General features: G+C 46.4%; 1 protein-coding gene across 1 annotated transcript; it reads left to right on the top strand.

Moving 5' to 3' along the window:
* Window positions 1-44,925: 44,925 nt before the first annotated feature.
* VILL (villin like) lies at window positions 44,926-130,618 on the top strand. Its single transcript, XM_075587945.1, has 20 exons — window positions 44,926-45,086; window positions 83,250-83,325; window positions 86,512-86,586; window positions 95,628-95,824; window positions 96,943-97,051; window positions 100,157-100,267; window positions 102,088-102,287; window positions 105,382-105,460; window positions 106,801-106,899; window positions 108,553-108,706; window positions 112,683-112,783; window positions 113,758-113,895; window positions 115,932-116,090; window positions 117,231-117,410; window positions 119,367-119,512; window positions 123,357-123,501; window positions 125,168-125,356; window positions 125,733-125,801; window positions 126,615-127,001; window positions 129,448-130,618. Exons 2-20 carry the CDS (start codon window positions 83,263-83,265, stop codon window positions 129,559-129,561), a joined length of 2,715 nt encoding a protein of 904 aa, XP_075444060.1. The 5' UTR covers window positions 44,926-45,086; window positions 83,250-83,262; the 3' UTR covers window positions 129,562-130,618.
* The last annotated feature ends 13,561 nt before the right edge of the window (window positions 130,619-144,179 follow it).

Raw genomic sequence — 144,179 nt, 5'->3', positions numbered from 1 at the left:
GGGATGGCAACAGGCGATGGTGAAGAGTCTGCGGGAGAGTTCTAGCGTCCGGCGTCTTCGCTTGGAGGCAGCTGCTGCAGATTCGTTGGCTCTACGCGTTTCGCTGTAGTACACAGCTTCGTCAGGAGCAGTATAATGACTAGTGTGGGTGTCATGTATTTATATGGTGTTCCCTAATTGCTTTACTAATGATAGTCCAATAAATTCAATCAGCACATAATTAAACCCACAGGATCGCCTTTACATAGGCACAGGTCACTCTGTGGTCCAAAAAATAAAAATGATTTCATTTATAGTACTCTTGAGTACAATTAAGACATAATAAAATAAGTATAATATAAATTTTAATGACATTCAAAACAAAACTATAAAAACTAAAAAACTGCAGGGTCTGGTATAAAGACCCTCCATTAGCCATATGTATTCAATCTCACTTAAAAATCAATCTTGATGGAAATTAGATCTCATTAAAAAGTATTGCCACAAGAATAATTAGTAAAATAATATTTGAGAGGTTCCTTCCATCGGATTCTCAGAGGTGGCATGTATTACAGTCTCTATGCCATCCTCTGTGGTTTCAATTTCTCCATCCATTGATACAGTGGGTACCTCCAATTCATTGTCCCCTACTTGAGGTATGGGGAGTAGGTGATTCCTATGGGGGTGGATGAGGAGCCCAGGCTCAGGGCTGCCGGCCATCGAGGTTGCAGACCACGGTCAGGGAAGCGGTCAGAGCCTCCTGCAACAGCACCTAATGTGGGGACATATTCTCTCTGTGGGGTGGACGTGGCTAGCGGTTCGGTGGTGTCCACTTGGACTATGGGGCAGTGTACACCCGGGGCCTCTGGCAGCAATAGTATGCGGGGCAGTGCTTCGGGGCATATCTCCCGTTCTGTGGTGTACAAGATCCGGCGCCAGGCCTGGTCTTGGTCATAAAAATGGTCTTTCACTTGGGCAGTGTCCAGGAGCGGGAGTTTCCTGACCTGGTCGGTCACAGTGTCTAATGAGATAATGGCGGGAACATGGCCCAGGGCGAAAACACGATTCAGGGGGGCTCCGTGTCGCCGGGACCACTTGCGTACCTCGAGCGGGGAGGGCACAGACATGATGTAAGCTTGTTGAACAAATTTGAAAAAAAATTGGGGCACCCCAGGTCTGAATCTCAGCAGCGCCTCCAAATGTAGCCCTTTTTCTGAACGCCTATCTAAGGGACTACTTACCGCTGACTAGCACCTGTGGCTCCAGGAGATCTGAGCCTCCGTTGACTGGGAGCCTGGGATACAACACACTCAATAATTAGCGCAGCGCCTCCACTTACCCAGGATCCCCATTATAGAAGATCTGCCCTGAGCAAGAACCATACCATACATTTGTGCAACAAGCAATCTTTTACTATTCTTATCGGTGGTAACTTTGTAATTACATAACATAATATATATCACACACTTGACTCTTAATAATAATGTAACTCAGTCCGCTCTATAACCAGTCCTATAATAAAGTGGCTCGGCCACACCTCAAAGGGGATTTTGTCCTGTACACTTGTGGCTCCGCCACGCTCTCATGGAGTATGTCCTTGTGACCAGGGAAAGAATGTTATCAATCCGCTAGCCACGCTAGGGGCTACCTAGATTAGTGTTAAGGCGGGATCAGCGCCTGATGACCGGTGTCGGTGCACTTGATGTATACCAAATACCTCCCGGTCACGGCGGTGACCACACCTCTTCTCAAAGGGTCCGTCGCCTCTGTTCCAGACCTTGTTGCTGTCGCTCCGCTCCACCGTCTGCTCCCAGACCGTGATGGCGGTTCAAAACTCCGTGCGCTGAACGTTGTGTAACGGGACAATCCCTATCCACTACGGGCGTCCCTACAAATACTGCAACCTACAGTGACGTGGGGAACACTCCTCCAACCTGGGAATAGTCTCTGTCCTAAGCAGGCGGGTCACGGACCCCCTGCTCTCGCACTCCCTATTCCGGCAACTCTCTCTCGCTTCTCCTAGCGTGGTCGCTCCCCCATGCTTCCTGTTCTCCTACCCTCACCATTCAGCCTGTCCATTGGCTCTCAGCCGCAGCTGACTCCGCTAAGGTTCGCGAGGTTAAAGTTCAACATATAGTCCCTCCTTATTGGCTTTGCTATTCGCGCGCTTTCCACGGCGCCTGCGCGACCTTGCCTTGACACAGTGACCTCTCAATCTTACACAACAATATGGCGGCGCCCTATACCAACTTGCCGGTGCAGAACCCAACATACAATGTACTTATGACGTTTGCTAACACATCCTTACACACGCATGCTCCGCTCCTGTACTCACTCCTCTGGAGACTCCCTTCAGTACAAATCAATCCTATCCTGTTCCAACTTTGCCCTCTCTCGGGCTAAACAAACCTACTTTTCTTCACTAATGAACTGTAACGGGTATTCCCTCTATCCCAATCACAGATATAGTGTGTGTGGGTGGAAACCTATGTGGTGCATATACCCAGGTGTGGTGCATATACCTGTAGGCTCACAAGAGGCCTAAGCCTCCGCTTGTTGGGAACCTGGGGTGAGTCCGTCAGCTCGATCTGGTTCACAGCGCCTCCACCTGTGCAGGGTTCTAGGAATGTAGAAGGTTGCCTACACAGGACCCACATATACAATAAGTGCATACAGTACACGGAGATGTATATAACCAGTTTATATATATATATGCAGGAAAAATACACACTTTAATACTACTTCCCCTAGGGGGTAACTCCACAGTCTATAACGCAGTCCAAAGTGTCTCTCATTCCACTAGGAGTTTACCTTCCACCCACCACCGTGTGCCCCACACCGTGTCCACAGTTAACCCCTTTGTCCCGTGGTCAGCGCTGCCACTATGTGGGGATATAAATATGAATAGGTGATTTGTTGGTGCACTTAAGAAGGTACCTGCCGAGCGCTCCTGCACTCGGGCCTGCAAGCAACTTCGAAAAGGATTCGCCGCTTGGTGATCCCCTCTGTCATCCGGTGCGCCCTCGCACGAGGGTCCGCCAGGGGCGATCCCACCCTGGAGATAATCTCTGTCTCTTTGGCACAGAATTGAGCCCAAGTCTCTTCTCGGGGAGCGCAGCGTCCGCTGTGTCCCTATCTAACACTGATACTAAAGTGACTGGGTCCCTAACCTAGGGCCTGACCCTGTAGCACCACAAGCTGGGGAGTTCAGGACCTATCTGGGGCCTAGGGGGTTACTGGCCTAATGCAGTGGGTCACTGACCCCTGCACTCACTTCCTTCCCCTAGCTCTTCCTGGTCCAGACTGCCCTCGCTCCTCCAGCACGCGAAATGTATCAATTCCTGGTCCTGCAGGGCAATCCTTCAGCCCTATTGGCTCCCTGGCGTCACATGGGGTGCTGCTGAGGCTCATGGGACTTGTAGTCCCTTCCAAGAGCCTTCTCTGGTAGGCTAGCGTTCGCGCGCTACAACTGCGCATGCGCCACTATTCAGGGCCACCGGCACTCACTGCGCATGCGCGAACTTCCGCAACATGGCGGCGCCCTGCACAGGAGCCGCCGGGGACCTCCGGAGCACCGGAGCTCTCCCTGCTCAGCCCCCACCCTCCAGATTGGTCGTCGGGTCTGCCGCTTGGCTCCGGCAGCACCCACCAACGATCCCGGCCATGGAGGTAATGGGGGTCGCAGGGCAACAAGGGGTGACCTGGCTACAGAACAATCACAAGTCTAAGACACACTGACTCTTCTCTGTCTTTGACTCTACGAATATCACCGTTTGTTATTTATTTATTTTTCTTCCTCCATTTCACCTCAAAACTTTGACTATTTCAAGACAAAAGTGGATTACATTCATCAAGGCACCCCCTCTATATCCTACATCTCCTCCTCATAGCTCTCCTCCTGCCTTCATTGACTCTTTTTCTTGTCACATAGGAGGAAGTGTTACTGCTGATCTCCTCCCCCTCTACCACTTGCTCTCTTTACCTCAATCCATCCCACTACTCAAACCACTAGCTCACACGCCAATCCCTATACTCACACATATTTTGAACTCCTCCTTTAGCTCTGGTACCTTTCACATCTCCTTCAAGCATGCAACAGTTATACTTTTACTCAAAAATAGTAAGCTTGTCTCTCTAACTATCACCCTGTCTCCCTCCTGCCTTTTACCTCTGAACTCGTTGAACGCGTTGTATTCTCTCGCTTGCTCCATTTTCTTACCTCCTATTCTCATTTAGATCCTCTGCAATCTGGCTTCCACACTGCTCAATCCATCGACACAGTCCTCACTAAAATAACTAATGACCTCCATGCGGCCAAACACTAAGGTCATTACACCCTGTTTATTTTACTCAGCCTATCTGCAGCCTTTGATACTGTGGACCACCCTCTTCTCCTTTACATTCTGCATACTCTTGGTATTAGTAAAAGAGCTCTATCCTGGATTTCCTCTTACCTCTCCCATCGTACTTTCAGTGTCTCGTTTTCAAACATCTCCTCCATCAATTTCTCCAATAGCATACCTGAGGGGTCTGTCTTGGGACCTTCTCTTTACACACACTCTTTAGGTGACTTCATCACATCTATTGGGTTCAAAAATCCTCTCTATGCTCATGACACATACATTTACTTTTCAACCCCTTACCTTACAGCTGCTGTACAGACCAAAGTCTGAATGTCTCTCCGCTATATCATCATCATGGATGTCCCTGCTCCGACTCAAACTTAAAATGTCAAACATGGAGCTCCTCATACTTCCTCCCAAGCTTGGCCTTACTACCTCCATCTCCATTACTATTGGCAGAACAAACATATACCCAGTATCACAAGCACACTGCCTAGGTGTCACATTCGACCCCTCCTTCACATCTCATCTCCCATTAACAAAGTTGCTAAAACCTGTCGATATTTCCTCCGTAACATTGCAAAGATATGCCCTTTCCTCTGTTGCTCTATTGCAAAAACTCCCAATACAAACCCCCATTCTCTCCCGTCTCGACTATTGCAACCTTGTACTGTCCGGCCTTTCTGCCTTGCACTTGTCTCCCTTGGAATCGCTTTACTCTCTCATAAATCTGTCTCGGTGTCTCTCCTGTTTAAATCCCTCTCTTGGCTTCTGATGAAATCTTTTATTACTTTCAAAATTCTCCACTCTTTTAAGGCTATGCATTTTTCTGCCCCTTCTTACATCTCAGCACTATTCTCTCATTATACACCTGTCCGACTCTTGCATTCTGCTCAAGGATGTTTTTGTCTACCCTCCTCTATCTAAAGCCCTCTCCCGCCTAAAACCTCTCACTTACTGCCCAACACCTCTCATATGCACAGACCTTGACCCCTTGCAGATGCACTTAGCAGAATACCCTCCTACTGTCTCTGTAAGTTCTCCTTACTTACCATGTAGATTTTTAAAACCAGAGACAGAAGATACAATACAGACAGAGCCCAGTGCTACATCCAATGACACAAATACACGGTACAGGGCCTAAATATATATATATATAGATATCTTTTGAATAAAATGGTCTTTTAGTTTAACTCTTTGGCCAACATGTTGTAAGCCCTTGAGCCCCTCCAAGGCAGACCACGTCTCAAGGGTCCTAACACTAATATAAATTCTTAATAACCTGTACATTACCAGGAAGAATGATTTATAATAAATCTGTCAAAATTAGTTGCATAGTTCTAAGTCTGATTGAAGCTCTTATTAACCTGTATACCAGCAACTAATTTTGACAGATTTATTATAAAGCATTCTTCCTGGTAATGTACAGGTTATTAAGAATTTATATTAGTGTTAGGACCCTTGAGACGAGGTCTGCCTTGGAGGGGCTCAAGGGCTTACAACACTTTGGCCAAAGAGTTAAACTAAAAGACCATTTTATTCAAAAGATATCTATATCTATATCTATATATATATATATATATATATATATATATATATATATATATTTAGGCACTGTACTGTGTATTTGTGTCATTGGATGTAGCACTGGGCTCTGTCTGTGTTTCATGTTCTGTCTCTGGTTTTAAATATATATTGCCAGGCTCAGTAGCACTCCTCTTTGACACTTACATGCATATATATGTTGAGGTTATTTTGGGGGTTCAATATGAGCTTATAGGGGTCCTGTATGTGTTACCTTGTAGATTGTAACCTCTTCGGGGCAGGAAACTCCTTTTCCTAATGTTTACATTTATGTATGAAGTGCTTATTCCTATTATGTTACATCTGTAACATAGGTTCTGGATGGGATGAGAGTAAAAAGTTGTTACAGTATGCAATAATAATTGAGTAAGCAGATTTGCACTGCTGTAACTGTGAACCAAGATGGTACATGAAACTGATTTAGTATAATTAATACACTTCTACAATGATTATTAACTTTGTATATTATTCTTGAAGCTGGTAAAATGATTCCTAAAAGCCAACTTCACCCATTTCACTCCCAGGAATCACGTGTCAGACACATTCCTACATACTGTAGGCATTATCATATAGGACAGAAAAGTTCCACTAACCTAATCGCAGTGGAACTTCAGCTCCATGTGTAGAGAACTCTGATGCAGGCTTACATAGCTCTTTTCTTATCACAGAGCACTGTAACATTAATACTCATGTAGCGCACACACCATACTTTATCTGCATTAATCAACATATGTATATATGTAAATTAGGTGGAAAACATCGCACCAATGTTAAAAAAGGGGGAAATCTAATTTGTGAGATATTGGGTACAGTAAAATAAGTAACCATAAACAATATTTTCATTTAGTCCAGTCTGTTAATGAAGCCACAGGTCCAATGTACAGTATAGTTACAGTTAGTACGTATTAGGAAGCAGGTATGGTGCCCTTTCAAGTGCTGCTGCTCAAGTAATGGTCCTGTAGTCACTTGAATTGATTACCTGTTAAAGATGAGCGCAAATACCGCTTCCAATGGCGTAATAAAATGTGATCACTCAATACCAGGTAAAATAAAATATTGCACACACAATTTCATTGAATTTAAATTGCATGTAGATTTTGAAGGACACTACTAGGTCCTTCAACCTAGTAGAGTCTTTGTCTTGGTCTGGTGAGTAGGTAACTTCTTTCTCGGGGAGTCCTGCCTGGCATCGTAGATGATTCGTGGGATCCTCTCCATTTTGTCTCTGGAGGTACTGGCGCCGACGTCACAGTCCTCACAACCAAGCCTAGGGAAATATATATTCAGAAACAAAAGAGAGGGGTTCATTCGCTCTGCCAAATAATTGTGTGCTCAGTGGTGTAGAGGGGTTCATATAAACATATGGACAAACAGATTTTGGAGGTTGTTGTATAAGATCCCAAAAAAAACTAGAAACCCCCTATAGTGCATTCTCCTGTCTATTATGATGTTAATATTATAAGAAGACTGTGCGACTGATCCTAGAGACTGTTATGTTATGTTCAATGGTGAGAACACATACATAAAACCCCTTGGTAAACAGTGGAGAATATTGTAAACATTAAAATACTTTATTGGTTATACTGTAAGCACTGAAAAATGTGGGGTATGTTGGCACACGATTGACTAAGACACTGGACGTAAGCCATAAACAAATATGCAGAGGTGGGTAATCTACTTTATCCTCTGTTATGTAAGTATGTAGTTAGTCTTAAACTTTGTACAGTGACTACTATGAATACACTGAACCTAATATTTCCCTGTGGGGGAGGAATTACTACAGAATGTTTAGTACCCAAATGGTAACTCTAAATATTGCATTTCGTGCAGTGTGGCAGGGTGATATAACACTATTGCCTAGGACTCACATTAAGTGGTGTGAGTACAAATTTGGCTTACTCAAACACAGTTAATTCCCAATGATATATTACTGTGCTTAACTGGGAGGTACCTCCGTATCAGAGGTAGATCCAGTGAATGTTTAAACAGTTATTGATGATTGCACAGGTTTCACTCATGAGGTATAGTGTACTATTACTTCACCATAGAGTGATGGTTCATGTATATATGGCTTTCTATTTGAGAGACTCAAACCTATTGATCTCTCTAGATGTAAGAGGGAAATAGCTTAGTATTGTAGCAGTCCCCAATGGAGAATGAATCTCTCTGTCTAGCCACCTATATACATTGTGATCTTCACTTACAGTATATCATCGGAAGATTCACTTGCATTGGTGGTCACTCCCACAACGAGTATGCAATTAGCTCATCGCGGAGTGTGAAGGATATTCACCACGCCCCCTCAGCTGGTTGACGGAGCACTCGATTGAGCGATTACTGAGCGCTACTGTTCTCTACCTATAATTAGTTAACTCCCTTAAGGATTGTAGTGGTAGTGAAGGTATGGGTGCGTTGGTGGTCACTCCCGTAACGAGTATATAGTTAACTCATCGCGGAGTGTGAAGATATTCACCACACACCCTCAGCTGGTTGTCAGAGCACTTCAATAGAACGATTACTGAGCATTACAGCTTGCTACCTATAAATAGTTAACCCCCTCATGGATTGTAAAGATCGTTTGCAATCAATTCAGGCAGAGTATCAATAATGGTTTTCAAAAGAAGACGGGCGCTGGTAGTCACTCTCGTAACAAGTATGGAGTTAATTCGTAACTAAGTGTGTATGTTTCTACCACGCCTCACCCCAGCTGTTTGCCAAACGTTCTGCTGTATCGTTCGAGCACTCCAATTCACTCCAATAGCGAGTACTTAATCAACTCACTCACCAAGTGTAATGTTATTAGAAGGTCCATTCTGGCAGAATATTGCTAGAGGTACATTGCCACTTAGGGGCCTATGCAGAGAGCAGCGCTAGAAATAATTGGAGAGTTTAAGAAAAAGTAGCTTTAATGGAGAGTTTTTTTTCTCCATTTGCAGAAATGGGCGAAATTCGCAATTTATGGCATGAATGCGTGTGGCGAGTTTAAAAGGGAGAGATGCGCGCTGCAGAAAAGTGAGAGAAAAAAATCGCGCATTTTTTTTCCCTATGGCCGGCGAGCTCCAGCTTCTTGCCAACTTTTTTTGGCGGAGGTAATTGTAGAAAATCGCGCCATTTTCTTGGCGCGAACAGCCGCTAGATGGCGATCGCGCCTTTCTGAAGACGGATATTTTTAACACTGGCGAGATGTAGGTTCTTGCCAGCCGCGCGGCGAGATTTATAAATAGAAAAAAAAAATGGCGCGTTTTTCGTACCTCGCCATTTTCTGCTGTTTTCTGCGCGAATTTCTCCAAAAAATGTCAAGATTTACTATAGCGCTGCTCTCTGCATAGGCCCCTTAGAGTCAGAATTAATGGATCGGCTGCAGCGAAGAATTAGAGCTCAGATCAGTGCTGTGTTCTCATGTCACTGCTTACTACTGGACTCACTTTCGAATAAAGTAATCACTTCTCCCGACGTACGTTTCGCCTTACGCTTTATCGAGGGAGGGGCCAGACCTGTTCAAGGTAAGATGGGGCGGGGTTGAGATCATTAACCCTTAATAGTCTGATTTCAAACATGAAAGATATGCTGCATCACTACAGTAGTAATGTAATTAGTACTCGCGTCATAATGTATATTAGTGAGTTGAAATGTGCAATCTACACATTATTTGATGAACGCATGAGAAGATATGAGCTTTCTCACTTTTAATAAATAAAAGGGAATTAAGGGACAATTAACACAACTGAATCAATACAAGGAAGGGGACTGACTCTGAAGTTGATAGATCCACTTGGTCTTTGAGTAAGCCAAATTTGTACTCACACCACTTAATGTGAGTTCTAGGCAAGAGTGTTGTATCACCCTGCCACACTGCACGAAATGCAATATTTAGAGTTACCATTTGGCTACTAAGCATTCACTAGTAATTCCTCCCCCACAGGAAATAATTATAAAGTATTGGGTTGAGTGTAATCATAGTAGTCACTGTACAAAGTGTTAGACTGTAACTACATATTACATAACAGAGGACAAAGTAGATTACCCACATCTGCATATTTGTTTATGTATTACTGTATATCCAGTGTCTGTCTATCGTGTGCCAACATACCCCACATGTTTCAGTGCTTATAACCAATAAAGTATTTTAATGTTTACAATATTCTCCACTGTTTACCAAGGGGTTTTATGTATGTGTTCTCACAATTGAACATATAAATCTCTAGGATCAGTTGCACAGTCTTCTTATAATATTAACATTATAATAGACAGGAGAATGCACTATAGGGGGTTTCTAGGGGGTTGCTGGATCTTCTACAAGAACCTCCAAAATCTGTTTGCGAAATATATGTTCACACGTAGAATTTTTTTTAAATTTGACCCTTATATTTCTCATCGATATTTAGTTAGCAATGTGAAATTTAAAAAATAATATACATTTTTCAGGGCAGGTAATCATTATCCCTGTAAAATTCTATGTACAGCACGAAGTAAACACAAAAAACAAAACTGTGCGCTACTACCTAACTACCTATAAAGTTTAAATGTATAAATATATACAGTACAGTGACTATACCATCAATTTAGTGATAAAAAATGTATAAAAAATTAAACCACAACTCCCACAGTGAGATAATTAAACATTAAATAATAAGTGCCACATAACCGTGTTGGGGATAATGGCGTCTGCAGCTGTAAACGCAGGGGTGGCTCAGCACCCCACACACACTAAGAGAAGGGAAACAAAAGAAAACAGCGCACAACGCCAAATAGTGAAGCAAATTCAACAATATATTATAGAATTAAAAAGGGGGTAATATATCTGCGTACATAAAAAAGGTTGGTAAAAGGCATGTAGTGTGTATCACACTGTTTACCACTCGGCTGTTAGCTGTAGATTCAGGTGCTTGTTTCCCTCTGCTGCTGCAGCTCAGTTGATTCTGGGGCAGGACGTCAGTCTTTTCACTCCCAAGGGGATTTCCCTTCATGCAGCCAGGTTCAGCAGCTGGTACTGGGGCTCGGTGAAATCGCTCCTGCTTCCTGGCCGATATGAAGCTGCTCCTGTACCGCGGCAGGTGTATCCTCTGCACAGAGGTTAAAACGCAGCTTGCTGCTGTCTTCACAGCAGTGGTGGATTCAATAAGGAAGTTTGAACAATCTTACAAAGTCTCTCACAAGTGTCCAAAACAGCACACAGGATGAAATAAAAACAGGACAGGCCAACACATAGACAAAGGCCAATGTAAGCAGATATAAGGCAATAGAATGTTACATCCAACTAGTTTCGTAGAATTAACTACTTCTTCAGGGAATCTTTGTCTATGTGTTGGCCTGTCCTGTTTTTATTTCATCCTGTGTGCTGTTTTGGACACTTGTGAGAGACTTTGTAAGACTGTTCAAACTTCCCTATTGAATCCACCACTGCTGTGAAGACAGCAGCAAGCTGCGTTTTAACCTCTGTGCAGAGGATACACCTGCCGCGGTACAGGAGCAGCTTCATATCGGCCAGGAAGCAGGAGCGATTTCACCGAGCCCCAGTACCAGCTGCTGAACCTGGCTGCATGAAGGGAAATCCCCTTGGGAGTGAAAAGACTGACGTCCTGCCCCAGAATCAACTGAGCTGCAGCAGCAGAGGGAAGCAAGCACCTGAATCTACAGCTAACAGCCGAGTGGTAAACAGTGTGATACACACTACATGCCTTTTACCAACCTTTTTTATGTACGCAGATATATTACCCCCTTTTTAATTCTATAATATATTGTTGAATTTGCTTCACTATTTGGCGTTGTGCGCTGTTTTCTTTTGTTTCCACAGCACGAAGTAGCCTGCAATTAGCACCACAACTGGGTAACTATGCAGGATCAAGCGAACGTGGTATATGTGGTGCTCAATAATTGAACAAAGTTCCATGTGCATACGATAATGACATCATAAAGCCATAATTGGTAGTCCAGTGATTTTGGAGTGCCCCCCAATTGATTGTATTGTAACTGAAGGGGAATGTGACCGGTGGAGTCAGTTTAGACAACCACAGTGATGTACACAATATAACCACTCAATCAGTAATAGTTAATAAAGGAACAATGTCCATGGACAACAGGATTTGAATAAGACACTGCGGCACTTTACCTGCACCGTCCAAGGGGCACTCTCACAATCTTCAGCGTGCAATCCATCCGTTGTAGATACAAAGAGAGAATAGGCGTAGATAGAGCACAGCTCCGGACATCCTGCTTTAGAGATCCAGGAAAACACAAACCAGGCCACTCCAAGATAATGCAAAAGGGGGTATTTAATGCTAGCTAAACATACAGGGAAGGGACAAGATGAACGCACCTACGCGTTTCGTACAAGAGTACTTTATCTATGCAGGATCATTATAGTTTATACCTATGGGCAATAAAATAAATAGTTATCAGAGGGTTGGTAAATATTAACATATCTTTTATATATGTAACCAACCCTACCGGGTTCATAGGGAGTTTACATCAGTGTCTGTGTTATTGGCTACTCAGGGTGCATTACCTTATTCAGGGTGCTGGCTCCGTGCAGGCTGGGCGTTGGGCAAGCAAGGATGGGCGCCAGGAACTTTATTCATTCAAACAGCAGCTTTATTATCTTTACATTCACAATCTCACATTTATTATACGCAGTGCATCTTGTATATTGAATTGTGTCCATTTGGCTAATCCTGTTTGTACTGTATGACAGTGCTAGCTGCCCCTAACTCAGCCCGCTAGGAAGGTGCTGAGGCTTTGATTCTTACATTACTTCTAGTCCTTCTTTTCTATAGTGCCAACTGTACTCCATATCCCTGGGCTCCTGGCAGGCCTAGTACTACTCCCTCTGAGATCAGCCCTCCCAATTTAGGGATCGGCCTGCCACCATGTGGCCTTCTTGATGAGAACCAGCTATGGACCCTCCATTGGGACTTGCCCATGTGTGATGGCTTGTGGAGCCCCCTTCGGGCATAGTCTGTCTCTGTGAACCTTTAAAGTGGTATAGGAACATCTCTGTGGGACACTATCTAAACAGGGTACCAGGGTACTCTCCTTAAGTTGAAAAAAATAAAAGAGGATCCTTACCCTATCCTAAACATAGGAACTTCTAAATACTATTTACAGCGAGATCCCTCCTCTTTTACTCCTCCTGAGATCTGATTTCCAGAAGCTTCCCCCTTTACCAATTAAATCCCAGCCGGATGTCACCCTCTCCAGGCAAAAGGGGCGGGGTTTAACTTCTGCATGAGTCACCGCAGCACTATGTGATGGGGGAAGGGTCTGTACTCTTTGGGCCCACAAAGTTAACCTCTTAAGGCACTAGTAATCCCAAAGGGGTTCTGGGGGTTACATATACATTCAAGTCAAGTGTCTGTTTAATGGTTCATTGCAATTTTTGGAAATAAGGAACTGCGATATACTGTACAGTACTGTAGGAACTGAATAAAATGCTCATAATCCTCAACTTGAATTTCCAGTTTCTTCTCACCTGTTTCTGGCAGAACAAAGTCAACAGTAAACACATAAAAAAATCCTCATATTACTTCTTTTCAACCACACCTTATGTTCTGCTGCTAAGCAAAACGGAGTCTGTATACCTTAATGGTAGAAAACAGATTTATAAGGCAGTGGCTGAAACATTACAAATCAATTTGAAAGACATTTTTTTTATAGAACCAGAGAAGAAAATTCATGAATTAGTAATTTTATGTTTTTTGCAGTCATTATTTTGAGGTCCAAAGTGCCTCACAATAATGCTTACAGCAGAGGTGTGGTCCCGGCAGCATGGTATATATGGGTAAAGGGTACAATGTTAAATATACTAAAGTGGGACAAGCGGTACTGTATGTCCAAGATAACAGTGTGTGGCAATTGAACTTGCAGACTTGTGTTTTTAAGGCCACCGATTTACCCAATATGCCATATATCTTCCCTGAGGTGGTCGGTCCAAGACATTTGGTCATGGCCGTTTTGCCGTGACCAAATTTCCGCCGGTGTTTAACCCTCACTCACCTCGCCACTGGGACATCTCTCCGCCGGCCACTTCAACACCAAGGTAAACCCCTAACCTTCCCCTTACCCTAAAAAACCCTAATGTTAACACCTAATACTAACTACCAGCACCCTAAACCCTTAAGCCTTTACCCTAAAAACTTCTATCCTAATCCCCTACCTTAGAGGCCAAACACCAGCAGAGACTTGGACATCTGGTTGCCGCTGCGTCCGATTCCACCCTGAGGTACAGAGAGAATGGTATAATATAGACAAGAATTTAATTAAGATATCTTAAAGCAACTCAGAACTGTCACAGGACAAGAATATAAAAAGAATAGTTTGCCCTTCTCTAACGTTAGACAGATAATTCCCAAGTAACACACTAATGTACTGAATTAGCCTGACAATAGGTATATGTCCATCAAGTTCAATCTGTGCTACTCTTTATCATGGGCAGCAAGGGACCAAAAGGTGAAGGGAAAAAAAATGTGCGTGTTGACATAGGCAACGATTCTCCATTGTTGCTTGAGTCCCACAAGCATCATTTTCTATACCTCTGCTCATTCTTCTCTGGGTTACTAAAACGCATTTGGTTTTCCCTAATATATTTAGTGGTAGAACGGCCTTACGGTAGGGTCAGTAAGAGTCCAAACGGTATGTTTTTAAAGCTTTAACCTGTAGTGATTTATTTTCCATATCAAAGAAAATAGGCACACTGTCCCTTTCAGGCAAACAAAACCATAACATAAAAATCTACTCCCCTTTGGGAGATTAACTACACAACATGTCCCCAGTTATCCATCTGGGTAGCTAGGCTACTTCCAGTTTAAACCATCCCACAAATGTCTGGAATGAAATATAAATTCCCTATCTGTGGTTGGGTAACTCCCAAGACAGTTCAGGCAATCCCTTCTGGATACTGCAACACAGCTTTAATCCCGTCGCAGGCGTGGAATGCAGGTTCCTTGATGACATGGCTGCATCAAGCAATCTTGTTCCCTCACGTGGCGAATCTGCTCCTGGGTGCAGGTCCCAGCAGTCCAAACAGGCCCTGCGTCCAACGGCAAAACTGTCCAAAGTCTTTGTACCTTCAGCACTTACCCCGTATCTCTTCAAGTATTCGCTATAGTTCCTCCTGTTTTAGTCGCTCGAGGAGGACTTCTTGATCCAGTTTATCTTTCCATTTCTCCACCTATTTCAGTTGCTTAGCATGAGTACTTACACGAGTCGCGTGATCTTCTCGTCCGTGTCACTTGCATGATGATCTGTGTCCCGACTCAGCATCATTTAGCTCCAGTACTTCAACCTTGACGGAGTTCTCATCAACTCTAAGTGTACCCCATGGCACCGCTCTTTTACAGTCGGCAAACTTGTAGACTTGGGCCACTCTAGCTTGACTCATTAATTTACTCAGACGGAAGCACTGCTGGATAACCAGCGACACGTTTCTCAGCGTATGATAGCGGACACATTTCCGTCTCATTAGAGAATGCATCTTTATAGTGGCTATTTTCATGGCAAGGAATCTAATTCGGACCACGTGGGCACGGTAGTACGACTGGATTTTTATTGTGCTTCTTCATCATACTTGGTTCTTGCATTCTGCATTTTGTGGAAAGCAGATTGTAGTACAACGGCAATGGAGATACGCTTATAGGAATGCACGGCTCGCTTGGTTATGATGTAGGATCTATATCCGGACTGAATCCCACTAGCAGCTTTCTTCACGTCCGTGTAGTGTCTTTGTTGCTGATAGTTCCTAACATTGGACTGCAGTAGAATCACACATTCCTTCAAGTATTCAAACTTCTTTCTTGGCTACTTCATTCTCCAAATTGACTGAATAACCAGAGCTGCTTTAGTCTGGCGAAAAAGCACACAAGGTGTACTATATGGCGACAGTCGCAGTGCGTTTACGCAAATAGCTCTCCATCCTTCGTTGTATAAACGCTCTACAGAATTTCTTAAGTGTCAGAATACTTTTCTCTCTTTGCAGCAAGTTTAGTTCATCAGCGAGAGACTTCTGTTTCTTGAGAACATCCTACAATTCTCCTCTCAGGGCCTCCCCCTCTTCCCTGTGTTTGTTCTGAGTTTGCATCAATACATCGTTCATTATATTTTGGAGCTCTGCAGATTTCTTTGCTAGGGCCGCAGCTGCTTGCGTTTTTCCGGCTTCTTTCTCCCAGGTGTACTGACTTTTGGGGACGGAGCAGCCTCTCTGCTCCTCCAGCTCTTGCTCCAGTTTCTGGACCTTCTCCTACTCCCTCTCACACAGAGCGTCACCTGGCCTCTAAGATCCTCCTCCAGCAATGCTCAGCGTGTCCTTCAGCTCCTTATGCTGCTCTGCAGGGACACACTGTGTATTCAGGCGTTCCTGCAGTACTTGTACTTTGTTAGCAGCCTGGATACTTTCTTCCTGCAGTACTCATTGCTTCTCCTCAGCATCCGCCTGTTAGCCTCCTGTAGATGCGTATGCAGCTCTTGCAGCTGGCTGTGCAGTAGTACAGTATATGTTCTGCTTGAGTACGTTGCTCCAGGAAAACCCGTTCTTTTTGCAGTAACCTCTCTGCATTCTCCAGTGCTTCCTGCACTTCTAACTTTTCCTGGGCCAATTGTTTCTTCACTTGTTCTGCTTGGTGAAGCTTCTCATTCATTGATTGACCTGACCAGTCAAATGTGAAACCGCTTCCTTCAGGTTTCTGTTCACTCTTTTTACAGTCTCTATATCACTCAGGACCTTCTCATAGGCATCCTTCAATGTACATAGGACTGTGAACCTCTGTCTGAGAGACTTCCAACTCTCTATGGCAAATGAGAACCTCTTGCTGAGAGACTCTAGTCTCTGTCTGTGCCTCCTCATATTTCTATTTCAGGTTAGCAAGCATTTTATCAGACTTGCTCAGCTTTTCATCCATGGTGGCAACCACAGTGTTTGCCCTCTCCAGACTAGTCGTCACCTCCTCCAACTCACTCCGCAAGAGATGCTCCATTTTCTCTAAAGCTGGGAGTAGACACTTCGTAACTCAGCGTTAGCCTCTCGTTCCTTGTCCAATCATTGCCAGAGGACATCATAATCATGGCTTGCAGATTTGAGTGCAGAAGTTACTGTAAGGCATCTTTTCCTGGTTCAAGGATTCATCTTTCTTTTGCTCCTCCTTTTTCTTTGACACCGTTCCCATGATGATTCCGCCAGTTGCTCTGGTCTGCAGCACATCTAGGCTCCTTTCTGACGCACATTGTCCTGACATCGCAGGCTCATCAACTGTTTCTGTAACTTCCTCTGTATATTGAGAAACACAGTTTTTTTCTTTTTCTCTTTGCTTTGGTAGCTCCTGAGACATCAGTAGTGCTGGGCACACACTCACTTTTAACAGCTTCTGCCTCTTCCTTGCACTCACTACACATTGCTTGCTGTTGAGACAATATTCCTCGTGCTGCTCCTGTGGCCACTGTTTATATTTGAGAACTTGGGGAGACGACTCATATGTGACCGGGTTCACGACAGGCCCAGTATACTGAATCGTTTGGATAGTCACCTGCCTTCATTCTAGATGATGCAGCCCCAAATTCCTGGACACTGACGCCAGAGTTATGGGGTCCTGCGCTCTGGACACGTCGCTTGTACAGCTTTCATCTTCCGGTATGGCTCTCTTCCTGGGGCCACATATGAGTCCTCATAAGGCCTGAAGGGACACGGTTTCACATACTTAAGTGCATTGCAAAACAAACATTTCACGTCTGCCATTTTGAAAAACGTTTTTTCTTCTTCTTTACACCCAACGGGGCAGACTTTACTCCCAGCACTTGCTAGTTGCGTGTGCTTTACACAGCACAGAGATCCTGGTTTGGTTTTCTGTCTGGGCTTGTAGCCTTTACCAGTTTTCTTCTACTGACACTCAGAGGCATTGCATCCCACTGCTGCCACCACCTGTGGCAGGACGGCCTCACAGTAGGGTCAGTAAGTCCAAATGGTATGTTTTTAAGGCTTTAACCTGCAGTGATTTATTTTCCATATCAAAGCAAATAAGCACACTGTCCCTTTAAAACAAACCAAATCATAAAATAAAAACCTACTCCCCTTTGGGAGACTAACTACACCCCTAGCTATCCACCTGGGTAGCTAAGGTACTTCCAGTTTAAACAATCACACAAATGTCTGAAATGAAATATAAAGTCCTTGTCTCTGGTTGGGGAACTCTGTCCCAAGAGAGTCCAGTCAATCCCTTCCGGATACTGCAATACAGCTTTGCTCCCTGAGCAGGGTTGGAACGCCAGTTACTTGTATACAAGGGCTGCGTCCAACAGGCTTGTTCCCTCTGGTGGCGATTCTGCTCCTGGCTGTGGGTCCCAGCAGGCCTGGGGAACCGATACAACCAGTGTCCTTTCTGGTTGGGGAAAGTTTCTATCAGCTGGCAGCTGACTGACTGCCTTTTAAACCCCTTTTTAGTCAGGAGTTCAGTCTGCTTAATTAGCTGCACCTGCAGCTAGCTTCTACAGAGGAGTTTAACCTCATGCATGCTGGCAAATCCACACAGTGCACCTCTCTCTGCCTTACACATACAGTGACTGTCACTATATATATCCTTGTTGATGTCCCAGCATTAACTCTGCAGCTTCCTGCTCCTCGTCAGTAATAGAACCTAGCCACCTTTACAGCTACACCCACATTATTTAATCAGTCCCTGACAATGTTCTATCTTGACCGTTGCTGCCTTCTTCAAACTGGTTTTCTTTCCTGCTTCATGCCACCCTGATCCATTCAAATTCTACTTACAGGCTCATTTATCTCCCATAACACTCTTTTGCTACCTTTTTATGCAGCTCCCTTCAATGCATCCCCATCTCATCTTAAATCTTACTAGTCCTTAAGCATCAAGTTTTCCATGACCCTAGTCTTGCATTCGTCTAAGCCAGGCCCGTTAAGCTCAGAATAACTTAGGGAACGGTTCTTAAGTCTGACTGTAAGACTCAGGCCGCACAAGAATCTTTTTTTTATAACAGTCCCTATAACCTACGCGTACAGTTTATTCTTGCTTTTTCCTTATTAAAAATATGAAAACGTCGCTGGTATCTCTCTCCCCCACATCCCCTCTCTCTCCCCATCCTACCTCAATCTCCTTCCCTGCAACCATCCCTTCTCTTTCTCCCTCTCTACCCCCCCCATTCATTCTCTCTCTTTGTCCCTCATCCATTCTCTCTCCCCCATCCATTCTTTTTCTCTCCCTATCCATCTATTCTCTTCCTCTTTCATCCATTCTCTCTCTCTCTCCTCCATATCTCCCCCCATCCTCTCTCCCACCCACCCCATCCTCTCTCCCACCCACCCCATCCTCTCTCCCACCCCCTCATCCTCTCTCCCACCCCCCATCCTGTCTCCCACCCCCCCATCCTCTCTCCCACCCCCCATCCTCTCTCCCACCCCCCCATCCTCTCTCCCACCCCCCCATCCTCTCTCCCACCCCCCCATCCTCTCTCCCACCCCCCGCCATCCTCTCTCCCACCCCCCCCCATCCTCTCTCCCACCCCCCGCCATCCTCTCTCCCACCCCCCATCCTCTCTCCCACCCCCCATCCTCTCTCCCACCCCCCCATCCTCTCTCCCACCCCCCCATCCTCTCTCCCACCCCCCCGCCATCCTCTCTCCCACCCCCCCCCATCCTCTCTCCCACCCCCCCCCCATCCTCTCTCCCACCCCCCCCCATCCTCTCTCCCACCCCCCATCCTCTCTCCCACCCCCCCCCATCCTCTCTCCACCCCCCTGTGATGGGGAGCAAGGGGTTAATACCTGATTTGCTATGCATTACTGTGGTTGCCCTGTCCCAGACATTTTTGGCCCCCATTTACAAGCCATTCCCTGGCTGCCCTGTTAAAAGGCATTGCTCGCCATACCCTCTAACCGACACATGATGGCAGTATAGAAACCGGCATTTCAATGAGCTGTAGGTATTTTTATGACGAAGCTTCAAAGGGGTCTCAATGAGCTGTAGGTATTTTTATGACGGAGCCTTCAAAGGTGTCTCACAGATTTAGAGTCTCCCTGTCTAAAAGAGTGTCAGTTGTGAAAAGACCCACAGACCCATAATGTATACAAAACTGACATACTGATGCACAGCAGATGTCAGGCTAGTGACCCTTCCGGGTCAAAAATTAGACTTAGTGTTGCCAAGATATGGATGTAGCCCAGGTATGCTAAGTGGCATGGGCGTTGTAAGAAATCCAATTTAGCAATAATTATAATGAATGAATCTGTTATCAAAGGCAGAATGTTAAAGTACAGCAGCGGCAGCTCTTATTCGAGCAAAAGCCGCTGGCTGTATGTGGCTGGGAAGCGGGTAGCCGCGGCGCGTGGCGGCGCACTGTGACGTCACAGTCACATGCGCGCCCGGCTTCCCCGTCTTCCCCGGCTTCCCCAGGCTTCCCCGACACCCCTGGAGATGACATTAAGGTAAGCGGGGGTTCGGGGAAGCAGAGTGGCAGAGCAGAAGGGGTACAGGGGTCCGGAAGCGTGTGTAAATTGCGCGCGATGGAGGAGGGGGGGTGAGTGGGGGAACGCGGCGGCGCGCGTGCATTACTGGCGGCAGCTGGGGCAGATCCCGGCATGCCGCCGGTATTTAGTGCAATAAGATATGTCGCTACTGTATACAGTATAATAGTCTGGACTTTCCTTCATATCTATATATTATATCTGATTGTATTTTCGGTTATAGAGTTATTTTGACGGTGCAGCTGTCCTAAAAGGTCAGAGTAGGCAGAAACCCTGTTTAGGTTTGACACTGAGTGACTATTGACAACTGTGACTTTAGCTGAGAGTAGAGGCTGTGACAAAAGCTCTGAGACTCTTCCAGTCCTTACTGTATTTGGTATTCTATGTTTAGAATAAGTGTGCTGTTTCTGATTCGATCATAGTTTGAAACTGCAGGACCTAATTTGGAATAGAAATATATATTAAGAGAGCTGATTCAAGGAATATTTTATGGATAAATACAACAGTGAGCTTAGTAAGCTTTAGGAAGGAAGGAAGGATGGAGAGAAGATAGGCCAGAGGAAGAAAGACCAGGCCAGAGTGATGATATCATGAAGAGGAGAAAGAAATGTTAATACCTGGAGAGATTAACAGAAAGAAGGTTACTATGTGCAACTATTCTTAAGAATATCAATCTATTTGAAACATCATCGTCATTCTTACTATTTTTGTATGTAAGTAATTATTTTCAAAATAAACGTTTTTGTTTTTGTGTGCAAACGACAAGAATGCTGAATTCTGTTATACTGATGTAAATCTACAGAAAAAGCGAATTTAAGGACATTTAACAGGCGTCAACCTGACCCATGCGCCCTGCCCACCGGACAGCCCTTTTGACCGGTCTTATGAAGTGTGGGTAACTTGGCTATTCGTGGGTTTTTTTTGTTCCCACGAGGGGATTGGATCCACATGTTAAAGATGGCTTTGGGCAGTCTATAACTGTGGCTCCCCAGGTATCCCCAGTGTGATTCCTGAATTTTGATCCATGATGTAAAGATGCAAGACTTTGTTCCAGCCCAGCAGCAACCAGTCCAGGAGTGAAGGGGTTAATAACAACATAACCACAGGACTTTTAAAACCAAGGTTGCATTTCTGGCGCTTGCAAGCAAAGGACAATTTCTTTCGTTCCAAGGACAATTTATTTCGTTCCCTTATCCCAGTGAGTGTTGTTTTCAGTGTATTCTGCAGATGTCGTGTGTTTGTCTATTAAGGAAATAAATCACAATTTATTTAGCAACTTGTTCTGTTCAATCAAGTACCCAGAAATATAAATGTGTTGATAAAAGTTGGTGTCATCGTGACACCCCCATCCTCTCTCCACTCCCCATCCTCTCTCCACCCCCCATCTCTTCTCACTCTCCCCAACACACACACACAATACACACAATACACACACACATACACACCCTGCCCCACAATACACACACAGTATCCCCCCTTCCCCACAACACACAATACCCCTCCTGCCCCACAATAGCCTCCTGCCTCACAATACACACACACACACACAATACCCGCTGCCCCACACAAAACACACACACACAATACCCCCTGCCCCATAATACCCCCACAATACACACACACACACACACACACAATACCCCCTCCTGCCCCACAGTACACACACAAACAATACCCCCCTTCCCCACAGTACATACACAATACTCCCTGACCCACAATACACACACAGAATGCCCTATTCAAAACAATACACACACAATACCCCTCTGCCCCACAATACACACACACAATGCCCCTTCCCCACATTACACACAATACTACCTGCCCCACAATACACACAAACAATGTCCTTCCTGCCCCACAATACACACAATACCCCCAGCCCCCACAATAGCAACACAATAACCCCCTTATCCACATAATCTCCATTGACCAACAATAGCCCCACACCTGCCCCTCTCCTCCACAATAGGCCCACACTTGCTCACCTCCCTCACACCAGTCCCCCTCCCCCACAATAGCCCCACATCTTCCCTTGAGGGAGGCTAGCCTTCATCCAGCATGCACCAGTGGGGGAAGAGAAAGTGGAGCGCACCCGCGGGGGAAGAGAAAGTGGAGCGCACCCGTGGGGGAAGAGAAAGTGGAGCGCACCAGTGGGGGAAGAGGAAGTGGAGAACACCCGCGGGGGAAGAGGAAGTGGGAGCACCCTCGGGGGAAGAGGAAGTGGAGCGCACCCGCGGGGAAAGAGAAAGTGGAGCGCACCCGCGGGGGAAGAGGAAGTGGAGAGCACCCGCGGGGGGAAGAGGAAGTGAGGAAGTGGAGCGCACCCACGGGGGAAGAAGAAGTGGAGAGCACCCGCGGGGGGAAGAGTAAGTGAGGAAGTGGAGCGCACCCGCGGGGGAAGAGGAATTGGAGAGCACCCGCGGGGGAAGAGGAAGTGAGGAAGTGGAGCGCACCCGCGGGGGAAGAGGAAGTGGAGTGCACCCGCGGGGAAAGAGGAAGTGAGGAAGTGGAGCGCACCCACGGGGGAAGAGAAAGTGGAGCGCACCCGCGAGGGAAGAGAAAGTGGAGCGCACCCGCGGGGAAGAGAAAGTGGAGCGTACCCACGGGGGAAGAGAGGCTGCCTGGCAGCAACATCCAGCGCTCGCCGGGCCCCTCAGTAACTGCCTACGTGACGCCTATCCCAGCTCTCTCCCCTGTCAGCTCGCGGGCAAGTTTGAAAGCCCTGGTTTAAGAACTCTTAAGGAATTACCCACATGCCTTCTGCTTTTAGCCTCACATTCCTACCTCCAAGATATCTCGGTTTCCCCCCTCAACCCCGCAATTAGACTGTCCCACCCTTCAAATGGTTAGAGGCACCTTACAAGCTCATTTCTTTAGGCAACACCTGCTCTGTTCAACATTCCTGTTCTGGCTTCCAACCATAATCCCAGGCTAGCTGCTAGGCTCATTATCAGCAGCAACGTGATAGCAACTAAAACTAGCCTCGTTCATGCCACACACCTTGTGCTCACACACCCCTGACATATCCCTTTTGAAGTTGCTTTGAAACGTGATAACAATATTTATTTATTTATTTATAAAATATTTTACCAGGAAGTAATACATTGAGAGTTACCTCTCGTTTTCAAGTATGTCCTGGGCACAGAGTAAAACAAAATAATACATGGTTACAAATACAGTTACATAAATGAACAAGGTATACATTATATACAAGACATTGCATGCACAGTTAAAGAAAATATATCCTTCCAACTTCTTATTCATCATCATTGTATTTCCCTTCTATTGTACAAATTAGGCCAGTGGCTTCAAACCTTTTTTTGGTTAAGGAACCCTAAGGGAAATTCTGAGGAACCCCCAACGTGCTCTTATAGTGTGTATGTTATCAGATGCATTGTAAGGAACCCCAACCCTCTCTAATAGTGTGTCTGAGATCAGATGCATTGTAAATTCTTTTATATTTGATACAATTTCCCAATGGCCAGAAAATTGCAAGGAACCCTTTAGGGATGCCCGGGAAACCAAGGCAGAGGAACCCCAGTTGAAAAAGACTGAACAAGGGGAATATGTTCAGAAATATAGAGTAAAAATATTCTTTTTTTAACGCTTTCTCTGACTCTAGAATAACATTAGGCCGTGATTATAGTGACGTCACTCACGCTGTGGGCGCACGCGAAACCTGCACTGTAGACAGGAGGCAACAGGGAGGCGTGGTCGTGGCGTCACAAGTGCGGTTCGCCCTCATTGGCTGAACCGCTCACGTGACACGGCCATCGCGCTGAAAAAAACAAAATGATTTGACTCCTCAGAATTTGTCTCCTCCGACACGCTCCCACGCAGTCGCGCGCACTATGTGCGCCTCCATTGGCATCCACGTACTTATTCCGGTGCGTGCTGTCGGAGGCACTATAATCACGGCCTTAACCAAAAGCCCAGCGATGAAGCAGAGGTTTTTTTTTTATGCTGAGACCTTCTAATCTATAACATGGACGGGCGATCAATTGCAGAGAAAGATTTTTGAGAAGGTAACACTGAAGTAAAAATGTTTTAAACAAACCAGAGTTAATGGGCGGTCTTTCTGTGTACATATAACGATATTGTGTTGCTTGATTACATACCACACCCTTTTTGTGTTTTACTACAGGCCTAAAAGCATCAATATATCTGTGTGACAGAACAATGGCCTGTCTTCCTGTGTAAGTGATGTGATGACATCTTTTGGAATCACATCCCTGACAGATTTGGCAGTCCAGGTGTATTTCGCCTAATTTGGTGTCGAGACAATGTTATTTCTTTACTTTCATGACAGAAAAGGAAGGATTGACTCAGCGAGAGCTAATCTGTATTGTGTGTAGCCTTCTAGGCCTGGACTAATGGCGCCTGCAAATTGCTATGCACAGTGCTGTGCACATTATGAGAGAAAATGAACAAATGTTATCATTAAAGAAGAAAGCCCCGACCGATCGGGGGGAAATTGGCATGACTACTGGGTAGAGGCCTCCAGGCTCCCTTTCTGGGGGGGGGGGGGAAGGGTCAGCGAGGGGTTATTTTAGCAGTATCTTGGGTGTGGGGTCTCATGGGGCCAAACTGAACCAATGGTTGTGACAGGTTACCAAAGTGTTCAGCACTCTCAAATAATATAGGGTTCAGCACTCTCACATAACATAGTGTTCAGCACTCTCACATAACATTGTGTTCAGCACTCTCACATAACATAGTGTTCAGCACTCTCACATAACATTGTGTTCAGCACTCTCACATAACATTGTGTTCAGCACTCTCACATAACATAGTGTTCAGCGCTCTCACATAACATTGTGTTCAGCACTCTCACATAACATAGTGTTCAGCACTCTCAAATAATATAGGGTTCAGCACTCTCAAATAATATAGGGTTCAATACTCTCACATAACATTTTGTTCAGCACTCTCACATAACATTGTGTTCAGCACTCTCACATAACATTGTGTTCAGCACTCTCACATAACATTGTGTTCAGCGCTGTCACAACATACTGTTCAGCACTCTCACATAACATTGTGTTCAGCACTCTCACATAACATTGTGTTCAGCACTCTCACATAACATACTGTTCAGCACTCTCACATAACATTGTGTTCAGCACTCTCACATAACATTGTGTTCAGCGCTGTCACAACATACTGTTCAGCACTCTCACATAACATAGTGTTCAGCACTCTCACATAACATTGTGTTCAGCACTCTCACATAACATAGTGTTCAGCACTCTCACATAACATTGTGTTCAGCACTCTCACATAACATTGTGTTCAGCACTCTCACATAACATTGTGTTCAGCACTCTCACATAACATTGTGTTCAGCGCTGTCACAACATACTGTTCAGCACTCTCACATAACATAGTGTTCAGCACTCTCACATAACATTGTGTTCAGCACTCTCACATAACATAGTGTTCAGCACTCTCACATAACATTGTGTTCAGCACTCTCACATAACATAGTGTTCAGCACTCTCACATAACATTGTGTTCAGCGCTCTCACATAACATACTGTTCAGCACTCTCACATAACATTGTGTTCAGCACTCTCACATAACATAGTGTTCAGCACTCTCACATAACATTGTGTTCAGCACTCTTACATAACATAGTGTTCAGCGCTCTCACATAACATACTGTTCAGCACTCTCACATAACATTGTGTTCAGCACTCTCACATAACATAGTGTTCAGCACTCTCACATAACATTGTGTTCAGTACTCTCACATAACATTGTGTTCAGCGCTCTCACATAACATACTGTTCAGCACTCTCACATAACATAGTGTTCAGCACTCTCACATAACATTGTGTTCAGCACTCTCACATAACATTGTGTTCAGCGCTCTCACATAACATACTGTTCAGCACTCTCACATAACATTGTGTTCAGCACTCTCACATAACATACTGTTCAGCACTCTCACATAACATTGTGTTCAGCACTCTCACATAACATTGTGTTCAGCACTCTCACATAACATAGTGTTCAGCACTCTCACATAACATTTTGTTCAGCACTCTCACATAACATAGTGTTCAGCGCTCTCACATAACATTGTGTTCAGCACTCTCACATAACATACTGTTCAGCACTCTCACATAACATAGTGTTCAGCGCTCTCACATAACATTGTGTTCAGCACTCTCACATAACATAGTGTTCAGCACTCTCACATAACATTGTGTTCAGCACTCTCACATAACATAGTGTTCAGCACTCTCACATAACATTGTGTTCAGCACTCTCACATAACATAGTGTTCAGCGCTCTCACATAACATTGTGTTCAGCGCTCTCACATAACATTGTGTTCAGCACTCTCACATAACATTGTGTTCAGCACTCTCACATAACATAGTGTTCAGCACTCTCACATAACATTGTGTTCAGCACTCTCACATAACATAGTGTTCAGCCCTCTCACATAACATTGTGTTCAGCGCTCTCACATACTGTAACATTGTGTTCAGCGCTCTCACATAACATAGTGTTCAGCACTCTCACATAACATTGTGTTCAGCACTCTCACATAACATTGTGTTCAGCGCTCTCACATAACATACTGTTCAGCACTCTCACATAACATTGTGTTCAGCACTCTCACATAACATACTGTTCAGCACTCTCACATAACATAGTGTTCAGCACTCTCACATAACATTGTGTTCAGCACTCTCACATAACATAGTGTTCAGCACTCTCACATAACATTGTGTTCAGCACTCTCACATAACATACTGTTCAGCACTCTCACATAACATTGTGTTCAGCACTCTCACATAACATTGTGTTCAGCACTCTCACATAACATTGTGTTCAGCACTCTCACATAACATTGTGTTCAGCGCTCTCACATAACATTGTGTTCAGCACTCTCACATAACATTGTGTTCAGCACTCTCACATAACATAGTGTTCAGCACTCTCACATAACATTGTGTTCAGCACTCTCACATAACATTGTGTTCAGCACTCTCACATAACATACTGTTCAGCCCTCTCACATAACATTGTGTTCAGCACTCTCACATAACATTGTGTTCAGCACTCTCACATAACATTGTGTTCAGCACTCTCACATAACATACTGTTCAGCACTCTCACATAACATACTGTTCAGCACTCTCACATAACATTGTGTTCAGCACTCTCACATAACATACTGTTCAGCACTCTCACATAACATACTGTTCAGCACTCTCACATAACATACTGTGGTGTTCAGCACTCTCACATAACATTGTGTTCAGCACTCTCACATAACATACTGTTCAGCGCTGTCACATAACATACTGTTCAGCACTCTCACATAACATTGTGTTCAGCGCTCTCACATAACATACTGTTCAGCACTCTCACATAACATACTGTTCAGCACTCTCACATAACATACTGTGGTGTTCAGCACTCTCACATAGCATACAGTGGTGTTCAGCGCTCTCACATAACATACTGTGGTGTTCAGCACTCTGTCACATAGCATACTGTAGTGTTCAGCACTCTCACATAGCATACTGTGGTGTTCAGCACTCTGTCACATAGCATACTGTAGTGTTCAGCACTCTGTCACATAGCATACTGTGATGTTCAGCACTCTGTCACATACTGTAGCATACTGTAGTGTTCAGCACTCTCACATAGCATACTGTGATGTTCAGCACTCTGTCACATAGCATACTGTAGTGTTCAGCACTCTGTCACATAGCATACTGTGATGTTCAGCACTCTGTCACATAGCATACAGTGGTGTTCAGCACTCTGTCACACAGCATACTGTGATGTTCAGCACTCTGTCACATAGCATACTGTAGTGTTCAGCACTCTGTCACATAGCATACTGTGATGTTCAGCACTCTGTCACATAGCATACTGTAGTGTTCAGCACTCTCACATAGCATACTGTGGTGTTCAGCACTCTGTCACATAGCATACTGTAGTGTTCAGCACTCTGTCACATAGCATACTGTGATGTTCAGCACTCTGTCACATAGCATACTGTAGTGTTCAGCACTCTCACATAGCATACTGTGATGTTCAGCACTCTGTCACATAGCATACTGTAGTGTTCAGCACTCTCACATAGCATACTGTGATGTTCAGCACTCTGTCACATAGCATACTGTAGTGTTCAGCACTCTGTCACATAGCATACTGTGGTGTTCAGCACTCTGTCACATACAGATGTAGCAGATGTTATTGCTGGCGCTTACCAGCGGGTGCAAGAGCGCGGTAGCCTTGCCCCTTTTTTGCATGTGTTATTTTATGGCGTATGCTCTCGCTGGAGCGTTGTGTGTCGTGCTGCAAAGCAGCAGCGAGAGCTATAATGTCTGCCACATCTGTAACCTAGCGTTCAGTGCTGTAATGTTCATGCTCAGTCAATACACAGGCAGAAAGAAATCGGACTGCATACATTCCCCTTAATCAAGGGAACATGTGCAGGGGGGGGGAACACGATTTTAAAGCACCTTGCTTTAGCTTTTCAATTCCCTCACTGGTATGTGTTGCAGAGAGAGATGAAATGAATGGTACAGCAGAAGGCTGGGCTAAGCAATCACATTAACAGGTCAGCAATATGTTTTACGAATGGTGTATACCACTTTCATTTATAGGGAGATTCCATTCATGGGTTAATATTGAGGGTCCTGCAGTATATATTTATTTATATGCATACAGTTTATATACACTCAGTTGCATAGCATTCAGCATTTGCTTGAAAGCGGATTTATCAATTTGACGTGAATAAATGATATAAGGAGGCTATTAAGTACTGTGGCAGGTTGTAACTCTGCATTGTGGAGAGCGGAAATCTTAACTCAAAGCATTACTTCAGGAACTCCTGTTTGTCACAAGCAGATTCATCCATTGAATATACTGTAGTACCGCTCAGTTAGATAGCAGCTAAACAGAAGCGTTGCAGCAGTAGGGATTTTTTCAGTGCCCCGTCTGCTCTTCAAGTACACAGTAGAAGTTAATGGAGTACTGTATCTGTAGTATGTGTTCTTATCAGAACAGATAGTGGCATGCACTCGGACCTCAGAACTCACATTTTGTCTGAAATAAACGAGCATGTAACCCAAACTGTTTGTTTCAGACAAAATGTGAGTTCTGAATCTATAGAATCTTACTAAATTGGAGATGCATCTATAAGAGACTGTGTTGCACTATTGTATTTATTTTTATTCCACATATTCACCACTGAATGAGTTGCGCTCCCCTTCAACTTCCACACGTTCCAGCAAGAAGGATCTCCGTGGACCATCCTTCTAAGGGTTTCTGAGCAGCATTATTTCTTTATTTCACTTATTGCAATTATTTGCACTGAATTTGCATAATATCGTTATTTTTTCACCATCACTGTCTAAGTCACATTTTACTTGTCACTGTGATTACCTCCTTAGAGCGCTGTTAGAAGTTTTCTTTCACTTGGACCTCAGGCCTGGCTGTAAAAGCAAGGATCCTGAGCCCTTGTACCCCAGAATTGGTTCTCCAGGGAAGGTCCTAGTATTGCACCTTGCTGTGTCAGTGGCATGAGAAAGAAGGGACTGTGATGCCTGAAGCATGAGCAGGAGAACAGAACGGAATCCAGCTCTGAGCACCTGTGATTATGGACTTTCTATGTGTTATTTATTTGCATGGCACCCACCCACCGATCAACCTTAGGGTTGGTAGGATGGTGCCAAGCAGAAGTTTTTGTACCTCACTTGGCCTTTTGGTCGGAGGGGGGAGGGTGTTGGTTCTAAACTATTGTTCTGAGCTCACTGCATTTAGCTGGTTTCTCCATGTAGAGTTCCAGCGAGAGATGGTCGGAATTCCTGGTCAAAGACCTCTCACAGTCGGGCGACAGAGGGCCTTCTGGCTGAAGACACCGTTTAAGAGCACAGATGAATGAGCGGCATCAGCACCGAGCACAGTTCAACAAGACTTTCTGCAAGAGAAGACCTTGAAATTTGCACCAGAGTACAGATGTCACAACACTTGTGACACTGTGCACTGTATCATGAGAGCATGGGATCCAGACAATAGATATGTTAGAGAGATGTTAGGATGTTAGACAGTGGGTAAGGAATGGTGCAGAAGGTTAGGCATGGGGGACTAGGGTCACAATAATAAATACCTGGGGAGCTGGCTGGGTCCTCCCAGACTCCAGCACATTCAATATAAGGAGGAGGTTTCCGGGGCCGATTACTGTCAGTCCATTAATTGGGTCTTTTATAAATAATATAATTGTACGTGTGTTCTCATTTAATGTCTTTAATAATATGATGAACTTTTAATATTAAAGTTCTTTACTTAGCAAAGCTCTGGGAACCACCTGATCCAATTTCAGTGCATTGCAATAAGCAACTTAGTAGTGGCATGCTCTCAAGATAAAGGAACGTCTGGCTCCGGAAACTTTGACACTTTTTATACTTTTAATTAGTGCAGCCTTATACCTGGCTCATTTTAGCTCAAAGTTAAAATAAGGACAGAAAATAGAAAACAGACAGAGCCCAAATGCTACTTCCAATGACACAAATATACAGTAAAGTACCTATATATATATCTAAAATAAAAACATATGGTCATTTAGTTTGATGCTTTGGCCAAAGTATCTTAAGCCTGCACACCAAACGCCAAGGTAGACCAAATCTGTGCAGGTCCTAACACTAATCAAATTCTTAATAACCTGTATAATACCAGGAAGAAAACTTTATAATAAAGCTGTTGTGATTAGCTGCATAGTTCTTAGTGTGATTGAAGCTCTTATTTACCTGTATAGTACCAAGAAAAGCAATCTGAATTAGATTTGTCGCAACCATACTGCATGCATGGACCTGCGTGTGTGGAAGGTGAAAAGCAGTGATACTTAACCATTTAGAAGCAAAATGGGATGGGGGTGAGCTTGGAACCTGGGAAGGAGGAGCCACCCTCCCAATCAGCTGTGACCAGCTGGACAAGATTGCAAAACAGAGAAAACCAGTAAGCTCCTTTTATACCCCCAAAGTAGCCACAATATATATATGCATATGAGTGTCAAAACGGAGTGCTACTGGGCATGGCAATATATAGTTAAAATAAGGACAGAACATAGAACACAGACAGAGCCCAATGCTACTTCCAATGACACAAATACACAGTAAAGTACATATATATATATATATATATATATATATATATACACACACATGTAGAGGTATCAGTACCGTGTTAGCCGAGCTTCAATAATCAAAAAATAAATAGATGATACCGTTCTGTGGCTAACGAAATGCTTTTATTTGTGCGAGCTTTCGAGATACACTGATCTCTTTACTGTGTATTTGTGTATATACATATATATATATATATATATATATATATATATATATATACACAGTGTTCGACAAATCACCCAAAAATCTACTCGCCCAACCAAAAAATCTACTCGCCCCCTAGTCCCGCCCCCAACCCGCCCCTAGTGCCGCCTCCAACCCCGCTTTAAAATAAAATATATAAATAAAATACATTTAATAAATTCCTAGTCAGAACAACATTCGTTTTTGACATAAATGTATTTATTATATTACATTATACTACAATTAGTCCTTGTTACGTGTGTGTGTGTGTGTGTGTGTGTGTGTGTGTGTGTGTGTGTGTGTGTGTGTGTGTGTGTGTGTGTGTGTGTGTGTGTGTGTGTGTGTGTGTGTGTGTGTGTGTGTGTGTGTGTGTGTGTGTGTGTGTGACTAGGTAGGTGACTGACTGACTGGGTAGGTGACTGACTGACTGGGTAGGTGACTGACTGACTGGGTAGGTGACTGACTGACTGACTGGGTAGGTGACTGACTGACTGACTGACTGGGTAGGTGACTGACTGACTGACTGGGTATGTGACTGACTGACTGGGTGGGTAGGTAGGTAGGTGACTGACTGGGTGGGTAGGTGACTGACTGGGTGGGTGGGTGAATGACTGACTGGGTGGGTAGGTGACTGACTGACTGGGTGGGTAGGTGACTGACTGGGTGGGTGGGTGGGTAGGTGACTGACTGGGTGGGTAGGTAGGTAGGTGACTTACTACTTGTGGTCTCTCTCTCCCCCCCCCTACACACACACACACACACTCTCTCCCCCCCTACACACACACACACTCTCTCCCCCCCTACACACACACATACACTCTCTCCCCCCTACACACACACACACAGAATCTCTCTCTTCCCCCCCCCCTACACACACACACACACCTCCCCCCTACACACCGTGGATCGCTGTGGTCTCCGGTCTCTGTGACAGCCGAGGAAGCGGCAGGCCGGGTGTCGCCCTCGGCCTCGGCGGCTGTCGCTGCGGGTCACCGGGTGGCAGTGAGGGGTCCGGACACAGGGGAGAGAGGAGTGGGGGGGCTAGGTCACCGGGTGTCAGTGAGGGGGTCACCGGGTGTCAGTGAGGGGGTCAGACACGCTGGGACATGGGGGCAGCGGAAGCCTAAGCTCAGTGGCTGTCGGTGAAGGAGGAGACCATCTTCTCACGACGGGCTGATCCGGGTCACGGAGGCCGGGGACACGGAGTTGGAGGTGAGATCGGGAGTGAGTGGGGAGATTTGGGGTGTCGGGGGGGAGATTGGGGTGTCGGGGGGAGTCATGGAGGCCGGGAGAGATTGGGGTGAGGGGGGGTCACGGAGGCCGGGAGAGATTGGGGTGAGGGGGGGTCACGGAGGCCGGGAGAGATTGGGGTGAGGGGGGTCACGGAGGCCAGGAGAGATTGGGGTGAGGGGGGGTCACTGAGGCCGGGAGAGATTGGGGTGGGGGGGGAGGAGGCGGGTGGCTCAATGGGAGGGGAGGCGATAGATGGCCCTGCAGGGGCCTGAGGCTCCGGCTTCTTTTTTTTTTCTTTCTCCAGCGCGAGCGCGGGAAAAACAGCAGCGCGAGCGGGGGAAATTAAAAAAACAAACACGTGCTGCTTGGGCCAATATTTACTCGCCCGGAGGTTAAATCCTACTTTTGGAGAGCATGTGTAACATATGTGTAAAATCCAAGCGTTCCACCATAAGCCTTCTAGATAATTCCGGTATTCCTATTCATACCGTACCTCCTCCCTGCTTCAGCACAGGTGGCTCAATTAGCCCCTGTTCAGCACAGGTGGCTCAATCAGTGGCTCAGTCTTCTACTGAACCACTGATTGAGCCACGTATGCTGAAGCTGGGCTATCCTGACCGGTTGCGGGGCTTGAGGACTGGAGCTGAGCACCCCTGCAGGAGAACACAGAGAGATGGCATGATGATCAAAACAACTCCAAGTACTGTAATTCTGTAGCATTACACATACAGTATTACGCTAACTGAAAAGGAACAACCAAAAACACAAAGGAACACACCTTGAAAGTGTGAAGTGCACAATATCGACCTTGTGAAATGTCTCCTCTCCGTCACTCTTTCATACCTGGCCATTGTTCAAGAGAAGTTTGTATGGTATTGTCATTTTCAACCTCCAGCTAAGCATAAAAGGTGGGGAGTGATTCCGCTAAGAATAACGCAGCTGTCGGGAGCAGCAGGATGGTTGTCAGGGAGAATGTAAACAGATGATGTGCTATGGTGTTCCCTCTTTAATGCACTCCAATTAGCTTTAGTTGTTTATGCCCTCGGGTGCCAATGACTTACTCATATGAGGTACATCTCTTTTTTACAGGAGTGTAGAAGTCGTAGGCGTATAAATTAGCTCCTGCCATCACATTTTCCACTTTTTTTCCCATTTCCATAATGAAAGGCAGCACCTTTAACCCATTCGCTTAATTCCATTTCACTTTGTTCCTCTACTCCATTGTCCTCTGTGATGCTGTCTTTTCCTGGTTCATGACCTACCTATTCAACCGCTCTTTCGGTGTTTCCTTCTCTGGTGTCTCCACCTCTTCTCTCCCTCTCTCTGTTGGGGTCTCACAAGGCTATGTAATTGGCCCTCTGCTCTTCTAACTCTACAGTACTTCTCATTCTCCTCTCTTGGTGAACTAATACATTCTTTTGACTTTCTGTCTCTATGCCAAGGACAGACAAATTGACCTCTCCTCCCCTCCCCCCCATCTCCTGTCCAGTGTCACCAACTGGCTCTCTGCAATCTCCTCCTGCATGTCCCATCGTTACCTGAAGCGTAACATGTCCAAAACAGAACTAATACTCTTTCCCCTTTTCACTGCCACCCCTATACCCAAACTCTCCCTCACTGTAAATAACATCACAATCTCACAAACACCTCACGCCTGATTTTCTAGGGTTCATCTGTGACTGATCTCTCATTCATTCCTCACATTCCACCCTGCCATCTCCACATCCAAATTATCGCCTGGACATGCCTTTTCTCACTCCTGCTGCAACTAAAATCCTAATTCACTAAGACCCTGGTTGGCATCCTATGGAAATAAGTATTATGTTAATACAGTTATCTTGTATGGTTCTTTTTGCCTTGTATTTTAATTTATTTTCCTATTCCTTTGTTATTGGTTTCGGTCACAATCTTTGTTACAGATGAGTGAAGCATTTGTGGGAAAGTTAGACATGGCTAAAATGTAGAAATTAAAAAAATAAAAAGAATCTTAACAAAAATGGCCAAAATAAATGTTATTCAATGATGAAAATATACCCAGAAGTTTGCAAATATTGGGTAACCTGAAGTTTCACTATATTTCATGCAAAACATTTGTCGCATTGCCATGGCAACGAAACGCCATGTGACGTCACAGTGGGGGCGTCCGCAGTGTCATTTGACGCCGGGATTTCAAAGGAGCAGGGGGGCGGCAAGTACCTTCCCATTAGGTCCAAGAGGCCCGACAGCGCGGCAAAATCGTACGGGGGTAATTTTTGCCGCCCCAAATTTTGCCAGCTTAGGTCAGGGCATAACGGGAAATCTGACACTGGGTGGGGGCTAATTTAGACACAGGGCTCTCCTGAATATGAAAGAAAGGCCGAGATTTAGTACTGTGTGAGGGTTCCATAAGAGACAGGATTGTGAGCAAACCAGATGGGCCACTAATCCGATGGGTTCTTATCTGCCATCGATTTCTAAGTTGACATTTTAGTCTTTATATACCCATCCTACAGGATTACACAATACACATTTGTGTTGACAATAAGACTACTTTCTATACAGCAGATTTAGTAACAGGAAGAGGAAAGTGTGGCTGGTCTTGTTGTTCATTTCTTTTATTTTTCTTCCACTTAAATCAACGTGGTGCAGAATTTGTATTTTATACAGAGGAAATAGTGCTGGCAAACTGAGTACGACTGAGCGACTACCAACAAAAGAATGAACACATCCAAAAAACGCACTGTGAGAGCATAAATAAGGAGAAAATAAGCAGAGAAGCAACTGATGTCCCTCAAAGAGAACTCGTTTCCCATGTTCATTTCTAACAGTGGTATTTTTAGACTTCTTTGTTATATTTTGTTACCCAGGCAGTAAATCTGCTGGTCCAGTCCCCACGTTGCTAATTTGTATATACCTTACGCTTTCTTATTATAAGGATGCTGTGAACGTTTAGAAAAACTCCCGGTTGATTAAAGGGACAGTCCAGAAATGGAGAGCACTGCTTCGATATACAATAAATGAATGCAAAAATACATACATGGTTTTTCTTAGACTTCAAACCCTATATCAATGTCAATAATGTCCAGTTAAACCTTCATATAATTCATCTGTGACTGATCTCTCATTCATTCCTCACATTCCGGCCTGCCATCTCCACATCCAAATTATCGCCTGGACATGCCTTTTCTCACTCCTGCTGCAACTAAAATCCTAATTCACTAAGACCCTGGTTGGCATCCTATGGAAATAAGTATTATGTTAATAAAGTTATCTTGTATGGTTCTTTTTGCCTTGTATTTTAATTTATTTTCCTATTCCTTTGTTATTGGTTTCGGTCACAATCTTTGTTACAGATGAGTGAAGCATTTGTGGGAAAGTTAGACATGGCTAAAATGTAGAAATTAAAAAAATAAAAAGAATCTTAACAAAAATGGCCAAAATAAATGTTATTCAATGATGAAAATATACCCAGAAGTTTGCAAATATTGGGTAACCTGAAGTTTCACTATATTTCATGCAAAACATTTGGCGCATTGCCATGGCAACGAAACGCCATGTGACGTCACAGTGGGGGCGTCCGCAGTGTCATTTGACGTCGGGATTTCAAAGGAGCAGGGGGGCGGCAAGTACCTTCCCATTAGGTCCGAGAGGTCCGACAGCGCGGCAAAATCGTACGGGGGTAATTTTTGCCGCCCCATGCGCAGTACAAGCGCACGAGAATGCCACCAATGAGAGGAGGGCTCTGTAATGGGACTTCAAGTCCCATGAGCCTCGGGAGCGGCCCCATGACGCCAGGGAGCCAATAGGGCTGCAGGAGCTCCCTGTTTGGAGAGAATTAGATACATTTTGCGCGCGAGGAGCACGTTAGTCAGGACCAGGCAAGCTAGGGGTAGGAAGTGAGTGCAGGGGTCAGTGACCCACTGCATTAGGCCAGCAGCCCCGCCTAGGTCCCAGTTAGGTCCTGAGCCACTGTGTAGCTTGTAGTGCTATAGGGACGGCCCTAGATAGGGACACTGCCCCATTAGCTATTTGCATAGTCCGTGCATAAGCCGTGCAGCCCTGCGAGGTGGGTTCTGGGCTCAGAACACCACCAAAGATACTGAGACTAAGGTGATATTATCCACGCTGGAATTCACCCAACGTGGTGCGGAGGATGACGTCGGATCGGACGGAATCCCTGTCGTAGTCTGCGGAACCCGGGGTGGGAGCCCCGGGCAGGTATCATTCTTCAAGTGCACCAACACTGTACAGCAACGCAAGCAGCACGCCTAAGGGTGGGGGTATCACTTGGGGACACTTACGAGGAGAGTGGCCAAGGGCCTTGTATATTGCGACTGGACACGGTGTGGGGATACACGATGGTGGGAGCGGGGTGTAGGTTATCCCTTACCCAAATGCAACGTTGAATGTTATGTATAGTCGAGTATAAGTTATGCGCATATATGCAGTAAAGCCTGTCCTGTTTTACAACTGTGTGTTTACCGTGATTGTTTCCTGTGAGGGCCTCCTCCCAGTCCGTTGGGATCCCTCCCAGGTGGAGGCGTTGCACCACGAGATTGTTATATGTATGTACCCCAGGCTCCCCGAGCGGAGGCTTAGGCTCCTGAGAGCCACACAGGTTACACAGTAGAATACCCGTTACATTTGGAGGCGCTGCTGAGATATCAGCCCTGGGATGCCCTACTCAGTTGTTCACGTAGTATCCTATCAGTCAGCATGTCTGCGCTCATGCCCCAACAAGTGGCTGACTGGGCCGAAAAGCTAGGAGAGCTCCTGCGACACGTGGTCGCCGTAGACGGGGTACCAGCCGATGTATCCATGTTTACTGTCTGCAGCGCAGTAAGGACTTTACCTGGTCTGGCGGGCGCCGCCTTATCAGCAAACACTACAACATTGACCGGCAAGAGAACACCCTATTGCTGGCCACCGAACAATCTGTACCCCCTGATAGAGGCCCACGAGTAGTGTATCTACCAGAGATTTTACTGCAAGGGTGCCCTCTAATTTACCCTGGAACCGTTTCCAGTCACGTAACTTCCCTTACCAGACACGCGGGTTGGGAAGACAAAGATATGGCCGCCAGTACATTCATCAGATCAGACATATCTCTACCCCGAGTGACCTTCTCTTCTGATGCTAGGCAAGGGGCCACCAGCTGAGCCGGTAGCCCGCAACATCACCGGTCCCTAACCGGTTAGTGAACAGCTTCACCCCAACCTCTACCAGTCAGGGAGCGGGGATCGTAAGTTCCTCAGACAGTGGCGGCTCCATGCTAGGAGTGACATTCCTGCAGCTTGTGGAAGCTATAACTACGTCCGCCCAAGCTCAAAATTACAGGAAGTTGGAGGCGTTTTGGAATGGTTCCTGTCCCCGCAGGCGAGGAAAGCATTGAGTCTTGGAAGGAACACACCCTCAAGGTGATTGATGAATGGCCCTGCTCTGAAACGGTAAGACGTCAGAGAATCCAGGAAAGCCTCCGACCCACGGCAGCCACCATGGTCAGTGCACAGCGCGACCAAGACCCTGATCTCTCTGCTCATCAGATTGTAGACTTGCTAGTCCAGATCTATGGCAAAGATGAAGAGGAGAGTGAGCTGTGGTTCAAATATTACGGTCTCAGACAGAAGAAGAAGGAAGACCTGTCAGACTTCCTTCAACGAATCCAGCTGGTCCTGTGGAAATTGCGAACTTGTGGCCTCATTCTAGCCTCAGCAATGGACGAATACCAGCGCAAGCAGTTCCTCCGAGGGGCCATTCCCACGCATCACATAGTGATCATGATCAGGTGCTCACTAATGGAGGGGCCTCCCCCTACCTTCATGGACATTTTGGGGATCATCAAAGGGCATGAAGCCTATACCAAGCTGCATACAGGCACCAAGGTCAAAGATCTCCCTGTGAGTGACATCCCGGGAGCCTCCGCTCGCCGGATCAAGAAACCTGTCAAAGAGGAAGAGGAGCCACCCAAGTCGCCCTCCCTGAAAGGCCGGACTTCAGGGAGATCCTCCCCCACTTACTCAAGACGACTGGATCCTAAAGATGTCGTCTGCTATGGCTGTGGACAGAATGGTCATTTCTCCAGAGAGTGCCCTGATGGAGTCACCCAAGAAAATAAAACGCCCAGTAAAGGAAGCTCGGCTAGGTCCATGATCTGTCGGGTACAGACCACAGAAGCCGAGACATCCGAGGCCACGCCTGCGCCTCCCAAAGCTCCTACTGACCTAAGCCCAGACGATGGAATTCCGGCCGGGGATGGTTACTGTCAGGTAGGCCCCTCTGCCATCGTGCGTGTGGTAGTAGAAGGAGTCTATGCCTCTGCTTTACTGGACACTGGGTCCCAAGTGACCATAATCTACCGACCATTCTACGACCAACACCTTAAGCACTGTCCCCTGCGGTCGGCGGAACATATGAAGGTGAGGGGGTTGAGCAATGAAGATTACCCCATCGATGGGATTGTGAGAATTCAACTGGAGATACTTCAATTGAATACCGGTAAGAAACATCCCATGCATGTGGAGGCAATGGTATGCCCGAAGCCTCAAGGACAGTGTTAGTACCCAGTCATCTTGGGAACAAACACGGATATAGTGCGAGCCGTAATCAGAGCCTACCTGAAAGAGACCAATGAATTGCCAATGGCCAATCCACTCCTTGACCCTGTACTGAGAAAGGAGTGCAACAGAGTATATATGCCTTTGTGCGTCACGGGGACCTCTACAATCGTCAGCGCGGACTGACGACCATTTTACCAGGGGGAGTGCAACGCATGGCCGTCTCGTGTTGTTATCCGGATCGAGATGAGACCAATCATCTGTTTTCTCTGGAGAGTGCCCCTGAGGAAGAGACCCAGAGAGGGTATAGGGTAGTACCCAAAGTGAGAGAATGGACGACCAGAATTCCTCTACGAACCTACGTGTATGTTCAAAATATCTCTCCATTTCCGATGGACATTGATGTAGGACAAAGTTTGGGCAGCATATATCCCGTCAGCCCGGTAGAAACAGTGCCCCAGGTGAATCAATACTTCCGCCAAGTTGGATGCAGCAGGGCACCGATGGCTGGCAACCCTATGTAACTACAGATTCTGTCTGAAGTACAAGCTGGGGCCTTTGAACATTGGAGCTGACGCTCTATCACGACGACCAGGATTAAGTGCTACTCCCAATGATGAGGAATGGGAAGAGATCCCCGGGCCAGGCATGCGAGCAATGTGTAGCATAGCGGCCGTCATCAATGATCAGGTGGCCTTCTCCGAACTACGAGTTGCAGATTCGTTAGGATGCCAGTCACAGGCTATACCCACCGCCTACTGCGATCCCAAGGGAATGAATATAACCAATGACAAAGTCATAAGATGGAAAGACTTAGTTGATTATCAAATGAGAGATCCAGTAATCAGCATCATTCAGCAAGCTGTTCAAAGAAAGAATCCAGCTCTACTGAAAAGTGCTCCCCGAGACCTGATCGCGTTGCTAATGCGTGAGGTGGACAAGTTCGAGATAGACAATTGCTTGCTCTATAGGGTAGTCCAATACCACAACCACACTGATAGGCGACAACTGGTGCTACCCCAAAACCTGAGATATATGGTGTTGAAGTCTCTACATGATGAGCATGGGCACCTCGGTGTAGAGAAGACTTTTGGGTTAGTCCGAGACCGTTTCTTCTGGCCCAAGATGCGGGAAGCGGTGGAACAACACTGCTGCCGTTGTTCCCGGTGTGTTCAACGCAAGACTTTGCCTACCAGAGCAGCACCCATGGCCCATCTCAAGAGTTCTGGTCCAATGGACCTGGTGTGTATGGACTTTTTGTGTATTGAACCTAATACCCGAGGAATCTGTAACGTGCTGGTCATCACGGACCATTACACCCGGTATGCTCAGGCCTTCCCCACAAAAGACCAGAAGGCCATCACAGTCGCAAAAATACTATGGGAGAAGTACTTCGTTCACTATTCTTCCAAACCGACTTCACTCCGACCAAGGGCGAGATTTTGAGAGCACTCTGATCCGATAATTACTCAAAATGTTGAACATCGTCAAATCCCGGACGACTCCGTACCACCCCGAAGGAGATGCTTTGCCTGAACAATTCAACAGGACCTTGTTGGACATGCTCGGAACCCTGAAGGGTGCACAGAAAACGGAATGGAGTCGACACGTAGAAGCTTTGGTACACGCGTACAACTGTACCCGCCATGAGTCCACTGGATTCTCCACATACTTCCTCATGTTTGGGCGGGAGGCAAGACTCCCAGTAGATGTGCGTCTTCGAGTATCGACGGATGGGATACACAATGCTACCCATTTCAAGTATGTGCAAAGACTAAAGGACAGTTTGCAGCAAGCTTACCAACAGGCTGAGAAGTCTACAGATAAACTGAATGCTGGCAATAAGAGACAATATGACAATAAAGTCAAGTATCGGGAGCTACGTCCTGGGGACGCTGTGTTGCTCCGTAATCTGGGAGTCCCCGGAAAACATAGACTGGCGGACCGATGGAGAGACGGCGTATATGAGGTAGAGTCACAAATGCCCGGCCTCCCGGTCTATCGCATCGAAGATACTGACGGCCGGGTAAAGGTTTGGCATCGTAATCACCATCTCCCCATCCCCCAAGTGGGAGACGAAGAAGCAGAAATACTGGCCACACCGCTCAACGGTGAGTCTGACTTATCGGAGATGGGTCAAGAGACTGTAAATAACGAAACCCACTCTGAAACCCCTGAAGACCCTATGGAAGGACCCTCTCAAAGGGACTATTCCACGGAAGGGGCATCTCCCAGAGGAGCTATGGGTAAAGGGCCCCGTAGGCCAACGCCTACTAAGGTGGCACCAACAAGCCAGCCTTTGGATCCACAGAGCCCGTGCTTTGTGCCAAACAGAGACTGTTCAGAGACATTTCTCCCCTCAAGGGAAGAGGCTGAGCCTCAGGACTGTACTTATTACTCCCCAGAGGGAGTTGCTGAAGAACAGCTCCAAAGCAGCCAAAGAGTAAGGTACCTTCCAAACCGGGTAACTTATGATCAAATTGGGGCACCCCATTATGAGGCTCAGCAGTGGGCTCGCAGCAGAGTGCAGTCCGTCATTGTGATGTTCAGTGAAACGTGCAATCTGATTTAGAGCTGATAAGTGTAAGATCACGTTTGGTTGTTGCATTTTTATTATATAACGATGTTGTGCCATTTTCATTATATAACTGCTGTATATAGTTATGTACGTTGTGTCCCAAGCGAGGGCATTGGGGTTTTTACCAAGGGGAGGCTGTAGCCAGGTCCCCCTTCTGCTTGCGGACCCCCCTCCGGGTACTCACTGTGCGGCCGTTCGCAGGGGAGGTGTGAGAGCATGTGCGCGCACAGCGCGGTCTCCTCAGATGCGGCCGGTTGCCGGGGACGCATGCGGCCATATGCTAGGGCCGCGGTCGAGTAGCGAGGCGCTCCCGGCGGTTCCCGGTGCAGTGCGCCGCCATGACAGTTCCTCGCACATGCGCAGACTGCCGATGCGACGGGAGGCCCTGGTTAGCTCGCGCATGCGCAGTACAAGCGCGCGAGAATGCCACCAATGAGAGGAGGGCTCTGTAATGGGACTTCAAGTTCCATGAGCCTTGGGTGCGGCCCCATGATGCCAGGGAGCCAATAGGGCTGCAGGAGCTCCCTGCGTGGAGAGAATTAGATACATTTTGCGCGCGAGGAGCACGTTAGTCAGGATCAGGACAAGCTAGGGGTAGGAGGTGAGTGCAGGGGTCAGTGACCCACTGCATTAGGCTAGCAGCCCCCCCCTAGGTTCCAGTTAGGTCTTGAGCCACTGTGTAGCTTGTGGTGCTATAGGGACAGGCCCTAGATAGGGACACTGCCCCATTAGCTATTTGCATAGTCAGGGACACAGCGCTGAAGCCGTGCAGCCCTGCGAGGTGGGTTCTGGGCTCAGAACGCCACCAAAGATACTGAGACTAAGGTGATATTATCCACGCTGGAATTAACCCAACGCGGTGCGGAGGACGACGTCGGAACGGGCGGAATCCCTGTCGTAGTCTGCGGAACCCGGGGTGGGAGCCCCGGGCAGGTATCATTCTTCAAGTGCACCAACACTGTACAGCAACGCAAGCAGCACGCCTAAGGGTGGGAGTATCACTTGGGGACACTTACGAGGAGAGTGGCCAAGGGTCTTGTATAGTGCGATTGGACACGGTGTGGGGATACACGGTGGTGGGAGCGGGGTGTATGTTATCCCTTACCCAAATGCAACGTTGAATGTTATGTATAGTAGAGTATAAGTTATGCGCATATATGCAGTAAAGCCTGTCCTGTTTTACAACTGTGTGTTTACCGTGATTGTTTCCTGTGAGGGCCTCCTCCCATTCCATTGGGATCCCTCCCAGGTGGAGGTGTTGCACCACGAGATTGTTATATGTATGTACCCCAGGCTCCCCGAGCGGAGGCTTAGGCTCCTGAGAGCCACACAGGTTACACAGCAGGTAGTAGCGTCTGTATTCACAGGGAATACCCGTTACAGTAGCAATTGCCCACAAAAGGCTTACATGAAACGGGGGGTTCCATTAAGCTGATGCATGCTCCCCTATTGTCTGGGGCCACCGTTTTATTGAGATATTAGTTGTTTTTTGTGCTGGTATTTAACACAAATAACTTCAAATATGGGTCAGCAATAGAAAGCTCCAATGTCAATATTAGGCTGCAAACCCGCTGCGGCCGGCGGGGCGCGCGGCCGCGAACCACCAGACCCTTGTCCGAGTGGTCTCTGCCCCCGCTGCTTCCTTCCGACACGGCTGACTACGTACTGTGACACGTCAGCCGCCGATGCTGCAAGAATCTTGTGAATTTCGGTGTTGACGCGTCACGTGGTACGCGAGTCAGCCAATGGGGAGGAGGGGAGGGAAGGAGCTAGATGGGAGGCGCCTTGGGCGGGGAGCAGGGAAGGAGCTGCGTGTTATCAAAGTGTGTGTGTGTGTATATGTATGTGTGTGGGGGGGGTGGATGGCACCACGATCGGAGCCCGCCCCCCTCCCTCCCACTCCTGCCCCCTCCCGCTCCGGCTCCCGGCTCCCTACAGACCGCATATCGCGGTCTGTGTCTGTCAGCGCCCCGCCTGTCTCCAGTGCGGGCGCGCTGACTGAGGGAGCGGGGCCTTAGCCTTAGAGCTTCCATAGGCTGCCTCAGATTAAACATGATAAAGAATGCATGCCATTCAAATGGGCTATACGGTCCCTTCCAGTACCGCAAGGTGTCTTATGCAAGGGTTAATATGGTAATGGTATTTAAGGATGGAAATTCCTGAGGAAGCACATTCAGCGTGCGAAATGCGTTGAGCTTACATCATATGCACATCATCACGCGGCCTTGTGTGGACGCCATCAGTGACTGTCGACGATCAGAAGTTTCAACATTGTTCCGAGGATTAGGTGTAGTCGAAACTTTCTGTGGTTCCATCACCAGCAGTTTAACTTTATGCTACCACCCCCAATGTTCACTTTTGCTTACATGATTGTACGTTTTTGATATATGTTATTGTGAATGTATTTATGGTGAAATTTACCCATAGTGCGTTTGTCTCGTTCTTTCTTTTTCTCATGTCATAGCACCACATAGGAAATGTGGCTCTATGTCACTTATTAAGTCGATGAGTTGCACGTCCCGTTGGCAACAAAGTGGTTACAATGAATGCACCTTAAAAACATCCCCATCAAGTGAATTTCTTATTTACGGGGAACAGAATCACTAACAAATCATCAAGTCGGCGACAACATTATCTGCTCTTCATAACCACTCTTCTGCTGTCAACCGTTCTTAGCGTCTGGTCGCGATTCTCTTTGTCTGTCTATTCCTTCCAATACTGTGTATTATTTTAGTAATCCAACCTTTGCACAAGCAACATTACATTCTGAGCAAAGAAGGAATGCAAATTACTTATTTACTAAAATACTTTGCTAGGCATGCCCCCCTATCCTCCTTAGCTGCACGTTAAGAGAAGGTGGAGGTGGGTGTGAGCTACAGGTAGGAGGATCAGTGCAGCTCAGTCTGATCTCAGATTACAGGTTGGGGAAGCAGTGCTTGTGTCAGGGGTGGCAGTGGAACAATATTGGTCCTGACTGTCTAGAGAGAGCTGCGTTGTAGATAAGAGATTTCAAGTCATTTTCACTTTCCGTCAAGGTAAGACCTGCCAGCCAGTCTATTTCACTCTGTACAATAAAGCCTGCTTACCCTTTCATTGCTAGAGCAGGATTTAACCTGACACTGCTGTAAATGTATACTGAAATAAGCATTTTCATTGGGAATGGGCGTATGCTGTTGATAAACAAAATAGTCACCCTTCTCCAGGAGGGGTGGGAACACTGTGATGATGGTCCCGTTTCACCTGCCAAGCTGTCTGTTGTAAAAAAAGCTGTGAAAATTGAATATCTCTATATAACAATTGTTTGTTCTTGTATAGCGCTGCTAGTTTTACATAGTGCTTTACAAAGACAGGTCCCTGCCCCGTAGAGCTTACAATCTATGTTTTTTGGTGCCTGAGGCACAGGGAGATAAAGTGACTTGCCCAAGGTCACAAGGAGCTGACACCGCAAATTGAACCAGGTTCCCCTGCTTCACACTCAGTGCCAGTCAGTGTCTTTACTATACTCCTTCTCTATATGGAGTTGGACTTACTGTATGTTTGCAAACTAGAAGGGCTGATTTGTAGCCAATAAATACGGTGAATACACGTCTTTTTCTATAGGATAACAACTCTGAAATGTAACTGTATTAATATGGCTTCCCTCAAAAATAATGTCATGGTCATTCTGTTGTTTGAAGTATTTTAAAACAGAAAAGAAAGCCCAATAGCTGTATGTGTGTGTCCCAGTAGCATTCAGTAGTCAACGTGGCTTAACAAGGAGTGGTTTATTAAAACAAGAGACCGGCTCTCTTACAGTTCTGTATTTTTTCGAAGGGTTTATACATATTTATGCTGTAAAACCAGAAAGGAAGGGAGTCTTTCTAAAATCAATTCCTTTTCAGAGTGGAACAGCAGGTGTGGGAATAGAAAAACAGCGTTGCGCTTGGGTTTGCAAATGCAAAATAAGTGCTTGTGTCCTCTACAATAATCCTTCTTCCACCACTGTTAGTATTGGACGTTAGCAATGGTGACTCCCTGTGTGGCCCCCACATTAAACAAGCTTCCATGCTCAGGTAACTGCTGTACAAACCTCCGCCCTATTCCACTGGGGACAGACCCTCCCTTCAGGCAGCTGCCTCATGTAAACACAAAATGGATTTTGTTTTTGCTGGAGCTCAGTGAGCGTAGTAAGACAGCCATGTCTGCAGAAATCTTTAAGAGCATTATGCAGAAGGACAAAGTGTGCCAAACTTGGGCCCTTTGCAACCGAGGGGACCCTTAACGTATAGCGGAGCGAGGCAATGGTACATTAACTTCCAGCAGTTAATATAAGATCAAACACAAGCGCTAATCCACTTGTAGCACTATTTATATTTGTTGAGCTTATTTTATTTCACCCCATCATGCACAAAGGACACATATGCTGCAATACATATCTGCACTTGCATTCATGTCCTTTGCCGCTATAGGGACCAGAAACGCTTGGCTTCACAATACACTTCTGGCTTTTCTTGCAACAAAGAGGCTGTAAGGAGGTTTTCCTGGCATCGCCTCTCCAGGACTACGAGGTTTAAGTCTAAGTAGGATATTGTGGCAACTTCTTCCCTAAAACCTTTCAAATACATTACAGATCTCCCTTCACTACTACATCCCCATTGTATGGCAACGCATTGCAGACGCTGCCAGGAGTGAAGAGGTTAAAATGCACAGTGCAACATACATTAAAAAATAAACATTTCTTCTAGAGAGAACCTGCATCAAGGGAGCTTTTTCGAGCACTTGGAAATTACTGTTTTCACGCCCATCTGAGTATGCAAGAGCCAGGTTGACATATTTTTAAGCAAACACTTTGTCTCCCCACCCCCGATGTGACGCTGCGCCTTTTATTTGTCAAGCTAAGAATTCATGGCAACCGTTGTCAAGATTGTTCCGAGATGCAGTCTTCTTGGTCACAGTCAAAGTAAAGTGAAAGCGGCCTTGGGTGGTATAACTTGAGGTCATGCCCATAATTATGTAAGGAGCTCTGTTAATAAGTTAGCCCTTTTGCTGGAGAAATCCAGAATAGCAGTTTTTCCCACTTATTTAAAATCGAGGCCATGGTTTTGTTATATGTTACCTCTCATCCTGTGGGCAGGAGTAGTAACGATGTGGTTAAGTCACTGTCCTCCTAGGTGGGATGTCTGGTGAACGGGTCCACCAGATCCACCAGAAATAACAGCAGGAATTACCATAACCCTACTTTTTCGATTCCTTTTACATTTGTGCTATACATCAGTGGTGCTCAACTCCAGTCCTCCAGACCCCCCCAACAGGGCAGGTTTTAAGGATATCCCTGTTTCAGCACAGCACAATCGACTGAGCCACTGATTGAGCCACCTGTGCTGGAGCTGGGATATCCTTAAAGCCTGCCCTGTTGGGGGTCTGGAGCACTGGAGTTGAACACCCTGCTCTACATAAGCAGCTGATGTTGTCATATCATTGTGTTATGAGAGATTTAGTAGGACGTGCTAGGTGTTTTCATTCTGTTGTGCCACTGGTGATGGAAGAATAGTTGAAGGGCCAGTGGCAGCTCCATTCTGCCTTAATCAAGGCATTTTGCAATACTAAGAAAATCCGTTAGTTTTGTTATAACTGCATGTTTTATTGTGTTAAAGGTTTTACAGCCATTGGGAGTAAACCCGTTTTTTGTAATATTTTTGGTTTATTCTGGTAGTTTTTAGTCTCAGTGTCCTGAAAAGAACCAATGCGTTACCTGCCCTTTATTAGGTTTCCAAGGGGTGTACAGTATTGAGCCAGACTGTCCTGTATTTAGACATTGTCCAGTAAAAAGTTAGATCTAATACTGAACATGCATGTGTCCATGTTACCACTCTGGACATACTGCTGCGACACACTTTATTCGAGCAAATACCCAGTATGTACCTGGCAGATACCTGGAATGCGCCGCTCCTCACCTCTGACAAGCCCCGTTGCATTTGCCTTCCCAGCCTGGGTTCATGCCTGGCTGACGGGCGGCTGATCTGTTAAATGATAATGATTAGGATTTAATAGGCTGCAATGCTTCGCGTGTCTACCAGATGGCATAAATTCATGAATTGTAATGCAGTATATATATATATATATATACTGTGCAGTATTGCAGCCAGCGGGAATAAAATGCTTCAATCCCTGCCTGGAAAATAACGCAATGCACTCGGGCAGAAAACAGTCACAAATCTCAATACACCCGGGTATACCCAAATTCGTGGGACTAGCCGAGCTCGAATAAAGTGTGTCGCCAGTGTAGTGACCTGACCGGCTTGGGTGACCGCGGGATTTCCGTGAGCAGGGAGCGATATGCTGTTGCAAGGGGGCTGGCCAGCTTCCTCCATCCTGATTGGCTATATTACCCAGCAGCAGCCAATCAGGAGGAGGTGTCAGGGGCCTGGGGGTATTTATTTTTATTTTTTATTTATAAAATATTTTACCAGGAAGTAATACATTGAGAGTTACCTCTCGTTTTCAAGTATGTCCTGGGCACAGAGTAAAACAAATAATACATGGGTGGGGTCCAGGAGAGGAGGAAACAGCATGGAGTGGAGAGAAGTGTGTGTCGAGCGCTTCACACCTTTCACCATTGTGTCCAGTATTTTAGGAGAAGCCATCTGGCTACCATATGCCCATATAATGTTTAGGTATTAGCAGATTAAAATACAGTAGGCTACATATAACAGATTACAGTACCTATATTCATTGCAGATATGTCATATTTATTCGTCTTATCACATTCTTGGTCTGTAATGGCTTTTACTCATACACCATTGTCAGAATTACTTGAGAGATTATAGCTCCAGGTTTTTATTACAAACAAGGGTGTGTCCGGCTTGTGTTTGTATATACTGTATTTGCAGCGTTAGAAGGTTACATATTACTGCAGCAGTCCGACATGCCATTTAGTGAAACATTAAAAACACATTGACAAAATTACAATAGGACAAATCACAACATATGGCATGTGCCTTTTGTGTGGGTTCCACCTCTGTCTGAGGTCCACAAAGATAATTGTTCACAGCCAAATGTAATGCTCTCATGAATTCACCATATCACTGAGAGGACACACACACACAAGAGGAAATGATGTACCAATACATATATTGATATATCATTTGTATTAGAGAAATTCTATTGGATGACATTTATTTCCCCAGTATGCTTTCCAATTTCCTCCAAGAAAGTATGTATGGAAACTCATGATAACTCATTTCCGACACCCACTAACTTCATCAGGGTTCCTCTTTACTAGGGGTTTCCAAACTTCTTTTGCATAGGAACTAGTAATAACTCCTGTACTCTCGGGTTAAATCTCATCATTTATAATGTTATAGGTTTATATGCAGTAGTGTTCTTCCGCAGACTAAAAAACGATCTTTTTGTTATATTGTGTGGGGGAAAAAAAACAATTTAGCAGGCTAGCAAAAATCTGATCCTCACATCCTTCAGAAACCTTGAGTATCCCAATGTTGCTTCCAAGTTGCACAACTTTGTAGCTGGGTTAGGATGATGTGCTCCAGACAGAATACATCTTCCTTGATACACAAAGGATCTAAAAAAGAGAATCATCTAATGAAGCACAGAGTGTGGAACACGGCAGGACAATGTGTCTTGTTTGGTTGTCTTTAGTCCATCAGTCAATGCAGTTGAAGAAGAATTGTCATCTTTAACACTTATATCCCTGTGTTACTTATGTTGACAGTTGAATAACTTTTCCTTATTTTGTTCTACATGGGAACTCGAAGTAAATACTCTAGTCTAACAGACATTAAAAAAAAAGCTTAATAACAATACACATTTATTTAAATCAACACTCAGTATGGTGACGTTTCTAGTTTATCCTTATAATTCTTTTTGGACTCCACAGTTACTAAGGAGCCTTTTTGTAAGTACAATTTCCCCAGGCTTACTGGGAGCATTACTTACTGAGACACTTATCTCAAAATCTCTGCGAGGGGCGGAACAACTGCGTTCAAGAGCTCTGAATAAATTTACATTGTTCAAATTTGTGTGTTTCTTAGCTCGGGGATGTGCACGATTGTTTCCTAATATCAATTTGAATACCAGTTTGTCAGTTGTTTTAATCTATTATTTTACATGATATAATTGAATGCAGATTTAGTGGAGATAATTCATTAACAGCATTACAGTTGTTCCCTAAAGCAGGGGAGCGCAAACTTTTGTTGCTGCGCCCCCCTGCCTTGCCTCCCCCGTGCTCGCACCCCCCTTTTCCTTTTACATTGGTGCGGCGTCAAATGATGCTGCGGGGTCATTTCACGCCGCATCTCCATCTCGCCTATGGGGTCATGTGACGTCACTTGATGCCACGTTGCCATGGATACGAGTCCTGAAGCCGGCTGAATCAAGGTAAGTTAGTGTTGCAGACACCTCACGCGATCCCCAAGGTATTTCAATTAAATGGCGGGGGAAGAGCACGGGGCCTCTGCAACCACCTCCCCAGAAAAATCTCGCGCCCCCGAGTTTGCGCACCTCTGCCCTAAAGGATGGGAAAGAATAAAATTATATCCCGGACATCATTAATTATATTGTTTGTAGCACATTTTGTGTACAGAACACAGTTCAGTGATAGCAAACCAGACAAGGCCATATAATATTATTATATATTTTTTAATATTTAAATAATTAAATTTAATATACATCACTCTACTCTTTCCTAAATCAGTCTCAGCGTCTCCCCTGCTGAAATCCCACTCCTGGCTTCCTATCAAATCCCGCATCTCGCAATCAATTCTCCTCCTCACTTTTAAAGCTTCACACTCTTCTGCCCCTCCTTACATCTCCAACCACAGCCTCCTCACACCTCCGCAGGCACCATGGCCTGAGCCTTAGGGTAGCTGCTCTTGGTTTCCCAGCTTCAGAACCCCACAGTTAGGAATCTCCCTCCTCTACGCTCTGTGCAAGGAGAAAGGCTTCCCCTTTATTCTCCTGCCTGGTGATATGGCTTGCTGCTCTGCTCGCCTTCCCTGGGGTTTATACACTGGCACAACTGGGCCCCACTTAACCCAGCTCACCTTCTCAGGCCTCTCTTCACTCAGGAAACACCAGGACACACCTAATCCGAAAGGGCGGTTCCCCCATTAATATACCCTGGGGATGTGAACCTTTCCTTCCCAAGTCTCTGGGCAAAACAAAGTGTTGCACAGCATCACCTCACTGATCACATGAGCTACTAGAATCTTCCTAGCTCTGAGTCACGCCTCATGTGCCTGGGAGCTGCAATATTGTAGCCTAGCTCTGAGCTAGTTCTCATGCAAGACTAAATGCAAAGGGTTTAACCCCCACACTGCCAGCATAGAATATAGCCTTCATGCATAAAACCAGGCCTGGTTTTAGCAATGGGCTACACAGGATAGAGCTGAAACATGGGCATGAAAACCCCACTGTAAATGCCAGGCCATGAGATTTGCAAACAGTCAGGATAATTACTGACACACGATTTAAAAAATGCTTACACTTCCATTCCATTTTGTATGTTAAAGGTTGACTTTAAACTAATGACGGGCGGGCACCTTTAACCCTTTCACTGACAGGCTGGCCTGCAACGCATTGAGCTGCTATGTGTTTTGCGGATCCTTCTGCACTGGTTAAAGTTTGATTTCCCCAGTCTCGTACACCCAAATCTCACTCCCACGGATCCCTGGACACATGCTCCCTTGCAGCATAGAAAAGGGTGTGAAAGTTAGAGGAGCCCATCCCTGCTGTGACCGTGATTTAACACATTCCAGCCTTTGATTACAGCTGTAGCACTGACTGTGGTCTCATATGACAGGAAATAGATCATGGGAACTGGTTCTCTTAACCTGTTTGAAATTGTATTGAGCAGTTAAAGGGGGAACCACCTGGGAATATATCTTGCAGTACATCACTAATCTCCACTATGTGTGGAAATAATACACCAATGTGTAACCTTGTCTACCTGAGGCCCTTGTCTAGTTTGTTCCTACACATATTGTGTTTGTTGCTGGTGTGCTAGAACCATACTTCTTTGTAGGTTCTACAGAAGGTTCCCAGTAAGTTCCACAACCATTGGCAGTGGCAGATACATTACTTTACACCGAGCTGTAGGTTTTCTTGCTATATTTTATCATTGCATTATTAAAAAATGGTAAAAAAATATAAATATTTTTTAGTTATAAATTATACATGATATAAAGCGATGATAGCTTATTTAAATGGTAAGCCCAATTACTGTGATAGAAGTTTTAGGTGCATATTGTAGTATTATTGTTTGGCTGGGGTTGCACAGATAACCCAATACATTCCTTAATGTACAGTTCTAGTAACTGCAGTAGAGTAAAAGCCCCATCCACATTATACTGAATTACCATGATTCACTAAACTCTGTTAAACTGGTTTCATAATGCATCCGGTATATTTTAAAATAAAGTGCATTATTAACTCACAATAAATATCGCTTTATTCCCTATCTTCATAAAATCTGTAGGCTGTAATGGCATCGGATTAACACAGCGGGGATCCCTGCGTTTGAATGGGACTCGCAGCCCGGTAGGATTCACACAGCGCAAGTCCCAATAAAATGCAGGGACCCCCGCTGTGTTCATCCGATGGGCCATTACAGCCTGTTGTGGACCATGTCATGAGTTACTGCGAGTACGTCAGGTTGTGTAGAACCTGGAGGGATGGGCGTCAGGATGGGGTTATCCCCCAAAATGTTACCCCCCTTGTCACTTTTTTTTGTAACTTTCTGTCCCACCTTTTTTTCTTTTATCCCTTTATTGCCCGCTTGTGTGGTGGTTTATTTATTTATTCTTTATCAGTATCCCCCCTTTTTTTTGCCTCCTTTTGTGTACTGCTTCCATATACCAGCTTTTATTTTTGTATCTCCTCTTTGTGTTTTTCTACATTCAATACTGTGGCGCTCACAGATAAGTATCTTCAGTTTCAGTTACTGCTGCGGCACAGTTTATTCGAGCATTTGCCCGTTCTGTGCCGCAGCAGTAGCCTGGCGCGCGCCCGAGTGTGACGGGCGCGCGCCGAAGCAGCGGAAGAGCGCCCTCCGATCGGGGCGCTCTCCCTACCGCTGCCGGGTCCGCCGGGTCCCCCGGAACCCCCTGCCGCTGTCCCGCGATCGCGGGACACCAGGGCTCCCTCGGGGAGCCCCTGGACACGCGTGCAGGGGGCGCACGCTCCCGATGACGCGTGACCGCGCGTCTATGACGCGCGGCACGCCGAGGGGCGGCCACTAGCAAGCCGGGAGATTTCCCGGCTTGCGGTACCGACCACACTTCAATAAAGTGTGTCGGTAGTGTAGCTATGCCTCTGAGTGTGAGTTTCCATAGCTTCCATAGTGTACTGTAGTGTATCATAGTGTCAGCATCTTCTTATGTTTATCCTATTTTGTGTTTTTGTATATACCATGAGCTAATATAGCCATGTCTTTTGCTTTATTCTGTTTTGGCTCTTGTGTATTTAGATTGTCAATTTAGATTTTTTTTTACTAGTTGCATAAGTATTCAGACCCTTAAGTCAGTACTTGGTAGAAGCCCCTTTTGCAGCAATTACTGCTGTGAGTCTTTTTGGATCAGTCTCTACTAGCTTTGCCCAGTAGGATGGGGACATTTATACTGGTTCTTCATGGGAAAATTAATCCAGTTCTGATAAGTTTGTTGGGGATCGTCGATGGACTGCAATCTTCAAGTCTCGCCATAAATGTTCGATTGCATTCAAGTCAGGACTTGGACTGGGTCACTCAAGAACATGAACTCTCTTCTTGTTCAACCACCCGAGTGTGGCTTTGTGATTTGGGTCATTATCTTGCTGAAAATTGAATTTCCTCCCCAGTTTCAGAGTCTTGGCTGACTCAAACAGGTTTTCCTCAAGGATTGGCCTGTACTTGGTACCATCTATTCTCCTCTCTATCCTGACAAACTTCCCAGTCCCTGCTAAAGACAAGCATCTCCATAACATGATGTTGCCACCACCATGCTTGACAGTTGAGATGGTGTTGACTGGGTGATGGGCAGTGTTGGGCTTGCGCTAGACATAACGCTTGGAATCTAGACAAAAAGTTACATTTTTGTTTGCCATAAAGCATATAGATGATTCTGCAGACGTTGGAAAAGGTTTACTGGTCAGACGAGACAAAAATGTAGCTTTTTGGTCTAAATTCCAAGCGTTATGTCTGGCGCACGATGTAAAGACTTTGTTATATTCAATTATAATACTAATTTCTCAGCCACTTATTTCCAAATAGTCAAAAGGCAGTGGCGGAAAAAAAAAACATGAATATTTTATTTCTTTTCCATTGCCGACACTAGTAATTTTGTGACTTCTCTAACCTTGCTTATCTTGATTTTATGGAGTTTTGTTATCCCTTTCTAGACTAATTATTAGACGTGTCTGCCTATATTTCTGCTTTGTTTATGTAACGGGTATTCCCTATGAATACCGCCGCTACTACCTGCTGTGCAACCTGTGTGGCTCTCAGGAGCCTAAGCCTCCGCTTGGGGAACCTGGGGTACATACATATCATACATCTCTAGGTGCAACGCCTCCACCTGGGAGGGATCCCAACGGAGTGGGAGGAGGCCCTCACAGGAAACAACCACACAACACGAGCGAATATAAAACAGGACTGGCTTTACTGCATGGAAACACATATATCACTCAATAACATCATAACATCATCATGCGCCACGGCGGGCGCTAACCACACTGGGTGTCACGGCGGACACTAACCACACTAGGCGTCACGGCGGACGCTACCACCTCTAGGCGTCACGGCGGACGCTATCACCTCTAGGCGTCACGGCGGACGCTATCACCTCTAGGCGTCACGGCGGACGCTATCACCTCTAGGCGTCACGGCGGACGCTACCACCCACAATGTGACCCCACCCTGTGTCCAGTAACCCCCACCCAAATGTCTCGTACTCCCAGAGTCAAATACCACTGTGCATATGTGTGTGTGACTGCGCAGCCACTATGTTTGGTGATAGGCCTGGTTGGTGCACGTGAGTTGCAGGTTACCTGCCCGGGCTCCAGCCACGGGTACCGCGATATCAATCCGCACGATCCGACGTTGTCCTCCACACCGCGTGGGTTGAAAGTCCAGCGCGAACAATGTCTCTCCTAGTCTTAGGGTCTTGGGTGGTGTTCTGAGCCCAGAACCCACCTTGCAGGGCCGCACGGCTTCCGCTCTGTGTCCCTGACTACTTGACCAAATAAGGGGGCAGTGTCCCTATCTAGGGCCTGTCCCTAAGCTCCACAAGCTATTAGATGACTCAGGACCTAACTGGGACCTTGGGGGCTGCTGGCCTATGCAGAGGGTCACTGACCCCTGCATCCACCTCTTACCCCTAGCTGGTCCGGATCCTGAGTGCCTGCGTAGCTGCAAAACCCCGGGAAATGTATCTAACTGGGAGCAGGGGAATCCGGCCTTCTGATTGGCTCCCTGGCGTCAGGTGTCTCTGCCCCAAAGCACCCTGGGGGCTGGCAGTCTATTCTCGCGCATGCGCGAGCTGTCTGAGCCTCCCGCGCTGTGCACTGCCATTGCGCATGCGCAACAGCCCTGTGTATGCGGCGCCCTGCTTCCCGATCCGCCGGGCCGGTGGCAACGCGATCGCGGCCTTAGCGACGGCCCGATCGCGTCCCCGGCAACCGGCCTGCTCGCCGCTCGCGTCCCTAGCTACCAGGGATCACTATGCTTCCGCTCCAGCCCGATCCACACGCGCGCTCGCAACTGGGAAGGAGGGGGTGAGTGCGCGAGGGGGGGGGGAACCTGACTACACGCGAGGGGGACCTGGCTACATCCTCCCCCTGGTGAAAATTCCAACGTCCTCGCTTGGACCACATAACTTCCCACCAATGTACAAAAATTATATAATAAAAATGCAGTAAACATATAACTTAGCACAGGTAACTCTAAACGAGATTGCATAATTCGTTGAGCATCACAATCACAGACTGTATCTTACTACGAGAACACTGCTGAGCCTCATAATGGGGTGCCCCCATTTGATCGTAAGTAACCCTAGTTGGCGGGTACCTAACTCGTTGACTCCGTCGGAGTTGTTCTTTGGCAACTCCCTCGGGGGAGTAATAAGCATAGTCCTGAGGCCTAGCCTCTTCCCTTGAGGGGAGAAATGTCTCTGAGGGTACAAAACACGGGCTCTGTGGATCCAAAGGCTGGCCTGTTGGTGCCACCTTAGTAGGCATTGGCCTACGGGGCCCTTTACCCGTAGCTCCTTCGGGAGATGCCCCTTCTGCGGGGTGGTCCCTTTGAGAGGGTCCCTCCATAGGGTCTTCCGGAGTTTCAGAGTGAGTCTCGTTAGTTACAGTCTCTTGACCCACTTCTGATAGATCGAACTCACCGTTGAGCGGTGTGGCCTGTAGTTCCTCTTCTTCATCTCCCACTTGGGGGATGGGGAGAAGGTGATTACGATGCCAAACCTTTACCCGACCATCGGTGTCTCTGATGCGATAAACCGGGAGGCCAGGCATCTGTGACTCCACCTCATATACGCCATCTCTCCACCGGTCCGCCAATTTATGTTTTCCGGGGATTCCCAAATTACGAAGTAACACTGCATCCCCAGGACGTAACTCTCGATACTTGACTTTATTGTCATAACGTCTCTTGTTACCAGCATTCAGTTTGGCTGTAGACTTCTCAGCCTGTTGATACGCTTGTTGCAGACTGTCTTTTAGCCTTTGCACGTACTTAAAATGAGTTGTATTGAATATCCCATCCGTTGATACTCGGAGACGCACATCTACTGGAAGTCTGGCCTCCCGCCCAAACATGAGGAAGTACGGGGAGAACCCCGTGGACTCATGGCGAGTACAGTTATACGCGTGTACCAAAGTCTCCACATGACGACTCCATTCTGTTTTCTGCATTCCCTTCAGGGTTCCAAGCATGTCCAACAGGGTCCTGTTGAATCGTTCAGGTAAAGCATCTCCTTCAGGGTGGTACGGCGTCGTCCGGGATTTGGCGATGTTCAGCATTTTAAGTAATTCTCGGGTCAGAGTACTCTCAAAATCTCGCCCTTGGTCGGAGTGAAGTCGGTTTGGAAGACCGTAGTGAACGAAGAACTTTTCCCATAGAACTTTCGCGACCGTGATAGCCTTCTGGTCTTTTGTGGGGAAGGCCTGTGCATAGCGGGTGTAATGGTCCGTGATGACCAGCACATTACCGATTCCTCGACTATCAGGTTCGATACACAGGAAGTCCATACACACCAGGTCCATTGGACCAGAACTCTTTAGATGGGCCATGGGAGCTGCTCGGGTAGGCAACGTCTTGCGTTGAACGCACCGGGAACAACGGCGGCAGTGTTGTTCCACCGCTTCCCGCATCTTGGGCCAGAAAAACCGGTCTCGGACTAGCCCAAAAGTCTTCTCTACCCCGAGATGCCCGTGGTCATCGTGTAGAGACTTCAACACCATATATCTCAAGTTTTGGGGTAGAACTAGTTGTCGCCTATCAGGGTGGTTATGATATGGAACTACCCTATAGAGCAAACAATTATCTATCTCGAACTTGTCCACCTCACGCATGAGTAACGCGACCAGATCTCGGGGAGCACTCTTCAATAGAGCAGGGTTCTTCCGCTGAACGGCTTGTCGAATTATGCTGATCACTGGATCTCTTAATTGATAGTCTACCAAGTCTTTCCATCTTATGACTTTGTCCTGGGTTATGTTCATCCCTGCGGGGCCGCAGTAGGCTTCAGGGATCGCTTGCGACTGGCACCCTAACGAATCGGCAACTCTTAGTTCAGAGAATGCGACCTGATCATTGATGACGGCCGCTATACTACACATTGCACGCATCCCAGGTCCAGGGATCTCTTCCCATTCATCATCATCAGGGGTGGCACTCAATCCTGGTCGTCGTGATAGCGCATCGGCCCCAATGTTCAGAGGCCCCGGCTTGTACTTCAGGGAGAATCGGTAATTACATAGTGTCGCCAACCATCGGTGTCCGGCGGCATCCAATTTGGCGGAAGTATTGATGTACGTGAGGGGATTGTTATCGGTCCTTACCTCAAACGTAACACCATAGAGGTAATCATGAAGTTTCTCCGTGATCGCCCATTTGAGAGCCAGGAACTCTAACTTGTGCACCGGATATTTCTGCTCACTGGGTGTCAGACTGCGGCTGATGTAGGCTACCGGCCGAAGACCCTCGGGGTGTTTCTGATGAAGGACAGCGCCCAGTCCATTGAGACTGGCATCCACATGCAGGACATATGGTTGTTCTGGGTCAGCATATGCAAGCACTGGTGCTTCAGTCAGGCTTTTCTTCAAATTCAGGAAGGCCCGTTCACACTCAGGCGTCCACTTATCACCAAACGGTTGACGGGCCGACGTGGCCTTCCTCCCAGTATCTTCAGGGTATATCTTCAGCAAATTGTTCAGGGGTTTAGCTCGACTAGAGTACCCTTTTACGAACCGACGGTAATACCCACAGAACCCGAGGAAGGATCGCAGTTCCGCGACATTATCGGGACGCGGCCAGTTCACCACCGCTTCTACTTTGGCTGGATCAGTAGCAATCCCCTGGGCAGATACGATGTGTCCCACGTAGGTCACTGAGGTGTGGCAAAACCTACACTTGTCGAGTGATAGCTTCAATCCTTCTTGGCCAAGACGATCTATCACCTTCAGTAGCCTCTCCTCGTGTTCTTCTAAGGTCTTCCCAAAGACAATGATATCGTCCAGGTAAACCAGGCACTCCCGAGGATTCATGTCCCCTATTGTTTTTTCCATCAACCGCTGGAAGGTAGCAGGGGCTCCGCATATACCTTGGGGCATACGCGTGAACTGGTAGAAGCCCAGGGGACAGACGAAGGCAGTCTTTTCCTGATCCTCTTCACTCATGGGTACCTGGTAGTACCCAGATCGCAAATCGAGCACACTAAACCATTGGCTCCCGTTCAGAGCGTTCAGGATCTCTTCAATACGAGGGAGATTGTATTGGTCAGGTACCGTACGATTATTTAGGGTTCGATAATCGACGCACAATCTTACAGATCCATTCTTCTTCCTTACTACCACTATGGGTGATGCATAAGGACTCCGCGACTCCGTCAGTATTCCAGCGGTCTTCATCTCCTCCAGGACATCCCTTACATCGTCCACATCCCTGGGGGCGATACGACGAGAGCGTTCACGGAACGGAGTGGCGTCATTCAGCCTAATAGTGTGTTGGGCGCTGCGACTGCGGCCCACATCCATCTCGCTGGTAGAAAATACTGTTTTTCTTTCCTTCAGCTTGGCTGTCAGTCGATCCTTCCACTCGGTCGGCAGGGTCGAATCCCCGAAGTTGAAGTCCAGGTCGACTAACCGCTCACCTACTACAGCGGCGTTCACCTGGGGCGCGGTTTCCACCGGGCTGACGGGATATATACTGCCCAGACTTTCTCCTACATCGATGTCCATTGGAAATGGGGAGATGTTTTGGATATACACATGGGTTCGGAGAGGAACTCGGGTCGTCCACTCTTTTACTTCAGGTATTACCCGATACCCTCTCTGGATCTCTTCCTCAGGATCACTCTCCAGTGAGAACAGATGATCGGTCTCCTCCCGATCCGGATAACAGCACCAGACGGCCATGCGTTTCACTCCCCCTGGTGAAATGGTCGTCAGTCCGCGTTGACGATTGTAGAGGTCCCCGTGACGCTCTAGGGCATATACTCGGTTGCACTCCTCTCTCAGTACAGGATCTAGGCGGGTATCGGCCAATGGCAATTCATTAGTCTCTTTCAAGTAGGCTCTGATGACAGCTCGTACTATATCCGTATTTGTCCCCAGGATGACCGGATACTGACACTGTCCTTGAGGTTTTGGGCACACCATTGCCTCCACACTCATGGGATGTTTCTTGCCGGTATTCAATTGAAGTATCTCCAGTTGAACGCTCACGATCCCATCGATGGGGTAATCTTCGTTGCTCAACCCCCTCACTTTCATATGTTCCGCCGACCGCAGGGGACAATGCTTCAGGTGCTGGTCGTAGAAGTGCCGGTATATTATGGTCACTTGAGACCCGGTGTCCAATAGGGCAGCAGCATAGACTCCCTCTACTACCACACGTACGATGGCCGAAGGGCCCACCTGACAGTAGCCATCTCCCCCTGGAGTTCCTTCGCCTGGGCTCAGGTCAGGAGCGGCTTCGGGAGGCGTGGGGGTAGCCTCGGCGGTTTTGGCTTCTGAGGTCTGCCTCTGACAGATCATAGTCCTGGCCGAGCTTCCTTTACGGAGCGTTTCCTTTTCTTGGGTGTCTCCATTAGGGCACTCTCTAGAGAAATGGCCTTTCTGTCCACAGGTATAGCAGACGACGTCTTTGAGGTCCAGTCGTCTTGGGTAGGTGGGGGAGGATCTCCCCGAAGCCCGCCCTTTCGTTGAGGGCGACTTGGGTGGCGCATCTTCCTCTTTGACAGGGGTCTTGGGCCGACGAGCGGACGCTCCCGGGGTGGCACTGGCCGGAGGATCTTTGGCTTTGGTGCCTGCATGCAGCTTGGTATAGGCCTCATTCCCTTTTACGATTCCCAGAATGTCCATGAAGGTAGGGGGAGGTCCCTCCTTTAGTGAGCACCTGATCATAATCACAATGTGATGCGTGGGGATGGCCCCTCGGAGGAACTGCTTGCGCCGATATTCGTCCATCTCTGAAGATAGGATGAGGCCGCAAGTTCGCAATTTCCACAGGACCAGCTGGATGCGTTGTAGGAAGTCGGACAGGTCTTCCTTCTCCTTCTGTCTGAGAGCGTAATACTTGAACCACAGCTCGCTCTCCTCTTCCTCCTTGCCATAGATCTGGACTAACAAGTCTACCATCTGGTGAGCAGAGAGATCAGGGTCTTGGTCACGCTGTGCACTGACCATGGTGGCCGCTGGGGGTCGTAGACCTTCCAGGATTCTCTGTCGTCTGACCGTTTCAGAGCAGGGCCATTCGTCGATCACCTTGAGGGTGTGCTCCTTCCAAGAATCGATACTCTCTTCGCCTGTGGGGACAGGGACCGTCCCTGAGAACGCCTTCAATTTCCTATAATTTTGGGCTTGAGCGGACGTAGTTATCGCTTCCACTAGCTGTGGGAATGTCACTCCTAACAGGGAGCCGTCATTGTTGGAGCCACTGGCTATCGCTGCTCGCTGCCTGTTAGGGGTTGGGGTAGAACTGTTCACGGACCGGTTAGTAACCGGTGATGTGGTCGGACTGCCGGCCCAACTGGTGGCCCCTTGCCTAGCATCTGAAGAGAAGGTCACTCTGGGTAGGGATATATCTGATCGGATGGGTGTACTGGCGGCCATACTGTATCTCTGTCGTCCCAATCCTCATGTCTGGGGAGGGAAGTGACGTGACTGGAAACAGTTCCCGGGTAAATTAGAGGGCATCCGTGCGGCAAAGTCTCTGGTAGATACACTACTCGTGGGCCTCTATCAGGAAGTATAGCTTGTTCAGTGGCTAGCAATAGGGTATTCTCTTGCCGGTCAATGTCATAGTGCTTGCTGATGAGGCGGGCGTCTGCCAGACCAGGTAATGTCCTTACTGCGCTGCAGACAGTAAACATGGAGACATCAGCAGGCACTCCGTCTACGGCGACCACGTGTCGCAGAAGCTCTCCTAGCTTTTCGGCCCAGTCGGCCACTTGTTTGGGCGTGAGCGCAGACATGCTGACTGACAGGGTAACGGTACTACAAAGTGGGGCACCCCAGGACTCTCTCAGCAGCGCCTCCAAATGTAACGGATATTCCCTATGAATACCGCCGCTACTACCTGCTGTGCAACCTGTGTGGCTCTCAGGAGCCTAAGCCTCCGCTTGGGGAACCTGGGGTACATACATATCATACATCTCTAGGTGCAACGCCTCCACCTGGGAGGGATCCCAACGGAGTGGGAGGAGGCCCTCACAGGAAACAACCACACAACACGAGCGAATATAAAACAGGACTGGCTTTACTGCATGGAAACACATATATCACTCAATAACATCATAACATCATCATGCGCCACGGCGGGCGCTAACCACACTGGGTGTCACGGCGGACACTAACCACACTAGGCGTCACGGCGGACGCTACCACCTCTAGGCGTCACGGCGGACGCTATCACCTCTAGGCGTCACGGCGGACGCTATCACCTCTAGGCGTCACGGCGGACGCTATCACCTCTAGGCGTCACGGCGGACGCTACCACCCACAATGTGACCCCACCCTGTGTCCAGTAACCCCCACCCAAATGTCTCGTACTCCCAGAGTCAAATACCACTGTGCATATGTGTGTGTGACTGCGCAGCCACTATGTTTGGTGATAGGCCTGGTTGGTGCACGTGAGTTGCAGGTTACCTGCCCGGGCTCCAGCCACGGGTACCGCGATATCAATCCGCACGATCCGACATTGTCCTCCACACCGCGTGGGTTGAAAGTCCAGCGCGAACAATGTCTCTCCTAGTCTTAGGGTCTTGGGTGGTGTTCTGAGCCCAGAACCCACCTCGCAGGGCCGCACGGCTTCCGCTCTGTGTCCCTGACTACTTGACCAAATAAGGGGGCAGTGTCCCTATCTAGGGCCTGTCCCTAAGCTCCACAAGCTATTAGATGACTCAGGACCTAACTGGGACCTTGGGGGCTGCTGGCCTATGCAGAGGGTCACTGACCCCTGCATCCACCTCTTACCCCTAGCTGGTCCGGATCCTGAGTGCCTGCGTAGCTGCAAAACCCCGGGAAATGTATCTAACTGGGAGCAGGGGAATCCGGCCTTCTGATTGGCTCCCTGGCGTCAGGTGTCTCTGCCCCAAAGCACCCTGGGGGCTGGCAGTCTATTCTCGCGCATGCGCGAGCTGTCTGAGCCTCCCGCGCTGTGCACTGCCATTGCGCATGCGCAACAGCCCTGTGTATGCGGCGCCCTGCTTCCCGATCCGCCGGGCCGGTGGCAACGCGATCGCGGCCTTAGCGACGGCCCGATCGCGTCCCCGGCAACCGGCCTGCTCGCCGCTCGCGTCCCTAGCTACCAGGGATCACTATGCTTCCGCTCCAGCCCGATCCACACGCGCGCTCGCAACTGGGAAGGAGGGGGTGAGTGCGCGAGGGGGGGGGGGAACCTGACTACACGCGAGGGGGACCTGGCTACATCTATATACTGTATGCACATTGTCTTTGAACTGGTGAAGAAGAACGCTAACTCTCGAAAGCTTGTCAACGTAAAATGTTGTTATTCCATTTAAACGGTATCACAAACAACAGATGCGTTGATACATTTCCTTCTAAATATTTGGCTGGGCTAGTTTATACAGCTAGCAAAAAAACTCAAGGCTCCTTGTACACTCCTTCCTCTGTTCCTCAACTAATGCATGCCCTTATGCTCTCCCGTATTGATTCGTTTATCTGGCCTCCCCGCCTCACACCTCTCTCCCCTACAATCTTATTCAAATTCTGCTGCTAGAATGTCCTGCTCTACTCGACTCGTACCTGCTTCTGACCTCCTGAAATGTCTGGAGGCTTCTTACTGTATTAATGTCTGTATAAACTACATGTAAGAGATGTGTGCAGAGGTATATTTAATGGAGACCGATTAGGGTGAAATGAAATCCCGGCTTTATTGCGCCTGTTCTTTTAACAAGGCAAAACATTAAAAATAAACAAAATAAAGGCCTACTCCGCTTTGGAGAGTATCTAAACCTTTACTCCAGCCCTCTCCTAACTGGGTGGGTAGCTAAGCTGATTACCACCCCAAACACACACACATATATCTTATACTATATTAGTGAAAGCACTGTATGTTTGCCTGCCTGCCTGCATGCATGCATGCCTGCTGCCTGCCTGGATGTCCGGTGTCCCTAGGGGAAATCTCATTGGTCCCTTGGCCCGCCCCCGCACACCTCTCATTGGCCTGAGGCGGAGTGACGGGCCAAAGGACACACAGGAACACACACACACACAGGGACACACACACACACAGGGACACACACACACACACACACACAGGGACACACACACACACAGGGACACACACACACACACACACAGGGACACACACACACAGGGACACACACACGGACACACACACACACACACACACGGGGCTCACAGTGTTAGCAGCACCCGCGCGCACCTCCTCCTCTCCCCGTGTCTCCCGCGCTTTCACACCGACCCCCCCCCTCCCCCGGCGCCGCTACAGTCAGCGGGACACACACACACACTATTATTAGCCCTTCAGCGCCCCCCCCCCCCCCCACCCAGTGTCAGCGGCCGTGCGAGACCCCCCCTCTATATCTCCCACCTCTCCCCCCCCCACACATATACATGCCCCCCCCTCCCCGGCGGGGGAACAGCCAGTGGCCAGGCAGGCTGCCTCGCGGCGCCGAGTGCCCAAGATGGTGGCGCCCGGGACACAGCGGGGGAGCGGCCACAACACGCTGCCTCCCGCCTCAGATCCACGTGGGACCTGCCGGATGGGTGAGTGAGCGGCCTTCACCTCCCCTCCACCCCCCCTTCACCTCCCCTCCACCCCCCCCTCCCCTCCAGTGTCAGTGTCTCCCCGATACCCCCCCCCCCCGGCGCCGCTACAGTCAGCGGGGGAGCGAGCGAGCGCCCGGGACACAGCAGGAGAGCGGCCACAACACGCTGCCTCCCGCCTCAGATCCACGTGGGACCTGCCGGACGGGTGAGTGAGCGGCCTTCACCTCCCCTCACCCACACCTCACCCCCCATCACCTCCCCTCACCCCCTTTCACCTCCCCTCACTCCACTTCTCCCTTCTACCCCCCTTCACCTCCCCATTTACCTCCCCCCCTCCACCCCCCCTTCACCTCCCCTCCACCCCCCCCTTCACCACCTCCCCTCCACCCCCCCCTTCACCTCCCCTCCACCCCCCCCTTCACCTCCCTTCCACCCCCCCCTTCACCTCCCTTCTACCCCCCCCCTTCACCTCCCTTCCACTCCCCCCCCTTCACCGCCCCTCCACCCCCCCTTCACCTCCCCTCCACCCCCCCCTCCACCCCCCCACCTTCACCTCCCCTCCACCTCCCCTCCACCCCCCCTTCCCACCGCCTCCCCCCCCTTCCCACCGCCCCCCCCCTTCACACCGCCTCCCCCCCTTCCCACCGCCTCCCCCCCTTCCCACCGCCTCCCCCCCCTTCCCACCGCCTCCCAGCCCCCCTTCCCACCGCCTCCCCCCCCTTCCCACCGCCTCCCAGCCCCCCTTCCCACCGCCTCCCCCCACCCCTTCCCACCGCCTCCCCCCACCCCTTCCCACCGCCTCCCAGCCCCCCTTCCCACCGCCTCCCCCCACCCCTTCCCACCGCCTCCCCCCACCCCTTCCCCCCCCCTTCCCACCGCCTCCCCCCCTTCCCAGCGCCTCCCCCCCTTCCCACCGCCTCCCCCCCCTTCACACCGCCTCCCCCCCCTTCCCACCGCCTCCCACCCCCCCTTCCCACCGCCTCCCACCCCCCCTTCCCACCGCCTCCCCCCCCCCTTCCCACCACCTCCCCCCCTTCCCACCGCCTCCCACCCCCCTTCCCACCGCCTCCCACCCCCCTTCCCACCGCCTCCCACCCCCCGCCATCCCACCGCCTCTCACCCCCCGCCTTCCCACCTCCTCCCACCCCCCGCCTTCCCACCGCCTCCCACCCCCGCCTTCCCTCCGCCTCCCCCTTCCCACCTCCCCCCCCTTCCCACCACCTCCCCCCCCTTTCCACCACCTCCCCCCCCTTCCCACCACCTCCCCCCCTTCCCACCACCTCCACCCTCCCCCCTTCCCACCACCTCCCCCCTCCTCCCCCTTCCCACCACCTTCCCCTTCCCACCACCTTCCCCCTCCTCCCCCTTCCCACCACCTTCCCCCTCCTCCCCCTTCCCACCACATCCCCCCTTCTCTCCCTTTCCACCACCTTCCCCCTCCTCCTCCTTCCCACCACCTCCCCCCTTCCCACCACCTCCCCCCTTCTCCCCCTTCCCACCACCTCCCCCCTTCTCCCCCTTTCCACCACCTCCCCCCTCCTCCCCCTTCCCACCACTTCTCCCCTCCCCCCCCGCTCCCCTTCCCCCCCGCTCCCCTTCCCCCCCTCCGCTCCCCTTCACCCCCCCTCCGCTCCCCTTTCCACCCCCCCCCCTCCGCTCCTCTTCCCCCCCCCCCTCCACCTCTTTTTCCCCTTTCCCCTCCCACCCCCTCCCACACTTCCACCCCCTCCTCTAACCCTTCCCCCCCTCCTCTATCCCTTCCCCCCCCTCCTCTAACCCTTCCCCCCCTCCTCTAACCCTTCCCCCCCCCTCCTCTAACCCTTCCCCCCCTCCTCTAACCCTTCCCCCCCCTCCTCTAACCCTTCCCCCCCTCCTCTAACCCTTCCCCCCCTCCTCTAACCCTTCCCCCCCTCCTCTAACCCTTCCCCCCCTCCTCTAACCCTTCCCCCCCTCCTCTAACCCTTCCCCCCTCCTCCACCCCTTGCCCCCCTCCTCCACCCCTTGCCCCCCTCCTCCACCCCCTCCTCCCCTTCCCGCCGCCCTTCGCCTTCATGCCCGCCTTACCGCCTCCCCACCCCGCCTCTGCCTTTCACCCGCCCTTACTCCGGCCGCCTCTGCCTTTCACCCACCGCCTCACAGCCGCTGCACGCACTCAACAGACACCTGCCACACTCGACACATACCTGCCGCCACACACACCTGCTGCCTCCCGCCCCTACGCACCGACATCACTGACCCACCGCCTCACACCCTAGCAGGACCCCCCACTCACAGACAGCACTCACAACCCACGCGCCAGCCGCCGCCTCACACCCTTGCAGGACCCCCACTCACAGACAGCACTCACAACCCACGCGCCACCCGCCGCCTCACACCCTAGCAGGACCCCCACTCACAGACAGCACTCACAACCCACGCACCACCCGCCGCCTCACACCCTAGCAGGACCCCCACTCGCACACAGCACTCACAACCCACGCGCCACCCGCCGCCTCACACCCTAGCAGGACACACGACTCAGATTTTTACATCACTTATGGCACCAAAATATACATTGTACTGTGGTGTGGTTACAATAAACCATTTTTATACAACATCGTATTACATTTTCTTCCATCTTTCTTTTCAATATTATTATCCAACCTTTACAACAAACAGTCACCTATTGTTCCACGATTTATAAATAATACTACCTATTACGCATTTACATCCCGGGCAACGCCGGGTCTCTCAGTTAGTATATATATATACTGAAGAACTCATTTATTCTGCACTATCGCAACTGGACTAACATGGCTATTTTCTGCTTTTTATATATATATATATATATATATATATATATATATATATACAGAATATATGTATATATATATACAGTGTTCGACAAACCTATACATTTGCTCGCCCCGGGCGAGTGGATTTAACCCCCGGGCGAGTAAATATTGGCCCAAGCAGCACACGTTTGGTACTAGGTGGCGAGTAGATTTTTTTGTGTGGCGAGTAGATTTTTTGATGATTTGTCAACCACTGTATATATATATATATATATTCTGTATATATATATATAAAGCAGAAAATAGCCGTGTTAGTCCAGTTGCGATAGTGCAGAATAAATGAGTTCTTCAGTATTCGGTGATACCTTTTTTATTTGGACTAACAAATTATGTCATAGGACAAGCTTTCGTAAGCTTGTCCTATGACATAATTTGTTAGTCCAAATAAAAAAGGTATCACCGAATACTGAAGAACATATATATATATATATAATGTATATAGATATACAACAGTCTAACAAGAAAGTCTCTTATCTGTTTCTGTTGTTGTAGCTGTAGGGGAAGGCCTCTCTGTTCTCCTGGGTTAGCACCCTTATGTGCTATGGAAATGTCTGTGTCCAGGTATAGATGTCTTGTCCCCTTGTCTTGCTGTCAGTATACAATCCTTCGTGTGTGCATCAAGACATCATCTTTTCCTCAGGTCAGCCCAGTTGTGGGCTAAGGAAAATCTCTGCAGTCCTCCTCCTTATGTCAGCCCAAATGTGAGCTAAGAAAATCTCTCTCCTGTGTCTCACATGAGGCTTTTTACAGAGCTCTCATTAGTCCAGGTGGAGACTAGTTAATTGAGTGGCTGCAGTTAACTACCTCTCTCCTGGATTCTCAGAGCTCTGAGGCTGCTTTATTTAAATAGGGATAAGTCCACGTTACACTACACCAAATAAAAATCACACTGTGTACTCAATTGCATGTCATTACCCAGAATCCCTAGCTGCAGTGAAAGCTCTGTATGCTAAAAGATAATGGTGAAAGGCAGGGTCGCACACGTGTCTGAGACATGTGAATTTACCCACAAGTGGTATTTTTATTTGCCGTACAGTCCATGGTCCTTGTCACTTTTTTTTACTCACTGTTACTTTTTTTTGTGTCTGGTTTGTATAATTCTCGTCCTTTCCATTAAGCCTCTTCCCTCCTCTGCCCTCCTCTGCCCTCCCATATATCTCAGCTTGTATCTCTTTTCTTTTCTACTCATATCTGCCTAACTATGGAACTCTTCCACTCAACATTCATCAAGCACCTTCACTTTCCATTTGTAAAGGCCAGCTGATAATTGGCCTCACAAAGAAATCACCCAATGTAATAAATATACCTACACTGTTACCTCCAGATGAACTTGATCTCCCTGACCTGCACGCTCACTTACTCCTACTCCTCTCTGTATATCTTATTTTGTAAAGGGCTTCATACACTGTTGGAGCCACAGTATATAAATAAATGTATACATACAAAGTAGAAAACGACTTGTAAATATCACAATGAGGTATGTGAATAGGGTGAAAAGAAAAAAGCAAAAGCAATCTGATTTTTTTTTAAATATACTATATTGGGTCTCCATTTTTCTATAATCCATAATGTATTTTAATTTTCAATTCTGTGCTCATTCCAAAATGACCCGATTACTATGTAATCACAGCCACGCTATTGTTTTCATTTTCATGGTGAACCACCAGTGTCGAAACAGGGCCATCAATCATTTAAACTCAATTGGCAGTGTCCAATAATACAAAATAATATCTCATAAACCAGAGGTCCCCAACTCCAGTCCTCAAGAACCACTAACAGTGCAGGTTTTAAGGATACCCCTGCTAGAGCACAGGTGGTTCAGTCACAATTATTGGACCACCTGTGCTAATGAGAGGCTATCCTTAAATCCTGCACTGTTAGCGGTCCTTGAGGACTGGAGAGGGGACCTCTGTCATAAATGATTATCTGGTTAAAAGTCTCTACAAGCAGTCCTCGGTTATCCAACGGAATCTGTTCTGGAAGTAGCGTTGGATAGTGAAACCGTTGTAAAGTGAGTCCCATGTTAATCAGTGGCAGTGAGCGTTGGAAAACACATTCAGGCGTCGGATATCGCATTCCGGCGTCGAAAAACGGCCCATAGGGTTGCATTGTAAAGAGTTGGATATTCCATTCATTGTTACTGTAAGTGAAACGTTGGATAGCGAGGACTACCTGTTCTAACATCTTCAGTGTTGAAGGAGCCAGCAAAGTCATTGTGTAGAACATTACTGTGGAGTACTGTGGTTCAAAGTGAAATCCAGAAATCATGTATTATATGTATTATATGTATTATACAGCATAAATCTGAGAAAATATGCCGTCTAAAAAAAGAATGCAGATACTGTATTTCCAAAATGTTCCATCATAAAAAATATAAAAAGCCATCGGAAAAAAATGTATCAAAAGGGTATACACAAATAAACGGTCTTTGTAGTTCTGTGGATTCCAGACATTGGATGCTTGAGACCCAGCAAATAAATCAGCCATCCTGCGTCTCATACAATGTATTAAACACGAATCATGAGAAGATGTCAATTCTCAGGTATTTACTGGATCTCACAGATTTGGGGTCAGTCTCACGGATTGTCAGTACTTTTCTCTTAGAATGCCACGTTTGGTCCAGAACCTCCACATATCACTGATTTGGCTACTTGGAGGTTGACATCTTCAGATGCTCCACTATTGGGCACATAAACAAGGTATACTTCCCTTTCTCTTCTCTTGTGGGACGCAGAAGTTTACATGCAAGGGCGCACCTCCTGTGAAGGCTCCATAATACATAGAGTACAATGTATCATTTGCAAAGAGCATGTTACCATTAATCCCTTCAGTGTCCTATTGACGTAACGGTGTACGTCAAGAAAAATAGTAGCCCACGGGCCCTTATGGTGTACACCGTATGTCATTGGCCTCTGCTTGCGTCATAGAGGCTGTACGCAGTTGGCACCCCCTCCTCTTCACATCTGGCCTGACGTCCGAAAACGGTTCATGTGATCGCTCCGAAGAGCGGTCACATCATGCGGAAGTGCCGGAGGGTTTCGTGGCCATGGAGGTGGCAAGTCCCTCCCGGCACTGAAAGGGTTAAAACTCTTGCACATTTGGATTTACTTGTATGTACCATATACACACATACAACAGAGGGGGTGGTATATGTTTCCGTTCCATGCTGATCATTTATCAACTGAGTGATTGATCTTCAAGCTGTTGTAATTAGCAGAAGGTTGTCGGCTATCAACCAATGGGAGACAGGCAGAGTCAAGCACATCGGCTTCCACACATGAGCAGAAATGGGTACATTGGGTACAGCTGGTTTTAATAGGTACAGGACATAGAAAAATAGGTACGGTATCTGCTAAATATGTACAACTGGAGGGTATGAATCTCTGTGCTAAATATGGGGGCAAGATTGTGCAAATTATGATGACCTACTTTGTGTAGGTATAAGAGGGAGTGTTTATGGGATGAATTACTGGATACAAACTGTAATGCTTTTTCTACTAAGGTTATGCCTGTGGGTTTTGATAATCCGTTCTCATAATGAATGTTCTGCACTGTGCTTTATTTGCCTTTCTCTTGGGTACTTTTCTACTGACACATTCCATATTTACCTATGGTGGTTACCAGGTTGCATCACTGCTGAGATTAAATGGGTCAGTCCCTCCTAGGACCAAAGTGTACTCATAGCAGTTGCATGGTTATGGGGTTACTTATAAAGTGGCCCGATGCCTTGCTTACCAAAATCTGACACCTGTAAGAATTTTTAATAATGTTTTTAAGTTGGGTTGTAAAGTTAGACTTGGGAGGGGTTTGGTTTATTCTTGCTACTCCATTTTGTCTGATATTCTCGAGCGTTCAGCATGTGCTTGTACTGTACAGCCCAAGCCTCCCCTAATCTTTATAGGACAGAGTGGGATAAGCGTGAAGAAAACACTTGGTTGACAGTCACTCCTCCATTCAGAGCCCCCTGAAAGAAGCAATGTGTAATTAGTGTCCCAATAAATGAAAGTCTTTCATTTTAGCATGGTTACATTTGTTTAAGAAAGCAAATGAGATTTAACATCTTTACCACATGTTATTTTTGGACTGGCTACCTTTGATTGTACCTTTAAGTGGCTGTATAGGGAGGGTTCTTTTCGTTTGCTGGACAATATACCTTTATTGAACAATTACAACATAGGTGGGTGTACTCAGGGAACTCTAACTGCTTATTATGAAAATACAGGTTTATCCCTCCTGGGACCAAAGTGAACCAAGTTTATACATGGCTGTCCCTCCTGGGACCAAAGTAAACTAAGTGGCATATTTAGTAGGTTAAACGAGCACTCCAGCTAAAGGATATGGTTAAAATGGCAACTTTAAAAGGGTAAAACATCGTTAACAAATACTTATATTCGCCTTACTTTAGCTATCAGCAATTAGTCCAATAAAAATATCACTGCCTATAAAATTCCATGAAATAGATGGAGAAAGATAGAGAAAGTGCCTTCATTCTGAGATACCCTTGCAGGGATAAAGTACCAGTTTCTGTAAGAAGCTAACTACTGTATGACACTATTGACACCTTGATACAGAGCTATGGCTCGGAACGCAGGTGCGTTTTTCACCTGTTAGCTATCCATGTGAGCAAATAAACGCATGCATTTATTTTTATGGGAGTTACCCCTTGATCGTGATTTTTTTTTTTCGACTGCACTGGTTGTGCTCGGTTTTTCACTCATACTGTATTACATGAAATAGATGGAGAAAGATAAAGTGCATTCATTCTGAGATACCCTTGCAGGGATCCAGTACAAGTGTCTTTAAGAAGTCAACTACAGTATGCATTCCTGATCAGTCTAAAGCAGGGGTCCCCAAATCCAGCCCTCAAAACAAACCCAACAGGTAAGGTTTTAAAGATATCCCTGCTTCAGCACAGGGGGCTCAGTCAACATGATTAAGCCACTGATTGAGACCCCTGTCCTGAAGCCGGGATAGCCTTAAAACCTGATCTGTTGGGGGTCTACATTATGTATTATTCTTCTGCTGATCCACTAAACTATACCACAGCCTGCAAAGAATCCAACCATTAGCAAGGTGTTAAATCATGGATGACATGGTAACACATTACAAAGGTTAGCTACCGGAATTTCAAAGCTGATATTCTATTTTGCTGTATTGTGCAAAACTATAAACAAATCGCACCTGAGTGTATCTACCTGCAGCACCTGAACGAAGGGCTGAATAAAGCCATTGTAATACCGGGCCCCCTGCCAGATTACAAATAATACCTGCCATTTATACAGCCACGTATTGAGTGGCTTGTCTGCCAAAACTTAGTGACGAGGGGCTGAGGAATAGAGAAAGGACTGTTGTCTCCCGTAGGGTCTTGCAGAACGTTGCAATGCTCTGCAGAAATCTCCAGCAGCAATGGGCTGATGTCCACTAAGGGGTGTTACACTTTCAAGTGAATGGGAGTAAAGACGGCTACAGATTTTCAACCCTTTAGTAAATATGGGCCTACAGGGTCAATTTGTGTAGAGCCAATCTGAGATCCAGATACCCAAAAGGGTGCTAAGCTTTAGCATGCTTTTACTCCCATACATGTGAATAGATGTTTTGGCATGGTACAGTTTAGCACCCTTTAGTGAATCTGGGCCTTAATATGTGTAGCCCTGTGTGGTTTGGGCTATAGTTCTGCCCTCCTCCTGGCAGTAATCCCTGCGTAAGGGCAGGTTTGCCAGGAGTAATCATGGGTTTTCTCCACTTCAGGCAGTACACTGAGGCAGTGAAAGCAGGTCACCAGGCTCTGTGTCCAATCAAGAGACACGGGGGTGGTGCCTGTTGGAGCTACTTAGAGTATTGCCATTTTCTATTTGGTCTGTCTGAGAGTGTCTGTCCCTGGAGTGGAAGGGACAAGGGGGACACAGACCGAGCTGCCAGGACTGGCTAGCTTGAGGCCTCCCTCCGGGGAGGGAGAGTGTGCACTCCATACCTCCTACCATGCTTAGGGGGTAGGGGGAAGAGCTAGACCCACTCTGGGTGCCCTAGGCCTGGAGTGGTGTCAGGGACATCCTAAAGGAAGACAGCCTGCTGTGTAACTGTCTGCTGTGAGAAGAGACAATAAAGATCTTACACTTTTATACAAACTCCTGTCTGAGAGTGAAGTGTATCAGGAGGAGGCGAAGAGAACTCTCTTGTGGGTACTTCACCCCATACTGCTGGGGGCTGCAGGAGATGGAGGCGCTGCACCAGTAGAGAAGACAGAGGCACAACCCCAGAAACCTGTCCTGTTCTCCCCCATGTCATCGCGGGAGACTCAGGGCCCCATGTTGCCAGCAGGTACGCACCACAGAGACATGTAGCCTGAGCGTTAGATCCCCTAAAGGACCCTATCTGAGATTGGGGGGGTGGGGGGAGTGAAGGTTACATATGTTAAATCGATGGCTCCTTCAGAGGGTGAGTGAGGAGGAGCACATGTATAATTTTATAACCTGCATCAAATACAAATTGGGCAAATATCCAAACAGAGACATGAATGCAGGTAAATGTGAGTCATAATTCACACCTGATCAGAGCCCATACTGTCCAAAACCCCTCCTCTGTAAAGAATATGTCAACAGTATAAACTGTAAATAAGAATGAATTCTCCAGCTACAATACACACCCTATGTAAACAGTGCACTAAACTGCTCTGCTGCTGCAATGTCACACGTGGGAGGACACAATGCAAACACTAAGGATTCTGGGTATTTGCATGGCAAAGAGACCATTGAGTAGTAACTGTTAACTACAAAAAAATCCCATCGGGACAACCGTGTTAATACTCGTACAGAAATGCAACGCCAATGGATTCATTGAAAGACGCTTTAAATCTTCTGAGCATTGTGAAGTCGGTATAGTAACTGTATGGTTCAGAAATACCCGTCATGCAGAGGGAGAGAACATAACACAGGCCACTGTTCTTACTCATACGCCACAAACAGATTACTACCAACCTGCTTCAGCTGCCAGAACAATATGGAAGATAAGATACACACGTTGCACAAAATGATTTCATTAGTGATGGAGGAGATAACATTATCAAGTCATGGCACAAACTCTTCAACTCAACACTGCATGGATTAAAATCACCCCGCACTAATGTTATATGAATAGCGTGACCAGACGTCCCGGCTTTTAGGCCTCTGTCCTGACTTTTTAGGGTGCTGTGCCGGTTTTCTGTCCCACTGTCACGCATGCGCGATCGGGACTTGCTGGCCGCTCATGCGCATGCGCGTTTGGCAAGCTCTGCTCACGCACAAGCGGCCGGCAGACGGCGATCGCGCATCCGCAAAAGCGACCGGGGAAAACACCCATGCGCAGCCGGCAAGCGCTCTTCGCGCATGCACAGTCGGCACTCACCGTTCACGAATACGCGTCATTTGTGCCGTTTTTGCCGGGACAAATATGGGCTCCCTACATATGAATGAAGATCACGTGTGCCGTACCTGTCCATTAACACGAGGCACCATTATTCCATTTTTACCTGCACCACATATCTCTGACTTCATAGATTTGAATATATTCAAAACAACCCACATGATACAATTCATCTCACATTACACTGCAGCCTTTTTCTGATCGTCTTCTACAGCCCCATTTGCAATTTCTCAGCCTTCGGGAAAGCACTGCGCTTTACTCCAAGTTGAAAGCGCACTCCGGGGGGTTATTCACTCAACTGTGATTGTGCCAATTGAGGCACTATCTCATGGAAAGTCCCACTGACTCCACTGGGAGTCTCTGTAAGATAGTGCCCCGATTGGCACTATCACAGTTTAATGCAGGGGTGCTCAACTCCAGTTCTCAAGCCCCCGCCTCCCCTCCCCCCTCCAACAGGTCAGGATTTAGGATATGCCAGCTTCAGCACAGGGGCTCAGTCTTTGACTGAGCCTCTGAATGAGCCATCTGTGCTGAAGCTGGGACATCCTGAAAACCTTACCTGTTGGAGGGGCTTGAGGACTGGAGCTGAGCACCCCTGGTTTAATAAATAAACCCCTCAATGCTCCCAGTAAGGTGGTGCAGTGTACTCTGTACAGTATAGCATTATTTTGTATTTGCAAACAGGGAGTTGCACCAATTTATAGAGCGGTGCGCGCTTGCGCGCGGACACGCACGCTCACACAAGCTTGGCGCTTGAGTAAACAAAAAAATGTAACTTTCGCACTAAACTTGCTCGCAATGCCCCCCCCCCCCCCCCCCGCGCGCTTGCGTATAATAGCCAGGAGACCCGGCGCTCATGCTTGGAGAGTTGGTGACGTCACCGCTCTCATGCATGAGTGCGGTCAGCGCCAGCGGGGCCACAGCCTTAAGCGTTGGTGCACGCAGTGCTACTTGTGCAACTCGCTATCCGGGTGAAAGGGCAAGTGAATTTAAGCCCAATCTGGTGATTATTTACCCACGTCCCCCGGCTGTAAAATCCGTTCAAAAGAATTGCTCCACGTTTACCAAAGGAACAGTGGAAATAGCTTTCTTCATTGGGAGTCATTTTCTATGACTAACGTGGTGCTGGGTTTTGCAGCTGGGAGATTATTAGTGAATAAACCCTTCTCTCTCTCTGGGGGGAGGGGAATATTTACTAACCTCCAGCACGGGTTAACGCACTGCAATGCCACATTGACTTGCAGTTAGCCTGGAATCGCGGCGTGTTAACCTGTACTGGAAGTCAGTGATTTCTCCTCCCCCTCCTCCCCTCCCCTCTCACAAAGCAAGACAAGCTGCGGTTATCTTGCCCCAACACTGGGGATGTATCAGTCAAGATGACTCACTTTTTCTTAAAACTGTGGTAGAACTGGTTGTTTCAGTTTCATAGGGTTGCCAGGTGTCCAGTATTGAACCGGACTGTCCTGTATTTGGACACTGTCCAGTAAATAATGAGAGGTAATACTGGATATGTGTGTGTCCGGTGTTACCTCTCTGGACATTGTTGACCTGCTTGGGGGGGCCGCGGGATTTCCCCGAGCAGGGAGAGAGCAGGGCTGTTGCTAGGAGGCTGGGCTGCTTCCTCCATCCTGATTGGCTGCTGCTGGGTAATGCAGCCAAGGAGAGGAGGAAACAGCATGGAGCGGAGAGGGGTGTGTGTGTGTCTCAAGCGTGTTGCACCTTTCACCATTGTGTCCAGTATTTCTGGAGAAGCCACCTGGCAACCATACATACTGTACACCCCAAAATGAAATGAGCTTAGAGGTAACACCATGGATTTAATGAATAATACAGCGCCATTTATAGATGTAAACTTTGGTGCATTATGATTGCGTTTAAGAGGCCCCTGAATTTTTAGGGAAGAGGCACATGACGTTGGCCAGAAGGGGGATGTTAGCCTTTCGTCAGTGCGGGGTTAATGAAGCTAGGTAGTGTGAGGAGTCCTGAGTAGGGGCTGTCCATAGTTAGGGAAGAGGGGGGAGGCATGAGAGGGTGGGTATATAGGCGGTGTGTGTGGGGGGGGTTACGCACCCCTTTTCCTGTGCTCTCCCCTGAAGTGTTTCCCTCCCTTTGTTGATGGTTTGCTGTGATATATATATATATATATATATATATATATATATATATATATATATATATATATATATATATATATATATATATATTGTGTATGCTCTCGCAATAAAACAATAAAAAATGTAAAAAGAGAAAAGGAAACTGGAACACAAAAAAACAAGAACATGCAAGACTAGCTGAAACGTGAAATCCAATGTGAGTATTTGCTGAGTAACTTCTCGCCCGACTGCTCCAAAAAACCCTCCCCAAATCTTTCATTGACACACTATAAGTGGAGCAAAGTTGACACAAAGCACCTTCATATAGCAGCACAAGTGGATGCTCTGTCTGAGGGGTCTCTGTAGTCGAGTCTCCTGTCTGCAAAACTCAATGGGGCGGATGTATTAAAGTCTCCCAGATACAAAAGTGGAGCAAACAACTGCACTAAAGTTATCAAAGAATAAAATCTTATTGGAAACAATGGGATTTCTGCCTTGATAATTTGGTGCACTTTTTTTCTCCAGTTTTACCCCACTTTGGCTACCGGAGACTTTGATACATCAGCCCTAATAAAGGAAAGTATTAGTTTAACATTATAGTGAAAGAACCCCTATGCCGATGCTCGAGATACAATATGTCGGGAAACTTCATAACGGCTGTGTATAATGTCCAATAAGTGTCCATCAAGAACTTTAGTAGAAGACGGGAGAAGCTGCTTTATAATGCTTTTGTAAGGTGCGCCCGTGCTTGAGTGGACTAGAACATGCAGCTGGAGGAAGGAGTGATCGGGGGGAGAGTCCTGCAGACTGAGCTCAGAGAGCCCGCGCTAACGAGACACACAGCCCCCATGCCAACAGATCCAAACTCTCGCAGTAATGCTGCTGTCACACGGGCACCAGGGCAGAGTCAAAATAACAAAACAAACAAACACGTTTTGTCAACATTCTTTGACAAAGTACCAACAGGTACGAAACGCGTCAGAGTGACTGCTGGGGTGATGTGACTTTTGTCCAGCTTCCTTATTAGCGATTTTTTCAGTGCTCCGCCAATTTTTTTCTTTACTGATATCCTTTCGTTTAACATTATACTGCGTCGTTGAAAGTCTCCCGGCTGCAAAGCTGGAGCAAAGAAATGGCACTAAATTTACTTAGGAAAAACGTTCCCCTTTAAAGTGTCCTTCTCTGATAAATCGGGGGTTCTATTTGTTCATGTTTTTCCCAAATTTAGCAGCCGGGAGATCGTCATTAATGACCCCCAAAATGCTTCTTACTAACCGTTAACCTTGATTAATATCCCTCCGGTGTTTTTACATTGTTGTGATAAATATAAATAGGTGTGTATATAAATTATATATATATACGAACACAGGAAAGAAAGAGAGCTCCCTAATGGCCGCACTTAAGAAAACACCTATGCCTATATTAAAAATTACTATTTATTAATAAATTGATTAAAATATATTTATTGCAGCAATTCTAACGTGAACCAAAGTGAAATAAAATAAATTAAAAATGGAGGAGGTATCTCCCCATTCCCTGCCAGCACCACCTCCGCACCTTTATTGCAGTTTTTGTTCTGTCACTTTACAGGACATAATACATTTTTCTCCCCTCCTTTGTGATTTATTATTGGTGTGGTGCAAGGTACACAATTTGACCTTGTTTAAGGCCAGCCTACCCCTTTATATATATATATATATACTAGCTGAGAGACCCGGCGTTGCCCGTGAGTTAAATTTCCCGCTAGGAAAGGGGGGGGAGAGGGGGGGAAAAGGGGGGGGCAGTGGACAGGAGGAGGGGAGGGGGGGACAGTGGACAGGAGGGGGGAACAGTGGAGGGGGGGACAGTGGACAGGAGGGTGGGGGGCAGTGGACAGGAGGGGGGGCAGTGGACAGGAGGGGGGGGAGACAGTGGACAGGAGGGGGAGTGGACAGTGGACAGGAGGGGGAGGGGACAGTGGACTGGAGGGGCGGTGAAAGTGGACAGGAGGGGGGGGGTGACAGTGGACAGGAGGGGGGGGACAGTGGACAGGAGGGAGGGACAGTCGACAGGAGGGGGGGCAGTGGACAGGAGGGGGGGTGGATTGCTTAAAATTTCCGGGTCCCTCCTCTCCACTCCCCCTGTATGTTTCTCGGCTCCCCCCTCTCTCTCCGCTCCTGACACCCCCCCCCCCCCCCCCGTAGCTCCGGTCCCCACCCTACAGTGCCTGACACACACACAGTGTCACACACACACAGTGTCACACACAGTGTCACACACACACACAGTGTCACACACACACACACACACACACAGTGTACCACACACACACAGTGTCCCACACACACACAGTGTCCCACACACACAGTGTCACACACACACACAGTGACACACACACACACACACACACACACACAGTGTCACACACACACACACACACACACACACACACACACACACACACACACACACACACACACACACAGTGTCCCACACACACACACACACACAGTGTCACACACACACACACACACAGTGTCACACCCCCACACACACACACACACACACAGTGACACACACACACACATGTCACCTCTCGTTCCGGCGGCCGCCGCCATCTTAGTTACTCCGCGAGGGAGGAAGGGGGTCCTTCTGGCCGCCGCCATCTTAGGTGCCGCGTGTCAGCTGCCTGTCCCCCCGCTGGGGAGGGGGGGAGGTGAGTGGAGCATCGGGGAGGGGAGGGGGGAGGTGAGTGTAGCATGGGGGGGGGAGGTGAGTGGAGCATCAGGGGGGGGAGGTGAGTGGAGCATCGGGGGGGGGGGGGAGGTGAGTGGAGCATCGGGGGGGAGAGGTGAGTGGAGCATTGGGGGGGAGGTGAGTGGAGCATCGGGGAGAGAGGTGAGTGGAGCATCGGGGGGGAGGTGAGTGGAGCATCGGGGGGGAGGTGAGTGGAGCATCTGGGGGGAGGTGAGTGGAGCATCTGGGGGGAGGTGAGTGGAGCATCGGGGGGGAGGTGAGTGGAGCATCGGGGTGGTGAGGTGAGTGGAGCATTGGGGGGGGAGGTGAGTGGAGCATCAGTGGGGGAGGTGAGTGGAGCATTGGGGGGGAGGTGAGTGGAGCATCGGGGGGGAGGTGAGTGGCGCATCGGGGGGAGGTGAGTGGAGCATCGGGGGGGAGGTGAGTGGAGCATCGGGGGGGAGGTGAGTGGAGCATCGGGGGGGGGAGGTGAGTGGAGCATCAGGGGGGGAGGTGAGTGGAGCATCAGGGGGGGGAGGTGAGTGGAGCATCGGGGGGGGGAGGTGAGTGGAGCATCAGGGGGGAGACAGCCGGAGGAGCGCCCGCGGGGACGTGGAGCGGCCTGTGTGAGTGTGGGGGGGGGTGATCGGGGGGGGGAGACAGCCAGAGGAGCGCCCGCGGGGACAGGGAGCGGCCTGTGTGAGGGGAGAGCGCAGAGCGTGCTCTGTGTGAGCGCCGGGTGAGGGAGTGGCCTATGGGTGGTGAGAGCCATGGGGAGATGAGAGTCCCCCAAGGGAGCAATCTCATTGGCCTGGCCCAAGGTCCAATCTGATTGCCGCTAGGGACACAGGGAGGGACACAGGGAGACACATACAGACAGACAGACAGGCAATGACACATAGGACACTTTGAGAAATATATAGTAGATATATGTATATATATATAGTATATATCTATCTATATATAGTAGATATATGTGTATATATATATATATATATATATATATATATATATATATATATATATATATATATATATATATAAAGACAACACAAAAATTAAGTAGCACTAAAGGGGATGTGAAATAACCCTAATAAATGATAAATTATAATAACATATTTAAAATATTAAAATAAATGAAAATTACCACAATTTAACCTAATAATATCTACAAACCATAACGTGATAGTGAAAAAAAAAAAAGGAAAATTCCAAAATTAATGTTCCACTCAACCAAAATATATATCGCGTTCAACCACAAAAGCCTGCAGTGTATAAGGAAGGAGGCTGAGACATGATGCAACATTTACCTGTATTTGTTTGTTTCCTTCTCAATAAAAGCAGTAATACTTGTTGTTGCTTGCAGTGAATCCAGTGATAATCAAATGAATCTTGAATATAAATGCAATGGAAAGGCAGATCAGGAGAGGAGCCACCATAGTTTCATTTGTATCAGTTTATATTTGCAGAATAATCAAGGCATTGATTCCACAAATTGCAAAACGTGGTGCAATGTGATAAACCTTAAGCTAATGTAGCCCTCTCTCCCCCTGACTAAAGACACTGCCGGTGCGGCCGTTACCTGTCGGCTCACAGAAGGCCTAAGCCTCCGTCCCTGGGAGCCTGGGGTGGTATATCGATCGCCTCGGTGCAGTGCCTCCACCTGCGAGGGATCCAAGCGTAGTGGGAGGAGACCCTCACGGGAGCCAATAGTAATACACACGCACCTGTATATAATAATAACCTTTACTATACACCATAAACAGTACCCTGTACCACACAATATAACATAATAACCCATACCTCACAGTACAATGCACACCCAGCTCAGTACCACCAGTGAGTGTCCCCAAAGTACAGTGGTTGCTAGGCACCAATACCCTGAAGTCCCTTTCCCATTGTCCAGGCCCACCCAAAAGTGTAGGGAGTAGCGCTACTCCGTGAGCTGTTGGAGCAGTTTGTGGAGGTACCTGCCGAGTACTCGAGGATTCGGTGCGGCCGACTTAACGATGAGGATCCGTTGATCCAGCGACGTCGTTGTCCGCGGTGGCGATCCGCCTCCTCGGGGGGTGAATTCCCGTCGGATGGTATCACCATACAGAGTCTCTGAACGTAGGGCGCCTGGTCCTAGATCACAGGCCGGGGGTTACCGCGCGGCGTTTTCCCTGTGTCCCTGACACTAAACAGTAAAATGGGGAAACATCCCTATCTAGGGGCCTTCCCTGAAGTAACCACAAGCTTACTTTGATTGGTGCCTATCTGGGACCTAAGGGGGTTCTCTGGCCTAGTCTGAGTGCCACTGACACTCAGACCCTACTGTCCCCTTGTCTGTCCTGGCTCCAACTCCCTGCCTCACACTCTTAGCCCCCCTCCTCCACAATAGCCCCACCTCCCCTAAAATTCCCCCCTCCATCACAATAGCTCCACAATAGTCCTCATCCACAATATCCCCAACTCCCCCACAATATTCCACCTCTCCCACATTAGACCCCGTCCCCCGCAATACCCACAACGTAACTTGGGTGGAGCCTCCGGTGCTACTTCCGGTGTGCACCAGCGGGGACAAAGAAGGCCCAGCTGCCATCTGAGGCCCATCAGCCGGATGCAACTTCCAGTGCCAGACGGGTCCCCACAGCCGCAGGGCCGGGACAGTTGGGACAGCCCTCCCCATTGGCTGAGTGGGTGCGGGCCACATGGCAACACCTGTGGTCCACAGGCCATGAGTATGATAGCCATGGGTTAAACTATCAAACTACTGGACATGTAACAATAATTCCCTGACACTCCCCGATGAGAAGAGATGGGCGAATTCATTGAAGTTCGGCAATGTGAACATTTGTACAAACTTTCGTCAGACTTCACAAACTTGTGAAAGTTCGTCTGCGCCATGTTTGCTTACAAATCCGCCTCAAATCATGAAAAGCTGCCTAATGTCTCTATTTCTCTAACTATCACTGGAAATAAAAGGTGGGGGGGGGTGACTTTTGTTCATTATAGCCAACTTTTTCATTTGGTCTGGTGCAAAAAACGAAAGTTCTCACAAACAAAAAAAAAAAAGATCGGCCAGGTTTCTCGCACTCAGTCGCCAAGATTAAAGTTTGCCCAAACTAAATAAATACAAAATGATTGGGGGATTCTCCAAACTCAGACGCATCTGCGCAGTTTGACATTTTCGAAGATATACAGAGAAAAGAAAGAATTGCCGGCGCCAAATCAGTCCTTTAAATAATAATAACCAAACCGTCTCTTGAAAAGTCCCAAAAGTGTACTTGAACAAACAGGCCTGTTAGTTCAAGGACACTTTTGGGACTTTTCAAGAGACGGTTTGGTTATTATTATTTAAAGGACTGATTTGGCGCCGGCAATTCTTTCTTTTCTCTGTGGTTCATTTTCTGACTGTACAGTCAGTATTTGCCAGGCTGCCTGCCATATTCATTTCAAGTATTGTTATCATTTATATTATTTTTTAGCGCTTTTTTGCCCTGTCTTTTTTTCGTCATTTTCGGAGATATGCCAAATTTCCCTGACGAACTCGAACTTTGACGAAGAAGTCAGCTGTGGAGTGATATTACATGAACAGCATTCATTTTGTTTCTTTGTCAGGGGGAGTTTTATATGGGAACAAATTACACTTTTAAACAAATACACAAGCTGACAATGTACAAATTCTTACCTTAATGTCTTGAATCTTGTCTTTCAGTTGAACTATCAAGATGAGTGCGCAGCCGTTGGGTAACATCAGTAGGAAGCCTGGACTGCAGATATGGTCCATAGAGGTAAGCGGTCGCGTTGAGTATGCTTTGTCTCAAAACTTTCCACCTGTAATAACGTCCCAAGTAAGATTTGTTGCGGGATAACACACCCAATTTGGCATTACTGTACTTATTCAAGTGAATGGGGCTTATTCTGTAAGCTGTGATAATGCTGATCCGGCATTACCGCCATTTACAGAATAAAACCCGATGGCTGTTAACGCTGGAACAGGTGAGTTATCCCACAATGGACCCGAGTGAATCTCCCCCTCTGCGTCTTATCCTTCTCAGCACATGTAATATGGGCCTACATTTAGCATAACTATGGGCCTACATTTAGTATAACTATGGGCCTACATTTAGCATAACTATGGGCCTACATTTAGTATAACTATGGGCCTACATTTAGTATAACTATGGGCCTACATTTAGTATAACCATGGGCCTACATTTAGTATAACTATGGGCCTACATTTAATATAACTATGGGCCTACATTTAGTATAACTATGGGCCTACATTTAGTATAACTATGGGCCTACATTTAGTATAACCATGGGCCTACATTTAGTATAACTATGGGCCTACATTTAGTATAACTATGGGCCTACATTTAGTATAACTATGGGCCTACATTTAGTATAACTATGGGCCTACATTTAGCATAACTAACCTCTTCAAACCAGAGATGCAAAGCACACATTAACCTCTTGACTGCCAGAGGGACTTTGCAATGTATTGCTCGCCTCTCGGGCAGCCAAGGGGTTAAAGAGCAAGAGTTCCATTCCTCTTAAGGAACGGTGCTTCTTTAGTAGAGGGACAGCATTTCATCACACACAAAATCCCTTGTAGCATTGTGTATTGCGCATCCCTACACACTTGTCCCACACATTCCAGCCTGCAATGGGACACTGCTGCTTAGTGAATCTCCTCCTGTGTGGCTTAAATTTGCAGAGCATTATGGGCCCTGTTTTCTAAGCAGTGCTACTCCACCTTATAGCACGCATTCATAAATATGATCCATTATAGCCCATTCTAGTGGTTGAATGGGCTGCGATGTGTCGTCCTGCATGGGAGGTGTTTAAGGAGAAGGACTTCTTAGTAATTATGGCCCTTTATGTCTGGATTGTATACAGTACTTACTCACTGAAACGTAAACGAGAAGTGCTCCAAATGCAAGCAACTCACCTAAACATTTTGCGTACTAATAGTTAATAAAGGGAAAGCGGTGAAAACCAACCAAGAAATCAATGCTCCAAAGTTTCTGTGCATTTTACGTGTTATTAGCCAAAGCCTAATAAAGATAATAAGGTGAGGCATTGCCTAATAAAATGTATTATTGATTGCACTTATACTGTTGAGCATCGGTTTCTAGGTTAGTGTTCCCAGCCTTTGATTTAATAACTGTTTGTTGTGAGCCCATCCCTCCTGTTTCAATAACACACGTACTTCCCACGGAAGAACCAGGCACGGGGACGAGTTATCTTTGGGAAAGGAAAATGGTTTAAACATCTGCTCCCAGAATTGGGATTTCTGCAGATAAGAAAATGTACCCGGCAGTTACACGGGGTGGAGAATATGTCAATGCATTTCAGATTGCACACTGTTTCACTATACCACTCGCTGACTGAATACAGTGCTAATGCCGCTAGACGTTAGGGTATATTGGACAGACTCTGCCAGAGATTGTTAGCCCATCTGCTCTATTCCAGGTTTAAGACCCAGGTGCATTTCGCCAATGCGAAATCTTAGACTTTAAAAGCCTGTCACAATAAGATCAATGAGAAATATTCCACAGGAACAATGACTTGAAGAGAAATGAACCTTCCCGTGCTAGGGCTCGCTATTCATCTTACTCGTGTTTCCTAGAACTACAATGGTTTGAAAACAAAACGCTCAAGTCCTGTAAATACTGTGAAAGTACAGATTATACATCTCATGTCCAGCACAACATTGTAAATGTTCTATGACGTACACAACCTATAATTGACACAATCCACAGGTATTTTAACTGGTTCGGAAGAAAACTGCAACTCTGCGTTACCTTACGTTTTACATTTGTGCTAGAATCTTTGTGGTATATCTTTGATGTGACGTCTAGGGTATTGACCAAGGATCATGTCACCTTAGCCCGGGAAATGCCTGTGGCTGAATCACTTTGCATTGACGCATCAGTCAAGGAGAGTCTTGGACCACCCAATGGCTTTACCTAGCATGCTATTACTGCTGCGACACACTTTATTCGAGCAAATACCCAGTTTGTACCTGGCAGATACCTGGAATGCGCCGCTCCTCACCTCTGACAAGCCCAGTTGCATTTGCCTTCCCAGCCTGGGTTCATGCCTGGCTGACGGGCGGCTGATCTGTTAAATGATAATGATTAGGATTTAATAGGCTGCAATGCTTCGCGTGTCTACCAGATGGCATTAATTCATGAATTGTAATGCAGTATATATATATATACTGTGCAGTATTGCAGCCAGTGGGAATAAAATGCTTCAATCCCTGCCTGGAAAATAACTCAATGCACTCGGGCAGAAAACAGTCACAAACCTCAATACACCCGGGTATACCCGAATTCGTGGGACTAGCCGAGCTCGAATAAAGTGTGTCGCCAGTGTATTAGCCATCAAGCAATAACACACCAGCCAGTGCACCTGTATTTAGTTACAGTGGGCGAAGTATGAGGAAGCCGACTAGAAAAATAGCGCACAATGCGAGGGGATCGTTTTTTTTAATTCCTATTTTTTTTTTAATCTGGAGCCAGTCGCATGAATCCTCTGCTCTGACCACCACCTCTCGAGGGGATAATATGGCTAAAAAAAATAATAATGAGAAAGTCTCTACGAGGTGAAAAATTCTTGTTGTTAATTGGTATCGATTGGCTGGTACGTCGGTGATCTCCTCTCTGTCATGCCCAGAACTATCGAGTCACATGGCCACAGGACCCCTGTGTTAAGGCTGGGGAATCTGAGCTATAAACGAAGTATAGTCATCTAGAACACTAACATTAGAAGGTATTAGGGAATTGTTACCATAGAAATAAACAATGAAGAGAAGGATGATAATAATGTCAGGATTGGCCCTGATGAAGGGCTGACACGAGGAAAGAACTAAGTATTTTTGTGCAATTTCACCATTTGGCGCTAAATAACGACGGCTTAAGCTCATTTCACAACCTTCAGTTTTCCTCTGCTGTGTTTCATTTCAGAAAATGCAAATGGTTCCACTTCCTGAAAAGGCTTACGGAAGCTTTTTTGAAGGTGACTGCTACATCATCTTATATGTAAGTATTACGGTAACCGTTGCCACCTTGGTGCGACCCCCAGGCACAGCATACACGGCCAATGCACTCACATTTCACAGATAGAATGTCGGCGTTCACAAATCAGTGGCAGAGGTCATCTGCTGATCCTTCTCTCCAGTTGGACATATCTCAAGGGGGAATTAATAAAAATCCGGTCACGAATTATTGGACTCCCCTAATGTTGAAGAATTTAAATTTGAGAAGAACTACGGAAACAATTCTTTTAAAGGGTTTTGTGAGCTGCATCTCGCCATTTTTATTTCCATTTGGAACTTTTAGCCCACATTTTTACCACCATTGTCTGTATTAGGCTGTGTGTATAGTGCCCGAGACGGGCGACGTCACCCGTCGCCGCTAACAAAAGTTATATTTTGCGGCGGCGGCGGCGGCGCGGGCGTACTGGCATTTGATTGGTTCAGGGGCTGTCACATGAGGCGACAGCCCTTGAAAAACAAAATATAGCGCGACGTCGCTCCATCGCATTGTCGCCGTCGCGCTTACTATAAGCGCACGTGGCGACGGCAATGCATTTGTTTTTGGTCGCCGTCGTCCGTCGTGGGCACTATACGGGCGGCCTTAGTCATCACATCTGTTGCCCATTTTTTTCTTTTATATTGTCATTTGTGTTTACCAAGAAAGATCACAATAAATCCCATTCCATATACCACTGATTAATAAGAGAAGCGCCCATCATGTGGTTTTTTCTGGTGTTCACAGTATACACAACAATGACTCCATTAACTCTGCCTGGGCGACGTTGGGGCTTGTCTGTGAATGCCTGAGGTTCACATTCATTACATTCTAGGATTGGCTTTGCAATTTGGGGATGCAGTGACCAGAAAGAGCTTCACTCCTGACAGGAAGTGGACCCTGGAAGAAGAAAATGTCGTTGCAGTGTTCGTAGGCCCGTTCTGGCAGCGTCAGGGTTAATATCGGTTTGCTTGTGGATGCTCTTTATTCTAGCGGGTGCCCTCGGGCTTTCTGTGCAGAGGCCAAGTGTTTTGTTGAGTGTAGCACGGGCAGGTGGTGGATTCCACCCATGGCACGCTGCTATTTCCTCTCACAGAAGTAATAAGGAGGAGCCGCGTGTGACTAAATACATATCCCTTTCTAATGAGAAGCGGACATCGAAAAGAAATAGAATAGTTACACAGTTACACAGTTACACAGTTACACACACAGTTACACAGTTACACAGTTACACAGTTACACAGTTACACACACAGTTACACTGTTACACACACAGTTACACAGTTACACACACAGTTACACACACAGTTACACACACAGTTACACAGTTACACAGTTACACACACAGTTACACACACAGTTACACAGTTACACAGTTACACAGTTACACACACAGTTACACTGTTACACACACAGTTACACAGTTACACACACAGTTACACACACAGTTACACATACAGTTACACAGTTACACAGTTACACACACAGTTACCCACACAGATACACACACAGTTACACACACAGTTACACAGTTACACAGTTACACAGTTACACACACAGTTACACAGTTACACAGTTACACAGACCGTTACACTGTTACACACACAGTTACACAGTTACACACACAGTTACACAGTTACACACACAGTTACAATGTTACATACACAGTTACACACACAGTTACACACACAGTTACACAGTTACACACACAGTTACACAGTTACACAGTTACACAGTTACACAGTTACACACACAGTTACACACACAGTTACACAGTTACACACACAGTTACACAGTTACACACACAGTTACACAGTTACACAGTTACACACACAGTTACACACGCAGTTACACAGTTACACAGTAGACGAGATTGAAAAAAGACGTACGTCCATCAAGTACAGCCTATGCTAAATTTAGACGACAGATGCTTTATCCTATATCCGTACTTACAGTATATTGATCCAGTTGAAGACAAACAGTTGACGTAACTGTTGTCATAAGGTATATTTCTAATGTTTTGATTTGCTCAGATTGGCTCTTTTCTTCTTTTTACCCCGGGCTGATTTTCTTGCCTAGTCCGACCCTAGCCTAAGTTCTGTCTTTCTTCTATAGAGAGTATAATATTCAGCGTTCAGTACCCGCGGCGCCTGTTCAGTTCCCCCTATGTTTTGCTTCATTAATAGCTTTATTTGCATAATAAGTCAACATTACCTACTCGCATTTCATATTTTGTGACTTTAGTCGGTCATGCCAGGGAGGACGGAGAAGTAAGGCTTGAAGTGAGTGCAGGAAGGTTACCTTACAAAGCATGCATGCGGATTCATGATGGGTACCATTAGGGTGTCCATAGAAAACATTTAGACCAGGAGTGGCCAAATCCAGTTTGCTAGAGGCCAAGTCCAGTTCGGAAGTGCCACCAACAGGTCAGGTTTTCCGGCTATCCCTGGTTCAGCACAGGTGGCTCAATCAGTGACTCAGACAAAGACTGACTGAGCCACCTGTGCTGAAGCAGGGATAGCCTGATGACCTGACTGTTTGGTGGCCCATGAGGACTGAAGTTGACCACCCCTGGATAAGAGCACAGTACTAGCAATATGCAGAAAACAACCCCAAATAAATAGTGCAACGCCTGCAGGATTCCCAAAGGAGACATACGGGGGAGCAAGATGCTTTAAGATTTGGGGGGAACAAACAGGGTGTCTACAAGGTGCATAGTGAGCATAAAATATATAGAAGAGATGCATTTTAAATAGCTTGATATGTCAACCCTAGCCCCGTTGTTACAGAGAAACGTACACACATTAGGATCCAACCGTCATTCCCACAGGTGAGACCCTAATGATCAGTTGCCAGTCGATGATCTTAATAATGAGTCGGGCAACAGCCCAGGTGGAACTCTATGGGTGAAGAGAAGGATGGAATGTGCTTGTTTACTCAAGGTGACAAGTAACGAGCAGGGCAAACAGAGCAATTGGCAGCAAATCCCAGAACAAAGATCAAAATACAGAATGTGCAGTTGGGAGGGGGCTGCAACCAATGATACAGAGAGATAGGATCTCAAACAAACTCAGTCACGGTAGGGTGTGCTCCCACTGGAAGAGTGAGGGCTGAGGTTACAGTAAACCAGGGCTGCAGAAATAGATAAGAAGTGACACGGGAATCCGACTCAATGTGATACTGTATGCCGTTTTCTGGGCTAATTTCTTCACTAGCAGAAACAGAGTGTGCTGATTATTCACTTCTTTGAGTCCGGCTGTTCTTTCAAAAGCCGTGTGAAAAAAAGCAGGTAGTGATGCAGCCACGAGTATCCGAACACTTGCCTGGGAAAATCTGGGGCAATCTCCCAGTAATGCTGCAACATTTCTCTGACATTTCTGCAGACAGACTAATGGCCCGTCAGATTAACACAGCGGGGGTCCCTGGCAGTCCCGTTCAAACTGAATGAGACTGCCAGGGACCCCCGCTGTGTTAATCCGATGGGCCATTAGTCTGTTTGCAGAAATGTTGCAACATTACTCGGAGATTGCCCCAGATTTTCCCAGGCAAGTGTTCGGATACTCGTTGCTGCATCTTGAAGGGATAAAAGCCAAAAGTGACGTTCTGTGGGTGCTCACTTGCATATCATTACCCAGAATCCCTAGCGGCAGTGGAAGCACTGTATGCTGAATGAGCATGGGGTAAGGCAGGTTTGGGGACCTGAGATATATGAATGTGCTTATAATTGTTCTTTATCATTAAAATACAGGAGGAGATCTAGGGATAGTTATAATTTGCAATCGTGTGGTGGTGCTGAGCGGTATCAGAACCATGTGTGTCATTTGTATCAATTGTGCACAGAAAAACTTTTATTTGCTACATTGTATTTTGGTGAATTGGATTGTTAATACCTTTAGTGATGTGCAAATCTAGCCAGGTTCCTTTGAATGTTTTAAATGAAAGTGTTATCCCATAAGTACAAAATAAGGCTCTTTGTTGATTTGCAAGGCCAAACAATTCATTGTTCAAATGTTTGCTGTTTACGTGAATATATGCAACATTTTCCAATCCCCCCTCAAAAAAATTGCTTAGATTTTTATGAACATTGGACCCAAAGTTGTGTTGTTTTTAGCAACGTTGGGTATCATTTCTTCTTTTTTCACAGAAGCACAAAATGTGGCACGTACACAAAAGTGAGCGAATGTTTCACACAGCTCTAGTAGACATGTAACAATCTTTAGATGCTTAGAACCTTTTTGACTGCAAATAACTGGGCTGAATTTGATGACCATGGGTGAGATGTACAGTATATATATTTTTACATCGCACCAGAAATGTACACCGCACTTTACAAAATAGACATTACAGGGAAATATAATATACTGTAATACACTAGGTGCATTAAACATAAAATCCCTTGATAGATGTACCCAATTTTATGTAAATCAGAGAGGCAGATTTTGTACATAAACAGAATGATGTATTTGTTAACGTTTAGCACAAATCCCACTTACCCCAGACATTAGGTTCCACGTGAGTGATACTGTATATCTGTTTATATAAACTATCGTCACTGAGCTCTTAGGCCGGGATTTACTGAGCTCCGATAAGGGGAATCAGAGTTTGATCCAGCATTAGCTGCCGTGGCCTTATCAGAGCTTAGTGAATCACCAGCTTACAATGCAGGATCTATGATGTCTTCATTTGCACAAGGAACACACATGGAGGAAGCAATCCGTTTCTGTCACTGCCCTTCTAGTGTTACATGCTAGAGGCAAAGACAAGAACTGGGCGAGGCAGAGGCAGGGAGAGGCAGAGGCAGGGCGCGGAGAGCAATGTAGTAAAGGACCCATTGACTTCATATAGATATGGGGTACATAACTCCAGTCCTCAATCAAAATAACTGAGCCACTGATTGAGCCACCTGTGCTGAAGCAGGGATAGTCTTAAAACCTGGCCTGTTAGTGGCCCTTGAGGACTGGAGTTTTGCACCCCTGATATAGATGAACCTGTACTCCACATGGGGACTGTACTCACACCTGAGTTACCCGAGAAATATACAAATGTATTTATTATTTAGTTAATACCTAGAACAAAAGCAGGAGCACGAAAACCTCCATAACAGTATAATGTAAAGCCACAGATATAAGGAAAGAAAAATCAACGCCTTTTGAAAATATGGTCGCGGTAAACGCGAATCTATTGCAATCATCAGGCGAAAAGTGCAAGCAAATCATCATTTAATATTGAACAAATGCAGAAAAAGTGTCAGATTTTTATTACGTTAAATTGACTACTGTCTTTGAATTGACAATATCAGAGTTTAGTGAATAGGCCCAGAGAGTGGTAAAGGTTTGCAAAAAATTACATATATTACATACTGTGTATGTATATGTGTGTATATACAACATATAGTGGTAAAGTGAACACAGGCACAAACAAATAAAAAGTGGACACGAATAATAAGTGACTAATCAAAAACTTAAATAAGTGAAAAATGTGATTTAAGTAAATACAGTTTCACCCCCTGCTCTGGAACCCACTGGAAGGGGTAGTCTTCACTCTTCCCCCACAGTAACAGCAAAACACACAAAATCCACGGGGAGCATGGGGAGGAAACAAAAATAAATTTAAGTGCAGCAAAAATGACAATGTGAAAAAAGCCTTCAATTGACTTGGCTCTAATGAATTGACTACTTACAAGATGTAAGAGTCAAAAAGGCAGGGTTGACTCAAACGGTCAGAGGTAAGTGGATGATGCAGTTGTCATCAAAGTGGATCAGGTCCCCAGGATCACGTACCCCAATGTAGAGAGAAAAACTGGCATAGCGCAGATCACTCAAGATAAAAATAGCTTTATAACAATAAAATATTATACTCACATTCTAACAATAAAAAACGGGCATATCACACTGCATTAGTGTAGGAAGATTTTAGCCAGCTGGCTCACCGTCCCGTCCTGAGGAAGAAAGCAGTCGCTTTCGAAACGCGTACAGTGGGAGTCTTATTCAGAGAGGAGCATACAGCAGGGGAGTTGCAGGAGGATCCAGCCCTCACCGAGCGGCGAAACCGGAAGTGACGTCACACGCCAGTCGGAGCAGTCTAAACAGCTGACCGGAGGCTGAGGCGGAGGAGTGGGGGAACGTTGTGGGACGGTGAGCCAGCTGGCTAAAATCTTCCTACACTAATGCAGTGTGATATGCCTGTTTTTTATTGTTTTATTGTTTTTTATTGTATTTTATTGTTATAAAGCTATTTTTATCTTGAGAGATCTGCGCTATGCCAGTTTTTCTCTCTACATTGGGGTACGTGATCCTGGGGACCTGATCCACTTTGATGACAACTGCATCATCCACTTACCTCTGACCGTTTGAGTCAACCCTGCCTTTTTGACTCTTACATCTTGTAAGTAGTCAATTGAAGGCTTTTTTCACATTGTCATTTTTGCTGCACTTAAATTTATTTTTGTTTCCTCCCCATGCTCCCCGTGGATTTTGTGTGTTTTGCTATACTATATATATACACACACACACACACACACACACACACACACACACACACACACACACACACACACACACACACACACACACACACACACACACACTCTAGTGCAGTATATGGTATATCAATGTATACAGGACAATAAGTAATAACTGTGAAGGGATTCCCTGCAGCTATTATTTCTAGTTGCTTATTCACTAGAAGACACACCTGCTGTGTTACATTAGTAAGATACCTGTGAGGACAATGATCCACAGGCTTCGCATTGGGAGATACCCACACCTCAGACCATAGCAGAGAGCTGATTCATCATTTCAGGGGTGTGGGGCCGTTGGCTATTTAAAGAAGCCTGCCATTTCCTTTCCATGAATGATACACAGTAAAACACACCGGCGGAGTTAACGTTTACTGTATGACCTGGATTGCTTTATTGTGTGTATTGGTGTAGGAGTTTATATTCCTAGCAGTGGTATGAGACTGCGGCATTGACTTTGTTTAGGAGATAGGAAAAGCTGGGCGTGTGAAATCAGAACCTACCCAGACCTTACATTCCAGTACCAAATACCATACCCAAACACTTAAGACAGGGGTACTCAACTCCAGAACCCCCCTCCTCCCTCCTCCCCCCAAGAGGTCAGGTTTTCAGGATATCCCTGCTTCAGCACAGGTGGCTTAATCAGTCCTTGCTTTAGATAGCCTTAAAACCAGAACAGCAGGCCAAGGGACCATCTCTATTTATGGTGGGCACTTTCACTCATGTGTTGGTTCTTAAAAAAAACTTCCATCTTTTGGTTTTGGATGTGTTTTTGTTGTTCTCATTTTTTTATTTTATTTTTTATTCTGGTTTGGGATTTTCTCTAAATTATGTGGGGGGGAATGCACAAAATAATCAGGAAAATGCACAAATACAATTAAAAAAGAAAGAAAAGAGGTATAAAATAAAAAACAATTAGGAAACTGAAATAATACAACAGAAAAATGTAAAATAATGACAACATAAATAGCGAGAGACACAATTGTTTTCCTGTTTGCTAATTATTTTTGTTTTCAGCATTTTTTTGTATAACCCGCCAGCATATACCAGAGCGCAGTAGAATGGTGCTTGTGAGACAAGATAATAAAATAGCACATTCACATACACTGGTACAGTAGTAAGGAGGACCCTGTGCCAAAGAGCTTGCAATCTACAAGGAAAGGGGAGTGTAAACAGACAGTGGGAGAAGTCGTTTGGATCGCATGTAGAAGCTCGTTGGCATGAAGATGGCAGCTTGGATGCTTTTCGATATGTCTAGTATCAGAGTAGCAATGAAGATGAACGTAAAATGGGCATATGGACTTGCTAATAATCATTCATTTATTGTGCCAAGAACTCCAACGTAGAACAGCCTTTATCAAGGTAAATGATTATTAGCACGTCCGTGTGCCCATCTTACTTTCTTCATTGCTGATCTTTTGGGACCTGGGGTGCCCTTGTGGATTGGAGCATCGGCTGATGTTAAGTTATTTGTGTGGTTCTGCAGTGTGCCCGCGTTTTCCCTTGTGTAGTATCAGAGCAGCATCAGGAGTGGCAGCAAAAGGCCGCCAGTAGCTGAGAGACCTTACAGAGGAAGTGAATAGGAGCAGCTGTTCGGCCTGGGCATGGAGAGCTGTAAATAAGGAGGTGGAGGAGTGACCAGAAAGATCCGAGGGGCCAGACAGCCACGGCCCCGCTAGCCCTCCCATCACGTGACCACTTTGAGGATCGGTCACATGATCCCTTCCGTCACTGGTGACGGAACGGGCGGGGAGGGGGTTCCGAAAATATTTCAGGTTTTAGTTTTGCCAAAACTAAACTGGTTTTGGATTATTATTATTATTATTATTGTTATTATTATTATTGTTATTATTATTGTGGAAGCTTTTTCCAACTTCCAACAGTTTGCAAAAAAAATCAATTAACCCCCCCCCCCTTGAAATGTTTGACCATTCCACGACACCAAAAAAATGAAAGAAAAGAAAACAACCGAAAAACTAATCCGAGAATGAGCTTCTCTTGGTCTGGGTTCGAATTTCACTGGATTGCAAAAATTCGATCCGAAATTCGACTCGCTGTTCGAATCAAACACGGCATTCTCAAACTGCTCAGCAGCCAGCATGCAGATTATGTATAATACATACAGTGGTCCCGCTATGTGTAAGGCCTCGGGCATTGAGGCGTGCTGGTACTTACCACTGAGCCCCTACAGCCGCAATGAGAGCGGCTTTAGTAGGGGCTCGCCTACGCTTCCGCAAGCGCGCGGAAGCGTAGGTCTTAGGGAAATGTTCAAATCAAGCGCTTGCCGGAGTGCAGGGCCGGTCACGTGAGCGGTTCGCCAATGAGGGCGAACCAGCTCTGTGACGTCACTGGCCCCGCCCACCGACGCGCCCCAGGACGGCACGCTGTCTGGCCAGGGAAAGGAGCCACTTTCCCTGAGCCTCAGCGTGCCTCCGCACACCAGCAAGAACCTTGGCCGAGGCCTTAGAAGTCAGTGAGGAGGAGAGTGTTGCAATGTGAGATGCGCCTGTAAACACTCCTTTATCTTTCACAGAACAAGCAGACTCCCAGCGGCTTCACCACTGATCTGCACTACTGGATAGGAAAGGACGCCTCTCAGGATGAGCAGGGCGCCGCCGCCCTCTACACCTGCCAGCTAGATGAGGCGTTTGGGGGCAGTCCGATCCAACATCGGGAGGTGCAGGGCTACGAATCCGCAACCTTTAAAAGTTACTTCAAGAGCGGCGTCATGTAAGCGATGTGCACATTGTGTTCTATTGAACTGAAACTGCAGCCAGTGCGCATTATCTGCTATCTGCCGATAGACTCACCATCCTCCCTATGCAATATAGCGAGGAGAGGGCAATGCACAGTTAACGATGTAGCCACTTTCATTCACTGGAGTGGAGGATGATTCATTGGAAAATGTACATGACTCACTCTATTGAATAACATTGATATCATTGTTGTACAACCAGGTCACGCTAAAAAGTCCAAAAGAACAAATCCCATCTCTGAGTGGGCTGATATCAGATATACTGTATGTACAGGGTTGTGCTCCCCATTAAAGCAGCAACACATGTGTAATTATATTTATATATATATATATGTTTTAATAAATCGGTTCTCTAGTGTTAGATAATAGTAACTTTTTTATTGTATTAAACTCTTAATACCATTTGAATGCGTTTAAAAAGCATTTTCCCCCTTTAATATGTGCATCAATACAATCCACACAATGATAAGTAATTAGTCAAGTTGCCGATCGATCCGTTCTCCTGTGATCGATCAGCAAAGATTCGGTTGGGGGGTAACTAAATGGCTGTCAGTTCAGCAGAAAAGGACCAAAGATGCAAAGTTCTGTGGGGAAGATCATGTGACCAGGCAGTCGCTAGATACAATTGGTGCACTGCTAGAGAGAGGGCAGGGCTAAAAAAAGGGGTGTGCCAGAGCCTGTTTTTGAAGAGGAAGGGGATGTGATTTTGTAAATGGCTGCTATAGAAACACAATGCTATAAATACATACAAAAAATGCTTGTTACATTATACTACATAAAAAATGTCATTCAGAGTTGTTTAAAAAAATTTTTTTAAATGCCACAAGTATTTTCTAATAGTACATAATTGATTTATTTAAAAAATCGCACATGTAGGATATAGCTTGGTCTGCAGCTTTAAAGTGCATTACTATTATGTTTAAGATTGTGCTTTTTAGAACATTAAAATGATCTTGTAGAAAACACAAAACAACCCTTAAGAAAGAGCCGCAGAAAAACGTGTCAGCAAACGATTCTATCTCTTGCCCTGTCAAATTTATACTTTTTCCACCCCAGTGTCATTTCTGTGTATCCCTTCCACCCAATACTGCAGCTACAAGAAGGGGGGAGTCGCCTCAGGATTCAAACACGTGGAGACGAACATGTACAACATCCGCCGCCTGCTTCACGTGAAAGGGAGGAAACACGTCTCAGCCACAGAGGTACGTGTATAACACGTGCAGCAGTCTGTAAATAACGCAGCCCTGGCAGGTTAGCCGTCGCAATGATATTCTCTTTGTACAAACGATCCCTTTACATAGCCTATACGTTGCCTATACGTTGCCTTTATGTTGCCCAGCATACACTACTATTCTGTTTTGGAGCAATACGTATAGAGAGAAGGTCATTAACCTTTGCAGTGCCGGAGGTCGGGCACCACCGCTGCCCCCCGGCTGACGGAAAGGGAGGTGCAGGGTTTCCACTTCCGTTTCATTCTACCTGATCAGCCCCTGGAAAAACAATCATTATCCCCCATGAGGTAACCTGAAATCACATAAGGGCTCTTGATAGGTTAACCCGTTCACTGCCAGAGGGGCTTGCAACACATTGCTCTGCGATATATATTAATCGCTGCAGCTTTTGAATTGCCCTTTCCAATATAAGGCCTTTAAAATCCCCAGCAGTATGTACAGATACTAGATGTCCCGGGGGGGATTTTTCGTTTTATTCTTTCCTTTGATACAAGAATGTGTCACGCCAAGCAAATTTCTGATGCACAGTCCATGTATCAGTGCAGGTGCAGTGTTTCTCACTGTCACTGCACATAGAACAGCCGTTCAGAGTCTGGCACATATAATAATAATAATATTTATTTATAAAATGTTTTACCAGGAAGTAATACATTGAGAGTTACCTCTCGTTTTCAAGTATGTTCTGGACATAGTTAATGACAAATAATACATGGTTACAAATACAGTTACATAAATGAACAGGGTATACATTATATACAATACGTTGCATGCACAGTTAGAGAAGATGTATATTATAGGCTTATGTAACAGTTACAGACCAGATTGAAATGTGAGACAACCTTAGTTTTGAAAGAACTTAAACTGGTGGTGGATGTGAGAGTCTCTGGTAGGTTGTTCCAGTTGTGAGGTGCACGGTAAGAGAAGGAGGGGCGGCCGGATACTTTGTTGAGCCTTGGGACCATGAACAGTCTTTTGGAGTCAGATCTCAGATGATACGTGCTGCGTGTGGTAGGGGTGAGGAGCTTGTTCAGATAGATGGGTAGCTTGCCCACAAAGTATTTGAAGGCAAGACAGGAAAGGTGAACTTTGCGCCTAGACTCAAGTGATGACAATCTAGTTTTTTGAGCATTTCGTAGTGATGTGTGTTGTAGTTGCATTGGAGAACGAAACGACAAATTGAATTGTAGATGGTGTCAAGTTTGCTAAGGTGGGTTTGGGGTGCTGAGCCATATACTATGTCTCCATAGTCGATAATTGGCATTAGCATCTGCTGTGCGATACGCTTTCTGACCAGCAGGCTTAGGGAGGATTTGTTCCTTTAAAGTACACCTAGTTTGGCATAGGTTTTGGATGTCAGGGTATCAATATGCATTCTGAATGTTAAGTGGGAGTCAAACCATATGCCTAGGTATTTAAAACTAGTTACAGGAGTTAGGGTGGTGTTAGCGTTGGTTCTGATCTGGAGCTCAGTCACTGGAAGCTTTAAAAATTTAGTCTTGGTCCCAAATACCATTGTTACAGTTTGTTTTGTGAAATCCAGTTTTCGAGTCTCAAAAAGTCAGATTGAAGTATGTGTTCAAGGTCAGAGAGGCTATGGCTGTGCGCATATAGGATTGTGTCATCTGCATACATGTGTATTGAAGCTTCCTTGCAAGCTGTGGGAAGATCATTGATAAACACTGAGAAGGGTAGGGGCCCCAGAACAGAGCCTTGCGGGATGCCACAGGTGATATCCAGGGGGTTGGAGTTAGAGCCTGAGATAGACACATGTTGGGATATACCTGATAGGTAGGACTGAAACCAGTTTAAAGCATGCTGCCCTATTCCAGAGCTCTGGAGTTTGTTAAGCAGGATAGCATGATCAACAGTATCAAAAGCCTTTGCAAAATCTAGAAATATTGCCCCAGTGAGTTGACCCCGTTCCCTTCCACACTGGATTTCATTACAAACTTTTAGCAGGGTAGTTACGGTAGAGTGTTTGGGGTGAAAACCAGATTGGAATTGGCTAGGGAAATTTGTCTTAGTATATTAATCGCTTAATTGGGAGTGGACACATTTTTCCATGACTTTGGATAGGATTGGCCTCAAATTGGCCTATAGTTTGAGACAGTGTTTTTGTCCCCACTTTTGAAGATTGGGACAACTCTGGCAGTTTTCCAGGTCTTAGGGATATGGCCTACAGACAGGATAGAGTTGACTATGGAAGCAATTGGTTTGGCAATGGCTGGGGCACCAAGTCGTAGGAACCTAGCTTGTAGTAAGTCAGGTCCACATTGGCTGCTTAGTTTTAATTTGAGGAGCGCTTGTGTAATCTCCTCTTCGGATACTGGGCTAAATTGAAAATTGTCACAACATGTTCTTGTACAGCGCCGCTAGTTTTACGTAGCGCTTTACAGAGACATTTTTGCAGCTCAGATCCCTGCCCCGTGGAGCTTACAATCTATGTTTTTGGTGCCTGAGGCACAGGGAGATAAAGTGACTAGCCCACGGTCACAAGGAGCCGACGCCAGGAATTGAACCAGGATCCCCTGCTTCAAACTCAGTGTCAATCAGTGTCTTTACTCACTGAGCCACGACCCTTCCAAAAGAGTGGCTTTTGCGGTTTAAGCTCCAAGGTGATCTGCCTCAAAACATTGGTAGCCACAAGTAACTAATATAGTGTAACCGCCCCACAGACTAAAAAAGTGAATGTCAGACCATGTTATTGGGAGTTGTTTTGGGGCATTGGGCTTTTTAAGCCTCTATTTAATGGGTTACATACTGTATCTTGAATTACTAAAGCACAAGTATAAATAGTAAAAGAAAAGGTGTTACATTTCTGAGTGCTGTCACCCTATTGCATGGCAAGTGTATGCCGAACTATGGAACTGTGCTTTGGGGCTTTTGACTTAACTCCTCTTTCATTTTAATACATTGAATGCCCCTTGGGCAATGAAGAGGTTAAATAAATATACGCCTAAATGGGAATGGGAAATGCATTGACTTGCACTTGGGTTGAGGGAGAAACAGAAAAAATGAAAGAGTAATGAGACTTGAAATGACCAGGTTTTGTCCCCGATTCCCACTCCATCACAGGTGGACTTGTCTTGGAACAGCTTCAACAGGGGAGATGTCTTCCTTCTTGATCTCGGGAAAGTGATCATTCAGTGGAATGGACCAGACAGTAACAAATCTGAAAGAATAAAGGTCAGTAATTAATAAAACATATATGCAGGGCCTCCGACAGGTGGCGGAAAGCCAATACAAATGTCCCGGGCCCCCCGCTGGCCTGGACAGGAAGTTGGTCCTTACTTCCTGCAATGACAGCAACTGGGCGGGCCCATTTCTTCCTTCAGCTGGGCCTTTTGCAGGGCCCATCTGGTCCTGTGCCCTCCTCTGGTCTTTTTCCTCTGCTTTGGAACTACCTTTACCCAGGCTCATAGAAGGCTCATACCGCCTTCTTCCCCTCAGGCCCATACCTGGTGCCCCCCACCAGGCCCAAACCTACTCCCTTCCCCGCCCCCACCAGGCACACACCTACGCCCCAAGATTTCTGCTGAAACAGAATACACAAAGCCCGTTTCAAAGCCCATTACTTCATGTAGCCATCTCAGGGATGGAATCCCGACAGCACAGTTAAAACAGCAATATACAGTGCCTATATATATAGGCCTAAACACCCACCAAGGGCCAAATCCCACATTCACCCACCCCCGCTACCCACAATAACCATGGAACTGGTAGTTAACCCTTTCATTGCCTTAGTGGTCAGCCGCTAAGGTAATGAAGTTGCCTGTAAATGCATTTTTATTGCATGGGATCCATGCCGGGGGTCTCCGGTGTTGATATTAATGGATATCAGCTCCGGCGACTCCCGACATCAATCCGAGGCAGGAAAAAGGCTTTTTTTTTTCTAAGGCCTCTCTCGCCGCCTTCTCTGCAGGTTCTCCCCAGCCTCACGCCAACTTTCCCTGGCGTGAGGATTTTGGGAGAAACTTGCCGTTCTAGAGCCGCAATTAGCCTCGATAAACTAATCGAGGATACGAGAATTGCACGAGTTTCAGAACCTGCCGATAAGTGGCTTATCGCCGCTCAACCGGCGGTTTGTTTTTGACGGCTGCAAAAATGGACGATTTATGCCTTTATCGCACACTTATCGAGGATTATAGAATAACAGGTGGCATTTTGGCCGAAAAGGCCTCGATAAGTGGGTTATCGAGGATTATAGAATAGGCCCCTTTGTTTTACTAGCAAAAGTTACAAATGAGCTCTAAGGCCCAAATATCATCTCTGTGGGGACCCTCTCAGTCATATAAGGTCAAAACAATGCTTCATTTGGGGTGGAACTGCTGCTTAGCCTTCCAAGTACTCATTTAAATCAAAGAGGCCTCACTTACTCTATATTCTGTTACATGCAGGTGTTTTCTATGTATTTCTCCTTCAATAGTTATAAATAGGTAAGTATGAACATACATGATTTCAGTGAACGTGGAGTGTACCTTCCTTCAGGTCAGAGAGTAAACACTGATTTCTATTGAGTCTCCTTAACTTAGAATCAGTCTCATTGACTTCAATAGATTCTGCCCGATTAAAAAAAAAATCAGTTTTTTAAAAAAGTAATTTTTTTGACCCCAAAAACGTAAATACTGGAGTCCCCTTCAGTGCCCTAAGGACGTAGGTTGTACAGCACTCCTTTTTTCAGGTCGCAAGCACAATATCAGCGGAGGGTTCCCTCTTTCTATTGACGTCACCGGAATGACGTAGCACGAAAGTGACCGCTCCGCATCGTAGGGTGCTTGAAGGGGCTGGGCATCTCTGCTTCTTTATTTGCTTTTATGCTGAACTGGAGAAGCCAATTTGAGGCGCTCTCGTTATGCGAGGCAAACCACTCTATCCCTTCGGGCTACGTGCGGCCGCAAACGTGAAATTGCTAACGGTTTGGCGTCGGCAAATCCCAGGGCCGGTAACATTCTATCCACAGCGCTGTGTTAGTTTCATCGTAGTAATAATGATGTGTCCTTCTTCAGGGCTGTTCTTTGGCTCAGAGCATAAGGGACGATGAAAGGGGTGGAAGAGCGCAGATCGGCATCATAGACCACGAGGAGGATTCCCCTGATCTGATGCAAATAATGACGGCGGTGCTGGGAACGAGGACCGGGCAGCTGAAAGAGGCTGTGCCGGATGAAAAGGCAGATGAGCAACAGAAAGCAAACATCAGGCTGTACCAGTAAGTCAGCCAACACCTGCATGTAATGCGAGACCGTAAACCTGTGTTTGAGTTGTTAATGTAACTGGGACAATGGGATACAGTCCGTTTATTTGCATAATTTAGTGGTATGACTTGTACAAGGATACATCAAAGCCTCAGATATCTCTACAGAATTAAATGGGGGGGACTTGGTTTATTAACCCCTGCAGTGCCAGGTAGGTCTGAAGTTCATTACTGTGTTATATTTTTGCTGGTTTCTCCAGCACTACTGGAGATAAAACCCCAAAACACAGTGCCACATATATACTAAATGGTGCTATTCCATAAGCCTTTTTTTTTTTTGCACGGCACTACACGTTCTGGCCCAGTGGGTCTGAATGGGTCTTCCAGTACTGGCAAATGTCTTATGGAATAGCGCCCCTAATTAAGCATGACCCATCTTTTGACCCATTAAGCATGACCCATCTTTTGACCCATTAAGCATGACCCATCTTTTGACCCATTAAGCATGACCCATGTCTTACTTTTTTTTTGTACATTCCTGGAATCCCCCCAAGTTTTTGTGTTTTCATAGGTTTGTGGGGGTGGGCTTTAAACGTGGCAACACGTAACATTTTACTCATATAGTCTATAAGCTCCGAGATCGCCTCTCCACGTGGTCTAACACGGAAGCCCCTTTAGATGTCAATGTCAGGTCGCACGGATCGGCAGCCTCGCAGCTTAGAGGACCTGCCCTATAATGGGATAAAACTAATCTCACCGTCAACTAAGCAGGTAGACAATATTTTACTTAAATCAATCTGTCCAGAAAAACATGGCTCTCATTCTCAAATAAAGAAAGTAAATCTCCTGAATTCTTTAAAAAAAAAGAAGTGGTTATCACAGTACTGCACAGACACACTTTATTCGAGCAAATACCCGGTATGTACCTGGCAGATACCTGGAATGCGCCGCTCCTCACCTCTGACAAGCCCCGTTGCGTTTGCCTTCCCAGCCTGGGTTCATGCCTGGCTGATGGGCGGCTGATCTGTTAAATGATAATGATTAGGATTTAATAGGCTGCAATGCTTCGCGTGTCTACCAGACGGCATAAATTCATGAATTGTAATGCAGTATATATATATATACTGTGCAGTATTGCAGCCAGCGGGAATAAATGCTTCAATCCCTGCCTGAAAATACCTCAATGCACTCGGGCAGAAAACAGTCACAAACCTCAATACACCCGGGTATACCTGAATTCGTGGGACTAGCCGAGCTCGAATAAAGTGTGTCGCCAGTGTATATGTTGCGGTATAATTCTTATTAAGACAAATACAGTGGCAAGTTGTAGAACCGTTTAGGTCCACAGGCTGGTTTGTGAAACTCGAACTTCTTGGAGTTTGGCTTTCAACTTTCTGACATACCCCGTCAGATTAGATGTGTGATATCAAGGGGAGAGAATTCTGTTTCATGCACGATTATTTACTTTTTGTTTACTTACTTATTTTCATTTCCGCTGTTCTTTTAGGATTTTATAACTGTATCTTTGACCTTTTGCATATGCATAAAAGGGATGAGCCCGGTGCCACCCAATGATTACAGAGTACCGGGGCACCAAGGTCACCAAAACTAAAGGCTCCAAAATACTAAACAAACTCGGAAACAATTGCCGGGATTCACTAACCTCCCATACGGGTAATTGTGCCGTAATCTCGGCTTTGACTGCCATTGACTTGAATGGAAATGAACGCGGGATTGCGGTGTGATAAACATTTTTGGGAGGTTAGTGACTCCCCCCAATGAGGGATACGTTCAAGTAAAGGTAACCAATAAGAGGTGGCAGAAGGTTAGGATTAAACCTACATCCACCGTCGCTCCTACCAACCATTGTGGCCAAGCACTGCCATCGACTGCACTAATTCCCCCACCTGCTGTCTCTAACTCTCCCAACATTCCACTTAGATTGTAAGCTCTCCGGGGCAGCGATTTCCTTTCCTACTGTCTGATTTTGTTTGCACTTATTGTATTATAAGTTTCTGTACGGTATTGATGCTTGGTAATGTGCTGAGTACACTGTTGACGCTATACTGTATACACAAAGATATACATACATACATTAAACAAACACATTGGTTTGTGCCTCAATAAGATCATACCCTGTTTTAAAGGCCATTATTCCAGTAAAATGTAACCCCATCCCTGCCAGAATCTTTTACATTTTAAGGAGTGACAGAGCCCCCAAATCTCACACATATGGGTCTCTGGATTTTGACAGTTGTTAGGGCTATGATGGCCAGATTCATTATCTCCAGGTCTACAGTATGATCATGAACCAGTCCTGACATTGTGTTCACATTTGCTGATTTTGTAGCAACATTTGTATAATCGAAAGAAAGAAGAAATATTGCCATGGACCATTGTCACACTGTTAACCTGGAAAAGTCGGCAAAAAAAATACCACGTTGTGAGCACATTCACATGTCTCAGACAGGTCTTCAACCCTGTCTTTCCCGATTATCTGTTAGCATGCAATGTTCCACTGCCGCCAGGGGTTCTGGGTAATGACATGCATATGAGCACTCGCAGTGCGCCACTCTGAAAAATCCAGTGAGCGTGGGTACAATAGAGTCTGTGTAACTAAGGGTTGTGTTGTATGAAGAGTGAGTGCAGGGCTCTCAATAATATTACAAGAGAGGAACCCCAGCAAGTAAACATAACGATTGTGCCCAGCATTGGCAAATATATCAGGGACTTCTTTATACAACTATTAAACCCCTTAATTGCCGGGGCGGGGGCAGCAACACATTGCTGGCCCATTTTCCCGTAAAGGAGTTTAAACACCTGATCATTAAGTGTAAAGATTTGTCCAACTAAACAACAGTAGGATTTTATAATTGAGGAATTAAGTGACATTTTATTTTTAGACCAAGTGTACAGAAATGATGCTTGGGACGGCTGTACTTAGCTGGACTGGTTTTCTTAAATCAAAGAGCCAAAGTTGTTCACCAGCCTAGGAGATCCCTCTAAGTCCCACTCCTAATGTTGCCTCCTATGTATATATCACCTGGTATACTGGACCTCTCGTTATACACTGTACGGTGGGTGACAATGATTTCTCTCTTTTTTACAGTGTTTTTGAAAAGGATGGAGATTTGGTGGTTCAGGAATTAGCCACAAAACCCCTAACCCAGGATCTTCTACAGCATGATGTAAGTCAGAGACAAAGGTGGCGTCCCATGTAGGACAAAGGTGGAGTCCCATGTAGGACAAAGGTGGAGTCCCATGTAGGACAAAGGTGGAGTCCCATGTAGGACAAAGGTGGAGTCCCATGTAGGACAAAGGTGGAGTCCCATGTAGGACAAAGGTGGAGTCCCATGTAGGACAAAGGTGGAGTCCCATGTAGGACCAAGTACGCTGCATAAAATGTTCCCTGTTTTTCATTTATGATGAGGACTTTGAGTGTGGGGGGGGGAGTGATTGAGGTGAACCAAACATATTTGTCAATGATATAGTTATTAGGTTATGCATTAGAGATGGGTGAGTTTGAGGGGGTGAGGGTTGAACCTGCCTACCCAACCTCAGTTCTGCATTTGTCTGGAGAGAAAATGCTTTGAAAACAAGTTTTCTTGTTGCATTTCTTCTCTATGGGGTGTGCGAGTCTCCTCCTCACCGCCAGTTGGGGGTGAGGGAAAGGGTCAGGAGTTACGTGAACGAGGTAGGGTAGATGTGGATGTGGGGAGTTGATCACTGAGCAAACCAGAGGAAAGAGCGAAGGTGGATGGGAAGTTGAACTAGAAAGGAGAAGGAAAAAAAACGTATTAAAAAAAATGATAACTGTATAATATATAGCAATATTTCATAGCATATTGTAGTATGTATATATTTTACCTGTTTGTATGTGTAAATAGGGTGCATGCATCTCTATTATGCATACCGCCTCCCTGTTTTATAAGCAAAATGGAAAGAAGACATGGTTAAGGAAGGGAGACGTTATATAAACTAATAATACAACACTGTTTTATTCCAGACAACTTCTAGTTTTTAAAAGATAAGCTGTTTATTGTAAAAAAATAAATTTAAAAAAAAGATTCTCTCCACTTGCTGTTCGTACAGTGTTCAACAAAAGTCAGAAAAGCCCAATGCTACATCCAATTTGACAAAATATATAGTAATTAGTATATTGTTTAAATATTTCAATAATAATATTCTCATAAATAAGGGTAATTTAGTTAAACCCTTTGGCCAAAGCATTATAAGCCTGCAAGCCAACGTCAAGGCATAACCACATTTTGCAGGTCCTAACACTAACCTGTTGAAACTTCTCTTTTACCTGTGTGGAGTGAGAATGACTGCAGGGAGTCCATCCATACAGCATAAAGAAAGAACCTTCCTTGCTTTACAATGTTCGTACAGATTACATATCTTTGTGGAAAATGTTTTCCGTGGAAATTTTTCTCCTTACTGTATTTAACAGCTTTCTTGAAATGGGCCTTTGGGAGCTTTTTGGGAATTGTTGTCAATGAGTTGTGTTTGTGCTGTTCCTCTGCAGGATTGCCACATACTAGATCAAGGCGGAGTGAAGATCTACGTTTGGAGAGGGAAAAACTCCAGCGTAAACGAGAAGAAGGCAGCTTTCAGCAGAGCAGTGGTAAGTTATCATCACTAGAGATACTCAACTGACCCCTTGTTTTGGTTTTGCCAGTAAAATATTTTGGGGTTCTGGTTATGCCTAATGACCCTTCATTTTAGCACAGGAACTTTAAATGCAAGTAAAATATATTGTATCATGCCAATAGCATTTCCAGGGTCTCGATGCCTTCCGCAGGGCTTCTTGGATTAAATGAAGACCACCATGAGAAAAGTTCGGCCAAAATTATGTGGCTGGGACGACGGGGATCGCAGGGAGTAACGGTGCTTGGCAAACAAAATAATTATGATAAAACTTTCAAACTCCCAAACAACTGGGGTGTCTGATCCCACTATCAACCAGAGTCATACACAACACATTTTTAGGGGAAATCACAAACACTAAGTCATATAACCTTGGTCATTAAAATGGGGCAAATTCACTCAGCTACGATAAACTGAGGTGAAGGCCTACCTGGGCCTCCAGCCTATGGACAGTGTGGATTTCATTCAGGGACTCCAGCCTGGGCCCCCCCTACAAGCCTACCTGAGTCCTTTTTTGTCAGCTACCTGTTCTCCTGTTGCAGGGCAACTATTCACCTGTCTTACTAATGAGGATGGGCGCGTTCAGAGGGCAAAACCCAAGCCCCCTAGGGGCTTCCGTTGTCCACATCGAACTGAACCACAGATCAGATTAATGGGCCATAATCCGAGGCAGAAGCAAGGTGAAGTTTCTGCTTCAGAACGTGACTCGTTAAAAAACCGCAAGGGCATTTCCCGCAAGGGCAATGCAAGAAAGGACCAAGTTCTGGCAAAAACAAAACCAAGACTCAATTGGTTTTAGACCCATAACCTAAACACCAGTGGAAGTTCCCACACTTACCATGCAGCACACCTGTAGTCTGGCTCTTTTAGGTTCCCCTGTCTCACAAGATCTTCTAAGCTGTCACTCCCCCAGAAGAAGGAAAAACAAAATAGAGATAGTGACCTGCTTTTTAGGGGATTGGGGCTCAGCCACACACCCCTGCACTGCGGTGTCTTGCAGTTTGTGTCTGTTCCTCTCTGATGACAGAGTGTTAATCTGAACGCTGTTGGATGGCAATGAATCACAAGACCCACAAGCAAAACAAAGTCTATTACAATACTTCCACTTGTTTACTTTACTTACTATTTTTCCTTTGATCCTATCCAATTAAAGGAGTTATCCAAGTGAGCACTTTTCCTTGCAAATTCTTTTTTTAAACATAGGATTAAAGCAGGGGGAGCTCTGGAGCTGAATCCGATTCATTTCAGTTCCGGGGACCCCCCGGCTTTACTCACCTCAGAAGGGGCGCTTTTTAAAGCTCCCGCGTCACGCGGGCCAATAGGAAGCCGCACTGGATGAGATCACAGCTTCCTATTGGCCAGCAGGGTGCGGGAGCGTCAAAAAGCGCCCATTATGTGAAACCTGCTTACTGAGCAGTGCGCCTACCGGCACCTACCATGGAGGTAAGTATCTCTGGAAGAACTGGGCCCCCAGACCTGAAATTGCCCACTTGATTTGCCTCTTTAATTAAGCACCTTAAAATAAAAACATATATTATAAATATGTACATTTAAGTGCAGTAAAGTAATATTTTCATCAGTACGTGGCACTTGTTAAAGAAGACGATTTATCATTGTGTCCTTTCTGCAGGGTTTCATACAAGCTAAAGGGTACCCAGCGACCACAAATGTGGAGGTAATTAATGACGGAGCAGAGTCGGCCATGTTTGAACAGCTCTTCCGGAACTGGAAAGATGTTGGAGAAACACAGGGAGTTGGAAAGACGTACAACGTTGGAAAAATTGGTGAGACACATTGATATGGTACTATACAGTATACGCAGCCGATAGAAGTGTTAAATGGAGACCAAGTTTATCACTTATTTATTTATAAAATGTTTTACCAGGAAGTATGCCCTGGGCACAGAGTTATGATTATACATGGTTGGATTAAATGAACAGTTGTAATATATTCAATTTACAGACATTTCATGGACAGTTAGAGATAATATATGATTATGGGCGTATGTAACAGTTACAGATCAGATTGTGTTAGAAGACTTTACCCAATCCAGGAACTGAAGAGCTGTAAGAGCAGCGGAATGGCAGCGAACCGCTGTCACCCTTTGGCTACCACCTTTGGGGCAATGCAGATGCAGGCCGAAGGGGTTCTGAATGAATTCAGCTGGACTTTCCAAATTACTTTGTCGAGGCTCATAAACACTGCAGGGGTAGGGCTGACGAAACACATACAGGTAGTAGCAAACAAGCCCAGATATTGACCCTTAGTAGCTCTTGGAACCCTTTCAGACGTCCGCCTTTGGGGCGACGCAGATTTAGGCTGAAGGGGTTCTGAATGAAGAAATATTACACAATGAGGACACACAGTGTCATACTCGAACGCCTGCAAGACTTCAGATTTATCAAAAGATAAAAGAATTGAAGCAGGGGGTCCCCGGAGCTGAACCCCCTTCTTCCGGAGATACTTACCGCCGTAGGGGGTGCTGGGAGCCGCTCCTCGGCTACTAGGGTTCCTATTATCACAGCGTTTCAAAGCTCCCTCGTCCTGCGGGCCAATAGGAATCCGTGACATCATCAGATTCAGCTTCCTATTGGCCCACCTGATGCGGGAGATTTAAACTTTAAAACCCAGCTAGCTCAGCCAGAGTGGCTACCGGCACCCCCATGCAAAGGGAAGTATCTCCAGAAGCAAGGGGACACCCCAGAGCTGATATTAATGGGGTTCAGCTCCGGGGATCCCCTCCTTCAATCCTGTGTAAAAAAATGAAATAAATGTTAAAGAAAAAGGTGCTTGGATTGCTCATTTAAACAGCATAGTGACTTTCTGTAACGGGAGGTCCTTACAGTGACCACCTCTTCTTACAAATACATTCTCAGGGGCTTATCAACATGTACAAACGTTACAGTAAAACATGTGCTGGATATGTACTTGTTGGAATAGTCCTCCTTTGATCTTTATATTTTCTAAAGTCTTTTTGTGAAAGTACCTCTACTTAAACAGGTAGGTTACATACCCTCCAACTGTACCTATTTATCAGGTACACTATGTGTGTGTGTGTGTGCTGTAAGACCAGCTGTACTTATTAAACATTAACAAGTGTGCGTGCGTGTGCGTGTGTGTGTGTGCGGTAAGCTGCATAGGTTGGGGGTTTTCCATTGAATGTGCTTGGGAGTAGCTCCATCCAGCACAAGTAGAGAAATTACAGTGGTATCCATTTTCTGTGAAAATGTTGGCAGGGCTGAGGTTGTATTCACCTACAATCATACACCAGCGCATCATGTATAATAAGCACAGTTTCATTAGTTGGGCTGTTTATTATCACTATATATCTCCTCTTTTGGTCCTACTAAGTGTAACCCTGTTTCCCCCACCCAATCTCATGAGGGTCTCCTAGGGAAAATACTACCCTGATTAGATTTGTCAGTGTGGTGCATACCTGCTGGTAACAGGTTGCCCTGAGTCTCCCGCATGGTGGTCAAGGGGAATAACAGGACAGGCTTCTGGGGTCTTGCCCAGAATCTACTCACAGGTGCAGCGCCTCCATCTTGTGCAGCCCCCAGCTGTATGGGGTCAAGTATCTGCAAATGAACACGCCCGCCTCCTCTCAATATACTTCAGTTTCAGGCAGGAGGTATTTTATAAAAGGTCAGGATGCTTTATTTGGGTTCCTTCTTCAGCAGCCACAATCACAGCAGTTCTTCTTAGGGTGCCCACCCTTAGGATGTCCCTGAACACACTAGGGCACTAAGAGTGGTTCTTGCTCTTCCCCTATTCCCTGGTGGGATAGGAGGTATAGGTTAACCCCACGCTCCCCAGAGTGGGGGACTCAAGCCTGCCAGAGCACTGACAGCTCAGTATGGGTAACCTTGCCCCTCTCACGGTAGGGACAGACTGACTAAATCAGGAAGTGCAATGCAGTAAGTAGCTCTAGTAAGCACCACCCCTGTGTCTCTAATTGGACACAGAGCCTGATGACACTACTTTCACTGACTCACTGCACTGCATGTGTGGGGAAAACCCATGATTGCTCCTGGCAAAACCTGCCCTTACCAGGTATTAATGTCAGGAGGAGGACAGAACTATAGCCCCAAAACTACCCAGGGCTACATAAGCAAGGAGGCATTTCTCCCTTTTTGTATTGGTGTTTGCCTCTCAGATGAATGAAAGTGTTCATTTCTTTATGCTCCTGACAGTTGGCGCTGACATTCACGCGGCACCAGTCTTTCAAAACATGCCATACTTTGATCTTTCTAAATGTATGCGACGAGTCCCTGTTCTATTGGAGACATGTTAATAAGAGGGGATCTTAGGAGAGGAAACCTGTGCGCATCCTTTTTCCTTCTGGCTCTTAGTAGCTGTTTAGTCCCTGAACAAGAGTTTCTCCTGGGTACATCTGGGACAATAGCAACATGTGATCCCTATCATACTGTTTCTTACTGCGTGTAGCCCCCAGCGGTTATCACTTTGGTACAGTCCCTGTGTTATCTATTATATTGTCAAACCATTTTTTGTCCGGCCCATTACGCTTTTTAATTTGATATTTTCCATCACCTCGAGTAATTTCATGGCAATTGAGCCCTTTAGCTGAATGCACTGGTTAGTTTTGACTCCTGAGTATTTAAATCAGGGGTGGCCAACTCCAGTCCTCAAGGGCCAGCAACAGGTCAGGTTTTTCAGGATATCCCTGCTTCAGCACGGCCACTGTTTGAGCCACCTGATCTGAAGCAGGGACTGGAGATGGCCATCACTAAGTTAAGTAATTGTTGGGATTTCTGCCCGTTGTACTTTTCAAAAAGAAAGGTAACGCGATTTCTTGTAGTAGCGACTTCTTATTTAATGGGAAGTGGAATTTTTTGATGTGTTTAGTGAAAACAACAAAAGACAGGGGTGCCCAATGCTACATCCAATTGACAAAACATATATGGTAATAAGTATAAAGTTTAAAGACTTCAATAATAATATTTTCTTGGTTATTTCGTTAAAACTTTTGGCCAAAGCGTCATTAGCCTGCATACCAACGTCAAGGTATAACCAGATTTGCTTGGTGTGTATAGTGAAAACCTTTTTGTGAATAAAAGCTGCTACTTAACCCTCCATATCCTGGTATGGTTGTTGCTCATTCTTAAAGTAAACAAACACACAAAACCCCAGCAAGCTCTTTTTGGGAACCCCTGAGCCCCCACAAAATATATATGTATATAAGTGTCAAAAAGAGCTATTGAGCGTGGCATAAGTATACAACAGACGACAGAGAAGCCCAATGCTACATCCAACATGACAAAAATACACAGTAAAATACTTATATATTCTCTTGAAAAGGGGTCATTTAGTTTAACCCTTTGGCCAAAGCGTTGTAAGCTTGCGAGCCACGACAAGGCAGACCCTGTTTGCAAGTACTAACACTACCAGATGTTGTGGCTCGCAAGCTTACAATGCTTTGGCCAAAGGGTTAAACTAAATTACCCTTTTTCAAGAGAATATATAAGTATTTTACTGTGTATTTTTGTCATATTGGATGTAGCATTGGGCTTCTCTGTCATTTGTCATTCTTAAAGGAGCAGTAGCCCTGAGATTTTACAGTATTAATATATTTTTCTTTTATATCCCCGCCCAGTCAAATCCTTTTTAGAGAATTAAATCCGTTTAAGATTTAGTGATAATTCAGGAACCCACATCGGTGCGCCATGGAAATCTGTAAGACCCCAGAATACAACTATCTGGAGGAAACTAATGGGACATCCATTGCTTGTGTTTTCACAGCCAAGGTGGATCAAGTAAAGTTTGACATCACCCAGTTATATGCCAGACCGGACTTGGCAGCAGAGCAGAGAATGGTAGATGATGCGTCTGGAAAGGTGGAGGTGAGTGAACATGTCGCTATTTTTCTTCAGCTTTCCGGTGTTCTGAGATACAATACAGTAATATTGTTCAAGAATAAAGTGCCACTGTATATGTGTAACGTTGCTGACTGCAGTCCAGGAGACAGACCTGCAGGGCAGAGGTATGGAGTTTGGTAAGCCTGGTGCTGGTGCCTGGACAGGCAAGAATAGTCAGGTTCCGGGATCCTGGACAGGGAGAGACAGCGTGGTCGGGGTCACAGGGCTCCAAGCTCAGGGCAAGAGAGAGGCAAAGAGGGTTCCAGTTCCAGCAGAGGTTCAGCAAGGCAAAGCGTAACAGGATACAGACGGGGTCCAGGAGCATCAGGAGAGAGAGACCCTGCTACGACAAAGGACTGATCACTCTTTTGAACATTTATAGGCCTAGACCAGGTGCCGACAATTACCTTTCGGCGGCAATCTTGGTGCAATCGGCAAAGTCAGGGAAGCGTCCATGTTGCTGCACCCAGCGGCTCCTCACAATATGCAATCACGTGAAAGGACCTTTTAACTTTTCAAGGGATATCATGCATTGCATTCACTTTGCGCCTTTAGCACGTGTCTGCTTTGGACCCTAAATATACTAGCAATACGTCTGCGTAACTGGAGGTGTCTGGCATAGAGAATAGAAGAAAGAAATAGGTGCACTCTCTGGATTTCTGCAACTGCCTCGGGTGCGCAGCGATCGTCCCCCCGCTGGGGAGACCTATAGTATAACCTAGAACCCATCCTCCTAAAACTAAAAGGAACCGGCACTCCAGAGGGAGACATCTTAATCTCTCTTTTTGTATGAAGACCTCTGGTGTGCCGGTTCCTCTTACTTTTAGGAGGATGTGTTCTATGACATAGAGAATAGACATTTGTTACAAGTCAAGCGTATTAAATGCAGCTGCCCAGAGTTTTCCTTGCAAGGACTAAACATGAATGGCTGATTATTCACAGCTTCCCTTTCCAAACAGGTTTGGAGGATTGAAAATGTGGACTTAAAAGCGGTCGACCCTAAAACCTACGGACGATTCTATGGCGGGGACTGTTATTTGGTTTTGTATACTTACATAAAGGCCGGGAAGCCTTATTACCTTCTTTACATGTGGCTGGTAAGTTATTTAATATACTACAAATACCACAGACAATGGTTGGCATTAGTGGTGTCGACTTGATTATCAATGACAGATTCTCTGAGTCTTTTCCACGAAGATGGAGAGCTCATTACAGGTGCTTTTAAATCTAGGAAGTGGAAAACCAGGATTTTGTTTTACGTCTGCCCCTGGGGATCAGGATTACGTTTTAGATTCGGATCCTTTGAGCTATTTCCTTTACAGTACATCGTATATAAAGTATTATTTTCTATGTTATTATCTTCCGCCAGACACTGTTCTGGGGAATATATTGGAGCCTGATATATAAATACAATAATAAAAAAAAAGATGCTTATATGCATCAGAACATGTTGACCCACGGGAGGTTTTACGAGGAACAAAAGATTGAGGTCCAATAGATACGAGCAAAAAAATAATAATATAAACATAGCATTTCACTTACAAAATGTGTGGGATGTCTGTAATTGGATCACTGCAAGGATTACATTAGAAAAATGCTGCAGACATTTTTCAAATTAAAAAAAGACAAATCTCCTCTATATATTTTTTCCTCGGTTTTGTTTCCAAGTGAAAAAAATTTATGACCCTGGATCGTGCTGTAATTTATATGAAACTGATTATTTTAGCCTGTAGTTAGCACTTAAAAATATTGATCATGTACATTCAATGTAGAAACTTGTGTTGCAAGGAGGGCTGCTTTACTTCCGTTTCTTAACGCAGACCTCATAAAATGATTATTTATTTTTCCACGTGACCCACTCTCTTTTGGCTGTGCGCCACATTGTTTGCTTTTTGTCTATCTTGACTACATCATTGGCAGCGCGCTCATTAAGGAGACACAGGGCAGGGGCAGACACTTGTGAGTATATTTGCATTGCAGTATAGCCCTCTTTCCCCTACCCTCCAGGAAATGGTCTTGCTACTGGTGTATTCTGTGGCTACTGTGGTCAAACCTGTGAGGTAAACAGGAGGCAGGAGATCTCCGCGGTGGTGTGCGGAGGACATCAGGAAAGGTTCACGGTGGTACTTTTACTGGTCAGCGCCTCCATCCCTAGAGGATCCTGGTGGGAACAGGATGACCCTCAAAGGCACTTCTTCTTTAGTCAGTACCTTGCTTCAAAGACTACACCAGATGTGTATTTGACTGAGGTTTATTCATCTTCATAGTACATGCCCTGAATTATACATCATTGTACCCTATCCCATCTTGGACTAGGCCTCAGCCACTTCTCCATGCAAAATATACATATTCTGGCATCTCTCCCAGTAGCACTCCTTGAAGGTTAGCACTAGACCTCCCAGGAGCTATCTTACTATGCTCCTTACTCTACTTCACTGTGGATACTCACACCCCCCTCCTTCCCTGGGGAGTGGCTAGTAAGCCAGTCTATTCTGGTCATAGGCCCCCCTTACTTCAGTGAGGGGCCAGTATAACTTTATAGTTCATACTTGCTGAACAATGTAACTTTCACACTGAACATTATAACAGATCCCCCTTATGAATCATGCCCACACTGCCCACAACCTATGGGGGCTTACAGTGGAATTTAGGGCCGGGAATAGTAGTCCAAAGAGACTTGGCTACAGTAGTATATTGTCAAATTATAATAGTATGATCCAAGGGCTAACCCAATGAGGTTTTGAGGGGTGGGTTCATGCCCACTAGCTTATACCTTCAGGGTACCATTGCCTCTTATGGACTTTATTTTTTGAGACTCCTGCTCATTTACTCCATTTACTCCAATTTTTTAAAGTTATTATTAGTCTCAATTCCCGTGTCTCTGTTTATGCGTGACTTAATGATGGTGTTGATGTCTTTGAGCTTCCCTTCTGCACCATTCCTCCAGCCTTCCATCTTACATGCACCTAAGTAGGATGGGAAGTAATAAAACACGATGTCTCAGGCTGCCCTTGGTAATCAGGGCTCTGTTTAAGATTCTAACTCCATAATAAGTATGTATTGAATGACATCTTATGCATTTATTCACTGGAGAAGTATTAGTATTAGTAATGTGTCACTGTGCGGATTGCAGGGCCGTCACGCTTCTCAGGATGAAATCACAGCGTGCGCTTTCCAGGCCGTAGAGCTGGATCGGAAGTACCAGGACCAACCAGTCCAAATCAGAGTGACCATGGGGAAGGAGCCCAAACATTTCCAGGCAATCTTCAAGGGAAAGATGATTATATATGAGGTAATATTTGTTTTATGTCCTAGAGAGTGGTGGTCAACTCCAATCCTCAACGGCCACCAACAGGCCAGGTTCTAAGGATGTCCCTGCTTCCGCACAGGTGGATCAATCAGTGGCTCATTCATTGATTTACAGTGTTGCTGTGGAGCTGCTGTTTCTATAATAAAGAATGACTATATTTTTAAATTAAAGTCCCCTTCTAAATCTTCCTCTGCTCACTTCCCTTCCCAACAAGCCAATAGCCTGGTGGCCAGGGTCAAGGCATACTCTTCGATTATATCGGTGGCGGCCTGGCGCCCGCACTCCCTCAGGGTGATGCACCTCCCGGAACCTGCACTGCAGGCAGGAGACATCGGGAGGTGACAGGGAGGCATGCCGGAGGCGTGGCCATGACGTCACCTGAGAGGTTCGCCGTCGTTGGCTTGACCGCCCACGTGACGTGGCCATGACAAAGCCGTCGCTCCAGAAAAGTCGAATTCTTGGATCTGCTTGAAATTCGTGCGCTTGGCCGCCTTGTTCGCCGCACACTCGGTGCGCGCTCATAGGAAAACTTGTATTTGTTTTTGCTGCGCACGGCATTGTGCGCTCTGCAGTCTTAGGTATAATCACGGCCTTATCAACATCAAAGCCCATCCCTATTCCAGACAGCAAGCAGGGCCAACCAACAACCCCTGCTCAACTGCTGGGCTCCAGAAATGTCCCTCTGACCAGGCTACAGACATTAACCTTTAAACCAATTATTAAAAAGTGCGTATACTTGTCTAGTTTGTTTGAAAATGTTGTCGATCACATATTAAACCTAACAAACATGCAAACTAGTTTGTTTTGGTCCTACAAGGCACTGACATACTGAGGCTATTTATGAGGAAGTCTCCCTGAATTTTAGGTGAACATTTATCATTTTTCTGCTGTCTCTGAAAATATTTACCTTCAAAATACAAATCAATAGAAGTTAAAAAAATTTAAAAAAAAACTACATTTGAATCCCAAATGTCCCGGAAGTAAAGCTTTCAATTGTTGGCCAGTATGGGCACGGGCTCCTTAACTGATGAGTTGCTAAAGGTGTTAACGCACCACATAATGAGTGGTAAGGCTTGTCCAGTTCAATTTGTTTGTGTTTTTTGTTTTCATTCCCTGTATTAGGGAGGAACCAGTCGGGTTGAGAAGAAGGAGCCTGAGCCGCCACTCAGACTGTTCCAAGTCAGGGGAACAGACGAATTCAACACAAAGGCCATTGAGGTCCCAGCCCGAGCCTCTTCTCTTAACTCCAATGATGTCTTTGTGCTAAAGACTGATTCTGTGTGCTACTTATGGTGCGGAAAGGTACTGCTCGAGCCTGTCAGTGTGTGAACATACTGAACATTTTCTTATAAGCACCTCGTTGTAAATAAATTGGGAAAAATGTGTAATTGAAAAAAAAAAAAAAAAAGTATACTAACGGCAAGGTTTTTTTGAACACAGGTGTTGCTGGGTCATAAGCCCTTAATTAAGGTTACAATAAACTCAGTACCCCCTTCTTCACTCTGGGGCAAATCAGAATGATTCCTGTAGATGTTTTATTTATTTATTATTTATTTATAAAATGTTTTACCAGGAGGTAATACATTGAGAGTTACCTCTCATTTTGAAGTATGTCCCGGGCACAGAGTTATAACAATACATGGTTACATTAAATGAACAGAGGTTATACAGTCAATTCACAGACATTTCATGGACAGATATAGTTGGAAAATTGGCTACAGGGGATAAAAGGGCTTGGTGAGTTTCAGATTGGAATAGAGCAGCTTTAACATCCCCAAACATCAGCGAACGGCAGCAAACGACTCACACCCTTTGGCTGCCCTTGGGCTGCGCCAAAGGCTGTCCGCCTTTGGGGCGACGCAGATGTAGACTGATTTAATTGTAGAATTAATTGTCTATTTCCCCGCACGTTGAAATCTCATTCTTTTCAAGGTGATTGGTCCTTGAAAATTGTGGGGTATAATAATGTTGCCACTGCCTTGGCATAGAAAAAGTCAATACTATTTACAAAAAAATCCTTAAACATGGCAGAAAGGTAAAAAGCATCAGTTTATTTGAACATTCAGTTTATATGTAAATTTAGGTGAAATAATAGCGTTTGTGAAATTCAGGGGGGAGATCCCAGGGGATGAAGGGACCACAAGACAAAGCTGGGACACAGGAAAGGAAATCAGAGGAAATGCTCTAAGTTTAATAATTCAACAAAAATGTGGAGATTTCTGTGATGAGAACAATGCTGCCTGTTGTATTTCTGGTGCTGCTTGTGACCTCTTTTATACACTATGTACAGAATAAAAGGGTCATTTTACATATGAAAAAGATAAGTTCACCAGTGGTATCTTAGGAATGTTGAGCTGGAATATATTACAAGTACAATTAGTGTGAACAAAAAATAAGGAATAAAAAAGATTATATCCCTCTATTTGGAACATAGGGGGGAGGGATGGGTTAGCTTGCACCAAAGTTTACTTGCTATACTTCATCTGGCATTGGGAGTGCCCCTGTATATCTCTATTCTATAGATAAAATTAGTGGACAGAATGCCACAAAACTTACTGATCATAGTAAAAAAAAAAAAAAAACAGTGGGTGTTTCTCTTAGACACCACATGCAAAAGGTTCAACATTCCTTCTTTTTATTGTAACTTAAATTTTTATTGAAGTTATTCGGGGGGGGGGGGGTACAGAAATCATAAGGGTGGGGGAGGGGGGTCCGTTCTTATTGCATACATCACACGACATGGGTTACATATATGACATAGCTGTAATCACATATCAGGCCTTTTCCCTGGGGCGCTCAGAATTTAGTGGGTTGAGTTTGTCTCTTGGCACCGTGTAGTGTGGGGTCTTATAGTGGTCTAGCCACAAATCGGGCCTGGGACATAGCATTCCTTCTTTAAAGGGGACCCTTATTAAATAAAGGAAGTGGAAGTCTGTTAGAAAGGAAGAAAAATAAAGTGCAGGTAACATATTACTTCAGTCGTGGGCCACGTCCAGTCCTCAAGGGCCACCACCAGGTCAGGATTCCAGGATATCCCTGCTTCAGCGCAGGTGGCTCAATCAGTGGTTCAGTCGAAGACTGTGCTGAAGCAGGGATATCCTGAAATCCTGACCTCTAGGTGGCCCTTACGGACTGGACTTGGCCCCTCCTGCCCTGCTGCATACTTATTGGTGACCAGATGTGATACACGTTTGCATATAATGCAATGCCCCCTTCGTACGCGTTCTCATCATGAATCTGTGATCTCTTCCCATAAAGGGCTGCAGCGGCGATGAGCGAGAAATGGCCAAGACCGTGTCCAACATTATCTCCAAGCAAGACAAGCAGACCATCCTGGAGGGTCAGGAGCCAGCGGAATTCTGGGTAGCCCTAGGAGGGAAAGCACCGTATGCCAGTGAAAAAAGGTAAGTCTATGTTCAAAGACCACAGGATGGTAAATGTTATTGTTAAGATAATACAATTAAGGTAGCTAGGCTCGATTTTTGGACTTGGACCACTATTTTGTTTACAGTATGTCTAAATACAGGAACGTTATATCTTTCTAATAACCTGGGTCCCGTGCCACATCCAGTTTGGTATTGACGGTGTACTGTTGATCCGGATTCCTCTCTCTACTTCCAGCTTTATTACTACCTCTCTCTCCTTTTCTCTCCCTTCTCTCCTCTTTTTGCAAAACCTCAAAATGGCGGCCCTGAGGGAGGGGATCCCACCTTATTATATTGCATCTGAATACAAAATGGCGGCCCTGAGGGAGAGAACACCACCTTATTATATAGCATCTGAATACAAAATGGCGGCCCTGAGGGAGGGGATACCACCTTATTGTATAGCATCTGAATACAAAATGGTGCGACTTTGGGTTATTTGCATACAACATTTACATATAGCAGGGAATTGTGTAGCCAGAAAACATAATTAAACGCTGTGCCCATTTTGGACATGTTTAATAAACAAGCCCAATAGTGACTAGTGACTCACAACCAAACGTTGAATTTCTTGCATTTGACTTTGCGCATTTGAATTATGCATATCCACAACCTGTAACGTTAAAATAGGAATCATTTAGACAGATATAAACAATATTGATATTCAACTATTTACCTGATTAGAAATGAGAACTTTCTGTTATTACTTTTGTGTTTACAACCAGCCCGCCTGCTGAGTCCCGTTCCTGTATTAAGCAGGAATCTATTAAATAATCCAAGCGAAGGAAGTCTCCTAATGATCTTCACCATGGCAACCCCCATTTGAAACCCTATTCTCAGAATTATAATTACAATCTATAATTTTTTTCCTTATCAAGAGGTTATCTGATCCAAAAACTAAATTAGATATAATGTGCAACATACAGGACACCTACAGTACAAGCTCATATTGAACCCCCATATATATTTAGGCACTGTACCGTGTATAAGTTTCACTGGATGTGCACTGAGCTCTGTCTGTGTTTCATGTTCTGTCTCTGGTTTTAAATAGATATAATGTGTAACCAATATAGCTACAGGCTAGTATTTAACAGGTAAGTCTTCGAGCTTTCATTATAAAGTGTATTTTAAATGAACAGTTTACAGTTCTGGGTCTTACATCTGGGAGGTGATTTCTCGCAGCTGAGTCAGTATCACACAAGGCAAACGTTCAATCAAATCCTCATCTACTAAGATAATTATCTCTCCTGATGATCTATAGTAGAGAAACTACTGTGTGTGTGTGTGTGTATGTAAATATGTTGTTAAATATATATTTATATATAGTCCATAAGGAGAGGCACTCTAGCGGAGGTAGAACAGTTGATGAGTCTCACATATTCAGGGCTTAATTCATGTAGTATAGATAACAAAAAATGGTGTATAGGTACTCCACTTTAGCAAATAGGTGTTTATTGATCCAACGTTTTGGTTCACTAAGGATTTTTTTTCATGGATCAATAAACACTTATTTGCTAAAGTGGAGTGCCTATACACCTTACGTACCTACATACATACATACATACATACATACATAAGTACGTACGTATGTACATACAGTACATACATACGTGTGTACGTACATACGTACATACGTACATAGATGCATAATACATATGTACATACATAATACATACGTACGTACGTGCGTACCTACATACATACATAAATACCTACATACATACGTACGTACATACGTATGTACATAATACATGCACCTCCCTGAGGAAGGGACCATGAGATGGCCCAGAAACATTGGATACATTTGGATATGGATTAAATACCCTGTTTTTCATCTTCCTGCATCCATATGTGATTACGGGCGGAATCCATTGTTCGAGCACATTTCTCTTTAGGCCCATTGGAAGCTTCCCTTAAAGATAAACTTGTTTCTTTCAAATGCGCTCCATCTCATCTTTGTTCATCCATAGAGTTCCCATAGAGTTGCCATCCATTGATACCTGCTGGCAAAAAGGTAGACATCATTTTTAACCTTTTCTAGTTCTATTCCATGACTTTTGATGTTTGGGAAGTTGAACAAAACTAACAATGTTGTCTGCAAATCATAGGTGACTGAAGTATTCACCATTGCTTTTTACTCCTTTTTCTTCCCAATTTACCTTCTTGAACAAGTAAGCTCTGGTGAAAGGGTGCCTGCTGTCGCACACCTTTGCTGATCCATATCTTGGTTGTGTCTTCGTGTAACCGAATGGTTTATGTGGAATTCTCATAAATGTTCTTTATATCAGTGTACGCTTCTTTAACATTGTGTCTTCTTAATGCATATGAAACTGCTGATGCAGAGATAGAATCAAATGCTTATTTGTAATCTACAAATCCTAAAATGAGTGTTAAATCATATTAATTACTTAGAGAAATCCCTACTACTGTAGCTTGGATCTGGTCCAGTTTGTTGTATCCACTGCGAAACCTTGCTTCTCTAGGCTGAGTATGGTCTGTTACATCCATTTAGTGAGTACAGTACCTTGTTAAAAAATCTTATGATTGGAAGTAGACTGTTTAGTGTGTGGTTTCAGGGGTCTTTTTTGTCTCTTTTCTTATGGATGGGGATAACTACATTATGGCTTTGCTCTACTGTTCTGAAATTCTCCTGTTTCTCTTGCATAGAGCACTGCGAGGATTTTCTCAACTTCTTTCTCAGCTTCCTTCAAGATTTCTGTAGTTATTCAATGTTACCCTGGGATCATTCCATCCTTCATGGATTTTATTTCTTTTGTTACTTCTTCTGGAAGGACTCATAGTGCACCAATTTCTCGTAAAGTGATCCATTCTCTTTGTGACAAGTGCACAGGTAGAAAGGATTGTAACTGGGTGCTCTTGTGTGGGATTGGAGTGTATAAATAATAAAGTGCTTATTAAGTAATAGTGATAGTGAATTAAACAACTATTGGTACACCGTGATAATAAAATATAATTGTGCAAAACCTCAATAGCACAGTACAGTATATATCACCAAATGTGTGAACAAAGTGTAAAGCAGCTCATTAACCCTTTAATGACCTTTCCTTAGTCCAAACTGATGCAATTTCTTACAAATAAGGGGAAGATGGGTGTTCACGTGAAGAATATGTAAAAACAGATAAAAAATGCACAATAGTGAAGCCAATATGGGTGACTTCAAAAGTGTTATAAACAGGGTAAGTGTTACACTCACAAACTCCCTCTATATAGATGGCATGGCAGAGACCCAGTCTCTCTGTGACTGGAGCACGACATAATGCAACTTCGTGGATAGCCAGAAATAAAGCCAATTTCTCCAGTGTTCCTCAAAAAAAGGGGAGACTCTCAATTGTATAGTATAGTATGTCTATACTTATAATGTGGAATCACATAACAGGTAACAGGTGTGCACTCACATTATGCACAAAGGAAATGCGCATATCAATGTAAGAAGATTCCCTGGTCACTCAGCTAGTCCAAGTCCTATCTGTGCTCCTTCCTGGTTCCCGCGTCACTTCCGTTGTCGTCAGCTGTGTGGGCGGAAAGATGAAGCAGTAGCGAAACGCATTGAATCGTTTGCGTCCTGAGATTTGGATGACCTGGAGTACTGGCAACAGGAGATACCCTGCCCAGCTTCTTCCGTCCACACAGCTGAAGTCACTGGAAGTGACGCGGGAACCTCCTACTTAAGTGCCAGCTGTTTCTACATGTTTTTGTGAGTGTCCCTTCCCATTGTGTGTTTGTGTGTGTGTGTGTGTGTGTGTGTGTGTGTGTGTGTGTGTGTGTAGTCTCTAATTCCTTTCTCGTTGTCTGGTCTTCTCAGATTCCAGGAGGCTGTGGTACGGTACAAGCCCCGTTTGTTTGAATGCTCCAATCAGACAGGTCGCTTCATCATGACCGAAGTTATGGACTTCGCCCAGAGCGACCTTGATGAGGATGATGTTATGTTACTGGACACCTGGGAAGAGGTCAGTGAACAAAACGATTGAAGACCCAGTCGTACATGTGTAATACTGTATGTTATGTGGGGCTGCACCAATTTAAACCATTAAATGACATTCATGTAAAATGTTTAACGCACACTTTCATGATGTTTGACGCTTAAGTTAAAATCCTCCCACCACCATTCACAAAAAAGAAAAGAAGTCATAACATAAACTGTTGATCAATTTCTTCTTCTTTTTCTTTTTTTTTAAAGTTGTACATTTTGCCTTTTTTACATGTTTACTATGTCATTGTAGTCAGTGGTTACCATGGTAACCTCCATAGTTTTAATGTTTGTGGATGGCGGTGGCCATTTTAATTTCCCTGGGAGGCAAATTGTACCTCCAGAATGCAAGTACAGAATTGTAGAAGTGTGGCATTGCTAAATACAGCAAAGGACGTCACAGAGTAAAAGAAAGAAAACATTTATTTATAGTGAGTAGAGGGGATTGCTGCTATAATTCTGTCCAATCACCTCCCCTCTCTGACAGCTGCTCTCACATTCAGTGTGGATGAGAACTCATAGCTGATTGGCTGGAAAACTCGGCAGGGTGCAAAAAGTTCCAGGGCATTACTGAATGGATAATGCCTGGAATTTTGACCAATCAGAGAGCAGGGATTTCAATAATACCCGGACTTTCTAACAGTTTAGCTTATAATAATGCTTAAACGTAACCTTAAAATAATATATGTTAACACTTTCACTGACAAAGCACTAAGTAACACATTGCAAAGTAAAAGGGTCTTGTTTGTTTAAGAGAAGAGTCTCCACTTCTCCCCTCATATCACAGATGTGGAGAACACACAGATATACTCTTGCTGATTTTTCTTCCTCACAGAAAATTGGTTCTCAGTTGGCTGGATCCATCTTTTCTTCTGTGTCGTGATGACCTTGTCAAATTACATTGTTTTAATATTCCGGATTTTTCGATGTGTAAAAACTCACTCATGTGCACTGGTCCGGCTAAATACTGATGTTATCTGAAGACATTGTACATGAATGTATTACCTTGTAACTGTCTAACACCATATGAGAATGTCTCACGTTTTTCTGAGTTGCAGTAGGATCTGCTCACTTGCTGCGCCATTTATCAGTATATCCAAAGAGCACCAAAAAACTGTAACATTTACAGCACGTTCTTTTTCTTGCACGCTTTGCGCTGTTGCCAGAACATTGTGTGTGCCACCATTGTGCAGTGCTGAAGGAGTCTGCACTGCATTGTGGCCCCTTTTGCACTGAGGGGCTAATTCCCCTTTAGCCCCAATTTGCCTGAACTCAGGGGTTCTCAACTCCATTCCTCAAAGCAAGACCCCACCCCCACCCCCAACAGGTTGGGTGTTCAGCAAATCCCTGCTTCTGCACGGGTCAAAGACTGAGCCTCTGCTTGAGCCACCTGTGCTGAAGCAGGGATATCCCAAACACCTGACCTGTTGGGGGGATCTTGAGGACTAGAGTTGAGAACCCCTGTCTTAACTGTTTCACTGACAGAGGTGTTATGTTGCTCTCCCCTCTCGCCCCGAAAGAGATTAAACCAGACATCAGTGTGCCAAATGCCAAGTGCAAATTACACAAACAGCCATGTTTTCGGGTCCTTTGTGCTTGTGAATTGATGAATCACATCGTGCGCTCTGCCTTAATTTCCCCTTTAGGTTTTCCTTTGGATCGGTAAGTCAGCCAATGAGTATGAGAAGAACGAAGCCATTAACTCGGCGAAGGAATATCTTAGGGCGCATCCAGCCGGGCGGGACTCAGCAACACCAATATTAATGGTGAAGCAGGGACACGAGCCTCCTACCTTCACCGGCTGGTTCAGTGCCTGGGACTCGCACAAATGGAGTGTAAGTTACTATTTATTTATTTATAAAAATGTTTTACCAGGAAGTAATACATGGAGAGTTACCTCTCATTCTCAACCCTGCAGTGCGGTGTCTATTTCACTGGAGTGCGGTGGTGTATTTATCTATCTTTTATTTTGCCGTTTGATGGGTGCACTAGTCATATAGTGGGTGGATACATAATCGGAGTGCCTGTTATCAAGCTTTTGTGTGTGTGTGTGTGTGTGTGTGTGTGTGTGTGTGTGTGTGTGTGTGTGTGTGTGTGTGTGTGTGTGTGTGTGTGTGTGTGTGTGTGTGTAAATATATATATATTTATTTATATATATATATATTTTTTTTAATACACATATAAATGTTAAAACACTTTTTTCTTCTTTAGTCTGATTTGTCTTATGAAGACATGAAGAAGAACTTGGGAGATGTCTCTGCCATATCGCAGATAAGTGTGGTGAGTTAATGTTTTGTTGTGTTCCCTTTTCCAAGCTCAAAAAGAGAACAGAAAGATAATCCGTTTAAATCTGAGTCCAATCCACTGGATTGCAAACTCTCCCAGGCAGGGCCCTCATTGCCCTCTGTACCTGTTTGTGCATGGGTGTTCTTAGGCCTCCTCCCCAGTGCTCGCGAACAAGAGACGGCCCTCTATGGGTGCAGTGCGCGCGCATGCGCTAAGCGAGATGGCGCAACCACATTTTCAAAACACGAGATCGATGGCCGCGTCACGGCGGCGGTTCAGCCAATGAGGGCGAACCATCCGTGTGCCGTCACGGCCACGCTCCCGCGAGCAATCTGAAGTTTCACTGATTGCTGCAGAAACGGGTGCACGCGCCGCTAGTCGCTCCATCGCGTGCGCGCACTGACTGGGGCCGAAGCCTTATTTGTATGTCATTCTGTTTATGTCATAACTCTGTACCCCCGCGGTATCCTTGGTGCTTTACAAATAAACAATGATAATAATAATAATAATTGCAGATATCAGTGGGGTGACAGGGCCATATGAAAGCAGTTGCCTCACTTGAACAAAAAAAATTTATTTTAATTTTAATTGGATAGAATTCATAATACAAGATGTATCCAAATAAATGAAAGCAGAGCAAGGCATGTAAGTAAACATCGTGGTATTCGTTATATTGACTTGTGTACTTTGCAAGCTATAGCACGTGGCACTAGAAATGAATCTAGTCACCCACAAGCCAGTTACAGCAATATGTATTGTGTGCCCAAAATAATACAAGTGTTCTTTTTGTTTTTTTCTTTTTTTTAGGACATGCAGAACACAAACTTAAACAAAAAGAGTACAAACAAGCCTAATGTCCCAGTGAGTACAGAAAAGGTCAACAGCGCATCAGTGTATCAGCCTCATAGCAATGGAAACCAGCAATATAGCAACGGCAGCCCGGCAAACAGCAACGGCAGTCCGGCAAACAGCAGTGGCAGCCCGGCAAACAGCAGTGGCAGCCCGGCAAACAGCAACAGCAGCCCGGCAAACAGCAACCAGGCAAACAGCAATGGCAGCCAAATCCAGAGCCAAGGCAAACACCATGCAGCACCTCTGCCAGAGAGTAAAGGGGATAAAAGCTTTGACATAGCCCTGCTTATGAACAAGACTACTGAGGACTTACCTGATGGGGTGGACCCTTCCCAAAAGGAGGTGAGCAGACATGTATATTTACAAGCAATACTCAGCACCATGGTATTTAGGTAACAGAAGGTACCTATGATTGGTGATAAAATCCACTTAGTAAATATTAAATTGGTGAATTTAATGTATGCAGCCACCCCTTGCAGCTCAGCGGAGCGGCTGTGCTTTGCTTTTGCTTCCTGCGGGAGGAGTTCCTGCATCCCTTGCAGCTCAGCGGAGCGGCTGTGCTTTGCTTTTGCTTCCTGCGGGAGGAGTTCCTGCATCCCTTGCAGCTCAGCGGAGCGGCTGTGCTTTGCTTTTGCTTCCTGCGGGAGGAGTTCCTGCATCCCTTGCAGCTCAGCGGAGCGGCTGACATGGCGCTGGTACTGCAGAGTGAGAATGGAATACAGAGAGTAGGATCTGTTTTCTTTAGAGCTGATTTCAGGCAATGGTCATTCTACTGTCCTACAGATGCAGCGGCTGTTATTCGAACATTTCACGCGGTGTATACCTCGGAATACCCACGTCATGGCGCGTGATTTCTTCCAACCGTACCGCCTTAAGACGCGAGTGCAGAAAATGGCATTTTAGTGCTGTGGCTGTTAAACACCTGAAATTGACACAGTCGCACAGTGCTGTACACATTACAATTCATTCATTTCTGCCACGGGTACGCGAAGAATTGCACCCAAACAGAATCCATGAAATTCAAACAAAACAACCGCGATAAACACGTGTGCCTGGGGCGATTGGCGGCGTTAAAGCCGCGTGGAGTACAGCAGAGCACACGAAAACGGCTCCGTGAAATGTTCAAATAACGGCCGCTGCATCTGTACTAACATAAACACTATAATTATTACTAGCTGAATCCAGTGTAACATAGGCTGATCTAGGAGACCTGAAAGGTTATTAATGAAACATTACTCTTTGTTTTCACCCCTCTCGGTAATGCCTTGCTGTCTCTTGTCCCCCCCTTCCCTACCTTACTCTCTCCTCCATCATGCCCTGCTCCTCTTTGCACTCTCTTGTCTCCCCTATTTGCATTCCCTGCCTTAGGCCTCGGCATAAGCGCTGACTCGTTCTGAGGCGCGCTGCTGCTCGGCACTGAGCCCCTGCAGCGTAATGAGAGCGGCTTTAGCAGGGGCTCGCGCACGCTTGCGGAAGCGTGTGTCTCACAGAGTCTTGAGATTTCCCTGCTTGCCAGAGCACAGGGCCGGTCACGTGAGCGGTTCGCCCAATGAGGGCGAACCAGCTCCGTGACGTCACTGGCCCGCCCCCGTCCCGCCCCCTGACGGCGCGCTGTGTAAGGCCAGGGAAAGCACCGCTTTCCCTGAGCCTCAGCGCGCCTCAGCACTGTTAAAGGCACTATGTCCCAGGCCTTACGGTGTCTGCTCCTCGCTGTGCCCACTACACTCCCTCCTCTCCTACTTATCTCATCTGTCTCCTCCTCTCCTTTCTGTCTCTGTTTCCTCCTCCTACTGACCTTGCTGTCTCTCCTCCCCTCTCTTTGTACTCCCTCCTGCCCGATGTGCACACTGTTCTCCATTCCCTCCTCCTCATCCGTCTGTCTTCTTTTCTCCTTGCTGTCTCTCTCCATTTCCTCCTCTCCTTGCTGTCTCTCTATCTCCTCTCCTTGCTGTCTCTCTCTCTGTCTCCGCTTCTCCTTCCTGTTTCTCTCCGTTTACTTCGCTCTCTAGCTACTCCCCTTGCTGCCTCTCTCTCTCTCTGTCTCCCCTTCTCCTCGCTGTCTCTTTTCTGTCTCTGTCTATTTAGATTATTACTCCAGTTTCCATCACACAGCAATCGTTACCTCATCTTTTATAATAAGAGAGCTCTTAAACCTGATAATTACTTGTAACTGGCTTCTGGTGACTAATACAACTCATACTACAGGGTTATGTACTAAAGTATACCAGTCACAAAATTGAGATACCGCCTGTGCAAAGACACTGTACCAGATTTATCACAGGGGAAAACTTCAACTGCTTCCCCTGGGATTCCTTTTGTTTCAATAATAATAATAATAATAATAATAACTTTATTTCATATAGCACTTTTCTCTCAATGGGACTCAAAGTCCTTCACAATGACAGTATAGTGCGTGGTACACAGCATTGTTACAGACACACTCCCTGCCCAGGTGACCTTACAATCTATGATTTCTGGTGCCTGAGGCACAGGGAGAAGTAACTTGCCCAAGGTCACATGGTGCCGACTCCAAGAATTGAACCAGACTCTCCTGCTTCAAACTCAGTGCCATGGTTTAGAGTCGGTGTCTTTACTCACTGAGCTGCTTCTTCTCCCCGAATGTGTGGTTTTGTGTACTGGTTCTGTCCCACGTTTGCAGGAATAGACACCCAAATCTGAACTAGAAGTGATTATTGTGGAACCCAATGCAGAGATAATAAAGTGACCAGATTCACTGTTCTGTTCACTAATGTCTCCAAATCACTTTCTCCCTTCCTCCCTTTCACAGATGTTCCTGTCTGATGCAGATTTTGTTAACCTTATGGGGATGCCCAAAAACCAGTTCCGCCAGTTGCCCAAGTGGAAGCAGCAAACGCTGAAAAAGCAGTACGGCCTGTTTTAAAGAAACCCCTTCCCCACGTCAGCCTACAGGAACCGTCCAACAAGAAATCATTATTATATGGGCTGGCTTGTAGTTTTGCAGGGCTCGGTGCAGGGGCTTTTCAGAGGCATCTTACCTGGCACGGCATCTCCTCCTCAGACATCGCCGCATTATGATGTTGTGGCGTCACATGATGTCATGACGCCATGTGACATCACGTTGTCATGGCAATGCGCCGCCATGCTGACAGGACGCTGTAGGAGGAGATCCCAGGAGATGCCACCGGACCAGGTAAGAGATACTTACAGAGGCCCCGCGCTCTGCGCCAACAATCAGCTTAATTGAAGAGCGTGGGACCCCTGTAAGCGCTGAGACCGACGCAGCGACACCGATGGAATCGCCATCAAGCCGGCCCTGATTATTATTGTACATTCTTATTGAGCTTCATATCTTTGGATGTGCACAAAATCATGGCTATGCTTCAGCGATGGAGAACCCTGAAACTTACTGCACTTTTGAAGTTAAACAAATATAATAAATGTATTGATTTGTTAGAGGCTAGAGGCGAGTTCTTCACAGATATGTCATTGTAGTCTACGGAGCTTTGGAGACTTCACATGGCTACAACGCTCTTTACACTACAGTTACAATCTATGAAGAACTCCCTTATTTGATCTATTAAATAGTATCCCAATCATTGACATAATTACATAGAATAGTGATTATCCTCCACGTGTTCTGTTACAGTTTTGCCAACTTTTCTACAACTACATGTTTTTTTTGCCAATGAAATAATGGCATCATTAGAAGTTAGACTAAGGAAGTTGCCAAACAATGGTGGTCAATGTTATTTTGTAGAAATTTATGAATATATATATATATATATATACTGTATTTGACATGACAATATAAATGGTAAGAAGAATAAAACATTTGGTTTATGGGTATATGACAAATAATACTAATGTGCCATGGGCATGGTTGGAGTTTTTAAGGTGGCCTGTCTGGGGGAAACATGACTACATGTACTTCTATGTTAATGACACGGTGTGATCAAATAAAACTAATTCTGAATGGAGGTGTTGGTTTTTCTTTGTCTTATAGCAGCTCTTTATATCCTGTGCAGGTGCAAACACACGTACATATTATTAAACTGTTATGGATAGTGAAGAGAAGAGACACAGCCCTTGTAGACTGGTCGTGTTCCATACGTACTGTAGGGCAGTAAATCCATTGCATCCTTCCTTTCCCAGAAGCTTGGTTTACCTTATGCTTGTGTCATTTCAATGAAACTTCTCCGTTTGCCCCTCAGCCCTTTCACTGTAAAGCTCTCCTATGTGTCTTCCGCTCTTAGTTTTTAACATCGCCCCCCGAACTACTGTAGCTCCTCTGAAAATCACGTCTCTACCATTCCTTATTGTATACCTGCACAGTGTGGGGAAGTCTGCATTACGTCTTCGCCTCACCCCGACAAAGACCGTATAAATCTACTGGATCAAGGGGGCTCCACGCCAGTCCCCAAGCCCCGACCCCCCAACAGGCCAGGTGTTCAGAATATCCCAGCTTCAGCACAGGTAGCTCAATCATTGATTGTGCCGCCTGTGCTGAAGCAGGGATATCCTGAATACCTGACCTGTTTGGGGGGCTTGAGGGCTTGAGTTGAACACCCCTGCACTAACTGACGGGACCTACAGAGTATGGTCTTTTAAACACCAATGCTGGATTGGCCTGGTATTCAATTATGAATGTACAGTATACACATAACAAAGAGTTAAACAATATAAGTCCATTTGGATCACTTTAAAGTGCTAAAAGGTGTAGTGAAAGCAAACTACATCACTGTCCAAAGTGTCTGGAGTTTACAAGAAAGGGCTAGTGCCTGGGAAAAGTCTATGTATTGCATTGCCCTGCATACAATGCAACGCTATATAAGAGAAAACTGCAAGTATTATTGGGTAGGACAAAGAAGGGTCATCTAATGGTAACCAAATAAGGCTTGCGTGGGGTGCAATGAGGACCCTTTTTCACTACACCGAAATCAGTAAGTTATCAGCTTAAGATTGTGACTAAGCATCATGGTGTATGTGGCTAATGTATGTGTGTGGGTAACTGTGTGCATGCAGTATGCGTACAGTATACAGTATGTGAGTGAATGCATATGTGTCTGTGTGCAGGGCCACTGACAGGGGGGGGGGAGAGCAGGGACAAGTGTCCAGGGCCCAGTGGCTGCAGGGGGCCCAGCTGGCCGGTGCTGGAATTTAGGTTTGGCCAGAAGTCAAGCCCAACTTCTGCGTCCAGCTGCTGGGCCTCGATTGCCACTGGACCCCAGTTCTCCCCAGCTGCTGTGAGCCTCTCTCCCACCCCAGGCTTCCTGCCGGGCTTACATATCGCCCACATCGGGCGTCTCTCTCCTGCCATTGTGCACTGGGAGCTGGGCCCTACTCCAAGGTGGGCCCAGCTTCCAGTGCGCACAGGCGAGAGAGAGAGGCAGGACTGGCTGGAGGCCCGGCATTGGGCAAGAGGCCCACAGCAGCTGGGGAGAGCCAGGGCACCAGAGGCATGAGACCACCCCCAAAGTAAGTGTATTGTTTTGTATTTGGGAGGTGGTGGTTTGTATTTTTTGGGGAGGGTTGTTTGTAGTTTGTATTTGGGGGGGTATTTTTGTGTGTGTATTGGGGGGCCTATCATTGTGTGGGGTGTATTATTGTATGTGTAACTATTGTGGGGGGATTGTGTGTATGTGTGTGTGTGGGGGGAGTGTGGGGGGGGGATTGTGTGTGGCCAGGGGGGTAGGGGGAATGAGTGCGAGGGTGGGGAGCGAGATTGAGTGAGTGAGAAAGGGGTAATTGAGTGATAGCGGAGGGGGGGGGAGAGTGTGAGAGGGGCTGTAAGAGGAAGAGAGAGGGGAAAGTGGGGAAGTGAGCAGGGGAGGTGGGGGATAATAAAGACGTGTGGCGCATTGTTACATTGGAGACTGTGATTGGACTAAAGCCGCTGAGGATGGGAAAATGTTGTGGACAAAGTTTATCTGTAGCTGGCATATGGTTGGAGAGGGAATCTGGTGTGCACGAGGCTGTTTGGTACTGTAAATATGTAGGGAAAGGGCAGCAAGGTTCACTAAAGGCATATACAGGGCCTTGAGGCTGCAAAAACATGTAGCATCAAACAGACGTGTACCTAAAGTTTCAACTACATCAACAACCTGGAAATAAAAATACAGAGACAGAAACCCATTCATAGACAGCTGTTTGGATACAGCGTCAACTTTCTTGCATTCCCTGTATTGTGAATGTGGAAGCAGACAACTTATCCAACGCCGTACAGAATAATGTAAACACCAACATCACTCGTTAGTGTGATGACCTTATGCTCTATAAGAACCGGTGAGTTCTTTGTTAGTTGTTAAACTTCCTTACTTGTTACTTCCAGCATCGCTAATGATCGGGTTACACTCCGCTAATGCTTTCTTGATTCCCATATCCATCACTTGGTTGTACCTTGGATGGTAGACCTCTTATAGCCTCTGAATAGCTGTGTTAAAGAGAAAACTCTGGGATTCACTAAGCGCCAATGCGGGGGTTTTGCACTCCACTATAACTGCAATTCACTTGAACAGGTCCATGTACACACATGGGAATGTAGTAGTCTATTGAGAGAATTATTCCCCCAAGAGAAAGAGGCAGACCACCTGTGATGTAGCCATACGTATGGGAATTTATTTTTATTTTTTCACTTTATTTTTTCATATTGTTTTCCCTTAATTTATTAGGGCACTTCTGGTTTTTATCGGCACTGTAGCTAGCATATGGCACATACAGTGCTCCTAAATTGTAACCCCTTAGGCACAACATACATGTCACTCATCCCATACAATTGGCTAGATTGTTTGGTTGGCGCGGGATTGCTGGTCAATAGCTTACATCGGTGCTTAGTGATTCTCTCCCATTGACACGAAGGCCTTATTTCTTTCCTATACCAGCCTTTTGTCCCTCTAGGTCCCGCCTTTACGTTTCATTCTATGATTGCTGATTTGAGAGCGGTCCGAGATGAAGAAGATTGGGTGAACATAAGAACTCTATCTGTTTTCCCAGTGACAAGCTTTTATACATATGGTTCCTCATGCATCCATACCGCCGAAGGATTTATGTGTCAGGCTCCTCTCTATGTTGGAGGGGTATGTACCTTACAGTATATGTACAGTATAAATTGTACAATTAAAACCCAAGTGATTTTAATGGTTTTTGTAATAAAGATATTAAACAGCTCTATTGTGGTTTTACTGTCAAATACAAATTCATAACTGGTGGACCTGCCCCAACCTTATTGGTTGGTTACTGGTCATAACCTTAATTCATAACTGGTGGACCTGCCCCAAAATAGTAAGTCTTCGGACCAAAGTTCATCTCTACTAGATTCATAGTATTCTAGATCAGGGGGGTGCAAACATTTTTCCCTGCACCCCTCTGCCGGTGGTCACCTCACCCCTGCGCCTCCCCCCCTCACCTCGGCTCCAGCGTCATGACATCACGTTGCCATAGCAACGTGACATCACATGACCTTGCGGCGTCATTTGATGCCGCGTTGCCATGGCGATGCGTGTGGAGCCAAGGTAAGTAAAGGTTTACAGAGGCCCTGCAGCTCCCCCGGCACTTAATTTAAGTGCCTTCGGGAAGCGCGCGAGGCCTCTGTTAACCACGCGCCCCCCCCGCAGGCAGTCTCACGCCCCCCCTGGGGGTCGCACCCCCCAGTTTGTGCACAGCTGTTCTAGATCACCAGGGACACCCCAGCTCTAACATTGGGTAGACTTATCCCAGATTCCATTTAACATACGGTAACAGGAGATTTGGAAGCTAGAGTCACCACCTTGGATGTCTCAGGTCCTCTCCAGAAACTGGGAAACCATGGCTATGGAAACTGTATTCAGTCACCATAGCCATACACTTACAACATGTGATTGTTTTGTCCTCATGTCTGGACTGCTGGGACACTTGAGGTTAAAACCTTAATATTTAGCAGTTTCCTTCGCCAATCTTTGTGTAATTTTACCCATACTGTAAATGAACCTGTTTCCACCCTAACGGCATTGATGATATTACTCTGAAAAAAAAGATCACTTGTGAGCACATTCACAGGCAGGTCTGCAACCCTGCTTCCACCATTATCTCCCAGCATACAATGCTTCCACTGCAGCAAGGGATTCTGGGTAATGACCTGCAAATGAGCACAGAGTATCACCTTTTACTTCATGCCCATTTAACATGGACCCCTATAAGCTTATGTAAGCCGTATTACACAGCTTTTCAGCACAGCCTGGGTTAAATAAGATGCATGGTCACTAAACCTCACAGACAGCTGTTTCAACATTTTGGGTCTCTTCAGTGTGAGGCTGGTTATACACTGGCTTTGTAATGTGAAGTTGGAATAGGTTTCAACCACACATTTACCATTTCCCAGAATCCCTGGCTGCAGTGGAAACACTGATAATGGTGAAAAGCAAGGCTGCATACTTGTCAGACATGTGAATGTGCTCACAAGTGATGTTTTTATTTGCTGTACACCGTAAGGTTAAGGGGTTTTGTCACTTTTTTACCCACCATAAGGCCGCGCTTATAGTGCCGGCGACGGTGACGTTGCCTGAAAACAAACGCGTTGCCGCCGCGTGCTCTTATAGTAAGCACGACGGCGACAATGCGACGGAGCGACAACTGGTAGCCGGCAAAATTTGATTTTTCAAGGGCTGTCGCCTCGTGTGACGGCCCTTGAACCAATCAAATGGCCGGAAACCTGCGCCGCCACCGCCCGGCGAAATATAACTTTCACCTGTGGCGATGGGTGATGTCACCCGTCGTGTCGCCGTCGCCATCGACGGCACTATAGGCACGGCATAAGTTTTATAATGTGTGTGTAAGGGGGTCACCCCCGGTTCCCCTGATCTTCCTTTGCCCTCTGCCTTACCCCTGTGGCAGTGGGTGAAGGGGACGGCGACTTCTCCCGGCGGGCACCGCCCTCTTGGTTTTGGCGCGAGCTTCGCCCATGCGCAGTAAAGATCGCGCACGCGGTCCCCATAGAAAAGAGCTTTGCCAAGGACTACAATTCCCAGCAGCCTCTGGGGACTGCACTTTCACCCTTGTCACAGGCAGCATTGAAGCCAATAGAGCTGGCAGATTCTCATGCTGCAGAGTTGCAACAATGTTGTGTGCAGACAGGGTTTTTGTCAGTTGCAGAACGTTAGGCAGTCAGGAAGAAGCAGAGCAAGGAGGCAGACAAGGGAAGGAGGTAGGGTACGGGAGAGAGGGATCCCCTGTACTAGCCAGCACCCCCTTGGCCCAAGATAGCTCTAGTTATCCCATATAGTGAGTGTTGTCAGGGATGCCCTAGAGTAAGGGACCCTGTCACTCAGGTTAGTCAGTTGTTAGTGGGAGTCAGGACTGGGCCTCGTTAGGGGAGTAGGCAGACGCTTAACCCCTTAGGCCCCAGATAGACTCTCCCTCTCCAGTGTATGGTGTATGTAGGATTGGTTGCTGTGTGTTGTTGCTGCATGTGCTGGGCGCAGTGTGTGCAGCGTGTGTGAATGTCTGCAGGCTGACGGTGAGAGCTGTGTGTCTGCTGCAGGCTGTTAGGAGTAGCGAGTAGCTAGATGTTAGGGAGGATTAGGGACTTGGGTAGCTAGGGGAGTGGGGCAGGTTATTACTCCGCAGGCCCTAGGAGATTTCCCCAAGCCACCCCAGGTTGCGGTTCATCAGGGACAGGCCCTAGGTTAGGGTTCCTGTCACGTTAGGGTTAGTTAGGGATAGATAGGGATAGCGGCGGTTGCTGTTCCCGTGATTCGGTTGCTGTTACCGTGAGACGGTGGGACCCTCGTTGGGGTTCCTGGAGAAGTACCTGGATAGGATCAGACGGATGCATTGCACGTCTGACCCTTTGAGAAGAGTGTTGCAGGCCCGAGCATCGGAGTGCTCGGAAGGTACCTCTGAATTATATGTGCACCAACAGGCCTATTAGTTCATAGTGACTGCGCAGTCACCCACGACCCCCGTAGGAGTACGGGACATTGGGTGTGGGGGATTACAGGACACTGGGTGGGAACGCCAGACATTGGGCCTGAGGTGATAAGGTTATGATGTTATGTAATGTGTGATATGTGTGTTAGTAAAGTCATATAGTTAATATACATGCTGTCGTGTAAGTGATTATTATTGTGATTGTCCTGCGAGGAACCACTCCCCCTCTGGTGGGAGCCATCGCAGGTGGAGGCGCTGTACCGAGAAGATGTTGTAAGTGATCACCCCTAGTATAATTACCCCAGGTTCCCCGTGGCGGAAGCTCAGCCCTCCTGTGAGCCAACAGGTAATGCACCACACCTATGGTAACACCGTATGTTCCTTGCACCCACATCAGATCTGCGATTGGGGGGGGGGGATACCCGTTACATGTGTATGATAGTACTGATACAAAACTAGATAAATATTTCACCAATGTATTGTTATTGATGTTTTTCTGCTTGCACCTCTTTCTGCCCTATTTTTTGTGCTGCCTATTTGCTCCTAATATTCTGTGAAAACCATGTTTGTATATCTGTGAGTTTAACAATAAATGCATATTCAGTTGCTTACTTGCATGGTATCTTTGCTGGGGTTCAAGGCCAAACTTTAATGAGTTTTTGAGAATCTCAATCTAAAAAAAAAAGTATTTTTTTCTGTGATGTGTATAGGAAAACCTTACCACCGACTTCTTATGAGCAAAAGGTGACATTTTCATTAAATACGTTCTTGCAAAGCGTGCCTTAATTTCCATTTTAAACGCTAAAACTAGCGGAAAGGGCCACACAGCGGTAAAACGTGAGATTAAAAACAGCTCATAATGTGGCCGTAACCCATACAGATAATCAGCCCCCCCCTGCAATAATATAGTATTTATATACACAGAAAACCAGTACGCAATGTTTTAATAATGATTAGTGAAACCACGTTAACAAATAACTCCTTGGCTTCCTTTGGGGCCCGAGCTTTTAGCCGCGCTGCTCCCACTCTCTGGAACAATCTGCCTCATACAGTTCGAGAGGCCTCCTACCTGTTTACCCAGCCATTTAATTAGAGAACCCAAACCTGTCTGGCATTTAATAGCCACAGTACCGTTCCATCCTGTATTGTATCTTTCCTTCTGTTTGGTTTGGTTTATAACCTGAAAAGCTCTCTTCTTTTTCCCTTTTTGTAACTGTGAAGCGCTTTGTGTCCCGTTGGGAGAAAAGCACCATATAAATAAAGTTATTACTATTATTAATATTATTATCATTGTTATTATATGAATGTAATGCTGCTGCCATCTAGTGTCCAAAGTAAGTCACACTCATGGGGAGTTCAATAACAATTTCAAACTCACTGGAAGGGCTGGGTTAGAAAAACATGTCTTTATTTGTATAACCTTGATCTCATCTAGAGGTCACTGTATCATAACTCACTGCATGATAAACACAGTAACACATTCTATAAACATTACAATGAAGTTAAATGGCATGTTAGACTGTAAGTACAGTAGCATTGTACCTAATGTACCTGACACTGGGATTGTGTTTGCTCTTTAACAAGTTGCATTATTGGTCATTGGTCGCTCTGCCAGTCTCTACTTTGGAGCCTCGGAAGCGTGTGCGGGACGCAGCAGCGCGTCCCAGCCTGGAGGCTGCCATATGTATACCAATTAAAATGGGCAGTTGACTGGTAGGAGGTGGGACACACAATGGGAGATACAGAAGGGGACTAAGGAAAAGGAGGGCAGAGAGTGACAAAGACACAGAGAAGGGATCAGACAGTGCGGCAGTGTGAGACACAGAGAGGGGATCAGACAGTGCGGCAGTGTGAGACACAGAGAGGGGATCAGACAGTGCGGCAGTGTGAGACACAGAGAGGGGATCAGACAGTGTGAGACACAGAGAGGGGATCAGGCAGTGTGGCAGTGTGAGACACAGAGAGGGGATCAGACAGTGTGGCAGTGTGAGACACAGAGAGGGGATCAGGCAGTGTGGCAGTGTGAGACACAGAGAGGGGATCAGACAGTGTGAGACACAGAGAGGGGATCAGGCAGTGTGGCAGTGTGAGACACAGAGAGGGAATCAGACAGTGTGGCAGTGTGAGACAGAGAGGGGATCAGACAGTGTGGCAGTGTGAGACACAGAGAGGGGATCAGACAGTGTGGCAGTGTGAGACACAGAGAGGGGATCAGACAGCGTGGCAGTGTGAGACACAGAGAGGGGATCAGACAGTTTGGCAGTGTGAGACACAGAGAGGGGATCAGACAGTGTGGCAGTGTGAGACACAGAGAGGGGGTCAGACAGTGTGGCAGTGTGAGACACAGAGAGGGGATCAGACAGTGTGGCAGTGTGAGACACAGAGAGGGGATCAGACAGTGTGGCAGTGTGAGACACAGAGAGGGGATCAGACAGTGTGGCAGTGTGAGACACAGAGAGGGGATCAGACAGTGTGGCAGTGTGAGACAGAGAGGGGATCAGACAGTGCGGCAGTGTGAGACAGAGAGGGGATCAGACAGTGTGGCAGTGTGAGACAGAGAGGGGATCAGACCGTGTGGCAGTGTGAGACACAGAGAGGGGATCAGACAGTGTGGCAGTGTGAGACACAGAGAGGGGATCAGACAGTGCGGCAGTGTGAGACACAGAGAGGGGATCAGACAGTGCGGCAGTGTGAGACACAGAGGGGATCAGACAGTGCGGCAGTGTGAGACACAGAGAGGGGATCAGACAGTGTGGCAGTGTGAGACACAGAGAGGGGGTCAGACAGTGTGGCAGTGTGAGACACAGAGAGGGGGTCAGACAGTGTGGCAGTGTGAGACACAGAGAGGGGATCAGACAGTGTGGCAGTGTGAGACACAGAGAGGGGATCAGTAGTGTGGCAGTGTGAGACACAGAGAGGGGATCAGACAGTGTGGCAGTGTGAGACACAGAGAGGGGAGCAGACAGTGTGGCAGTGTGAGACACAGAGAGGGGATCAGACAGTGCGGCAGTGTGAGACACAGAGAGGGGATCAGACAGTGCGGCAGTGTGAGACACAGAGAGGGGATCAGACAGTGTGGCAGTGTGAGACACAGAGAGGGGATCAGACAGTGTGGCAGTGTGAGACACAGAGAGGGGATCAGACAGTGTGACAGTGTGAGACACAGAGAGGGGGTCAGACAGTTTGGCAGTGTGAGACACAGAGAGGGGATCAGACAGTTTGGCAGTGTGAGACACAGAGAGGGGATCAGACAGTGTGGCAGTGTGAGACACAGAGAGGGGATCAGACAGTGTGGCAGTGTGAGACACAGAGAGGGGATCAGACATTGTGGCAGTGTGAGACACAGAGAGGGGATCAGACAGTGTGGCAGTGTGAGACACAGAGAGGGGATCAGACAGTGTGGCAGTGTGAGACACAGATAGGGGATCAGACAGTGTGGCAGTGTGAGACACAGAGAGGGGATCAGACAGTGTGGCAGTGTGAGACACAGAGGGGATCAGACAGTGTGGCAGTGTGAGACACAGAGAGGGGATCAGACAGTGTGGCAGTGTGAGACACAAAGAGGGGGTCAGACAGTGTGGCAGTGTGAGATACAGAGATGGGATCAGACAGTGTGGCAGTGTGAGACACAGAGAGGGGATCAAACAGTGTGGCAGTGTGAGACACAGAGAGGGGATCAGACAGTGTGGCAGTGTGAGACACAGAGAGGGGATCAGACAGTGCGGCAGTGTGAGGCACAGAGAGGGGATCAGACAGTGTGGCAGTGTGAGACACAGAGAGGGGATCAGACCGTGTGGCAGTGTGAGACACAGAGAGGGGATCAGACAGTGTGGCAGTGTGAGACACAGAGAGGGGGTCAGACAGTGTGGCAGTGTGAGACACAGAGAGGGGATCAGACAGTGTGGCAGTGTGACACACAGAGAGGGGATCAGACAGTGTGAGACACAGAGAAGGGATGAGACAGTGTGGCAGTGTGAGACACAGAGAGGGGATCAGACAGTGTGGCAGTGTGAGACACAGAGAGGGGATCAGACAGTGTGGCAGTGTGAGACACAGAGAGGGGATCAGACAGTGTGGCAGTGTGAGTTACAGAGAGGGATCAGACAGTGTGGCAGTGTGAGACACAGAGAGGGGATCAGACAGTGTGAGACACAGAGAGGGGATCAGACAGTGTGGCAGTGTGAGACACAGAGAGGGGATCAGACAGTGTGACAGTGTGAGACACAGAGAGGGGATCAGACACTGTGGCAGTGTGAGACACAGAGAGGGGATCAGACAGTGTGAGACACAGAGAGGGGATCAGACAGTGTGGCAGTGTGAGACACAGAGAGGGGATCAGACAGTGTGGCAGTGTGAGTTACAGAGAGGGGATCAGACAGTGTGGCAGTGTGACACACAGAGAGGGGATCAGACAGTGTGGCAGTGTGAGACACAGAGAGGGGATCAGACAGTGTGGCAGTGTGACACACAGAGAGGGGATCAGACAGTGTGAGACACAGAGAGGGGATCAGACAGTGTGGCAGTGTGAGACACAGAGAGTGGATCAGACAGTGTGGCAGTGTGAGACACAGAGAGTGGATCAGACAGTGTGGCAGTGTGAGACACAGAGAGGGGATCAGACAGTGTGGCAGTGTGAGACACAGAGAGGGGATCAGACAGTGTAGCAGTGTGAGACACAGAGAGGGGATCAGACAGTGTGGCAGTGTGACACACAGAGAGGGGATCAGACAGTGTGAGACAGAGAGGGGATCAGACAGTGTGGCAGTGTGAGACACAGAGAGGGGATCAGACAGTGTGGCAGTGTGAGACACAGAGAGGGGATCAGACAGTGTGGCAGTGTGAGACACAGAGAGGGGATCAGACAGTGTGGCAGTGTGAGACACAGAGAGGGGATCAGACATTGTGGCAGTGTGAGACACAGAGAGGGGATCAGACAGTGTGGCAATGTGAGACAGAGAGGGGATCAGACAGTGTGGCAATGTGAGACACAGAGAGGGGATCAGACAGTGCGCAGTGTGAGACACAGAGAGGGGATCAGACAGTGTGGCAGTGTGGCAGTGTGAGACACAGAGAGGGGATCAGACAGTGTGAGACACAGAGAGGGGATCAGACAGTGTGGCAGTGTGAGACACAGAGAGGGGATCAGACAGTTTGGCAGTGTGAGACACAGAGAGGGGATCAGACAGTGTGGCAGTGTGAGACACAGAGAGGGGATCAGACAGTGTGGCAGTGTGAGACACAGAGAGGGGATCAGACAGTGTGGCAGTGTGAGACACAGAGAGGGGATCAGACAGTGTGGCAGTGTGAGACACAGAGAGGGGATCAGACAGTGTCGCAGTGTAAGACACAGAGAGGGGATCAGACAGTGTGGCAGTGTGAGACACAGAGAGGGGATCAGACAGTGTGGCAGTGTGAGACACAGAGAGGGGATCAGACAGTGTGGCAGTGTGAGACACAGAGAGGGATCAGACAGTGTGGCAGTGTGAGACACAGAGAGGGGATCAGACAGTGTGGCAGTGTGAGACACAGAGAGGGGATCAGACAGTGTGGCAGTGTGAGACACAGAGAGGGGATCAGACAGTGTGGCAGTGTGACACACAGAGAGGGGATCAGACAGTGTGAGACACAGAGAGGGGATCAGACAGTGTGGCAGTGTGAGACACAGAGAGTGGATCAGACAGTGTGGCAGTGTGAGACACAGAGAGGGGATCAGACAGTGTGGCAGTGTGAGACACAGAGAGGGGATCAGACAGTGTGGCAGTGTGAGACACAGAGAGGGGATCAGACAGTGTAGCAGTGTGAGACACAGAGAGGGGATCAGACAGTGTGGCAGTGTGACACACAGAGAGGGGATCAGACAGTGTGAGACAGAGAGGGGATCAGACAGTGTGGCAGTGTGAGACACAGAGAGGGGATCAGACAGTGTGGCAGTGTGAGACACAGAGAGGGGATCAGACAGTGTGGCAGTGTGAGACACAGAGAGGGGATCAGACAGTGTGGCAGTGTGAGACACAGAGAGGGGATCAGACATTGTGGCAGTGTGAGACACAGAGAGGGGATCAGACAGTGTGGCAATGTGAGACACAGAGAGGGGATCAGACAGTGTGGCAATGTGAGACACAGAGAGGGGATCAGACAGTGCGCAGTGTGAGACACAGAGAGGGGATCAGACAGTGTGGCAGTGTGGCAGTGTGAGACACAGAGAGGGGATCAGACAGTGTGAGACACAGAGAGGGGATCAGACAGTGTGGCAGTGTGAGACACAGAGAGGGGATCAGACAGTTTGGCAGTGTGAGACACAGAGAGGGGATCAGACAGTGTGGCAGTGTGAGACACAGAGAGGGGATCAGACAGTGTGGCAGTGTGAGACACAGAGAGGGGATCAGACAGTGTGGCAGTGTGAGACACAGAGAGGGGATCAGACAGTGTGGCAGTGTGAGACACAGAGAGGGGATCAGACAGTGTCGCAGTGTAAGACACAGAGAGGGGATCAGACAGTGTGGCAGTGTGAGACACAGAGAGGGGATCAGACAGTGTGGCAGTGTGAGACACAGAGAGGGGATCAGACAGTGTGGCAGTGTGAGACACAGAGAGGGATCAGACAGTGTGGCAGTGTGAGACACAGAGAGGGGATCAGACAGTGTGGCAGTGTGAGACACAGAGAGGGGATCAGACAGTGTGGCAGTGTGAGACACAGAGAGGGGATCAGACAGTGTGGCAGTGTGAGACACAGAGAGGGGATCAGACAGTGTGGCAGTGTGAGACACAGAGAGGGGATCAGACAGTGTGGCAGTGTGAGGCACAGAGAGGGGATCAGACAGCGTGGCAGTGTGAGACACAGAGAGGGATCAGACAGTGTGGCAGTGTGAGACACAGAGAGGGGATCAGACAGTGTGGCAGTGTGAGACACAGAGAGGGGATCAGACAGTGCGGCAGTGTGAGACACAGAGAGGGGATCAGACAGTGTGGCAGTGTGAGACACAGAGAGGGGATCAGACAGTGTGAGACACAGAGAGGGGATCAGACAGTGCGGCAGTGTGAGACACAGAGAGGGGTTCAGACAGTGCGGCAGTGTGAGACACAGAGAGGGGTTCAGACAGTGTGGCAGTGTGAGACACAGAAATAACCTGTCACCTACAATGCTTATTCTTTTAAAATGGGATTTTTTTTTTGCAGGGGCCCAGTTGCAGACAGTCAAACCTCCTTCATCAGGACCCAAATCCTGATGAAGCAGCACCATTATATGTATGCCATGTATCTCTAACCCTTTCTCCCCCCTGATGCTATACAGTATGTATGAATTCATATCTCATAAGATTTGCAATATGTAAGTAGTTTATATAAAGCAATAGGGGAGCCCCTGCTACTGCCTCAAACAAATAATCAGTGAACGGTGCTTTGGGTATATGCACAGAAGAGGGTGGGGTAGAGATAGAACCCAAATACAGCACTCAGGTTCACGCTCTGTATGATGAGTGAATGATTTAAAACATAACTTTATTAACTGTACCAAGTAAATAAAATAGTGGGTATTAAAAACTGACGACCTGAAGGGATAATGACCTTCAATACTGGAACCGTATAGGTTCAGGGTCTAGAGTGTTGGTGTGTTCTGTGAGATACAGGTTGCACACTAAC

The sequence above is a fragment of the Ascaphus truei genome, chromosome 2, assembly GCF_040206685.1.
Source record: "Ascaphus truei isolate aAscTru1 chromosome 2, aAscTru1.hap1, whole genome shotgun sequence".
In the NCBI taxonomy this organism is placed as follows: Eukaryota; Metazoa; Chordata; class Amphibia; order Anura; family Ascaphidae; genus Ascaphus; species Ascaphus truei.
This window is presented reverse-complemented; position numbering and strand designations above follow the sequence as displayed.

Coding starts and splice junctions, on each gene's coding strand:
- VILL (XM_075587945.1), top strand. CDS start 83,263: ATGAGTGCGCAGCCGTTGGGTAACATCAGTAGGAAGCCTGGACTGCAG. Junction 83,326..86,511: donor TGCAGATATGGTCCATAGAG/GTAAGCGGTCGC, acceptor GTTTCATTTCAG/AAAATGCAAATGGTTCCACT. Junction 97,052..100,156: donor AACACGTCTCAGCCACAGAG/GTACGTGTATAA, acceptor ACTCCATCACAG/GTGGACTTGTCTTGGAACAG.